The sequence below is a fragment of the Anomaloglossus baeobatrachus genome, chromosome 4 (genome assembly GCF_048569485.1).
Source record: "Anomaloglossus baeobatrachus isolate aAnoBae1 chromosome 4, aAnoBae1.hap1, whole genome shotgun sequence".
Classification (NCBI taxonomy): Eukaryota; Metazoa; Chordata; class Amphibia; order Anura; family Aromobatidae; genus Anomaloglossus; species Anomaloglossus baeobatrachus.
In genome coordinates, this window is record NC_134356.1 from 665,936,686 (window position 1) to 666,058,581 (window position 121,896).

At 47.3% G+C, this 121,896-nt stretch overlaps 3 protein-coding genes across 5 annotated transcripts in view; 1 reads left to right on the forward strand and 2 right to left on the reverse strand.

Moving 5' to 3' along the window:
• The window catches only part of LOC142304349 (mitochondrial adenyl nucleotide antiporter SLC25A23-like), a 19,943-nt gene extending 5,723 nt beyond the window's left edge, over positions 1-14,220 (reverse strand). The window contains exons 1-4 of the mRNA XM_075346654.1: positions 13,789-14,220; positions 1,758-1,884; positions 1,309-1,396; positions 569-680 (exon numbers count right to left, since the gene is read on the reverse strand). Of these exons, the coding sequence (XP_075202769.1) occupies positions 569-680; positions 1,309-1,396; positions 1,758-1,884; positions 13,789-13,935 (474 nt within the window). The 5' untranslated portion in view covers positions 13,936-14,220. The remainder of the gene's footprint in view (positions 1-568; positions 681-1,308; positions 1,397-1,757; positions 1,885-13,788) is intronic.
• A 22,703-nt stretch (positions 14,221-36,923) lies between these two features.
• CRB3 (crumbs cell polarity complex component 3) lies at positions 36,924-53,714 on the forward strand. The gene is made up of 4 exons (XM_075343151.1): positions 36,924-36,970; positions 37,429-37,503; positions 50,577-50,620; positions 51,481-53,714. The coding sequence occupies exons 2-4, from the start codon at positions 37,440-37,442 to the stop codon at positions 51,682-51,684; spliced, it is 312 nt and encodes a 103-aa protein (XP_075199266.1). The 5' UTR covers positions 36,924-36,970; positions 37,429-37,439; the 3' UTR covers positions 51,685-53,714.
• A 6,838-nt stretch (positions 53,715-60,552) lies between these two features.
• DENND1C (DENN domain containing 1C) lies at positions 60,553-117,484 on the reverse strand. 3 transcript variants are annotated; one of them, XM_075343152.1, is made up of 22 exons: positions 117,239-117,484; positions 113,684-113,748; positions 97,400-97,443; positions 97,248-97,297; positions 97,036-97,152; positions 96,846-96,915; positions 96,693-96,773; positions 95,289-95,342; positions 94,981-95,091; positions 94,740-94,840; positions 94,605-94,650; positions 94,418-94,519; positions 89,126-89,251; positions 73,132-73,233; positions 72,361-72,448; positions 72,111-72,151; positions 65,698-65,769; positions 65,561-65,617; positions 64,874-64,978; positions 63,532-63,590; positions 61,711-61,900; positions 60,553-61,617 (listed from the first exon to the last, which is right to left on the reverse strand). In XM_075343152.1, exons 1-22 carry the CDS (start codon positions 117,253-117,255, stop codon positions 60,742-60,744), a joined length of 2,574 nt encoding a protein of 857 aa, XP_075199267.1. In that variant the 5' UTR covers positions 117,256-117,484; the 3' UTR covers positions 60,553-60,741. The 3 variants fall into 3 exon arrangements, with proteins under 3 accessions (XP_075199267.1, XP_075199268.1, XP_075199269.1); XM_075343153.1 differs by lacking the exon at positions 73,132-73,233; XM_075343154.1 differs by lacking the exons at positions 113,684-113,748; positions 117,239-117,484 and having other exon boundaries at positions 97,248-97,326; positions 97,400-97,434.
• Positions 117,485-121,896: the final 4,412 nt, after the last annotated feature.

Here is a 121,896-nt window from a genome sequence, read left to right on the forward strand (position 1 = left end):
ACGACGAAAAAGAGGCAAAAATGTCACCTGTAGATGTACAAAGAAGGAGGAAAAAATATCACCTGTAGATGTGCAAAGAAGATGGGGCAAAAATGTCACCTGTAAAAGTACGACGAAAAAGGGGCAAAAATGTTACCTGTAAAAGTACGACAAAAAAGGGGCAAAAATGTTACCTGTAGAAGTACAAAGAAGAAGGGGCAAAAATGTCACCTGTAGATGTATAAAGAAGGGGCAAAAATGTCACCTGTAGAAGTACAAAGAAGAAGGGGCAAAAATGTCACCTGTAGATGTATAAAGAAGGGGCAAAAATGTCACCTGTAGAAGTACAAAGAAGAAGGGGCAAAAATGTCACCTGTAGATGTACAAAGAAGAAGGGGGGAAATGTCACCTGTAGATGTGCAAAGCTGGGGAGGCATCCCCCAAAAGACTGCAACAGTAACTGCAGGGAAAGGTGGTCCTACAAAGCATTGACTCAGGGGGGCTGAATACAAATGCTTTACCCCTGCTGGAGGGGGGGGGACCGGACCGCTGACGTTCCCTCCTAGTGCGCAGATTTGCCTGTACTCACAGAGGAATGCTTCCAGTAAGTCACCACGTCCTCCATATTGTGCAGGGGATTCAGCAGGAAATGATCCCTCCACTCCAGCCAGTCGATGGTTAATGTGCCATCGCGGTCCATGCTGCGCACCGGCCAAAAAATAAAAATGAAAGTGCAAGGGTTTAGATTACAGGGCTGTGATGACGACGAGCTCCACCAGGTGGCAGCATTGCAGCAGCGGAGTCAGGCTCTGTTCACACTTTCGTCACGAGCCGCCATGACAGTTACCATCATATTTCATGGGCAGAATAATGCGGGATTTGGCGGTATTTTACCATAAAAAAGGATGAAGTAACGGCTCCATCAGGCGCCACATGACAGATGCAGGACTCTGGTGTTTTCACTACTGTTGAGAACATACAGTTATCTGATAACTGAGCATATTTGGTAACTGCATTCACACCAGCCGATCCTATCAAGCAAAGCTGCAGTGCAAAGCATGGAGGAGTACGGCCATTATCAAAATGCCTGCCTCCTGAAATACTCTGTGCTGCCTGTTTGTACCCAGCAGCTGGGGCCGGCGGTCTCTACACTATTACCACATCTCTGATTGCAAAGATAACAATGGGGGAAGCAGAATGACGGATGTGCAGGAGCAGAGCGGGAGTGGAAACAGTCCGCAGGGGGCGAGTGGAAACAGTCCGCAGGGGGCGAGTGGAAACAGTCCGCAGGGGGCGAGTGCACGGAGGTCTGGTCACCTTCCCGCTCACCTTTGCAGGATCTTGTTGGCCTGGGTCAGGGTGATGTGGACCCCGAGGCCGTGGAAACATTCCTGGATCTCAGATGCATCGATTCGACCTGGAAGAGAGAACGGTGATATGAGCGGACACCCAGCTTTCCCGGGAGCCGGACACGGAGGGGCTGCACTGATACTGGAGGTTGGCACCGGCCCAGGCTCCGTCCGCTGTGGCTATGACTAATGTGCGCGGTGGTGACCCCCGCAGACTGCGGCTGACGTCTCAGTGGTGCAGCCTCGGGCTCCGGCCTGTGACTGCAGGGGGCATACCGGGGGGGGGGGGGGGCGCAGCGGGGGGATACGTCCCCGGATCAGTTACTGTCTGTGTGCTCTGCACTATTACTGGAGGGGGGACGTCACGGCGCCTGTCACTGCCCCCGGCCGGAGGGCGGATATGATTACGGACGTGTCATGTATACACACCATCGCTGTTGCGGTCCAGGCTGGTGAACATGATCAGGAGCCGCTTCTCTCTGTCCGCCAGGTATCGGGTGAACTCGTCAAAATCCAGCTGCCCGTCCTGATCAATGTCCCCGACCCGGAGGATCTCCTGCAGCAGAAGAGGAGGGATATATGTGACCATGTCCTGTGTATAGCAGAGCCCCGTGTCCACCGCGTACAGAGGAGCTGGCGAGTGCAGTGTCCATACATTGTAGTACCGCAACAGTGTACAACACCTCACCATGACTGACTGCAGTGTACAGACATAAGAATGTCAGTGTCTATTCCGGAGTATCCCCACACCTATAGTGCTGGAGGGCCGTCCCCAGTATGCACATAGTACACAGACAGTATACATATACTATACACACACACTACACACAGCATACATATACTATACAAACTATGCACACACAGTATACATATTCTATACACACTGTATACACATAGTATACATACTGTACACACAATATACACAGTATACATAGTGTACACACAATATACACAGTATACATAGTGTACACACAATATACACACACCGTATAAACAGTTAGTATGCATACAGTACACTGTACACACAGTATACACATAGTACACAAAGTATACATACCCTATGTGCAGTATACACATAGTATGCACAGAATATACATAGCACACACAAACACACAGTACATGCAATCAGTATACATACACTATACATACACACACAGTATACACACTGTACACACAGTATATACACATCGTATATACAGTCAGTATATATACACAGTACACACACATTATATACAAAGTACACACACACAGTATATGCATACACAGTATATACAGTCAGTATACATACACTGTACACACAGTACACACAGTATACACCATACACACTATCCACACAATATAGACACATTGTACATCTATACACACATACAGTATACATACAGTATACATACCCTATACACACAGTATACACACAGTGCACACAGTATACATACCCTATACACACACACAGTATACATACCCTATACACACACACAGTATACATACCCTATACACACAGAGCACACAGTATACATACCCTATACACACAGTATACATACACACAGTATACATACCCTATACACACAGTATACACCGTACACACCAATATATACACACTATCCACACAATATAGACACATACAGTATACACACACAGTGCACACAGTATACACACACAGTGCACACAGTATACACACACAGTGCACACAGTATACACACACAGTGCACACAGTATACACACACAGTGCACACAGTATACACACACAGTGCACACAGTATACACACAGTGCACACAGTATACACACACAGTGCACACAGTATACACACACACAATACACACACAGTGCACACAGTATACACACACAGTGCACACAGTATACACACACAGTGCACACAGTATACACACACAGTGCACACAGTATACACACACAGTGCACACAGTATACACACACAGTGCACACAGTATACACACACAGTGCACACAGTATACACACACAGTGCACACAGTATACACACACAGTGCACACAGTATACACACACAGTGCACACAGTATACACACACAGTGCACACAGTATACACACACAGTGCACACAGTATACACACACAGTGCACACAGTATACACACACAGTGCACACAGTATACACACACAGTGCACACAGTATACACACACAGTGCACACAGTATACACACACAGTGCACACAGTATACACACACAGTGCACACAGTATACATACCCTATACACACAGTATACATACACAGTGCACACAGTATACATACACAGTGCACACAGTATACATACACAGTGCACACAGTATACATACACAGTGCACACAGTATACATACACAGTGCACACAGTATACATACACAGTGCACACAGTATACATACACAGTGCACACAGTATACATACACAGTGCACACAGTATACATACACAGTGCACACAGTATACATACACAGTGCACACAGTATACATACACAGTGCACACAGTATACATACACAGTGCACACAGTATACATACACAGTGCACACAGTATACATACACAGTGCACACAGTATACATACACAGTGCACACAGTATACATACACAGTGCACACAGTATACATACACAGTGCACACAGCATACATACACAGTGCACACAGCATACATACACAGTGCACACAGCATACATACACAGTGCACACAGCATACATACACAGTGCACACAGCATACATACACAGTGCACACAGCATACATACACAGTGCACACAGCATACATACACAGTGCACACAGCATACATACACAGTGCACACAGTATACATACACAGTGCACACAGTATACATACACAGTGCACACAGTATACATACACAGTGCACACAGTATACATACACAGTGCACACAGTATACATACACAGTGCACACAGTATACATACCCTATACACACAGTATACATACCCTATACACACAGTATACATACACAGTGCACACAGTATACATACACAGTGCACACAGTATACATACACAGTACACACAGTATACATACACAGTGCACACAGTATACATACACAGTGCACACAGTATACATACACAGTGCACACAGTATACATACACAGTGCACACAGTATACATACACAGTGCACACAGTATACATACACAGTGCACACAGTATACATACACAGTGCACACAGTATACATACACAGTGCACACAGTATACATACACAGTGCACACAGTATACATACACAGTGCACACAGTATACATACACAGTGCACACAGTATACATACACAGTGCACACAGTATACATACCCTATACACACAGTATACATACCCTATACACACAGTATACATACACAGTGCACACAGTATACATACACAGTGCACACAGTATACATACACAGTACACACAGTATACATACACAGTGCACACAGTATACATACACAGTGCACACAGTATACATACACAGTGCACACAGTATACATACACAGTGCACACAGTATACATACACAGTGCACACAGTATACATACACAGTGCACACAGTATACATACCCTATACACACAGTATACATACACAGTGCACACAGTATACATACACAGTGCACACAGTATACATACACAGTGCACACAGTATACATACACAGTGCACACAGTATACATACACAGTGCACACAGTATACATACACAGTGCACACAGTATACATACACAGTGCACACAGTATACATACACAGTGCACACAGTATACATACACAGTGCACACAGTATACATACACAGTGCACACAGTATACATACACAGTGCACACAGTATACATACACAGTGCACACAGTATACATACACAGTGCACACAGTATACATACACAGTGCACACAGTATACATACACAGTGCACACAGTATACACACACAGTGCACACAGTATACACACACAGTGCACACAGTATACATACACAGTGCACACAGTATACACACACAGTGCACACAGTATACATACACAGTGCACACAGTATACATACACAGTGCACACAGTATACATACACAGTGCACACAGTATACATACCCTATACACACAGTATACATACACAGTGCACACAGTATACATACACAGTGCACACAGTATACATACACAGTGCACACAGTATACATACACAGTGCACACAGTATACATACCCTATACACACAGTATACATACACAGTGCACACAGTATACATACACAGTGCACACAGCATACATACACAGTGCACACAGCATACATACACAGTGCACACAGCATACACACACAGTGCACACAGTATACACACACAGTGCACACAGTATACACACACAGTGCACACAGTATACACACACAGTGCACACAGTATACACACACAGTGCACACAGTATACACACACAGTGCACACAGTATACACACACAGTGCACACACAGTATACATACACAGTGCACACACAGTATACATACACAGTGCACACACAGTATACATACACAGTGCACACAGTATACATACACAGTGCACACAGTATACATACACAGTGCACACAGTATACATACACAGTGCACACAGTATACATACACAGTGCACACAGTATACATACACAGTGCACACAGTATACATACAGTGCACACAGTATACACACACAGTGCACACAGTATACATACACAGTGCACACAGTATACATACACAGTGCACACAGTATACATACAGTGCACACAGTATACATACACAGTGCACACAGTATACATACACAGTGCACACAGTATACATACAGTGCACACAGTATACACACACAGTGCACACAGTATACACACACAGTGCACACAGTATACATACACAGTGCACACAGTATACACACACAGTGCACACAGTATACACACACAGTGCACACAGTATACACACACAGTGCACACAGTATACACACACAGTGCACACAGTATACATACACAGTGCACACAGTATACACACACAGTGCACACAGTATACATACACAGTGCACACAGTATACACACACAGTGCACACAGTATACATACACAGTGCACACAGTATACACACACAGTGCACACAGTATACATACACAGTGCACACAGTATACATACACAGTGCACACAGTATACATACAGTGCACACAGTATACATACACAGTGCACACAGTATACATACACAGTTCACACAGTATACATACACAGTGCACACAGTATACATACAGTGCACACAGTATACATACACAGTGCACACAGTATACATACACAGTGCACACAGTATACATACACAGTGCACACAGTATACACACACAGTGCACACAGTATACACACACAGTGCACACAGTATACATACACAGTGCACACAGTATACACACACAGTGCACACAGTATACACACACAGTGCACACAGTATACACACACAGTGCACACAGTATACACACACAGTGCACACAGTATACACACACAGTGCACACAGTATACACACACAGTGCACACAGTATACATACACAGTGCACACAGTATACATACACAGTGCACACAGTATACATACACAGTATACATACACAGTGCACACAGTATACATACACAGTATACATACACAGTGCACACAGTATACATACACAGTATACATACACAGTGCACACAGTATACATACACAGTATACATACACAGTGCACACAGTATACATACACAGTATACATACACAGTGCACACAGTATACATACACAGTATACATACACAGTGCACACAGTATACATACACAGTATACATACACAGTGCACACAGTATACACACACAGTGCACACAGTATACACACACAGTGCACACAGTATACACACACAGTGCACACAGTATACACACACAGTGCACACAGTATACACACACAGTATACATACACAGTGCACACAGTATACATACACAGTATACATACACAGTGCACACAGTATACATACACAGTATACATACACAGTGCACACAGTATACATACACAGTGCACACAGTATACACACACAGTGCACACAGTATACACACACAGTGCACACAGTATACACACACAGTGCACACAGTATACACACACAGTGCACACAGTATACATACACAGTGCACACAGTATACATACACAGTGCACACAGTATACATACACAGTGCACACAGTATACATACACAGTGCACACAGTATACATACACAGTGCACACAGTATACATACCCTATACACACAGTATACATACCCTATACACACAGTATACATACACAGTGCACACAGTATACATACACAGTGCACACAGTATACATACACAGTGCACACAGTATACACACACAGTGCACACAGTATACACACACAGTGCACACAGTATACACACACAGTGCACACAGTATACACACACAGTGCACACAGTATACACACACAGTGCACACAGTATACACACACAGTGCACACAGTATACACACACAGTGCACACAGTATACACACACAGTGCACACAGTATACACACACAGTGCACACAGTATACACACACAGTGCACACAGTATACACACACAGTGCACACAGTATACATACACAGTGCACACAGTATACATACACAGTGCACACAGTATACACACACAGTGCACACAGTATACACACACAGTGCACACAGTATACATACACAGTGCACACAGTATACATACACAGTGCACACAGTATACATACACAGTGCACACAGTATACACACACAGTGCACACAGTATACATACACAGTGCACACAGTATACACACACAGTGCACACAGTATACACACACAGTGCACACAGTATACATACACAGTGCACACAGTATACATACACAGTGCACACAGTATACACACACAGTGCACACAGTATACATACACAGTGCACACAGTATACATACAGTGCACACAGTATACATACACAGTGCACACAGTATACATACACAGTGCACACAGTATACATACACAGTGCACACAGTATACATACACAGTGCACACAGTATACATACACAGTGCACACAGTATACATACAGTGCACACAGTATACATACACAGTGCACACAGTATACATACACAGTGCACACAGTATACATACACAGTGCACACAGTATACATACACAGTGCACACAGTATACATACACAGTGCACACAGTATACACACACAGTGCACACAGTATACACACACAGTGCACACAGTATACATACACAGTGCACACAGTATACACACACAGTGCTCACAGTATACACACACAGTGCACACAGTATACACACACAGTGCACACAGTATACATACACAGTGCACACAGTATACACACACAGTGCACACAGTATACACACACAGTGCACACAGTATACACACACAGTGCACACAGTATACATACACAGTGCACACAGTATACATACACAGTGCACACAGTATACATACACAGTATACATACACAGTGCACACAGTATACATACACAGTATACATACACAGTGCACACAGTATACATACACAGTATACATACACAGTGCACACAGTATACATACACAGTATACATACACAGTGCACACAGTATACACACACAGTGCACACAGTATACACACACAGTGCACACAGTATACACACACAGTGCACACAGTATACACACACAGTGCACACAGTATACATACACAGTGCACACAGTATACATACACAGTATACATACACAGTGCACACAGTATACATACACAGTATACATACACAGTGCACACAGTATACATACACAGTGCACACAGTATACACACACAGTGCACACAGTATACACACACAGTGCACACAGTATACACACACAGTGCACACAGTATACATACACAGTGCACACAGTATACATACACAGTGCACACAGTATACATACACAGTGCACACAGTATACATACACAGTGCACACAGTATACATACACAGTGCACACAGTATACATACCCTATACACACAGTATACATACCCTATACACACAGTATACATACACAGTGCACACAGTATACATACACAGTGCACACAGTATACACACACAGTGCACACAGTATACACACACAGTGCACACAGTATACACACACAGTGCACACAGTATACACACACAGTGCACACAGTATACACACACAGTGCACACAGTATACACACACAGTGCACACAGTATACACACACAGTGCACACAGTATACACACACAGTGCACACAGTATACACACAGTATACATACACAGTGCACACAGTATACATACACAGTGCACACACAGTATACATACACAGTGCACACAGTATACATACACAGTGCACACAGTATACATACACAGTGCACACAGTATACATACACAGTGCACACAGTATACATACACAGTGCACACAGTATACATACACAGTGCACACAGTATACATACACAGTGCACACAGTATACATACACAGTGCACACAGTATACATACACAGTGCACACAGTATACACACACAGTGCACACAGTATACACACACAGTGCACACAGTATACATACACAGTGCACACAGTATACACACACAGTGCACACAGTATACATACACAGTGCACACAGTATACATACACAGTGCACACAGTATACACACACAGTGCACACAGTATACACACACAGTGCACACAGTATACACACACAGTGCACACAGTATACACACACAGTGCACACAGTATACATACACAGTGCACACAGTATACATACCCTATACACACAGTATACATACACAGTGCACACAGTATACATACACAGTGCACACAGTATACATACACAGTGCACACAGTATACATACACAGTGCACACAGTATACATACACAGTGCACACAGTATACACACACAGTGCACACAGTATACACACACAGTGCACACAGTATACACACACAGTGCACACAGTATACACACACAGTGCACACAGTATACACACACAGTGCACACAGTATACATACACAGTGCACACAGTATACATACCCTATACACACAGTATACATACACAGTGCACACAGTATACATACACAGTGCACACAGTATACATACCCTATACACACAGTATACATACACAGTGCACACAGCATACATACACAGTGCACACAGCATACACACACAGTGTACACAGCATACACACACAGTGCACACAGCATACATACACAGTGCACACAGCATACACACACAGTGCACACAGCATACATACACAGTGCACACACAGTATACATACACAGTGCACACACAGTATACATACACAGTGCACACACAGTATACATACACAGTGCACACACAGTATACATACACAGTGCACACAGTATACATACACAGTGCACACAGTATACATACACAGTGCACACAGTATACATACACAGTGCACACAGTATACATACACAGTGCACACAGTATACATACAGTGCACACAGTATACATACAGTGCACACAGTATACACACACAGTGCACACAGTATACACACACAGTGCACACAGTATACACACACAGTGCACACAGTATACATACACAGTGCACACAGTATACATACACAGTGCACACAGTATACATACACAGTGCACACAGTATACATACACAGTGCACACAGTATACATACACAGTGCACACAGTATACATACACAGTGCACACAGTATACACACACAGTGCACACAGTATACACACACAGTGCACACAGTATACACACACAGTGCACACAGTATACACACACAGTGCACACAGCATACACACACAGTGCACACAGCATACACACACAGTGCACACAGCATACACACACAGTGCACACAGCATACACACACAGTGCACACAGCATACACACACAGTGCACACAGCATACACACACAGTGCACACAGCATACACACACAGTGCACACAGTATACACACACAGTGCACACAGTATACACACACAGTGCACACAGTATACACACACAGTGCACACAGTATACATACACAGTGCACACAGTATACACACACAGTGCACACAGTATACATACACAGTGCACACACAGTATACATACACAGTGCACACAGTATACATACACAGTGCACACAGTATACATACACAGTGCACACAGTATACATACACAGTGCACACAGTATACATACACAGTGCACACAGTATACATACACAGTGCACACAGTATACATACACAGTGCACACAGTATACATACACAGTGCACACAGTATACATACAGTGCACACAGTATACACACACAGTGCACACAGTATACACACACAGTGCACACAGTATACATACACAGTGCACACAGTATACATACACAGTGCACACAGTATACATACACAGTGCACACAGTATACATACACAGTGCACACAGTATACATACACAGTGCACACAGTATACATACAGTGCACACAGTATACATACAGTGCACACAGTATACATACAGTGCACACAGTATACATACAGTGCACACAGTATACATACACAGTGCACACAGTATACATACACAGTGCACACAGTATACATACACAGTGCACACAGTATACATACACAGTGCACACAGTATACACACACAGTGCACACAGTATACACACACAGTGCACACAGTATACACACACAGTGCACACAGTATACATACACAGTGCACACAGTATACATACACAGTGCACACAGTATACACACACAGTGCACACAGTATACACACACAGTGCACACAGTATACATACACAGTGCACACAGTATACACACACAGTGCACACAGTATACACACACAGTGCACACAGTATACACACACAGTGCACACAGTATACACACACAGTGCACACAGTATACATACACAGTGCACACAGTATACATACAGTGCACACAGTATACATACACAGTGCACACAGTATACATACAGTGCACACAGTATACATACACAGTGCACACAGTATACATACAGTGCACACAGTATACATACACAGTGCACACAGTATACATACAGTGCACACAGTATACATACACAGTGCACACAGTATACATACACAGTTCACACAGTATACATACACAGTTCACACAGTATACATACACAGTGCACACAGTATACATACACAGTGCACACAGTATACATACACAGTGCACACAGTATACATACACAGTGCACACAGTATACATACACAGTGCACACAGTATACATACACAGTGCACACAGTATACATACACAGTGCACACAGTATACATACACAGTGCACACAGTATACATACACAGTGCACACAGTATACATACACAGTGCACACAGTATACATACACAGTGCACACAGTATACACACACAGTGCACACAGTATACACACACAGTGCACACAGTATACATACACAGTGCACACAGTATACATACACAGTGCACACAGTATACATACACAGTGCACACAGTATACACACACAGTGCACACAGTATACACACACAGTGCACACAGTATACACACACAGTGCACACAGTATACATACACAGTGCACACAGTATACATACACAGTGCACACAGTATACACACACAGTGCACACAGTATACATACACAGTGCACACAGTATACATACACAGTGCACACAGTATACACACACAGTGCACACAGTATACATACACAGTGCACACAGTATACATACACAGTGCACACAGTATACATACACAGTGCACACAGTATACACACACAGTGCACACAGTATACACACACAGTATACACACACAGTGCACACAGTATACACACACAGTGCACACAGTATACACACACAGTGCACACAGTATACACACACAGTGCACACAGTATACACACACAGTGCACACAGTATACACACACAGTGCACACAGTATACACACACAGTGCACACAGTATACACACACAGTGCACACAGTATACACACACAGTGCACACAGTATACACACACAGTGCACACAGTATACATACACAGTGCACACAGTATACACACACAGTGCACACAGTATACATACACAGTGCACACAGTATACACACACAGTGCACACAGTATACATACACAGTGCACACAGTATACACACACAGTGCACACAGTATACATACACAGTGCACACAGTATACATACACAGTGCACACAGTATACATACACAGTGCACACAGTATACATACACAGTGCACACAGTATACACACACAGTGCACACAGTATACATACCCTATACACACAGTATACATACACAGTGCACACAGTATACATACCCTATACACACAGTATACATACACAGTGCACACAGTATACATACACAGTGCACACAGTATACATACACAGTGCACACAGTATACATACCCTATACACACAGTATACATACACAGTGCACACAGTATACATACCCTATACACACAGTATACATACACAGTGCACACAGTATACATACACAGTGCACACAGTATACATACACAGTGCACACAGTATACATACACAGTGCACACAGTATACATACACAGTGCACACAGTATACATACACAGTGCACACAGTATACATACACAGTGCACACAGTATACACACACAGTGCACACAGTATACACACACAGTGCACAGCCCGCACTCACCTGCTCCGCGTTGCCGCAGCCTCTCATGCCCAGCGCCTCCAGCCCTTCCCGCAGCTCGTTGATGTCCACATGTCCGTCCTTGTTGACGTCCAGCTGGCTGAAGAGCGCCGCGTACCTCCGCTCTCTGTCCGCCTCCGGGTCCTCCATGTCGGTGGGAGCCGGTGGCCCCGGGGAGCCTGTCCCGGCTGCGGCACGCTGAGCGCTGTAGCCTGGTGTGTGAATAGTGTGTGTGCCGGGCCCTCCCGCGTCCTGTCTCCAGCGGGGAGCTGCCGCCTCGCAGCCGGGACTCTGCTCCAGCGACTGCTGCCAGGACGCTGAGCCTGCTGGGACTTGTAGTCCTGAGTGATTACAGAGCGTCTACCGCAGCAGTCCCGGCACAGGAGAGGTGTCTGCAGCACGGACAGCCATGTGGGTGCGCTGCTCGCAGAACGCTCCTGGCTACATTCACACGCTGCGTTGTTGGGGGGGGAGTCACGGTGCAGTTTTTTACTCCTCTGAGACGCTTTTCTCTCGGTGGTCACTGTACCGGAGCGGATCCATCAGGATCCACTGCAAAGGAATCTCCTGCGCTTTCTTTTCTCTCACCAGGAGGTGTTTTGTTTTTTTTTTTGTTTTTTTTTTTTTAAACTTTGGAAGCAGAGGAAAAAAAACTGAACAAAAAGTGGTTCTATGATAGAGCTAATAGGAAGAGCTGCTTTAGGCTACGTGCACACGCTGCAGAAAATCCCTGCACCAAAACTGCACCTCGTGGCCGAAAAATGCAACAAAAAAAGCATGCGTGCGTTTTTGTGCTTTTCTTTGTTGTGTTTTTGGTAAGGTGTTTTGGTGGATTTTTTTGTGGTTTTTGGTACATTTTTTTTAATTTTTTTTGTTGTGCAATTTTTGATGAGTTTTTTTTGGTGCATTTTTTGTTCTGTTTTTGGCACTTTTTTGTGCTTTTTTTGGAGTTTTTTGGGTGCAATTTTGGTGCTTTTCTTTGGTGTGTTTTATGTTGTTTTTGGTGCGTTTTTTTTGTTTTTGGTGCAATTTTTGGAGTGTTTCTTGTGTTTTTTTTGGTTGTGTTTTTGGTGCAATTTTTGTTGTGCTTTTGGTGATTTTTTTTTGTGCTTTTAGGGCGGTGTTTTTGGTGCATTTTTTGGTGTGTTTTTTCATTGTTTTTGGTGCAATTTTTGGTGGTTTTTGGTGCATTTTTTTTGTTCTGCTTTTAGTGTGTTTTTTGTTGTGTTTTGGAACTTTTTGTAGTATTTTTGGTGCGTATTTTTTGCAGTGGTGTTTTGGGGCATTTTTTTTTTTTTTTGGTGCAATTTTTGGTGAATATTTTTGTTTGGTGTGGTGTTTTTGGTGTGTTTTTTTTGTTGTCTGTTAGGTGTGATATTTGGGTGTGTTTTTTGGTGTTTTTTCTGTTTTTGGTGCATGTCTTGGTGCAGTGTTTTGGTGCGTTTTTTCTGGTTTTGGTGCATATTTTGGTGCATTTTTTGTCGTGTTTTTGGTGCATTTTTGGTGCGGTTTTTGTTGTATTTTTGGTGCATTTTTTCGTGCATTTTTTGGTGCCTTTTTGTGCCATGCAATCTTTTTTTGTTAAATCAACACCTGGAAGGGCTAAAAAAAACCGCAGGGAAAAAACGCACCAACAATTGACACGCTGCAGATCATTTTCTGCACCTAATACTGCAAGGAAAAAAGAAGCAGTGTGTGCACAGCATTCCAGAATTCTCATTGACTGTGCTGAGAGAAGGAGATGTGGGCAACAAACTACAAGATAAACTGCACCCCAAAAAAAGCATCATAAACTGCACCATGTGCACAGGGCCTTAGAGCAAACCACTTATAAAAAACGCCTCTATTTCGGCCATATGTTCACCCTGCACCACATAATGTAGGAGTGGGGCCTTTTTTGTGCATTTCTTTCGTATTTTTGATACAAAAAAAAAGTTAGCATTTTCTTCCATTGCTTTAGGCCTCGTTCACACGTTGAGTATTTGGTGAGTTTTTTACTTCAGTATTTGTAGCCAAAACCAGGAATGGACCGATCAGAGGGAAAGTAGAAACCCGGGCACCATGTCTGTATTGCATTTACCCACTCCTGGCTTTGGCTCCAAATACTGACGTAAAAAAACTCACCAAATACGGAAAGTGTGCACACGGCCTTATGGAGTTCAAAAAATGTTCAAAAAATACAGTATAAAAAAAAAAGCTTCAGGAAATGAAAGAGAATGAACAAGTTACTTTTTTTGGGGACTGTTCCGTGGTTTCCGAACCCTGAAGTGGTTAAAAAAGTAACAGAATACTGAACAATGAGCACAGCAGGGCACCACCACTGTTTTTTGCCTTAGTTTTTTGGGTGCTTTTTGAGGCAGATTCCTTTGGGTTTTTTTTAGGAGTTTTTCATTTTCTGATTTGGTTTTGGAAGAGTTTTTTTTGTTTTTTTTTTGCAGACTAGCTTGGAGTAGACTCCATCAGGACCCACTTCAAAGTAGCGACACTCACTTTTCCTTTTCTTCCAGGCGAAACTCCTCATGTGAAAGGAGGAATTAAAAAGAAGAGGTTTTCAAGCTTTTTTTTAAGCGGATTTCGTAGAGGATCTGCCAACCCCCCCCCAAAAAAAAAATCTGATCCCAGCCTCTGACTATGTACATAACTAATGACTACCAGGCACGATTCACTCTTTGCTTTTTCCAGAATTTTCATTGCAGTTTGTAAATGATTTTTTTTTTTTGGTGGGGGATGGTCAAAAACCTTGTCAGACCGGGGTGCACACAGGAGGCACTGAGAGCCGGAATTCTTGTTGGTTGGTCGATGATCAAATACCTACAGTTGAAACACTTAATTTCCCTCCCTTTCTACACAGAGACATGTCTGCAGGTTTTTCTTTCCGCTCTCTACACAGACATATCTGCAGGCTTTCCTCCCTCTCTATACAGACATCTGCAGGTTTTTACCTCTGCTTTTTGTACAAACACATCTGCAGGTTTTCCCTCCGCTCTCTATACAGACACATCTGCAGGTTTTCCCTCCGCTCTCTATACAGACACATCTGCAGGTTTTCCCTCCTTCTCTATACAGACACATCTGCAGGTTTTTCCCTCTGCTCTCTATACAGACACATCTGCAGGTTTTTCCCTCTGCTCTCTATACAGACACATCTGCAGGTTTTTCCCTCCGCTCTCTATACAGACACATCTGCAGGTTTTTCTCACCATCTGACATGAAATCAGAATAATTATAAATCTTTTCCGTTTTCGGTTAATTAGGAACCAAAATTATTTTTATTTGCCAAATGCCAGAATAATGAGAGCGAGTGTTTTCAGGCATTTTTCTTCCTTTCTGCACAGTGACGTTCCCTCCAGGTCATTAGTATTTGGTGGCATTGCCCTTACACTGTGTGACTTGGGTGAAACATTTTGGATCCTTCCACAGCTTCTCACTATAGTTGGTGGATTTTGGGCCGATTCCTCCTGACAGATCTGGTGCAGCTGAGCCATGTTTGGAGGTCGCCGCTCGCACCGGCCTTTTCTGCTTTGCCCATAAATTTTCACTGGGATTGAGATCAGGGCTTTGTGATGGCCACTCCAAAACATTGACTTTGTTATCCTTAAATCACTTTGTAGCCAGTTTGGTAGTAGCTTCGGGTCATTCTCCATTTAGAAGACCCATTTCTGCCCAAGCTTTAGGCTCCTGGCTGATGTCTTGAGATGTTCTTCAGTATTGCCACATAATCTTCTTTCCTCATGATGCCATCTATTTTGTGACGTACACCAGTCCCTCCTGCAGCAAAACAACCCCACAACATGATGCTGCTGCCACCGTGTCTCACAGTTGGGATGATGTTTCTTAGGCTTCAAAGCTTCTCCCTTTTTTTCCTACACACGTAATGATGGTTATTATGGCCAAACAGTTTAATTTTAGTTTTGCCAGACTACAGCACGTCACCAAAAATGAAGCTCTTTGTTCCTGTGTGCATTTGCAAACATTAATCTGTCTTTTTTCTGTTTCTTTTGGAGTAATGGCTTCTTCCTGGCAGAGAGGCCTTTCAGCCCATGTTGATCCAGTGCTCGTTTCACTGTGCATAATAACACAATGTTACCAGCTTCCGCCAGCATCTTCACAAGGTCTTTTGCTTTTGTTCTTGGGTTGATCTGCACATGTCTGACCAAAGCACGTTCATCTCTAGTACACAGAACCCGTCTCCTTCCTGAGTGTTATGATGGCTGGACATTCCCATCTTGTTTGTACTTGCGGATAATTGTTTGTACAGATGAACGAGGCAGCTTCAGGCATCTGGAAATTGCACCCAAGGATGAACCAGACGTGTGCAAGTCCACAATTCTCTTCCTGTGATCTTGGCTGATTTCTTTTGACTTTCCCATGATGCTACACAAAGAAGCAATGTGTGTCAGGTGTGCATTACAATACATCCACAGGTGTGTCTCTGATTAACTCAGATGTTGCCAATAAACTTCCAAAGACATGACCTCATTATATGGGCTGTCCCATATTGTTTAAAGGCATAGTACTCTTAGTGTATGTAAACTGTTTACTGCCGAAAATAATAAAAATACCTGAACACATTCTCTCTCTCTCTCATTATTCTGGCATTTGTCAAATATAAATAATTTTATTTCTTAATAGACCTAAAACAGGAAAGGTTTATTTTGGTTTCATGTCAGATAGTGAGAAAAACCTGCAGATGTGTCTGTATAAAGAGTGGAGGGAAAAACCTGCAGATGTGTCTATACAGAGAGCGGAGGGAAAACCTGCAGATGTGTCTGTATAGAGAGCGGAGGGAAAAACCTGCAGATGTGTCTATACAGAGAGTGGAGGGAAAAACCTGCAGATGTGTCTATACAGGGAGCGGAGGGAAAAACCTGCAGATGTGCCTGTATAGACAGCGGAGGGAAAAACCTGCAGATGTGTCTGTATAGAAAGCGGAGGGAAAACCTGCAGATGTGTCTGTATAGAGAACGGAGGGAAAAACCTGCAGATGTGTCTGTATAGAGAGCGGAGGGAAAAACCTGCAGATGTGTCTGTATAGAGAGCGGAGGGAAAAACCTGCAGATGTGTCTGTATAGAGAGAGGAGGGAAACTAAGGGTTTCAACTGTATTTCATGCAATAAAATTCAAATTATATAAAAATCATATAATGTGATTTTCTGGATTTTTTTATCCTGTCACAGTTGAAGTTACTTATGATAAAAATTACAGCCCTCTCCATTCTTTGTAGGTGGGAAAACTTGCAAAATCAGCAGAGGATCAAATATTTAATTTCCCCATTGTAGATCCTGTGCTGGTCCCCTGATCCTGTGCTGGTCTCATGATCCTGTGCTGGTCCCTTAGATCCTGTGCTGGTCCCCTGATCCTGTGCTGGTCCCCTGATCCTGTGCTGGTCACCTGATTGATCCTGTGCTGGTCCCCTGATCCTGTGCTGTTCCCCTGATCCTGTGCTGGTCCCCTGATCCTGTGCTGGTCCCCTGATCCTGTGCTGGTCCCCTGATTCTGTGCTGGTCCCCTGGATCCTGTGCTGGTCCCCTGATTATGTGCTGATCCTGTGCTGGTCCTTTAGATCCTGTGCTGGTCCCCTGATCCTGAGCTGGTCCCCTGACCCTGTGCTGGTCCCCTGATCTGGTCTGGTTGCCCCCGGCCTCTCCTGTGCTGATCCGCCCTGGTTGCCCCCGGCCTCTCCTGTGCTGGTCCTCTGATCCTGAGCTGGTCCCCTGACCCTGTGCTGGTCCCCTGATCCGGTCTGGTTGCCCCTGGCCTCTCCTGTGCTGATCCGCCCTGGTTGCCCCCGGCCTCTCCTGTGCTTGTCCCCTGGTCTGCCCTGGTTGCCCCCGGCCTCTCCTGTGCTGATCTGCCCTGGTTGCCCCTGCCCTCTCCTGTGCTGGTCCCCTGATCCTGTGCTGGTCCCCTGATCCTGTGCTGATCTTGTGCTGGTCCCCTGACCCTGTGCTGGTCCCCTGATCTGGTCTGGTTGCCCCCGGCCTCTCCTGTGCTGATCCGCCCTGGTTGCCCCCGGCCTCTCCTGTGCTGGTCCTCTGATCCTGAGCTGGTCCCCTGACCCTGTGCTGGTCCCCTGATCCGGTCTGGTTGCCCCTGGCCTCTCCTGTGCTGATCCGCCCTGGTTGCCTCCGGCCTCTCCTGTGCTTGTCCCCTGGTCTGCACTGGTTGCCCCCGGCCTCTCCTGTGCTGATCTGCCCTGGTTGCCCCCGCCCTCTCCTGTGCTGGTCCCCTGATCCTGTGCTGGTCCCCTGATCCTGTGCTGATCTTGTGCTGGTCCCCTGATCCTGTGCTGGTCCCCTGATCCTGTGCTGATCCTCTAGATCCTGGGCTGGTCCCCTGATTCGGTCTGGTTGCCCCCGGCCTCTCCTGTGCTGATCCTCCCTGGTTGCCCCAGCCTCTCCTGTGCTGATCCGCCCTGGTTGCCCCGGCCTCTCCAGTGCTGATCCTCCCTGGTTGCCCCGGCCTCTCCAGTGCTCATCCTCCCTGGTTGCCCCAGCCTCTCCTGTGCTGATCCGCCCTGGTTGCCCCCGGCCTCTCCTGTGCTGATCCTCCCTGCTTGCCCCCGGCCTCTCCTGTGCTGATCTTCCCTGGTTGCCCCCGGCCTCTCCTGTGCTGATCTTCCCTGGTTGCCCCCGGCTTCTCCTGTGCTGATCCGCCCTGGTTGCCCCCGGCCTCTCCTGTGCTGATCCACCCTGGTGCCCCCGGCCTCTCCTGTGCTGATATGCCCTGGTGCCCCCGGCCTCTCCTGTGCTGATCCGCCCTGGTTGCCCCCGGCCTCTCCTGTGCTGATCCACCCTGGTTGCCCCCGGCCTTTCCTTTGCTGATCCGCCCTGGTTGCCCCGGCCTCTCCTGTGCTGATCCTCCCTGGTTGCCCCGGCCTCTCCAGTGCTGATCCTCCCTGGTTGCCCCGGCCTCTCCTCTGCTGATCCGCCCTGGTTGCCCCGGCCTCTCCAGTGCTGATCCTCCCTGGTTGCCCCAGCCTCTCCAGTGCTGATCCGCCCTGGTTGCCCCCAGCCTCTCCAGTGCTGATCCGCCCTGGTTGCCCCCGGCCTCTCCTGTGCTGATCTTCCCTGGTTGCCCCCGGCCTCTCCTGTGCTGATCTTCCCTGGTTGTCCCCGACCTCTCCTGTGCTGATCCGCCCTGGTTGCCCCCGGCCTCTCCTGTGCTGATCCGCCCTGGTGCCCCCGGCCTCTCCTGTGCTTATCTGCCCTGGTGCCCCCGGCCTCTCCTGTGCTGATCCGCCCTGGTTGCCCCGGCCTCTCCAGTGCTGATCCTCCCTGGTTGCCCCCGGCCTCTCCTGTGCTGATCCGCCCTGGTTGCCCCCGGCCTCTCCTTTGCTGATCCGCCCTGGTTGCCCCGGCCTCTCCTGTGCTGATCCTCCCTGGTTGCCCCGGCCTCTCCAGTGCTGATCCTCCCTGGTTGCCCCGGCCTCTCCAGTGCTGATCCGCCCTTGTTGCCCCCGGCCTCTCCTGTGCTGATCCTCCCTTGTTGCCCCCGGCCTCTCCTGTGTTGATCCTCCCTGGTTGCCCCCGGCCTCTCCTGTGTTGATCCTCCCTGGTTGCCCCCGGCCTCTCCTGTGTTGATCCTCCCTGGTTGCCCCCGGTCTCTCCTGTGCTGATCCTCCCTGGTTGCTCCCGGCGTCTCCTGTGCTGATCCGCCCTGGTTGCCCCCGGCCTCTCCTGTGCTGATCTGCCCTGGTACCCCCGGCCTCTCCTGTGCTGATCCGCCCTGATTGCCCCCGGCCTCTCCTGTGCTGATCCGCCCTGGTTGCCCCCGGCCTCTCCTGTGCTGATCCGCCCTGGTTGCCCCCGGCCTCTCCTGTGCTGATCCGCCCTGGTTGCCCCCGGCCTCTCCTGTGCTGATCCGCCCTGGTTGCCCCGGCCTCTCCTGTGCTGATGCGCCCTGGTTGCCCCCGGCCTCTCCTGTGCTGATCCGCCCTGGTTGCCCCCAGCCTCTCCTGTGCTGATCCGCCCTGGTGCCCCCGGCCTCTCCTGTGCTGATCCGCCCTGGTGCCCCCGGCCTCTCCTGTGCTGATCCACCCTGGTTGCCCCCGGCCTCTCCTGTGCTGATCCGCCCTGGTGCCCCCGGCCTCTCCTGTGCTGATCCGCCCTGGTTGCCCCCGGCCTCTCCTGTGCTGATCCGCCCTGGTTGCCCCTGGCCTCTCCTGTGCTGATCTGCCCTGGTTGCCCCCGGCCTCTCCTGTGCTGATCCGCCCTGGTTGCCCCCGGCCTCTCCTGTGCTGATCCGCCCTGGTTGCCCCGGCCTCTCCAGTGCTGATCCTCCCTGGTTGCCCCGGCCTCTCCAGTGCTGATCCTCCCTGGTTGCCCCGGCCTCTCCTGTTCTGATCCGCCCTGGTTGCCCCGGCCTCTCCTGTGCTGATCCTCCCTGCTTGCCCCCGGCCTCTCCTGTGCTGATCTTCCCTGGTTGCCCCCGGCCTCTCCTGTGCTGATCCGCCCTGGTTGCCCCCAGCCTCTCCTGTGCTGATCCGCCCTGGTGCCCCCGGCCTCTCCTGTGCTGATCTGCCATGGTGCCCCCGGCCTCTCCTGTGCTGATCCGCCCTGGTTGCCCCCGGCCTCTCCTGTGCTGATCCGCCCTGGTGCCCCCGGCCTCTCCTGTGCTGATCCGCCCTGGTGCCCCCGGCCTCTCCTGTGCTGATCTGCCCTGGTGCCCCCGGCCTCTCCTGTGCTGATCCGCCCTGGTTGCCCCAGCCTCTCCAGTGCTGATCCGCCCTGGTTGCCCCAGTCTCTCCTGTGCTGATCCGCCCTTCTTGCCCCAGCTTCTCCTGTGCTGATCCGCCCTGGTTGCCCCAGCCTCTCCTGTGCTGATCCGCCCTGGTTGCCCCCAGCCTCTCCTGTGCTGATCCGCCCTGGTTGCCCCCGGCCTCTCCTGTGCTGATCCGCCCTGGTTGCCCCCGGCCTCTCCTGTGCTGATCCGCCCTGGTTGCCCCCGGCCTCTCCTGTGCTGATCCGCCCTGGTTGCCCCCGGCCTCTCCTGTGCTGATCCGCCCTGGTTGCCCCCGGCCTCTCCTGTGCTGATCCTCCCTGGTTGCCCCCGGCCTCTCCAGTGCTGATCCTCCCTGGTTGCCCCGGCCTCTCCAGTGCTGATCCTCCCTGGTTGCCCCGGCCTCTCCTGTTCTGATCCGCCCTGGTTGCCCCAGCCTCTCCTGTGCTGATCCTCCCTGGTTGCCCCCGGCCTCTCCTGTGCTGATCATCCCTGGTTGCCCCCGGCCTCTCCTGTGCTGATCTTCCCTGGTTGCCCCCGGTCTCTCCTGTGCTGATCCGCTCTGGTTGCCCCCAGCCTCTCCTGTGCTGATCCGCCCTGGTGCCCCCGGCCTTTCCTGTGCTGATCTGCCATGGTGCCCCCGGCCTCTCCTGTGCTGATCCTCCCTGGTTGCCCCGGCCTCTCCAGTGCTGATCCTCCCTGGTTGCCCCGGCCTCTCCTGTTCTGATCCGCCCTGGTGCCCCCGACCTCTCCTGTGCTGATCTGCCCTGGTGCCCCCGGCCTCTCCTGTGCTGATCTGCCCTGGTGCCCCCGGCCTCTCCAGTGCTGATCCGCCCTGGTTGTCCCCGGCCTCTCCTGTGCTGATCCGCCCTGGTTGCCCCAGCCTCTCCAGTGCTGATCCGCCCTGGTTGCCCCAGCCTCTCCTGTGCTGATCCGCCCTGGTTGCCCCAGCCTCTCCTGTGCTGATCCGCCCTGGTTGCCCCAGCCTCTCCTGTGTTCATCCGCCCTGGTTGCCCCCAGCCTCTCCTGTGCTGATCCGCCCTGGTTGCCCCAGCCTCTCCTGTGCTGATCCGCCCTGGTTGCCCCTGGCCTCTCCTGTGCTGATCCGCCCTGGTTGCCCCCGGCCTCTCCTGTGCTGATCCGCCCTGGTTGCCCCCGGCCTCTCCTGTGCTGATCCGCCCTGGTTGCCCCCGGCCTCTCCTGTGCTGATCCTCCCTGGTTGCCCCCGGCCTCTCCTGTGCTGATCCGCCCTGGTTGCCCCGGCCTCTCCAGTGCTGATCCTCCCTGGTTGCCCCGGCCTCTCCAGTGCTGATCCTCCCTGGTTGCCCCGGCCTCTCCTGTTCTGATCCGCCCTGGTTGCCCCAGCCTCTCCTGTGCTGATCCTCCCTGGTTGCCCCCGGCCTCTCCTGTGCTGATCATCCCTGGTTGCCCCCGGCCTCTCCTGTGCTGATCTTCCCTGGTTGCCCCCAGCCTCTCCTGTGCTGATCCGCTCTGGTTGCCCCCAGCCTCTCCTGTGCTGATCCGCCCTGGTGCCCCCGGCCTTTCCTGTGCTGATCTGCCATGGTGCCTCTGGCCTCTCCTGTGCTGATCCTCCCTGGTTGCCCCGGCCTCTTCAGTGCTGATCCTCCCTGGTTGCCCCGGCCTCTCCTGTTCTGATCCGCCCTGGTTGCCCCGGCCTCTCCTGTGCTGATCCTCCCTGGTTGCCCCCGGCCTCTCCTGTGCTGATCATCCCTGGTTGCCCCCGGCCTCTCCTGTGCTGATCTTCCCTGGTTGCCCCCGGCCTCTCCAGTGCTGATCCTTTCTGGTTGCCCCGGCCTCTCCTGTTCTGATCCGCCCTGGTTGCCCCGGCCTCTCCTGTGCTGATCCTCCCTGGTTGCCCCCGGCCTCTCCTGTGCTGATCTTCCCTGGTTGCCCCGGCCTCTCCTGTGCTGATCCGCCCTGGTTGCCCCCAGCCTCTCCTGTGCTGATCCGCCCTGGTGCCCCCGGCCTCTCCTGTGCTGATCTGCCATGGTGCCCCCGGCCTCTCCTGTGCTGATCCGCCCTGGTTGCCCCTGGCCTCTCCTGTGCTGATCCGCCCTGGTGCCCCCGGCCTCTCCTGTGCTGATCTGCCCTGGTGCCCCCGGCCTCTCCTGTGCTGATCTGCCCTGGTGCCCCCGGCCTCTCCAGTGCTGATCCGCCCTGGTTGCCCCCGGCTTCTCCTGTGCTGATCCGCCCTGGTTGCCCCAGCCTCTCCAGTGCTGATCCGCCCTGGTTACCCCAGCCTCTCCTGTGCTGATCCGCCCTGGTTGCCCCAGCCTCTCCTGTGCTGATCCGCCCTGGTTGCCCCAGCCTCTCCTGTGCTGATCCGCCCTGGTTGCCCCCAGCCTCTCCTGTGCTGATCCGCCCTGGTTGCCCCCAGCCTCTCCTGTGCTGATCCGCCCTGGTTGCCCCAGCCTCTCCTGTGCTGATCCGCCCTGGTTGCCCCCAGCCTTTCCTGTGCTGATCCGCCCTGGTTGCCCCAGCCTCTCCTGTGCTGATCCGCCCTGGTTGCCCCCGGCCTCTCCTGTGCTGATCCGCCCTGGTTGCCCCCGGCCTCTCCTGTGCTGATCCGCCCTGGTTGCCCCCGGCCTCTCCTGTGCTGGCACACACATCACCGTCTCAGATCAGGACTTGTGGATTGTGAATGAAATATCAGATACTGGCAAATGCAGCGGAGCTGTGCCCTACCGCATCGCTCTGCTGCACAGAACAAGTCGTGACCACAAGATTTACTCTGCACACACTTCCTAATGGGATCTGATTGGCTAAAGTCATATTCATGTAATTCTGTCATTGGGCGCTCACTGTCCTAATATACAGTGCACGGGGTCTGTCCTTATATACAGTGCACGGGATCTGTCCTAATATACAGTGCACGGGGTCTGTCCTTATATACAGTGCACAGGGTCTGTCCTAATATACAGTGCAAGGAGTCTGTCCTAATATACAGTGCACGGAGTCTGTCCTAATATACAGTGCACGGGGTCTGTCCTTATATACAGTGCACGGGGTCTGTCCTAATATACAGTGCACGGGGTCTGTCCTAATATACAGTGCACGGGGTCTGTCCTTATATACAGTGCACGGGGTCTGTCCTAATATACAGTGCACGGAGTCTGTCCTAATATACAGTGCACGGGGTCTGTCCTTATATACAGTGCACGGGGTTTGTCCTAATATACAGTGCACGGGGTCTGTCCTTATATACAGTGCACGGGGTCTGTCCTAATATACAGTGCACGGGGTCTGTCCTAATATACAGTGCACGGGGTCTGTCCTTATATACAGTGCACGGGGTCTGTCCTAATATACAGTGCACGGGGTCTGTCCTAATATACAGTGCACGGAGTCTATCCTTATATACAGTGCACGGGGTCTGTCCTAATATACACAGCACGGGGTCTGTCCTAATATACAGTGCACGGGGTCTGTCCTAATATACACAGCACGGGGTCTGTCCTAATATACAGTGCACGGGGTCTGTCCTAATATACAGTGCAAGGAGTCTGTCCTAATGTACAGTGCACAGGGGCTTTGTCCTTATATACAGTGCACGGGGTCTGTCCTAATGTACAGTGCACGGGGGCTCTGTCCTAATGTACAGTGCACGGAGTGTGTCCTTATATACAGTGCACGGGGGCTCTGTCCTTATATACGGTGCACGGGGGCTCTGTCCTTATATATGGTGCACGGGGGCTCTGTCCTTATATACAGTGCACGGGGGTCTGTCCTAATGTACAGTGCACGGAGGCTCTGTCCTTATATACAGTGCACGGGGCCTCTGTCCTAATGTACAGTGCACGGGGACTCTGTCCTAATGTACAGTGCACGGGGCCTCTGTCCTTATGTACAGTGCACGTGGCCTCTGTCCTTATATACAGTTCACGGGGACTCTGTCCTTATATACAGTGTACAGGGCTCTGTCCTTATATACAGTGCACGGGGGCTCTGTCCTTATGTACAGTGCACAGGGGCTGTGTCCATATATACAGTGCACGGGGGCTCTGTCCTTATATACAGTGTACGGGGCTCTGTCCTTATATACAGTGTACGGGGGTCTGTCCTTATGTACAGTGCACGGGGGCTGTGTCCTTATATACAGTGCACGGGGGTCTGTCCCTATATACAGTGCACGGGGGTTCTGTCCTAACATACAGTGCACGGTGTGTGGGGGTCTGTCCTAATATACAGTGCAAGGGGGGGTCTGTCCTAATATACAGTGCACGGGGGGGGTCTGTCCTAATATACAGTGCACGGGGCCTCATTCGTCTCTATATACAGTACACGGGGTCTCATCCGTCCCTATATACAGTACATGGGGCTCCTCCGTCCCTATATACGGTACACGTGGTCTCATCCGTCCCTATATACGGTACACGGGGTCTCATCCGTCCCTATATACGGTGTACGGGGTCTCATCCGTCCCTATATACAGTGCACGAGGTCTCATCCGTCCCTATATACAGTACATGGGGCTCCTCCGTCCCTATATACGGTACACGTGGTCTCATCCGTCCCTATATACGGTACACGGGGTCTCATCCGTCCCTATATACGGTACACGGGGTCTCATCCGTCCCTATATACAGTGCACGAGGTCTCATCTGTCCCTCTATACGGTGCACGGGGTCTCATCCGTCCCTATATACAGTACACGGGGTCTCATCTGTCCCTATATACAGTACACGGGGTCTCATCCGTCCCTATATACAGTACACGGGGTCTCATCCGTCCCTATATACAGTACACTGGGTCTCATCCGTCCCTATATACGGTACACGGGGTCTCATCCGTCCCTCTATACGGTGCACGGGGTCTCATCCGTCCCTATATACGGTGCACGGGGTCTCATCCGTCCCTCTATACAGTACACGGGGTCTCATCTGTCCCTCTATACGGTACACGGGGTCTCATCCGTCCCTCTATACGGTGCACGGGGTCTCATCCGTCCCTATATACAGTACACTGGGTCTCATCCGTCCCTCTATACGGTGCACGGGGTCTCATCCGTCCCTATATACGGTACACGGGGTCTCATCCGTCCCTATATACAGTACACTGGGTCTCATCCGTCCCTCTATACGGTGCACGGGGTCTCATCCGTCCCTATATACGGTACACGGGGTCTCATCCGTCCCTATATACGGTACACGGGGTCTCATCCGTCCCTCTATACGGTGCACGGGGTCTCATCTGTCCCTCTATACGGTACACGGGGTCTCATCCGTCCCTATATACGGTGCACGGGGTCTCATCCGTCCCTATATACAGTACACGGGGTCTCATCCGTCCCTCTATACGGTACACGGGGTCTCATCCGTCCCTATATACGGTACACGGGGTCTCATCCGTCCCTCTATACAGTACACGGGGTCTCATCTGTCCCTCTATACGGTACACGGGGTCTCATCCGTCCCTATATACGGTGCACGGGGTCTCATCCGTCCCTATATACAGTACACGGGGTCTCATCCGTCCCTCTATACGGTGCACGGGGTCTCATCCGTCCCTATGTACGGTGCACGGGGTCTCATCCGTCCCTCTATACGGTGCACGGGGTCTCATCTGTCCCTATATACAGTACACGGGGTCTCATCCGTCCCTATATACAGTACACGGGGTCTCATCTGTCCCTCTATACGGTGTACGGGGTCTCATCCGTCCCTATATACAGTACACGGGGTCTCATCCGTCCCTATATACAGTACACGGGGTCTCATCCGTCCCTATATACAGTACACGAGGTCTTATCTGTCCCTCTATACGGTGTACGGGGTCTCATCCGTCCCTATATACAGTACACGGGGTCTCATCCGTCCCTATATACAGTACACGGGGTCTCATCCGTCCCTATATACAGTACACGGGGTCTCATCCGTCCCTATATACAGTACACGGGGTCTCATCTGTCCCTATATACAGTACACGGGGTCTCATCCGTCCCTATATACAGTACACGGGGTCTCATCTGTCCCTCTATGCGGTACACGGGGTCTCATCCGTCCCTATATACGGTGCACGGGGTCTCATCCGTCCCTATATACAGTACACGGGGTCTCATCCGTCCCTCTATACGGTGCACGGGGTCTCATCCTTCCCTCTATACGGTGCACGGGGTCTCATCCGTCCCTATATACAGTACATGGGGCTCCTCCGTCCCTATATACGATACACGGGGTCTCATCCGTCCCTATATACGGTGTACGGGGTCTCATCCATCACTATATACAGTGCACGGGGTCTCATCCGTCCCTATATACAGTACATGGGGCTCATCCGTCCCTATATACAGTGCACGGGGTCTCATCCGTCCCTATATACAGTACATGGGGCTCCTCCGTCCCTATATACGGTACACGGGGTCTCATCCGTCCCTATATACGGTGTACGGGGTCTCATCCGTCCCTATATACAGTGCACGGGGTCTCATCCGTCCCTATATACGGTGCACGGGGTCTCATCCTTCCCTCTATACGGTGCACGGGGTCTCATCCGTCCCTATATACAGTACATGGGGCTCCTCCGTCCCTATATACGGTACACGTGGTCTCATCCGTCCCTATATACGGTACACGGGGTCTCATCCGTCCCTATATACGGTGTATGGGGTCTCATCCGTCCCTATATACAGTGCACGAGGTCTCATCTGTCCCTCTATACGGTGCACAGGGTCTCATCCGTCCCTATATACAGTACACGGGGTCTCATCTGTCCCTATATACAGTACACGGGGTCTCATCCGTCCCTATATACAGTACACGGGGTCTCATCCGTCCCTATAGACAGTACACTGGGTCTCATCCGTCCCTCTATACGGTACACGGGGTCTCATCCGTCCCTATATACGGTGCACGGGGTCTCATCCGTCCCTCTATACAGTACACGGGGTCTCATCTGTCCCTCTATACGGTACACGGGGTCTCATCCGTCCCTATATACGGTGCACGGGGTCTCATCCGTCCCTATATACAGTACACGGGGTCTCATCCGTCCCTCTATACGGTACACGGGGTCTCATCCGTCCCTATATACGGTACACGGGGTCTCATCCGTCCCTTTATACAGTACACGGGGTCTCATCTGTCCCTCTATACGGTACACGGGGTCTCATCCGTCCCTATATACGGTGCACGGGGTCTCATCCGTCCCTATATACAGTACACGGGGTCTCATCCGTCCCTCTATACGGTGCACGGGGTCTCATCCGTCCCTCTATACGGTGCACGGGGTCTCATCTGTCCCTATATACAGTACACGGGGTCTCATCCGTCCCTATATACAGTACACGGGGTCTCATCTGTCCCTCTATACAGTGTACGGGGTCTCATCCGTCCCTATATACAGTACACGGGGTCTCATCCGTCCCTATATACAGTACACGGGGTCTTATCTGTCCCTCTATACGGTGTACGGGGTCTCATCCGTCCCTATATACAGTACACGGGGTCTCATCCGTCCCTATATACAGTACACGGGGTCTCATCCGTCCCTATATACAGTACACGGGGTCTCATCCGTCCCTATATACAGTACACGGGGTCTCATCTGTCCCTATATACAGTACACGGGGTCTCATCCGTCCCTATATACAGTACACGGGGTCTCATCTGTCCCTCTATGCGGTACACGGGGTCTCATCCGTCCCTATATACGGTGCACGGGGTCTCATCCGTCCCTATATACAGTACACGGGGTCTCATCCGTCCCTCTATACGGTGCACGGGGTCTCATCCGTCCCTATATACGGTGCACGGGGTCTCATCCGTCCCTCTATACGGTGCACGGGGTCTCATCCGTCCCTCTATACGGTGCACGGGGTCTCATCCGTCCCTATATACGGTGCACGGGGTCTCATCCGTCCCTCTATACGGTGCACGGGGTCTCATCCGTCCCTATATACGGTGCACGGGGTCTCATCCGTCCCTATATACGGTGCACGGGGTCTCATCCGTCCCTCTATACGGTGCACGGGGTCTCATCCGTCCCTATATACGGTGCACGGGGTCTCACCCGTCCCTATATACAGTACACGGGGTCTCATCCGTCCCTCTATACGGTGCACGGGGTCTCATCCGTCCCTATATACGGTGCACGGGGTCTCATCCGTCCCTCTATACGGTGCACGGGGTCTCATCCGTCCCTATATACAGTACACGGGGTCTCATCCGTCCCTATATACAGTACACGTGGTCTCATCTGTCCCTATATACGGTGCACGGGGTCTCATCCGTCCCTCTATACGGTACACGGGGTATCATCCGTCCCTATATACGGTGAACGGGGTCTCATCCGTCCCTCTATACGGTACACGGGTTCTCATCCGTCCCTCTATACGGTGCACGGGGTCTCATCCGTCCCTCTATACGGTGCACGGGGTCTCATCCGTCCCTATATACGGTACACGGGGTCTCATCCGTCCCTATATATGGTGCACGGGGTCTCATCCGTCCCTCTATACGGTGCACGGGGTCTCATCCGTCCCTATATACAGTACACGGGGTCTCATCCGTCCTTATATACAGTACAAGGGGTCTCATCCGTCCCTCTATACGGTGCACGGGGTCTCATCCGTCCCTATATACGGTGCACGGGGTCTCATCCGTCCCTCTATACGGTGCACGGGGTCTCATCCGTCCCTCTATACGGTGCACGGGGTCTCATCCGTCCCTATATACAGTACACGGGGTCTCATCCGTCCCTATATACAGTACACGGGGTCTCATCTGTCCCTATATACGGTGCACGGGGTCTCATCCGTCCGTCTATACGGTACACGGGGTCTCATCCGTCCCTATATACGGTGCACGGGGTCTCATCCGTCCCTCTATACGGTACACAGGGTCTCATCCGTCCCTCTATACGGTACACGGGGTCTCATCCGTCCCTCTATACGGTGCATGGGGTCTCATATGTCCCTCTATACGGTGCACGGGGTCTCATCCGTCCCTATATACAGTACACGGGGTCTCATCCGTCCCTCTATACAGTACACGGGGTCTCATCCGTCCCTCTATACGGTACACGGGGTCTCATCCGTCCCTCTATACGGTGCATGGGGTCTCATATGTCCCTCTATACGGTGCACGGGGTCGCATCTGTCCCTACATACAGTACACGGGGTCTCATTCGTCCCTCTATACAGTACACGGGGTCTCATCTGTCCCTATATACGGTACACGGGGTCTCATCCGTCCCTATATACAGTACACGGGGTCTCATCCGTCCCTATATACAGTACACGGGGTCTCATCCGTCCCTATATACAGTACACGGGGTCTCATCCGTCCCTATATACAGTACACGGGGTCTCATCTGTCCCTCTATGCGGTACACGGGGTCTCATCCGTCCCTATATACGGTGCACGGGGTCTCATCCGTCCCTATATACAGTACACGGGGTCTCATCCGTCCCTCTATACGGTGCACGGGGTCTCATCCGTCCCTATATACGGTACACGGGGTCTCATCCGTCCCTCTATACGGTGCACGGGGTCTCATCCGTCCCTCTATACGGTGCACGGGGTCTCATCCGTCCCTATATACGGTGCACGGGGTCTCATCCGTCCCTCTATACGGTGCACGGGGTCTCATCCGTCCCTATATACGGTGCACGGGGTCTCATCCGTCCCTATATACGGTGCACGGGGTCTCATCCGTCCCTCTATACGGTGCACGGGGTCTCATCCGTCCCTATATACGGTGCACGGGGTCTCATCCGTCCCTATATACAGTACACGGGGTCTCATCCGTCCCTCTATACGGTGCACGGGGTCTCATCCGTCCCTATATACGGTGCACGGGGTCTCATCCGTCCCTCTATACGGTGCACGGGGTCTCATCCGTCCCTCTATACGGTGCACGGGGTCTCATCTGTCCCTATATACAGTACACGGGGTCTCATCCGTCCCTATATACAGTACACGTGGTCTCATCTGTCCCTATATACGGTGCACGGGGTCTCATCCGTCCCTCTATACGGTACACGGGGTATCATCCGTCCCTATATACGGTGAACGGGGTCTCATCCGTCCCTCTATACGGTACACGGGGTCTCATCCGTCCCTCTATACGGTGCACGGGGTCTCATCCGTCCCTATATACAGTACACGGGGTCTCATCCGTCCCTATGTACAGTACACGTGGTCTCATCTGTCCCTATATACGGTGCACGGGGTCTCATCCGTCCCTCTATACGGTACACGGGGTATCATCCGTCCCTATATACGGTGAACAGGGTCTCATCCGTCCCTCTATACGGTACACGGGGTCTCATCCGTCCCTCTATACGGTGCACGGGGTCTCATCCGTCCCTCTATACGGTGCACGGGGTCTCATCCGTCCCTATATACGGTACACAGGGTCTCATCCGTCCCTATATATGGTGCACGGGGTCTCATCCGTCCCTCTATACGGTGCACGGGGTCTCATCCGTCCCTATATACAGTACATGGGGTCTCATCCGTCCTTATATACAGTACAAGGGGTCTCATCCGTCCCTCTATACGGTGCACGGGGTCTCATCCGTCCCTATATACGGTGCACGGGGTCTCATCCGTCCCTCTATACGGTGCACGGGGTCTCATCCGTCCCTATATACGGTGCACGGGGTCTCATCCGTCCCTATATACAGTACACGGGGTCTCATCCGTCCCTATATACAGTACACGGGGTCTCATCTGTCCCTATATACGGTGCACGGGGTCTCATCCGTCCCTGTATACGGTACACGGGGTCTCATCCGTCCCTATATACGGTGCACGGGGTCTCATCCGTCCCTCTATACGGTACACAGGGTCTCATCCGTCCCTCTATACGGTACACGGGGTCTCATCCGTCCCTCTATACGGTGCATGGGGTCTCATATGTCCCTCTATACGGTGCACGGGGTCTCATCCGTCCCTATATACAGTACACGGGGTCTCATCCGTCCCTCTATACGGTGCACAGGGTCTCATCCGTCCCTCTATACGGTACACGGGGTCTCATCCGTCCCTCTATACGGTGCATGGGGTCTCAAATGTCCCTCGATACGGTGCACGGGGTCGCATCTGTCCCTACATACAGTACACGGGGTCTCATTCGTCCCTCTATACAGTACACGGGGTCTCATCTGTCCCTATATACGGTACACGGGGTCTCATCCGTCCCTATATACAGTACACGGGGTCTCATCCGTCCCTATATACAGTACACGGGGTCTCATCTGTCCCTATATACAGTACACGGGGTCTCATCCGTCCCTGTATACAGTACACGGGGTCTCATCTGTCCCTCTATGCGGTACACGGGGTCTCATCCGTCCCTATATACGGTGCACGGGGTCTCATCCGTCCCTATATACAGTACACGGGGTCTCATCCGTCCCTCTATACGGTGCACGGGGTCTCATCCGTCCCTATATACGGTGCACGGGGTCTCATCCGTCCCTCTATACGGTGCACGGGGTCTCATCCGTCCCTCTATACGGTGCACGGGGTCTCATCCGTCCCTATATACGGTGCACGGGGTCTCATCCGTCCCTCTATACGGTGCACGGGGTCTCATCCGTCCCTATATACGGTGCACGGGGTCTCATCCGTCCCTATATACGGTGCACGGGGTCTCATCTGTCTCTCTATACGGTGCACGGGGTCTCATCCGTCCCTATATACGGTGCACGGGGTCTCATCCGTCCCTATATACGGTGCACGGGGTCTCATCCGTCCCTATATACGGTGCACGGGGTCTCATCCGTCCCTATATACAGTACACGGGGTCTCATCCGTCCCTCTATACGGTGCACGGGGTCTCATCCGTCCCTATATACGGTGCATGGGGTCTCATCCGTCCCTCTATACGGTGCACGGGGTCTCATCCGTCCCTCTATACGGTGCACGGGGTCTCATCCGTCCCTATATACAGTACACGGGGTCTCATCCGTCCCTATATACAGTACACGTGGTCTCATCTGTCCCTATATACGGTGCACGGGGTCTCATCCGTCCCTCTATACGGTACACGGGGTATCATCCGTCCCTATATACAGTGAACGGGGTCTCATCCGTCCCTCTATACGGTACACGGGGTCTCATCCGTCCCTCTATACGGTGCACGGGGTCTCATCCGTCCCTCTATACGGTACACGGGGTCTCATCCGTCCCTATATATGGTGCACGGGGTCTCATCCGTCCCTCTATACGGTGCACGGGGTCTCATCCGTCCCTATATACGGTACACGGGGTCTCATCCGTCCCTATATATGGTGCACGGGGTCTCATCCGTCCCTCTATACGGTGCACGGGGTCTCATCCGTCCCTATATACAGTACACGGGGTCTCATCCGTCCTTATATACAGTACAAGGGGTCTCATCCGTCCCTCTATACGGTGCACGGGGTCTCATCCGTCCCTCTATACGGTGCACGGGGTCTCATCCGTCCCTCTATACGGTGCACGGGGTCTCATCCGTCCCTATATACAGTACACGGGGTCTCATCCGTCCCTATATACAGTACACGGGGTCTCATCTGTCCCTATATACGGTGCACGGGGTCTCATCCGTCCCTCTATACGGTACACGGGGTCTCATCCGTCCCTATATACGGTGCACGGGGTCTCATCCGTCCCTCTATAAGGTACACGGGGTCTCATCCGTCCCTCTATAAGGTACACGGGGTCTCATCCGTCCCTCTATACAGTACACGGGGTCTCATTCGTCCCTCTATACAGTACACGGGGTCGCATCTGTCCCTATATACAGTACACGGGGTCTCATCCGTCCCTCTATACGGTGCACGGGGTCTCATCTGTCCCTCTATACGGTACACGGGGTCTCATCCGTCCCTCTATACGGTGCATGGGGTCTCATATGTCCCTCTATACGGTGCACGGGGTCGCATCTGTCCCTATATACAGTACACGGGGTCTCATTCGTCCCTCTATACAGTACACGGGGTCTCATCTGTCCCTATATACGGTACACGGGGTCTCATCCGTCCCTATATACGGTGCACGGGGTCTCATCCGTCCCTCTATACGGTGCACGGGGTCTCATCCGTCCCTATATACGGTGCACGGGGTCTCATCCGTCCCTCTATACGGTGCACGAGGTCTCATCCCTCCCTCTATACGGTGCACGGGGTCTCATCCGTCCCTATATACAGTACACGGGGTCTCATCCGTCCCTATATACAGTACACTGGGTCTCATCCATCCCTATATACAGTACACGGGGTCTCATCTGTCCCTATATACAGTACACTGGGTCTCATCTGTCCCTATATACAGTACACTGGGTCTCATCTGTCCCTATATACAGTACACGGGGTCTCATCTGTCCCTATATACAGTACAATGGGTCTCATCCGTCCCTATATACAGTACACGGGGTCTCATCCATCCCTATATACGGTACACGGGGACTCATCCGTCCCTATATACAGTACACGGGGTCTCATCCATCCCTATATACGGTACACGGGGACTCATCCGTCCCTATATACGGTACACTGGGTCTCATCCGTCCCTATATACAGTACACGGGGTCTCATCTGTCCCTATATACAGTACACTGGGTCTCATCCATCCCTATATACAGTACACTGGGTCTCATCTGTCCCTATATACAGTACACTGGGTCTCATCTGTCCCTATATACAGTACACGGGGTCTCATCCGTCCCTATATACAGTACACGGGGTCTCATCTGTCCCTATATACAGTACACTGGGTCTCATCCGTCCCTATATACAGTACACGGGGTCTCATCCATCCCTATATACGGTACACGGGGACTCATCCGTCCCTATATACGGTACACGGGGACTCATCCATCCCTATATACGGTACACGGGGACTCATCCATCCCTATATACGGTACACGGGGACTCATCCGTCCCTTTATACAGTACACTGGGTCTCATCCGTCCCTATATACGGTACACGGGGACTCATCCGTCCCTATATACAGTACACGGGGTCTCATCCATCCCTATATACGGTACACGGGGACTCATCCGTCCCTATATACAGTACATTACGCCATCCAACATGGTGTCAATAAAAACTACAGCTCAGCGTGTAAAAACAACTCTACTATGATTCAATTTACTGAAAAATGAAAGGGCTGCCACCTGGAAGAACGGGAGGGGAAAAAAAAGAAAATGTAAAGTTAGGAGTGAAAAGTTGTAAACGCTACACTGTGTCCTTATATACAGGGCGCAGTACCCCTATACACCGGCTAATACACAGGTGAGCTCCCGGAAGTGTGCAACCACAAATTGCGTAATCCGTACAGGTGAGGTCCCGGAAGTCCGTACAGGTGAGCTCCCGGAAATGCTTTCCGTGTTGTACAGGTGACTCCGGATATGACGGCCGGTGTAGGTTCGGGTGTTCCCGGAAGTGTCTCAGGTGTGAGGGTGGGGGTCACGTGTGGGGCCGTGTGGGCGGAGTCTGCGGGTTTCGGGCAGGTGAGCCGCGTCCTGTATATTGGGCGCCGGTGGTGAGGCCGGTGACTGCGGACTGTCAGCAGGGCGGGCGGCCGGTGCGTGCTACAGGTGCCGCCATTCCCGGCACACAGCTCGCAGGGGAAGCTGCACACCTATCGTCTGTGCCCCAGTGCATGCTGGTACTTGTAGTTCTTCCAGTTCTGGGTTATTCCTGTCTTTGCATTATTGATACTGTGTTATCCCCCACCTGTTACTTCTGAGACTTGTAGTTCCCCTGGGCTGAGTGCATTAGTAACATCTGTGAGGTTCTCAGCTTTTCTAGGTTTCAGGATGAATGTGCCTATCTGTCTGTGGCTCTCCCCCTGTAGGGCAGCCTTGGACTTGTAGTTCCCCCTCCAGTCAGTGAGTGCTGGGACTTGTAGTTCTCCTGTGTGATAAGTAATGATTGATGCCATATTTAATGCCTCTTTTCTTCTCAGGACGTGGAGTGATGGATCTGGTCTCCTCTCCGCTGTGGCTCCTCGCTGCGCTGTGCGGCCTGTGCCTGGTGCTGGGTGAGTGCGGGGTAATGACATATCGGGGGGAGCGTGTAGGGGTAGTTGCCAGCGGCTCCACTCATCAGGGCCGGGGTCACACGCCCAGTGGGCCGCTGCGGGAACTCGTCTTCATCATGTTTCGACATGGAGCTGCCCAGAAAACCTCCATGTCCACTAGCACAGTGGCTGGAATTGCCTTTGCACTGTCAATGTAAACTGAAAATGCACTAATGTGGACGAGCCCTGCAAGGTGCTAAAGGGGAAGTGCGAAAAGAGGCGGAGCCTTATAGGAAACGGTCTAATCTACCAGTACGGTTTTGGAACAAGGTAAACACTTAAGAATAGACCCCAATGCCCCCTCCCCCAATGATCTGGCTGCCCTCCAACCCCCCCCCCCCCAGGTCATCTAACAGCAGAGGGGACCTAACCGTGCCCGTATGATTGGGCTGTAGAGGGCACCCACACCCCTACCTCTCCATGATCAGGCTTTAGAGCGGATTCTCCTCCCAAAAGATCTGGCTGCAGAGAGGTCCTATTACCCCACCAAATGATGGTTCTGTCGCGGGCGGAGGAGGGGACGCTGCGCTCACCCACTGCTCGGGTCCGGCTGCTGCTGCTGCTCGGTGGTGGCTCGAGCGGTGGGCCGGATCCCGGGGACTCGAGCGGCGCTCCTCGCCCGTGAGTGAAAGGGGGTGGTTTGGTTTAGGGATATTGTCCGTGACGCCACCCACGGTTGTGACACCACCGCTACTCTGGATGGGGAACCCGGGAGCGATAACAGGGAGCAGCTTGGATGTTAGTTCTCCCCTCCGTGGGTAGGGGGGTTGGTTGTCCCGGGGCCCGGTGAGGGGTAGGGATAGATTACGGGCCTGGTGAGGTGCAGGGTCGCGGGGGGCAGCGCTGTGCTGCACGGCACGTCACGGTGGTACTCACTCAGCCATTGATGAATGCCAAGTCACCGGTAAAACAAACGGCTGGATGGACGGGTCCCACAGACGGCTGCGGTGGTTCTTCTCCCGGTAGGTTGGTGGTGACTGCCTTTCCCTGCACCTGTGTTATGTTACGGTTCCAATGGCTTCCCACCGGTAACCCGCTCCCCAGCTTGGATGGATGCTGAAGGAGCCCCTTTTGCCCGCAGGCGCTGGCCCTGGTAACTGTAGCCTTGGCGGTGACTGTGTTTCCCTCTAACGGTTGGACTGTTGCCTTCAATCGGGTCTTGACTGCTGGGAAACCCCGGAGGTTCCCTTCGTTAACGGATTTGACCAGTTTTATGGCGACTCCTAGCCTGGTCGGGGTCTGTAAGCCCTGCCGGATGGTGCTGGCTTCTCTTCACTCCCCGATCCGGTACCGGCGGGCCACCGCCCATCCCCGGTCCTTACGGTTCGCTCCAATTAGCCTCTCCTGCAGACGGTCACCACCGTCTGCCAACCTTGCTGTTCCGTCCGGGCCACACACCCGGACACCGTCAGACTGCTCCTCTACCACTTCACTCCCTCCAACTTCAAAACTCTATCTTATCTGACTCCTTTTCCCGCCTCCAGGACTGTGAACTCCTCGGGTGGGCAGGACCAATCGCCTGGCCCACCCCCTGGTTTGGACATCAGCCCCTGGAGGAAGGAAACAAGGATTTTTGTGTTTGACTTCGGTGTGCCTGACCGGGAGTGTGGGGTGTGTTGGTGTAGTTCTGTGATGACCTGGCTTGTCCAGGGCGCCACAGTTCCTCAAAGGGGACCTTCTGCACCCCCCCCCACCCCAAAATGATTTGGCTGTTTAGAGAACCTGCTGCCCCTCTGTCCAAATAATTAGGCTTCAGAGTGGACCCACCTCTCCCCCAAATGATCAGGTTGCAGAGGGGACCTAGTTTAGCCCCCCACCACCACCAAATGATCAGGCCTCAGAGTGCACCCCCCCCCCCAAAAAAAGTTCAGACTGGAGAGGACCTAGCCCCCCCCACCCCGCAATGATCACTATTTAGAGGGGACCTGCTTCTCTCCCCAAAAATTAGGCTGCAAAGATGACTTGCTTCTATTTCCCACCCCCCCACCCCCTCGCCCCAAATAAATAGGCTTCAAATCGGGCTTGCTTTGCCCCCCAAAAAAAAGTTCAGCCTGCAAGGAGGACCTGCTCCACCCCTCCGCCCATTCCCAATTTTCCCCCCTCAATGCTTGGTTGTTGTCATAGGCCTTGGATTATCGGAGATTTGGGGCATGTTCACACATCACCCTCGTGTTACAGGTTTAGTAAAACCAAACAAGGGAGAAGTCTCCGTGTCTCGCTGACTCCTTGTTTCGCCACCGCTCTCGTTGTCCGTGATGTCACCGCTTTCCTTCTCCAGTTTCTGCCTCCTGTAAATCCTGTTGTCATTAGGCTGTGAGTCAGCGGGGAGTGAGTGCATAAGTATGTGACCCCCTGCGCTGACACAAGGGACGTGCTGCGGAGTACGGCGGGGGTCGCTATTCCTGATATGGCGGGAGCATCGGGGAAACGTCTTACAAGTGTCAGGTAGTTTATTATTGATGTCTCCAGACGCGTCCTGTCCGGGAGCAGCTGCCAAGTCCTCACATGCCTGGTGTGAAGTCTTTGTACCCGCGCCATCACTTATGCCTGCAGTGTATCTGTCTGCAGATCCAGCACCAGGCAGGTATATGGCGGAGACAGACGGAGGGTGAAGAGGATGCGCACCGTGACTGTCAGGCATCGGGGGGGGGGGGCAGGATTAAAAGTGATCCGCAGGATTTGGGTCCTTAAAGGATACTTTAGTTTCTTCAAATCTGCACCGAAAAAAGGTAAAAACACAATAATTGGGGCAGATTTTAATGCGACAACTGCAAAAAAAAATGGTGTTTTCACCTGTGGGAACAAGGGCACATAGTGTTGGGTGAGCTTACTGAGCTGCAGCATCCAAGCCGGGCCGTGGGATACAGAGCTGGGGCATCCAAGCCGGGTCGTGGTGGGATTCCGAGCTGGGGCATCCGAGCCGGGCCGTGGGATACAGAGCTGGGGCATCCGAGCTGGGCCGTGGTGGGATACCGAGCTGGGGCATCCAAGCCGGGTCACGGGATACCGAGCTGGGGCATCCAAGCCGGGTCACGCGATACCGAGCTGGGGCATCCATGCCGGGTCGCGGGATACCGAGCTGGAGCATCCAAGCCGGGTCGTGGGATACCGAGCTGGGGCATCCAAGCCGGGTCGTGTGGGATACCGAGCTGGGGCATCCAAGCCGGGTCGTGGGATACCGAGCTGGGGCATCCAAGCCGGGTCGTGGGATACCGAGCTGGGGGCATCCAAGCCGGGTCGCGGGATACCGAGCTGGGGCATCCAAGCCGGGTCGCGGGATACCGAGCTGGGGCATCCAAGCCGGGTCGCGGGATACCGAGCTGGGGCATCCAAGCCGGGTCGCGGGATACCGAGCTGGGGCATCCAAGCCGGGTCGCGGGATACCGAGCTGGGGCATCCAAGCTTGTTCGCGGGATACCGAGCTGGGGCATCCAAGCTTGTTCGCGGGATACCGAGCTGGGGCATCCAAGCTTGTTCGCGGGATACCGAGCTGGGGCATCCAAGCTTGGTCGCGGGATACCGAGCTGGGGCATCCAAGCTTGGTCGCGGGATACCGAGCTGGGGCATCCAAGCTTGGTCGCGGGATACCGAGCTGGGGCATCCAAGCTTGGTCGCGGGATACCGAGCTGGGGCATCCAAGCTTGGTCGCGGGATACCGAGCTGGGGCATCCAAGCTTGGTCGCGGGATACCGAGCTGGGGCATCCAAGCTTGGTCGCGGGATACCGAGCTGGGGCATCCAAGCTTGGTCGCGGGATACCGAGCTGGGGCATCCAAGCTTGGTCGCGGGATACCGAGCTGGGGCATCCAAGCTTGGTCGCGGGATACCGAGCTGGGGCATCCAAGCTTGGTCGCGGGATACCGAGCTGGGGCATCCAAGCTTGGTCGCGGGATACCGAGCTGGGGCATCCAAGCTTGGTCGCGGGATACCGAGCTGGGGCATCCAAGCTTGGTCGCGGGATACCGAGCTGGGGCATCCAAGCTTGGTCGCGGGATACCGAGCTGGGGCATCCAAGCTTGGTCGCGGGATACCGAGCTGGGGCATCCAAGCTTGGTCGCGGGATACCGAGCTGGGGCATCCAAGCTTGGTCGCGGGATACCGAGCTGGGGCATCCAAGCTTGGTCGCGGGATACCGAGCTGGGGCATCCAAGCTTGGTCGCGGGATACCGAGCTGGGGCATCCAAGCTTGGTCGCGGGATACCGAGCTGGGGCATCCAAGCTTGGTCGCGGGATACCGAGCTGGGGCATCCAAGCTTGGTCGCGGGATACCGAGCTGGGGCATCCAAGCTTGGTCGCGGGATACCGAGCTGGGGCATCCAAGCTTGGTCGCGGGATACCGAGCTGGGGCATCCAAGCTTGGTCGCGGGATACCGAGCTGGGGCATCCAAGTGGTCGCGGGATACCGAGCTGGGGCATCCAAGCTTGGTCGCGGGATACCGAGCTGGGGCATCCAAGCTTGGTCGCGGGATACCGAGCTGGGGCATCCAAGCTTGGTCGCGGGATACCGAGCTGGGGCATCCAAGCTTGGTCGCGGGATACCGAGCTGGGGCATCCAAGCTTGGTCGCGGGATACCGAGCTGGGGCATCCAAGCTTGGTCGCGGGATACCGAGCTGGGGCATCCAAGCTTGGTCGCGGGATACCGAGCTGGGGCATCCAAGCTTGGTCGCGGGATACCGAGCTGGGGCATCCAAGCTTGGTCGCGGGATACCGAGCTGGGGCATCCAAGCTTGGTCGCGGGATACCGAGCTGGGGCATCCAAGCTTGGTCGCGGGATACCGAGCTGGGGCATCCAAGCTTGGTCGCGGGATACCGAGCTGGGGCATCCAAGCTTGGTCGCGGGATACCGAGCTGGGGCATCCAAGCTTGGTCGCGGGATACCGAGCTGGGGCATCCAAGCTTGGTCGCGGGATACCGAGCTGGGGCATCCAAGCTTGGTCGCGGGATACCGAGCTGGGGCATCCAAGCTTGGTCGCGGGATACCGAGCTGGGGCATCCAAGCTTGGTCGCGGGATACCGAGCTGGGGCATCCAAGCTTGGTCGCGGGATACCGAGCTGGGGCATCCAAGCTTGGTCGCGGGATACCGAGCTGGGGCATCCAAGCCGGGCCGCGGGATACTCAGACAGACATGAACAGTACTACAACCCCCATCGGGTCACTTTCTCCGGGTGTTTTATTTTTGGTGGCCGTTCCTATAAATTTGGGGACTCCTCCTTATGTTGGAGAACCAGTTCTTCTCCGGCCGTGAGTCATTTTACAAGGTCCATCAAGGGGTTAAGTTTGGTTTACCTCATCAGTAACAAACATCCGGCTCTGCTTAAAGGGGAAGTACACAGTTGCAAAAAATATGACGGCAGACGGTTTATATGACGGTCTGATTTTCCACCCCTGGCTTTCCCTGTGGGCAGTAAATACTGCAGGTTGTTGTTGATGTGGTATAGCTCTGTACGGTTCTAGGATGACCAGGAGATATCGGAACCATCACAAGCCTCAGCTGTGACCAGGCCGCCTGGGCAACCCTCTGCACCTACCTTGTCAGTGGCAGTCCCTGTCACCCCCCCCCTTCCCCCTTGGTGTCCTCATAGCTGACAGGGCATTAGCCATATGTGCGCAGATGGCATCTAGACGTTACATGGCCGTCCACGCGGTATTATGAGCCAGGTGTGAGGAGCGGGGGTGAAGGGTAAGGCCACCAGCGGACCACCATGTGAGGGCGGGTCAAGAAAATTACCTTTTTATTAAGTTTTATAAGACTTTTAAGTGAATAAATATTATTATTGTGACACTTATTGTGATGCTACTATGTGTACAGGTCACTGTCAGCAAACTTATCAGAGCATTACAATGACTCATAACACAGGATCCACCATTCACAATAGGTGATGTCACAGCTCACCTCCTCCTCCTCCTGTACAATAACTGATAACACAGCTATATACAGTGGATAATCTAGGATCCACTATTCACAATAGCTGATGTCACAGCCCAACTCCTCCTCCTGCCTCCTCCTGTACAATGATTAATAACGCCTCTATATATAGTTGATAACATAGGATCCACTAGTCACAATAAGTGATGTCACAGCCCACCTCCTCCTCCTATACAATGATTAATAACTCTATATATAGTTAACATAGGATCCACTATTCACAATAGGCGATGTGCAGTTCTTGCTATTATCCTCTGGATTACTGAGCTGCTCCCATACAGTGGGGGTGCTGGCTGTGTTACACAGTTGCCTCCTTATAGTAACTGATGGGATGGGAGACCATCAGTAAGATTGACACAATTCAGCTATGTACAAATATTGTTATCCTTCTCCTCACTTCTCTATTCCTATATATTAGAGTCATTACACACAGAGTGATCTATTCCTATATATTATAGTCATTATATATACAGGGGCCGCCGGGCTCTTCTCGGCCCGGACGGGGCCGCCGGGCTCTTCTCGGCCCGGACGGGGCCGCCGGGCTCTTCTCGGCCCGGACGGGGCCGCCGGGCTCTTCTCGGCCCGGACGGGGCCGCCGGGCTCTTCTCGGCCCGGACGGGGCCGCCGGGCTCTTCTCGGCCCGGACGGGGCCGCCGGGCTCTTCTCGGCCCGGCGGGCTCTTCTCTGCTGTTGTTTTGCTAGTCTCAAGCCATCAGGTTGCTGGTCTTCCTCTTCGCCTTGTTCCTTCTTTTCTTCCAACCATGGTATTGGTAACATCCTTCTCCAGCACCACTTTTCGAAAGCATTGATTTGTCTTCTGACTTGTTCCTTCATCGTCCAGGTTTCCCATCCATATGTTACCACAGAAAATACCAGACTATGTACGAGCCGTGTCTTTGTCACCAGTGAAATGTTCCTGGATGTGAGGACCTTGTCCAGTGACCTCACTATTGATTTGCCCATAGCTATTCTCCTATTGACTTCCGGTGTCTTCTCTGCGTCTCGAGTGATTGTTGATCTGAGTAGGTTTAAATCCTTTACAACTTCCAGTTTGTCGCCGTCCATCTCAAATATGGTTCGCTTGTACCTGGCCGTAGTCAATATCTTTGTCTTTGTACGGAGAAGGTCTCCCATGTTTGATCCTTTCCATCTTGACTCTCCATGGTAAGTCTATAATTCAATCTACACTTGTTGCTTTCAATATTGTGTCATCTGTGTATTTAAGATTGTTGATGGTTCGCCCAGCAATTTTTATTCCTTTTTCTTTTTTGGAAAGTCAATCCTTCCTGAAAATCACTTCTACATATAAATTGCAGCGAAATGGTGACTGTATGCCACCTTGTCTGACGCCTCGCTCTACTTTGGGCCATGCCGTGTTACTGTACCTCCCCAGCGCCAGCAGCCGGGCCACCGATTGGATCCGCGGTGGCTCGAGGGGGTCTCCGGACCCAAGTGGGGTAGCGCAGATACTCAAACTAAAAGGGGGTATTTACAGGGGATTTTTGTGGTTAGTTTGTGACACCACCCACGGTGTGTGGTAAGGTGGGATACGCCCGGTGGCGTTGGGATAGCAGCTAATGTTTAACCCCTCCATGGGTAGGGGAAATGCCCCGGCACTTGGTGGTGGTGAGAGGGGAGCACTCAGTCCAATAATGCTGACACCGACAACTTGTAAACCAGAATTCTTAGCACCGCTGTAGCAAGGAGGGAGCACGCTGGGATCCCGTGCCCTATGGTGTTGCCTCTTAGCCTGTGACCCTGAGCTTGGCACCTCTGTCTGTAGTTGGTCCCTCTCAGCTTGAAACTGAATGGGTCCCGCTCACCCGTATGGCTAACGGTGTGAGCTTCCTCTCAGGGTTCACGCTTGGGATTCTCTGGACTGTATTTGGGAAAGTTCTATCCCCCTCGTTGCGCTTGTACCCCGATTTTTGGAGCGGGTGGAGGACAAATCGTGAAGTCTTCGCCCTCGTCGGGTAAATTTACCAGGATGTGTGAAGCTACTTCCCGGCCTAGGGTCCACGTGCCGTGCCGTGCCCTGGCCCCTGCCCGGAGATGGCTCAAGGCCGCCGGCTGCCCTCCTCGGCAGTTCCGTACCCCTTGACATGATTCCCTGCGACCGAGGATCCAGCTCCTACCAGGCCCAGACCAACATCTGCCACCTAGTAACTGAGGAGTCCACCTCCTAATCTCCTCCAACGACTTGTGACCTCTCCTCTTGAGTCAACACTTGACTGACTACTCCTGACGTCCCCTTACCAACCCCCTAAGTGTCCACCCCTATTCCCTTCAGGCTGTCCACTGTTGGTGCAGAGTGTTCCTAGGATTTTGATTAGCTTGTTCTTAGCAACACCACAGGCCTGGGATCCGTAACAAAGGAGGATTGGATATCATGCATAAAGGCATATTACACAATACCCTGCGACGACCTGATAGGCCAGGGCGTCATATTACCCTGTTCCGTTCGGACTGTTGCTTCTTGGTGGATGTACAGGTTCCTGATGAGGCCGATCAGATGGTTCGGCACACCCGTATCCTTCATGGTATTCCAAAGATTGTGGTGACCAACACATTTGAAGGCTTTACTGTAGTCGATGAAGCAAAAATAGAGCTTATATTCTTTGTCCTTTTCCATCATCCATCTATTGTTAGCGGTTACATCTCTTGTCCGTTGGGCTCTTCTGAATCCTGCTCGTTCATCGGGCAGCTCTGTCACAGTAAACCTGTAGCAGTTTCTGTAGGATCTTCAGTAGTATTTTGCTGGCATGAGGTATGAGCGCAATAGTCCGATAGTGTCCACAGTCGGTGGCATCTCCCTTCTCCTAAACAGGAATAAACACTAATCTTGTCCAGTCCACCAACTGGACAAGATTAGTGGACGACTTCGTCCTTCAAGATGTTTGGTTCGCTATCATTTCTGGTCTTTGTTTCTTCCTGTGTCACTGAGCCGTTCTTGTAGAGGTGTGCTGTGTATTTTTTTCCATCTTTCCTTGATTTGTTCCAGCTCAGTTCCCATTCCAGTCTTTCAACATTCCCACTCTTGGTTGAAACTTTCATCGTATCTTTTGGTGCCTTCCTGATTTTGCCCTTCAGATGTTTGTTTTCTATCTCTTTTGGTAATAAAGTTCTTTATCTGCCCAAATGGTCTTTAGTCTTTTACTGATGTTGTCTGTGTCCTGATGTACCTTTTTTGATTTTGCTATTCTGTCTTTCTTCAATAATCTTTAGGGTTTCTTCTGTCAACCATGTCTGCAGGGGGTCTCTTCTACCTCTTGTTTATTGCCTTTCTGGCTTCTTAAGTAGTAATAGTCGTCATATGTGACCATAATTCCACAGGATTTCTTTTGTCCGTGTCCAGTGATATAAATCTGTAGTGTAGACCGTTCCAAAATACTGCAGGAATGTTGGTCAAATCGAAGTTGGTACCGATCTGTTGTCTGTTTGCGCAGCTGGACTCTAATCTTTTGCTGTTAAAAGTTTATGATCAGTTGCACAGTCAGCTCCTGACCTTCTTTTTGTGGTAATGATCGATGACCACCATGTTTTGCGAACACATATCGATCTGATTCTTATAGGCCCTGATATCTTTAATGTTTTGTTTTTTGTTTTTTTTTTTCAAATATTTGCATTAAAACAAAAAACAAAGTAAAAATTAAATATATACAGTATTTTTGGGTGTGAGTGATGGGCATACCCGGACTGTAAAAGTCTGGATCTGCGTGGGTTCACAAGTACCTGTGCACTGACCCTGGATCCAGAGTTCTAAGTGAACTCTGAATACCTATCCGGATCCGGCAACTCGGGTGGAAAAAGAATATAGGGAAAAGCAGGCGGGTTATGCTTGTCTACACGTGGCTGTAACACTACTTCTGGGGCGTTGATACTATTTCCGGGGCCCCTTATTATCCCTTCATACTTTTGTACTGCTTCCCGCACCCACCTGGCTGGGGAGGCCCATATTTTGGCCTCCCCTAGCCTAAGGGGTACTTCTCACATAGTGAGATCGCTGCTGAGTCACGGGTTTTGTGACGTACCAGTGACCTCATCAGCGATCTCGCTGTGTGTGACACTGAGCAGCGACCTGGCCCCTGCTGTGAAATCGCTGATCGTTACACACTGCTCCAGTTTATTTTCTTCAAAGCCGATGTCCTGCTGGGCAGGACGCATTGCTGTGTTTGACACCTACCAACAACCTTCTATACAGGTCGCTGATCGTTACTGCATCATTGGCAAGTTCTGACTGTGTGACCTCTCACCAGCGACTTGCCAGCGATCCTTATCAGATCACATCGTTTTCGGGATCGCTGGTAAGTCGTTAAATGTGACGGGGGCCCTAAGAAATAGCAGCCTGCAGCTGCCCTGAATTGTTGCATCCGATGTGATAATCCTGGAACTTTACCTGGCTCTTCCCGATTATCCTAGTGGGGTGGCAATCTGGGTAATAAGTGGTTAATGACAGGTTAAGCCCCCGTCACATTTAACGACTTACCAGCGATCCCGAAAACGATGTGACCTGATAAGGATCGCTGGTAAGCTGCTGGGAGGTCGCTGGTGAGATGTCACACAGTCAGACCTTACCAACAACGTAGTAACGATCAGCGACCTGTGTAACAATCTCGGCGGGCGTTGGGACTGTTAGGAGGCCGTTGGTAGGCGTCAAACACAGCGATGTGTCCTGCCCAGCAGGACATCGCCTTTGAAGAAAATGGTCAGGACCATTCATCAACGACTAGAGATCTCACAGCAGGGGCCTGATCGCTGGTAGGTGTCACACATAACAAGATCGAAAACTGTGACGTAGCAACGATCTCGTTAGCGATCTCGTTGTGTGTGACGGGGCCTTTATAGCTGCTACTAAGCCCTAGATTAGTAATGGGGAGGGTCTATGAGGTCTATACCCCCCATTGCTAATTTGTAAGTGAAAAGAAATAAAAACACATCCCGAAGTCTCAAATTTATTAACACCCAAAACACAGTTCCGACAAGATCCCATGACAATTCTAGCTCTGCTACATACTGAAGTGACAGTGCGTGGGGAAAATACAGAACATGACCACACGCTGTGGCTTCAGGCAGAGAATGACTACTGAGCCGCAGCTGTGAGCAGGGACATCACTGTTTATTTGTGGTCACAACTGGAGGTTCCCTTGGTACCCCCACCTGTGACCGCAGGGAAGCTGAGTATGAGAGGCGGCCCCCCCGGGAGGGACCGAGAGGCGGCGGACACCCCCCCCCGGGAGGGACCGAGAGGCGGCGGCCCCGTGTTCCGGGAGTCAAAAGGGATTGCTGTTGGCTGACCTGTACCTGTTTAAGGAGGGGTCTTTATACTGCTATACCGTGCACTCATCCAGATGTAGAGGCCTTTTTGGAGTTATAGCCTCTTGGATACTGTTGCGGCCATGTACAGAGGGTTGTGCCCGCTCGGTGGCTCGGCCGTACTGCATGGGGTTGTGACTGAACTTGTCCGTGGCAGGAATCCGACATGTCTGCAGCACCTTGCACAAGCCAGAATAGACTGACAGCGGTGCCATGTTCCTGCAGCCGGTGCCATGTGATTTATGGGATCTGAGGCTGGGATCTCTTGAGGATCTGGGCATTCGGCCCATTATAATGTAACCCTTCATCTCCCCGCATAATGCAGATTCTTGTCGTTTTTTTCTTCAACCTCAGCTCAAGAAGTTTAATTATAAACCCCGTCCATCCACAGGAGCCCTGGAATATTTAACCTTAGTGCGAGTCTGGCATATTATCAAGGTTAATAAGTAAGTGCGGAAAAACGCCGTCTTCTCAAGAACACGGTCCCCCCCCCCCCCCCCCCCCCGCCGAGCTGCAGACCATTACATTCCCTAATATATGATTATTACACAAACATTACCTGCCGGGGAGAAGTGTTCTCCGCTCCTACATGCCCAGAGCCTGGAATCTGTATGTGTCAAGTTTGCCTCCTGTGCCCCATAGCCTGGGCGTGGAGGTGGCAGTGTACATCCGAGCCACGCCATGCCAGAAAGTCACACTGCAGAGAGAACGTATACTGACAAAGCCACGTACTGGTACATTCATGTACATAGGAGCAGTATTATAGTAGTTATATTCTTCTACATAGGAGCAGTATTATAGTAGTTATATTCTTGTACATAGGGAGCAGTATTATAGTAGTTATATTCTTGTACATAGGGGCAGTATTATAGTAGTTATATTCTTGTACATAGGGGGCAGTATTATAGTAGTTATATTCTTGTACATAGGGGCAGTATTAGTTATATTCTTGTACATAGGGGCAGTATTATAGTAGTTATATTCTTGTACATAGGGGCAGTATTATAGTAGTTATATTCTTGTACATAGGGGGGCAGTATTATAGTAGTTATATTCTTGTACATAGGGAGCAGTATTATAGTAGTTATATTCTTGTACATAGGGAGCAGTATTATAGTAGTTATATTCTTGTACATAGGGGGCAGTATTATAGTAGTTATATTATTGTACATAGGAGCAGTATTATAGTAGTGATATTCTTGTACATAGGGAGCAGTATTATAGTAGTTATATTCTTGTACATAGGGAGCAGTATTATAGTAGTTATATTCTTGTACATAGGGAGCAGTATTATAGTAGTTATATTCTTGTACATAGGGGGCAGTATTATAGTAGTTATATTCTTGTATAAAGGGGGCAGTATTATAGCAGTTATATTCTTGTACATAGGGGCAGTATTATAGTAGTTATATTCTTGTACATAGGAGCAGTATTATAGTAGTTATATTCTTGTACATAGGAGCAGTATTATAGTAGTTATATTCTTGTACATAGGGGGCAGTATTATAGTAGTTATATTCTTGTACATAGGGGGCAGTATTATAGTAGTTATATTCTTGTACATAGGGGCAGTATTATAGTAGTTATATTCTTGTACATAGGGGGCAGTATTATAGTAGTTATATTCTTGTACATAGGGGGCAGTATTATAGTAGTAATATTCTTGTACATACGAGGCAGTATTATAGTAGTTATATTCTTGTACATAGGGGGCAGTATTATATATAGTAGTCATTTCTCTGTCTTCGCAGTGTTTCATTTCTTACTATAAATCTTTTTCTATTCCCTCTTTAGCCACAAACGACACTTCCACCACGCCGTCCCCGGGGAGACTCTCGGTGAGTGAAATGGCTTTTTGAGGTTTTTTTTGTTTTTTTTTTTGGGATGAGTCAGTGACACACCTTATGCACCAACTTGACTTTGAACCATTTTATTGGAAGTACGAGGAAAATCCATATTGCGGATATGTCTGGCAGGCAATTATTACCAACCTCTGAGGCTTTCCAATAATCTTAGGGCATTGAGTTCATGGTTTCAGTCTGTGAATAATTCATTTAGCCTCCAAAAACATATTGATAGGGAATTTAGACTGTGAGCCCCAATGGGGACAGAGTTGCCAATGTATGTAAAAGCACTGTAGAATGAATGGCTATATAAATGAATAAACATTAATAATATAAATATTATAAAAAATAATAAATCATATATTTTCTGTATTATTTATACTATTTTTATGTATAATTAGATCTATATTTATTATTTATATTTATATCAATAAAAATATAAATATTCATAATATATACATTATTTTATTTTCATTTTATATTTTTATTATGTATAATTAGATATATTTATTATTATATCATACATAATATACATTATAATTTTTTAATTTATTTTTATTTATATCTATTATTTTTTATAATTATATTAATATAAATACAAATATTTATAAAATAAATAATTTATATATTTATATTTATTATTTAGATTATTTTTATTTATAATTTTTATTAATATAAATAACATGAATTAATTTTATTGTTTTTTTTTTTTTGTTTTTTTAATCATCAGATGTCAGGTTGAGGCCTTGGGTTATGACTCCTCCATTCAGAGGGTGCAGAATTGCCCCTCCCCCCCCCCCCCAAAAGTTTCCATCATTGGACCTACTGACGACCATTCTCTTCTACTTTTGCAGGAATCCGAGCGCCTGGCAGCAATCATCGTCCCGTCCGTAGTTGGCGGTATTATTTTAATTGGCATCATTGCCTTCTTCTTAATCAAAGTGAAAGAGAAGCGTCAGACGGAGGGAACGTACCGGCCCAGTAATGAGGAGCAGGCCGGCTCTCGAGTAGAGAACAACACTGCCTTGAAGCTTCCTCCGGAGGAGCGACTGATCTAACCGAGCACTCCGAATATCAGAGACTCCCACCGAGAGCCTGGATATCCCACCCGACTACTGAGGCCAGTCTGAACCCTGGGGCAAGGGGGGAAAGTTCTGCTTGCCAGCCGCAGATGGAGTAGACCCTTGTGACACCGGAGCGTGTCCATCATGAAGACCTCCGCTCTTCTCCACCGTACCTCGTGTCATATTTGCTTCTTTCCCCCTTTGAGTCCATACAATAGGTCACGTCCACCATACTTTAATTGTTTTTTAACGAGCATCCACTTTCTATACATGGTCTAATCTCGTAAAACAGTATTAGGTAATTAATGAATAATGGCTGCCGGGTTAGGGGGTGACACACGGCCGAATTTTTGTATTTTAATCCACGTCTTTTTAACGCGTTTCTGTAGATGGCTGTAATTAAGATTTTTGTATTTATGCAGGAATCAGGAAGGTGATTATATATAGAGATGTCTATTTAATTAATAAATATATTTTCATTTTATTTTACTTTTTAACCCTCACGTGTAATAATAAGGGAAGGGGGAACGTCCAGGTTGGATGGAAACTAAAGGAGGCCTCCGTCCCTGAGATGTTGCCCCCTAAACCGGACCTAGGGGGGGTTGATCAGGACCACTGGTGGCCATGGCGGACTAATACGCCATACCAATAACTCATGTAGCCATGACCACCGCTAGTGAAGCTTTATCATCTTCTCAAATCGTTTGATCAGATATCCCTTCGAGGCAAATGTCATACATGGATCAGAGTATGACGAGACCTAGAAATAATAAAAAAAATATTGTGGGTACGTGTCCCCACTTCCTACCTGTTAGTGTTCTATGCCCCCCCCTCCCCCATAAAAGAGCAGTGAACTTTAACGCCACTTCTTGAATAGTATTCCACATTATAAAAGTGAAAATCATCGCAGTATATCCTTGGTTGTTATTTGGCTTCTTTCACATTGGGCATTGCATTTAAAATTTTATCCAGAGCTGAACTCAAAATTCTGCGGTAGGACCTAGCATCACCCTCGCCATCTAGTCCTCGTTAGTTGCCTCGTTAAATGGGTATACGCAATGCTTTTAGTTAATTTGATAGAATTAAAATAAGCATGTTTTCCATTGATTTGCTTTTCCTATCTGCTGTCATTCTTCCCCAATTAGAGCTTTTATCTTACATAGTGTACAGCTGGTTTCCATGGAGCTCGGCCACCAAAGCCTGGCCAAGTATGGGTAGTAGTTACATTCTAGGAGAGGGTTTAACACTCTGAACGTACTCTTGTCGCCAACCCAATGACTTCTATACAGCAATCTGCTCAGCTCCTGACAAGCTGCTGTTATAGATCTTGCAAAATCACCACTATCAGAGCATTTCTCTGTAGTCCTAGCTCAGTGAGAGCTTGTTCAAATAGTCTGTTATCTCTATACATAAATAAAATGATAGTGCAGATGAACAAACCACTGAAGGTGAATGTCTTACAGCTGAGCCTTATAGTTCTGCTAACCAGAGCTGTCACTCAAGGAGGTGAGCCCGCCCTGCCAGAGACAAGGCAGTAAGGAGACTGTAAAGCCCTGTGCTGCTGAAGAGACAATTTGGGAGGTCCTTAGGAGGCAGGTCCTTAGGAGGCAGGTCCTTAGGAGGCAGGTCCTTAGGAGAATTATGAATGCAGCTCTGGGTGTGACTAAAGCATCAGCACCAAAACAATAGTGCTACAAATCAATAGAGAGGGAATGAATCCAAACGAGGACATAGAGATTTCTCATGGGTACAAGGTACATAAAATGTCTGTCTCGCCGCAGTTGTATGGTCTGGGTACTGTTCTTAGGTAGGGGGTCCACAGAAGTGCTGCTCGCCCTCATGTGCCTTACCCACCTCACACTGACAGTTCTTCCTCCCCTCCTCACTCTGTTACGCCAAATAAAATCATTTGCTTACCGCTGCTTTCAGAATATTTCAAGAATACTGTTTTGTACCGATCCTGTAATTTTTGTTTTTTTCTACACATTTTAGATGTAAATAAAATAAAAGTATTTTATCATGAATTTAATGTTTGTATTTTTTTTTTTCCCCCCATTAACTGGCACAATATTAGACTGCGTATAATGCCAGCAAAAGTAATAAAATTAATAAAACTAGTAATTTTGAAATATTAAACTAGTTTAACAGCGTGCCGGAAAGTGATCCCTTAGGCTGCTTTCACGCATCCGTTTTTTTTGCCATCAGGCACAATCCGGCGAATACCGGATAAAACGGATCCAGTGCCGGATGCGTTCTTATACTCATTGAATTGTATTAGTACCAGATTGTGCCTGATGCCCTTGCGTTTCATCCAGTGTGCGCCGGAGGCGAAATTTGTTTCCAGCTGCCGGAAAGGATGCCCAAGGGAATGATTTATTTATTTATTTTTTTGTCACCGGCAAAAAAAAACGCACTGCGCCGGATCTGGCGGCATATTGTAAAATGAAAGCCTATGGGCGCCGGATTAATGCGGCAAAAAACGCATTCCACCGACGGATCAGTTTCAGGTTTTTTTTTTTTTTAACGGAGCATGCTCAGATTCAGATGTGTAAATTCCTTTCTGGTTAGAAAATCTCACTCACTGGTCACCGGCGCGGCGCTGCACGGCTGTCACAAAGCTCCCGCCACTTCTCCTGCTTTGAAAATGTCGTCCGCTCATTATTCCATCTCTTATTCACTGCTTCCCCCGCCCACCTTCACCTATGATTTGGTGCAGTCAGACACGCCCCCATGCTGTGACAGCTGTCTCACTGCAACCAATTACAGCCGCCGGTGGGCAGGTCTAAATCTTGCAGTAAAATAATTTTAAAAAAAAATAACGCCGTGGGCCCCCCCCCCCCCCCCCCAGTTTTGATACCATCCAAGGTAAAGCCACACGGCTGAGGGCTGGTATTCTAAGGATGGGGAGTCCCACGTTATGGGGAGCCCCCCAGCCTAACAATATCAGCCCGGAATTGCCGCATCCATTAGATGCGACAGTCCCGGGACTCTACCCGGCTCATCCCGAATTGCCCTGGTGCGGTGGTAATCGGGGTAATTGGGTGTTAATAGCAGCCCATAGCTACCACTAAGTCCTAGCTTAGTGATGGCAGGCATCTGAGACCCCCCCCCCCCCCCCCCCAATCACAAAACTGTAGTGAAAGTAAATAAACACAAACACCGAAAAATCCTTTTATTTGGAATAAAAGAGAAAAAAAAATATCCTCTTTCACCACTTTATTAATCCCAAAATACCCCTCCAGGTCCGACGTAATCCACATGGGGTCCCACGATGCTTTTAGCTCTGCTATATCGGAAGCTGATTGGAGCGGCCGTAGAGCACCGCCGCTCACTGTGAGCTCCATGGAGAACTGATGTGAGTCGCGCTGTCAGCGGTGACGTCACTCATGTTACCTGTGGCCACTGCTACAACGTATCAGTTTTGTTTTTTTTGTAACCGATCTGTCCCATCAGCTTTGCCACAATCTGTGTCGCATCAGGCACAAATCGGATTGTTCCTGACGGCAAAAAAACAGATGCGTGAAAGCACCCTTATCTACAGGTAAAACAAAGAATTCTGACCTCTAGTGGTCAATGTGAAAAGTGCAGTTTTTTTTTTCTTTTCCCCACAATCTGGTGACTTGGAAAATTTACATTCTGATAATTGGAGATTTAAAAACTACAACTGCCAAATGAAGGTACCTCATCGACTCATTCCTCCGTATTATTAGAAAGTGGAAATACCTGTGTTTCACTGAAAATAAGAGAGGGTCTTTTTTTTTTGTTCCCAAATATGCGATGGGGCTTATTTTCAGGGGGTGTCTTATTTTCCCATGATTTATTCTTTAACAAAAACAAAAAAAACAATATTCAAATCTAATCCTGTCATCCCAATCTGGAACATCAACATTTTGTGTTCCTCCTATTACCGGCTCTGATGCACATTTTCTTATCTGATCCGCTAGTCTTATGGTGCAGAGCCCGTCCTATAGTGGGGGGTACAGACCATATTCAAAGTGGTTTACACTACCTGCTTAAATTCATTCTTTATGTACTGCTATATTTACCCCCCAAAAAAAGCAGATACCCGCCTAAAAGAATCGCACTTACCAGACCACCAAGTTGGCAAGTGAATGGGCTCTCATATAAACATCTGCGTTGTTGGCAGGTCTCCCTGCGTTCCACTGCGTATGGCTCCCCCTGGTGACTGGAAGCAGTATCACTTGTGTAGAGTGATCCTGGTACCCAATCTGTGCGAGCTGCAGTGCAGTACAGCTGTAACGGCGAAGGACCTGACAGCGACGCAGATCTGTGTGAGAGCCTATTCACCTTCTGCACTTGCTAACGCTGAGGGACCTAAGAGCGACGCAGATCTGTGTGAGAGCCCATCCACCATCTGCACTTGCTGAGGGACCTGACAGTGACGCAGATCTGTGTGAGAGCCCATCCACCATCTGCACTTGCTGAGGGACTTGACAGTGACGCAGATCTGTGTGAGAGCCCATCCACCATCTGCACTTGTTCAGGGATCTGACACAGCAACGCAGATCTGTGTGAGAGCCCATCCACATTCTGCACCTGCTAACACTGAGGGACCTGACAGCGTTGCAGATCTGCGTGAGAGCCCATACACCATTTGCACCTGCTGAGGGACCTGACAGTGACGCAGATCTGTGTGAGAGCCCATCCACCATCTGCGCTTGTTCAGGGACCTGACACAGCGACGCAGATCTGTGTGAGAGCCCATCCACATTCTGCACCTGCTAACACTGAGGGACCTGACCGTGACGCAGATCTGTGTGAGTCCATCCACCATCTGCATTTGCTAACACTGAGGGACCTGACAGCGTTGCAGATCTGCGTGAGAGCCCATACTCCATTTGCACCTGCTGAGGGACCTGACACAGCGACGCAGATCTGTGTGAGAGCCCATCCACCATCTGCACTTGCTAACGCTGAGGGACCTGACAGTGACGCAGATCTGTGAGAACCCAATCACCTTCTGGACTTATTAACGGTGAGGGACCTGACAGTGACGCAGATCTGTGTGAGAGCTCATCCACCATCTGCGCTTGTTCAGGGACCTGACACAGTGACGCAGATCTGTGTGAGAGCCCATCCACTTTCTGCACTTGCTAATGCTGAGGGACCCGACAGTGACACAGATCTGTGTGTGAGAGCCCAATTCACCATTGGTACTTGCCAACTGTAAGGCTTTGTGGTCTGGTGGGTGTGATTTTATTTTTTTATTTTTTTTTTTTTGGGGGGGTGGGGGATGTCTTTCTTTTGGAGGTGTCTTCTCTCTTTGGAGAGTCTTGCTGTACTCTGACTTTTTTAGCTGCTTGGACATTTCCTTATGAAACTGCAATTAGGTCTCATTTTTTAAATAGAGCTCATATTTTATGCACACAATCCTACTAGAGCTGATTTTTGGGGTAGGTCTTTTTGGGGAAAAACATATTTATATGTCCAATAGTTAGACACTAATTTCTTTGCATCATTAGTGTATAGTAATGATGCCGCATGCTTGTTTTTGCCCGATAATATCAGATTTGTGCATAACCCATGGAGTATAAGAAAGAGGTCTTGCTAATAATAGTAAACTCATAACAGAGGAATGTTATTTAGTAATTAGTTATTTCCCCCCCACCCCCATTATAAGCTCCTCATGTGTTGGGTATTTATATAGAGGAATGCTTTGATGAAACTACTCAGCTAAATAATGCATTTCAATTGGAACTGTACTTTCAACAAACTAAAGCAATAGTGCACGGAAATATTAAAAACTTTGTAATTTCAGATAATTCTGCTTTCTCTACTTATGAGCCACTTCTTCCCTCCACCCTGCCTCCTAAACTAATCATGCGTTCTCCTCGAGATGAGACGGGCTGCCATCTGTGTGGTGTGAGGTTACACCTTGTTATACTCTATGGGGAAAGATCATGCTGAGCTTTCTAACAAGTCTTTTACCTCCCCTCAACACTGGAATCACAGCTATACAATTCAGTACTGCTGTTTACGGTCCACTATGCTACTGCTAAGGAGTGAAGAGCTGGTATCCATCTCTGTGTGCTGTTATGTGTATAGGAGACATCAGCAACGAGTTTCCTCCCAGCAGCTCAGAGTCCACTGCAAATTAAGAAATGAGGAAAATGCAGGATACAAGTCATATAAAAGCCATCTATATTCCGGAAAAGTTACTTCATATTATTGTTACCCTTTGAAGCACCACTCCAGCATTTTGTTTTTATTTCACCACTGGAGGGGTGCTTTAAATCTAAGACCCTTGCTCCCCTCTCGTATACTTATCTGGCATCTTCATTTATTTTCATTGTTGCTACAGTTGGTCTCCGGCAGTTTGTGACCTGCCGGCAGCTCCAGTTTTAATGGAGCGTGCTGGAGGTCACAAAATCAATAAAAGTCTATGAGAGCCTCGTTCTTGCTCTCAGAGACTTTGTGATTTAACTTTTGATTGTCGGCCAGTAACAAGTTAGGGGCACAAGATGGTGTCGCGGAAATGAAGCGATGCCGAAAAAGGATGAAAATGCTGGAGGGTGAGTATTCTAGTAAGGGCAGGGGTCTTGGCTTTTAAGCACCACTCAAACACTGAAAAACATATATGTAACGAGAAGGTACAAGCAGTGGCGTAACAGAAAGCTCATGGGCCCCAATGCAAATTCTCCACTTTGGCCCCCAATTATTGTAAGTCTTTCATAGCAATGGTCTTTTTATATTGGCAAAATTGACTTTTGTGACCCCTTGGTTCCAGGGCTCGGGGGCGATTGCAACTCTTGCACGTACTATAGTTCTGACCCTGGGTACAGGACCACATTATACAGAGAGCCCCAGGTACAGATTCCGGTACCTTCTCTATCAAGTGGGACAACCGCTTGAGAAAGAAAAAGAACTTTGACGTTCACCACGTTTTGCTCTCAGCAGTGGTTGTATATCGTTAATGTTTGGGTGCCAGTCTAGTCCACACATCCAACATAGCCCCTCAAAAACTTTGCGCTATCAATTATGGGAGTCTCCACCAAAATCCCTTCCTTTTGTCCCAAGAATGAAGTTAAAGGGGTTTTCCACTTTCAGCAAAGTGGACCCTGCGTAAAACAAAAATGCAAGCTGGTAGACCCCCACCCCTGCTTCCGTGCCGCCTCTCCACCCCTGCTTCCGTGCCGCCTCTCCACCCCTGCTTCCGTGCCGCCTCTCCACCCCTGCTTCTGTGCCGCCTCTCCACCCCTGCTTCCGTGCCGCCTCTCCACCCCTGCTTCCGTGCCGCCTCTCCACCCCTGCTTCCGTGCCGCCTCTCCACGCCTGCTTCCGTGCCGCCTCTCCACCCCTGCTTCCGTGCCGCCTCTCCACCCCTGCTTCCGTGCCGCCTCTCCACCCCTGCTTCCGTGCCGCCTCTCCACGCCTGCTTCCGTGCCGCCTCTCCACCCCTGGTTCCGTGCCGCCTCTCCACCCCTGCTTCCGTGCCGCCTCTCCACCCCTGCTTCCGTGCCGCCTCTCCACGCCTGCTTCTGTTTGGGTGTGATGTGCATTGTTGACAGACATCACCGGTGCTGCCAAAATGCAAAGGAGGTTTACCCAGTCTGTGAACCGCGGCACCAGAGACCTCTCCATTGTATTTTTGCCCCCTTTGTTTTCTCTATTCTTCCTGTAGCGTAGTTTGAAAGTGTAAATAAATGGACTAAAGCGGCCATTACTGGGAATCCTGATAATCCTGACGTGAAAATATGCGGCCGCTAATTTTCCCTTTTTTTTCTTGTCAAGTCTAAACAATGTAAAGATTTTATTTAAGACTAGCTGTAGTACCCGGCGGTGCCCGGGATAGTAACTAAGCGTCTTTCTGTCTCTCTTCCACTGTCTGCCTGTCAGTCTCTGTCTCTGTCTCTCGCTTTGTCTATCTGTCTGTCTCTATCTGCCTTTCTATATCTTTCTGTCTATATTTCTATGTCTGTCTCTCTCTTTGCCTCTCTGTCTGCCTCTGTCTGTCTGTCTCTGTCTTTGTCCCTTTTCTGTCTCTTTGTGTCTGTTTGTCTTACTGTCTCTCTCTCTCTGTCTGTCTCTTTCTCCACAGAAATCTTATTACCTCACACATAAGCTTCTTATACTAAGAATGTCCTTCGTTGCCCATAGCAACCAATCACAGCTCTTATTAATGACCTGTGCTCCCAGCTCCATTGATTTTAATGTAAGCAGGATTTTTGGTGAAAATCCTTAAAGCACGTGGATAAATTTTCAACTCAAAACATAGTCTATGATGTTCTCTGAGTCATATGGGGTGTCTGTGCAAAATTTCATGATTGTAAATGTGACGGTGCGGATTCCTTTAGCGGACACATACTCATATACACACACATACACACACTCACACTCACACGCATACACACACACACAGTACATACATACACTCAGCTTTTTATATTAGATTCTAGCAAAGGTCTTCCTTGTCCTGCATAGGCCTCGTTGCCTATGGCAACCAATCCTAGCACAGCTTTCATTTTTAGCAGAGCAGTTGCTATGGACAACAAGTTCAGTTTATTAGAGCCTCATTTAGACTTTTAGGCCAAGACTATTACATTTGGATGTTTAAGGGTGGTTTCACACATCCGGCATTTCTCCGGATTGCCGGATCCGGCACACTCCAGTACAGTGCAATACAGTACAATGGCATCGCGGCAAGCTCAGGTCACATGTTGTCATGTGACCTGAGCTTGCCGCGATGCCATTGTACAGTATTGCACTGTACTGGAGTGTGCCGGATCCGGCAATCCGGAGAAATGCCGGATGTGTGAAAGCACCCTAATCCAGGCTATTAGCTTTTTATCATTACCTGCCCAGTTCTGAATAACGTACACTACAAAAATTTCTTTACTTCTCATTACAAGTTTTATTAAAAATTTACATCAGATTTAGATTCGTTTTTGGTAACATACAGGCAATTAGAAAAAATGGCAGCGCCGCACTAGTCATTGGGTTGTGTTTGGTATTGCAGTCCAGCTCCATATAAGTGAAACCGGACTCATGGCGGTCATCAGATGGCTTCATCGTGAAAAATGGTTGTCTTTTTTAGGTTTCAAACTTCTTCTTCAACTCTGAAACTTTGGGGCAGGACACACTCATGTCGATGGGTTGTGGAGGCTGAGAATTGCTTGCTGGTTCCTCTCCGGCCTCGCTAAGTAATGGAGCAAGGGGTTGAGGGATGATTGAGGTGGGGCTGTTGGGTACCGTTAGCTTTGGCGTGCTTTGAGTCCTCTGGAAAACAGGCCGAATATTATAGGTGGAGCTGCATGGTTTTGGACTACAGTACATTTGCGAGACGGGTCTTGTGTTAATTGGCCAAGAATGACCACCTACTTTTTGGACCTCCCCTGATTCCTTCTTAGTCCCAGTCCATACCAACCTTGGGTCGATGGGACCAGCCTGAAAACGGGAGATGGCTGAGCGGACACTTGGTCCAGATATAATAAGGGAAGTCCTACTTGGGGTGTTTCTGACGCTTGTTACTTTACTGGCCTTACATGGCTCTACAAGTAACACATCTTTCTGCTCTTTGGACTCTTCATTCAAGATGAAGTCAGACTCTGGAGCTGGAGGAATCACTTCTTGCTCTGATTTGACCAAGCTAGCTTGTGGAACTGATGGTGTAACCTCTAAAGACTCTGTGGTGACCTCGGGAATGATAGAAGACACCTCAGGATTGTGGACAACTGTTGATATTGAGGACTGTTCAGCGTCATGTGGAGTGGCTTCTTGAATCGGAGATGTGACCTCCATGGTCTCTGAGATATTGATCATGGTCTCAGATATTGGTGAAGGAACCTCAGATTCTTCGTAATCTACCGATCCCTCATCTACTTCCTGCAGATACCAGAGATTGGATGTTCTAGGCTGACTCAGACTCAGCTGGAGGTCCTCATCACTAGGGTCACACAAAGACTGGAACTACGGGACAGAAATATCACATGTGCGTCATTGCTTTAGGACGTACGCTATTGAGGTTCACCTCTACTATTATATACGCCATTCCTAACTCACCCGCGTGAAATATCGACTGTCGTCTAGATTGAAGCAGTCCAAGCTGTGTGCCCCATATAACGCTCGTCCCTCATCCGGAGCTCTGGTATTTAATGTTTCAAAAATCTCATTCAGCAGATCCATCCCTTCATCTAGAAGAGGGAAGTCTTCTTCATTAGGTCCAGGATCCTCCTCTTTTTCTTCATCATATCTGGGAATACATTAAATTTAAAGGGGTTGTCCACTACTTAGTTTGAGGTATCTCTAACAATAATGAAAATGAGCTCCACTTATCCCATTCCTGACATGGCATGGGTGTAGGAGGTACATCTCCACCATACCCAACAGATGCCGGCTGTTTTACACAGATGGCACCTGCCTGTTACAACAGACTGGAGCTGTCTCTGGCTGCTGCTGTTTAACCATTAATATATCGCTATTAGTGCTCGAGTGCTTGATACTCATAACAAGCAGTTGGCTGCACGGATAGGCGTGACTCGAGCACCAAAGTATAATGGAAGCCAATCAGGAACTCGAGCATTTTTCCGGAAGATTTTCTGGAAAGATGCTTGAGTTCTCCACTGACTTCCATTATATTTGGGTACTTGAGTCACCATCCAAGCATCCAACTACTCATCATCACAGGTACCAAGCACCCGACCATGGTAGTGCTCGCTCATCACTTGTCACACGGAGTTTTACACAAAACTCGCCGACTGTCATGGCGGCAACAGACGCTGTTTATATTGCAGATTCTGACACTAAACCCGATGGTTTCTCTGGTGTTTCTGATCTACACAGGCAGACTCAGGCGTCAACCAGCTGTGTGCTCAGTCATAGACAAGCTAGCAAGAGGTAACATCTGTTAGCTTGCTTGTTAGGCTTCTGGAATCACATGTTGTAAGAAAGCCTATCACATCTGCTCCTCTCATACTTGGTTGGCGGAGATCGCTCACCCACGCCGACTATAGCTTCTGCTGTGTTGGTCTGTGTGCTGTGGTGTCGCAGATTTGTTGGAGAGTCAGTAGCCTGTGCTTGGTGTTGTTGTGGAGTTTTTTTTTTCCGTCATCTTGTTTCCACCCTGCTCTTGATTTCCTCCTAATCTATTGTTGTCTTATACTTCTGTGTATGCGTGCTATGTGACAAAGTTTTGGTTTCCCCTGTTTGTCTATTTCTGTGGGTTAAATCACACTCCTGAGGGGGTATAAGATCAGACGTGGTCAGAATCGGGGCCAGGAAGGAGACTCAGACATCCCCACCATTAGGAGTATTTCTGAGAATAGGGATAGCACTGGCCCCCCCTAGCCTGAGGGTCAGTTTAGGAGTCCTGGTTTCTTGTTATCCTCGTAGTTCCATGTCACATAAGTACCAAGCACCCAAGCATGGCACTCATCATAAGTTGCTATCAATCATTGGCTCCCATTGGCCCCACACTCAGCGTGGCTTCTTCCCCCATGGCTGCTATCTTAGTCCTCCTATGAAGTCGAGCTTGTCGTTTTGTCTACATACTACAATATATAGAACTAGCAATTGCAGGTGCCCTCGGTGGACTAAAAATAAGAGTAAATAAAAAATAAAATAAATCAAAATAAATCAGCCCTTATACGTCTATGTCGAGGGTTTTGGAAGAAGGGGAGAAAAAAAAACCAAAAAATGCAAAGACAAAAATTGGCAGCGGTAGATTGGGGTTATACTGTGAAGAAAAGAAATATAAATGGCCTCCTGTTTGATGGCGCGTAACAGTACCATACAATACTGATAAAATCGTCCGCGGTCACTGGAGTAGAGATGGCTGCTCTGGAGTATTGCGGTATTATTTATGGCACCGTCTCCTTCACTCACGTTTGGCTTTCCCAGTTATCTCCTTCTGTGAACTTCTTTCCCGGTCTCCTGGGACGAGACTGCAAAAATAAAAAACAATGTGATAATTACAGTGCCTTGAAAAAGTATTCATACCCGTGAACTTTTCCACATTTTTTTTTAACGTTACACCCACAAACTTAAATATATTTTATTGGGATTTTATGTGATCTATCAGCATTAGTAGCAAGTATTTGTGAAGTACAGTATAAAGTAAATGATACCTGGTTTCTTAAATATTTTTAAAATATAAATCTATAACTTGTGATGTGCATTTGTATTCAGCCCCCTGTAGTTTGATACTTCAATTGCCTCCAGACGTCACCTAATTAATAAATTGAGTCCTCCTCTGTGTAATTTCTTAACAGTATAACTACAGCTGTTCTGTGAGGTTTGTTTGAGACCATTATGGAACATATAGCATCATTAAAACCAAGGAACACACCGGACAGGTCAGGGATAAAGTTGTGGAGAGGAGTAAAGTAGGTTTAGGTTATAAAAAAAAGCAAAAGCTCTGAATATCTCATGGAGGACTGTTCAATCTATCATCTAAAAATGTAAGGAGTATGGCACAACAGCAAACCTACCAAGACATGGCCTTCCACCTAAACTGACATCCCAAGGAGAGCACTAATTAGAGAAGCAGCCGAGAGGCCCATGGTCACTGCAGGAGCCGCAGAGATCATAGCTCAGGGAGAGACTCTGTCCACAGGACAACTAGTCATATAGTTTACAAATCTGGCCTTTATGGAAGAATGGCAAGAAGAAAGTAATTTAAGCAAAGAGTCAAAAGTAGTCTCGTTTAAAAAAAATCTATGTAGGGGACACAGTAACCATGCGGAAGAAGGTGATCGGGTCAGATGAGACCAAAGGAGAACTTTTTGGGCTATATACAAAATGATATGGGAGTCGGAAAACTAACATTGCACATTACCCTGAAAACACCATCCCCACCGTCAAACATAGTGGAGGCAACATACTGCTATGGGGAGGCTTTTCTTCAGCAGGGGCAGGGAAGCTGGTCAGAGGTGATGTGAAGATGAATGGAGCTAAATACAAGGCAACCCTGGAGGAAAACTACTTGAGATCGGGGTGCAGGTTCCCCTTCCAGAAGGACAATGACTGTAAAGATCCTGTGTGAGCGGTCCAGTCACAGTCCAGACCTCAATCCCAGTGAGAATTTGTGACAAGACGTGAAAATTGCAGCAAAACCTCTCTAATCTGGAATCCTATAGTCCAGGATCTTGAAGGTCCAAGAATGGACATCCTGTACCTATTACTGAGTTTTGAGGTTAACCCTTGGTGTCTGCCGTCAGCGACTTACCTGCCCAAAGTGCTGTGTAATGGGCAGCCGGTTCTGCAGCTTCTCGTGGTTCAGGGTAGGGGACACGTCCGCTTTGAACGACCCCACGCGATGCATCTGATGATCCTGATGTGGAGTAAGTCCAAAATTTTGGGGATTCACAAAAAGTTAAAATAATAGTATACATTATACTCATCCCCCGCCCTCTGTGCCGGTCTTTGTTTCTACCTCTCCGAGGCTGAGGCCAGTGAATACCCTTACACAGTCACATAAACCCATGAGCCCAATTATTGCCGGAGGAACCGAGGACCCCGGATGAGCAATAAGGACTCCATTTATTATTGCATTTGCGCTTTTTTTCGTCTACTTTTTGGTGTTTTTCATTTGCCCATTATTCTTTTAATTTGCGCCTTTTTTTTCAAGTCTAGTTTTTAGGCGTTTGTCCTTTTTTATGTTTATTTTACGCCTTTGTTTTTGACTTTTGGAAAAAAACAACTCAAAATTTTTGGCGCAAATTATCTCCAGTTTGGAATTTTTACGCAAATTTTGCAATATTTTATATCAAACATTATTGTGACTTTTTAGCGGAAAATGTTTTAAGACAAAAATAAAGAACAGTGTAAATTTTGGGAGAGTTCGGCACAAAAAATGACACCGAATATCACAAAATAAAAAAGCGTAGTGATGGATCCGGTCCTGAGCGCTGACCTTGTGCTTGATGCGCCTCTTCATGCCCTGGAGACCCGTCCTCGCTTGTCCTTTGGCCTAAAATATAGAATAAAAACACCATATAGATAAAAGTTACCACATACCAGCCGTGGCTCTCCAGAGGTCACACGACTCACATATTTCAGCATGCTCCTGACTGTGGGCTGGGTGCGGTTCTTCATGTTATTGATCAGTGTGCCGCCTCCTTTCTGGGGAGGAAACACAGACGAAAAGACAAACTGAATGAAGTGATCGGGACGTGTACGTCATGGGGGGACTCTCAATAAGGAGCAACAGATACTTTATGGGGTTTTAAATTCGACAATAAAGAAAGGCGCCCACTAATGTGCCCCGGATGCAGCTGAGGAGGAAGAGCCGGAGGGACAGGCTGCGAGGCTCTGCTTTCCTGTACCTGCTTCATTCTCCCTCTCCTATATGGTATAGCAGCACTATTTATGTGTATGGCATAGTAGCACTATTTATGTGTATGGTATAGTAGCACTATTTATTTGTATGGTATTGTAGCACTATTTATGTGTATAGTGTAGTAGCACTATTTATGTGTATGATATTGTAGCACTATTTATGTGTATGGTATTGCAGCACTATTTATGTGTATGGTATTGTAGCACTATTTATGTGTATGGTATAGTAGCACTACTTATGTGTATGGTATTGTAGCACTATTTATGTGTATGGTATGGTAGCACTATTTATGTGTATGGTATTGCAGCACTATTTATGTGTATAGTGTAGTAGCACTATTTATGTGTATGGTATCGTAGCACTATTTATGTGTATGGTATAGCAGCACTATTTATGTGTATGGTATTGTAGCACTATTTATGTGTATGGTATAGCAGCGCTATTTATGTGTATGGTATAGTAGCACTATTTATGTGTATGGTATTGTAGCACTATTTATGTGTATGGTATCGTAGCACTATTTATGTGTATGGTATAGCAGCACTATTTATGTGTATGGTATTGTAGCACTATTTATGTGTATAGTGTAGTAGCACTATTTATGTGAATGGTATTGTAGCACTATTTATGTGTTTGGTATCGTAGCACTATTTATGTGTATGGTATAGCAGCACTATTTATGTGTATGGTATGGTAGCACTATTTATGTGTATGGTATAGCAGCACTATTTATGTGTATGGTATAGCAGTACTATTTATGTGTATGGTATAGCAGCACTATTTATGTGTATGGTATTGTAACACTTTATGTGTATGGCATAGCAGCACTATTTATGTGTATGGTATAGCAGCACTATTTATGTGTATGGTATAGCAGTACTATTTATGTGTATGGTATAGCAGCACTATTTATGTGTATGGTATAGCAGCACTATTTATGTGTATGGTATAGCAGCACTATTTATGTGTATGGTATAGCAGCACTATTTATGTATATGTTATAACAGCACTATTTATGTGTATGGTATAGCAGCACTATTTATGTGTATGGTATTGTAGCACTATTTATGTGTATGGTATAGCAGCACTATTTATGCCTATGGTATAGCAGCACTATTTATGTGTATGGCATAGCAGCACTATTATGTATATGTTATAGCAGTACTATTTATGTGTATGGTATAGCAGCACTATTTATGTATATGTTATAGCAGTACTATTTATGTGTATGGTATAGCAGCACTATTTATGTGTATGGTATAGCAGCACTATTTATGTGCATGGTATTGCAGCACTATTTATGTGTATGGTATAGCAGCACTATTTATGTGTATGGTATTGTAGCACTGTTTATGTGTATGGTATAGCAGCACTATTTATGTATATGTTATAGCAGTACTATTTATGTGTATGGTATAGCAGCACTATTTATGTGTATGGTATAGCAGCACTATTTATGTGTATGGTATTGCAGCACTATTTATGTGTATGGTATAGCAGCACTATTTATGTGTATGGTATTGTAGCACTGTTTATGTGTATGGTATTGTAGCTCTGTTTATGTGTATGGTATAGCAGCACTATTTATGTGTATGGTATAGCAGCACTATTTATGTGTATGGTATAGTAGCACTATTTATGTGTATGGTATAGCAGCACTATTTATGTATATGTTATAGCAGCACTATTTATGTGTATGGTATTGTAGCACTTTATGTGTATGGCATAGCAGCACTATTTATGTGTATGGTATAGCAGCACTATTTATGTGTATGGTATAGCAGCACTATTTATGTGTACGGTATAGCAGTACTATTTATGTGTATGGTATGGTAGCACTATTTATGTGTATGGTATAGCAGCACTATTTATGTGTATAGTGTAGTAGCACTATTTATGTGAATGGTATTGTAGCACTATTTATGTGTTTGGTATCGTAGCACTATTTATGTGTATGGTATAGCAGCACTATTTATGTGTATGGTATGGTAGCACTATTTATGTGTATGGTATAGCAGTACTATTTATGTGTATGGTATAGCAGCACTATTTATGTGTATGGTATTGTAACACTTTATGTGTATGGCATAGCAGCACTATTTATGTGTATGGTATAGCAGCACTATTTATGTGTATGGTATAGCAGTACTATTTATGTGTATGGTATAGCAGCACTATTTATGTGTATGGTATAGCAGCACTATTTATGTGTATGGTATAGCAGCACTATTTATGTGTATGGTATAGCAGCACTATTTATGTGTATGGTATAGCAGCACTATTTATGTGTATGGTATTGTAGCACTATTTATGTGTATGGTATTGTAGCACTATTTATGTGTATGGTATGGTAGCACTATTTATGTGTATGGCATAGCAGCACTATTTATGTGTATGGTATAGCAGCACTATTTATGTGTATGGTATAGCAGCACTATTTATGTGTATGGTATAGCAGTACTATTTATGTGTATGGTATAGCAGCACTATTTATGTGTATGGTATAGCAGCACTATTTATGTGTATGGTATAGTAGCACTATTTATGTGTATGGTATAGCAGCACTATTTATGTGTATGGTATAGCAGCACTATTTATGTGTATGGTATAGTAGCACTATTTATGTATATGTTATAACAGCACTATTTATGTGTATGGTATAGCAGCACTATTTATGTGTATGGTATAGTAGCACTATTTATGTGTATGGTATAGCAGCACTATTTATGTGTATGGTATAGCAGTACTATTTATGTGTATGGTATAGCAGCACTATTTATGTATATGTTATAACAGCACTATTTATGTGTATGGTATAGCAGCACTATTTATGTGTATGGTATTGTAGCACTATTTATGTGTATGGTATAGCAGCACTATTTATGCCTATGGTATAGCAGCACTATTTATGTGTATGGCATAGCAGCACTATTTATGTATATGTTATAGCAGTACTATTTATGTGTATGGTATAGCAGCACTATTTATGTATATGTTATAGCAGTACTATTTATGTGTATGGTATAGCAGCACTATTTATGTGTATGGTATTGTAGCACTTTATGTGTATGGCATAGCAGCACTATTTATGTGTATGGTATAGCAGCACTATTTATGTGTATGGTATAGCAGCACTATTTATGTGTATGGTATAGCAGCACTATTTATATGTATGGTATAGCAGCACTATTTATGTGTATAGTATTGCAGCACTATTTATGTGTATGGTATTGTAGCACTGTTTATGTGTATGGTATTGTAGCTCTGTTTATGTGTAAGGTATAGCAGCACTATTTATGTGTATGGTATAGCAGCACTATTTATGTGTATGGTATAGTAGCACTATTTATGTGTATGGTATAGCAGCACTATTTATGTATATGTTATAGCAGCACTATTTATGTGTATGGTATAGCAGTACTATTTATGTGTATGGTATAGCAGCACTATTTGTGTATGATATTGTAGCACTTTATGTGTATGGCATAGCAGCACTATTTATGTGTATGGTATAGCAGCACTATTTATGTGTATGGTATAGCAGCACTATTTATGTGTACGGTATAGCAGTACTATTTATGTGTATGGTACAGCAGCACTATTTATGTGTATGGTATTGTAGCACTGTTTATGTGTATGGTATTGTAGCTCTGTTTATGTGTATGGTATAGCAGCACTATTTATGTGTATGGTATAGCAGCACTATTTATGTGTATGGTATAGTAGCACTATTTATGTGTATGGTATAGCAGCACTATTTATGTATATGTTATAACAGCACTATTTATGTGTATGGTATAGCAGCACTATTTATGTGTATGGTATTGTAGCACTATTTATGTGTATGGTATAGCAGCACTATTTATGCCTATGGTATAGCAGCACTATTTATGTGTATGGCATAGCAGCACTATTTATGTGTATGGTATAGCAGCACTATTTATGTGTATGGTATAGCAGCACTATTTATGTATATGGTATAGCAGCACTATTTATGTGTTTGGTATCGTAGCACTATTTATGTGTATGGTATAGCAGCACTATTTATGTGTATGGTATTGTAGCACTATTTATGTGTATGGTATCGTAGCACTATTTATGTGTATGGTATGGTAGCACTATTTATGTGTATGGTATAGCAGCACTATTTAGGTGTATGGTATAGCAGCACTATTTATGTGTATGGTATAGCAGCACTATTTATGTATATGGTATTGTAGCACTATTTTTGTGTATGGTATAGCAGCACTATTTATGTGTATGGTATAGCAGCACTATTTATGTGTATAGTGTAGTAGCACTATTTATGTGAATGGTATTGTAGCACTATTTATGTGTTTGGTATCGTAGCACTATTTATATGTATGGTATAGCAGCACTATTTATGTGTATGGTATTGTAGCACTATTTATGTGTATGGTATCGTAGCACTATTTATGTGTATGGTATGGTAGCACTATTTATGTGTATGTATCGTAGCACTATTTATGTGTATGGTATGGTAGCACTATTTATGTGTATAGTATAGCAGCACTATTTATGTGTATGATATAGCAGTACTATTTATGTGTATGGTATAGCAGCACTATTTATGTGTATGGTATTGTAGCACTTAATGTGTATGGCATAGCAGCACTATTTATGTGTATGGTATAGCAGCACTATTTATGTGTATGGTATAGAAGCACTATTTATGTGTATGGTATTGTAGCACTGTTTATGTGTATGGTATTGTAGCACTATTTATGTGTATGGTATAGTAGCACTATTTATGTGTATGGTATAGCAGCACTATTTATGTATATGTTATAACAGCACTATTTATGTGTATGGTATAGCAGCACTATTTATGTGTATGGTATTGTAGCACTATTTATGTGTATGGTATAGCAGCACTATTTATGCCTATGGTATAGCAGCACTATTTGTGTGTATGGCATAGCAGCACTATTTATGTGTATGGTATTGTAGCACTATTTATGTGTATGGTATAGCAGCACTATTTATGTGTATGGTATAGCAGCACTATATATGTGTATGGTATAGCAGCACTATTTATGTGTATGGTATAGCAGCACTATTTATGTGTATGGTATTGTAGCACTATTTATTTGTATGGTATTGTAGCACTATTTATGTGTTTGGTATCGTAGCACTATTTATGTGTATAGTGTTGTAGCACTATTTATGTGAATGGTATTGTAGCACTATTTATGTGTATGGTATTGTAGCACTATTTATGTGTTTGGTATCGTAGCACTATTTATGTGTATGGTATAGCAGCACTATTTATGTGTATGGTATTGTAGCACTATTTATGTGTATGGTATCGTAGCACTATTTATGTGTATGGTATGGTAGCACTATTTATGTGTATGGTATAGCAGCACTATTTATGTGTATGGTATAGCAGCACTATTTATGTGTATGGTATTGTAGCACTATTTATGTGTATGGTATTGTAGCACTATTTATGTGTATGGTATAGCAGCACTATTTATGTGTATAGTATAGCAGCACTATTTATGTGTATGGTACAGCAGCACTATACATGTGTATGGTATAGCAGCACTGTTAATATGTATGGTACACCAGCACTATTTATATGTATAGTATAATAGCACTAATTATGTGTATGGTACAACAGCACTATTTCTGTGTATGGTACAACAGCACTTTTTATGTGTATGGTATAGTAGCACAATTTATGTGTATGGTATAGCAGAACTAATTATATGTATGGTATCACAGAACTATTTATTTGTCTGCTATAGCACCACTATTTATGTGTATGTTATAGTATCACTATTTAGGTGTATGGAATCGCAGCACTATTTATGTGTATGGTATTGTAGCACTGTTTATGTGTATGGTTTAGCATTATTATCCTTGTGTATGGTATACTAGCACTATTTGTGTGTGATACAGCACAAATATTTGTGCTATTGCAAAACTAAATTATAATTCTAGTTTTGCCTTCACAAATGGAAACCCATCTTAATACTCAGCACCAATCAAACCATAATCACAGTAACTGGCATTGATATATTTTTCTTTGAAGTGAGATTACACCCTTCTCATGTAACACAGCTCCTTGCCATTACTGTTACATGTTCAGTTTTACCTTGAGATTTTCCAGCCACATCTGATAAGATCTGGAGGCTCCTGGAAAAGAATATAAAATAAATTAACCCCATTCACGGAGCAGCTCACTATGGTGGCTTTGGTGTCTCATTGCTGAGCCTTCTATATATTGGGATAATTTCCAGGTTTCTGTATCCCTGAATAATGGCTCAGACATATACCATCCAGCAGCGTATATTGCCCATAGGATCCTATGTTAAAAAGGGACCCTTTATATGAGGTTACAATACCTGACAGGCCGCAGTTGGTAACTTCTTGCTCAAACAGGTCTGTAAATTCTTCACCAGAATTCAACTTCTCCAGCCGACTGTCAATGAACTGAGAGGAGAAGGTTAAAGGGTATCTGTCATTACATCATGTCCAAAATATATACTATATATCTTTAAACTGTCCATCAGACTGCATCGCGTGCTTGCTGACAGATCCTCAGTTAACTCATTCTGCAGCCAGCAGTAGTGCAACACAGATGGCAATGGAGGGCAAACGGTGCAACATTATAAATGCAACCCAATTACAAAAATGATTTTTAACACCAAATAAATGCATATAAGTAAGGAAAAATAATTGTCCCCAAAGATGGATGGCCCCTATAAAGAGAAATGTAGTACTGATATGTAAAATAAATGCTAATATAATATGCTGTTTTGGTCTGATTTAATTTGGGTGACTTGTGGCACAATGTGTAAAAAATGCAAAAAACCCCACAATAATAATCTTATTAAAAAAAACAGCCGTGAAAAGTTTGCAATATCTTACAAAAACCGCATTGATCAAGTGGCAGAACAGTGGAGATCCCCAAAGTGCAAATAAGAAGGTGATGACAAGGACCGGGCAGCTGGGCTGGTGAGGTTTTTATCCTTTTTGGTTATTATAGCAATGATTTTTAGCGCCACCTTGTGGTCCAGAGAAGACAGCCTTGTGCGATTGATCCGCAGGAAATCTACACACATGGACAGTCATCACCAGGGGAAATATAATATAAAGACTTGGTAGATGTAAACCTGTGTGAAGAGCTGCAGGTGCACGGCGTTCTGCAGGAAGCTCCGCATGCTGCTGCACCTGTGGGCCAGAAATGTGTCCTGGCAGAAAGAAATCGGCTGCCCCTAGAGGGAGGAGAAAAGGATCACGAATGGCGGATAACAAGCAAAACTGTACATACCCAACAAGTCCTAAATAGATAAACCGCCATGCTGTGCCAAAATAATACCGCCAGGTGGATAACAAGCAAAACTGTACATACCCAACAAGTCCAAAAAAGATATACTGCCATGCTGTGCCAAAATAATACCGCCAGGTGGATAACAAGCAAAACTGTACATACCCAACAAGTCCAAAAAAGATATACCGCCATGCTGTGCCAAAATAATACCGCCAGGTGGATAACAAGCAAAACTGTACATACCCAACAAGTCCAAAAAAGATATACTGCCATGCTGTGCCAAAATAATACCGCCAAGTAGTGCTCTGTGTATTTGTTGTGTGTAGTCTGTATTTGTTCTCTTTATTGTGTATATAATGTCTGTATTGTGTATTTTTTTGTCTGAATTGTGTAATTGCTGTGTATATGTGTTATGTGTATTTGATGTCTGAATTGTTTATTTGAGGTCCGTATTGTGGATTTGTTGTGTTATTGTGTATTTGATGTATAAAATGTGTTGTTTTTGTCAGTATTGTGTATTTGATGTATAAAATGTGTTGTTTTTGTCTGTATTGTGTATTTGATTTCTAACTTGTGTATTTGATGTCTGCATTGTGTATTTGTTTGTATTGTGCATGTGCCTGTATTGTGTATTTGTCTGTATTGTGTATTTGATGTCTGTATTGTGTATTTGACGTCTGTATTGTGTATTGGATGTCTGTATTGTGTATTTGATGTCTGTATTGTGTATTTGATGTCTGGATTGTGTACTTGTTGTCTGTATTTGTTAGGGCCAGATGGACGGGTAGACCCTGGAGGTGGATCCACTGGGCCGAACTCCCGGATGAGGGAAAGGAGTCCGGTAGCCGGAGCACTGTAGGTAGCAGGACAGTCCGTGCACTGGGAGAAAATGGAGAAGTCCCTGGGACCACGAGGTCACTGATGGTGGTCCGGGTGACGGAGCTCAGGTTCGGAAGCCGTGATGGTGTCAGGCGGGGTCCGGAACCGTTGGAGCGAGATGACGGGTCACCGCAGGGATCCGAGATGGTATGGACTGTCAGGATGGCAGATGGACAGCGTTCGGGGTTCGAGGTACCGCAGAACCGGATGGCGATGCAGGATCGGCTCTAGAAGATAGAGAGGTAAGTATCTCACAAAACACAAGGAGACCTGACTCCTAGCTTGGGAAAACACGAAGAACAGGCCCCGCTCCCTTGGACATTAACCCCCTATATACCCTGTACCTATGTGCATCATTTCCTGTAATTTGACACTGGCCCTTTAAGAAAGGGTCAGTGACCGCGCGCGCGCCCTAATGCGCATGCGCGCGGCCCGGGTGCCAGAAGCCAGGGAAGGAAGCTGAGAGGAGGACGCAGGGGAGCCGGCCAGGACCTGGGAAGCCGTCGGGCGCCGGGAGCGGAGACCAGGGGGCCTGGGAAGGACGGGCACCGGAGGTTGGAGAGCGGGGAGCATGGCAGGTGAGCCGGGGAGCGGAGCTGAGGACCCGGGGAGCGGAGCAGAGGACCCGGGGAGCGGAGCAGAGGACCCGGGGAGGGGAGCCGAGGACCCGGGGAGCGTGACAGTACCCCCCCCCCCCACGCCCCCCTCCCCGCAACCGGGACATGAAGGCACGGATCAGAGGAGTGCCCACGTTCTCCCTGGGCTCCCAGGACCTATCCTCAGGACCATACCCCTCCCAGTCCACCAGGAAGGACTGCCGACCACGTACGGTCTTCATGGCCACGATATCCCTTACCGCATAGATGTCGTCCTCAGCAATAGGAGGAGGAGCCGGGCTGGCGGCAGCGGAGAAGGGACCAAGGACAACCGGCTTGAGCAGAGAGACGTGGAAGGAGTTGGGTATTCTCATTGTGGCCGGGAGCTGTAGTTTGTAGGAAACCTCATTGATCTTGCCGAGGACTTTAAACGGCCCGATGTAGCGAGGTCCCAGCTTGTAGGATGGTATCTTCAGTCGGATGTACTTGGAAGCAAGCCAGACGAGATCTCCCGGAGAGAAACACGGAGGATCTAGGCGTCTCTTGTCCGCGTGTCTCTTCATCCGCAGGGTTGCCCGTGCAAGGGACGCCTTAACTGAGTCCCAAATGGTAGTAAAGTCACGAAGTACTGCATCAGCAGCAGGGATGTCCGAGGACGAGGATACAGGCAATGGGACAGACGGCTGAAGTCCGTAGACGACATGGAAGGGAGAACTGGAGGAGGACTCACTGACGTGGTGATTATGGGAGAATTCTGCCCAAGGAAGAAGCGTGGACCAATCGTCATGATGGGCGTTCACGTAGTGACGTAAGAAAGAGGTCAATATCTGATTGACCCTCTCCACTTGGCCATTAGACTGAGGATGGTAGGCAGATGAAAAGTCTAGAGTCACTCCCAGATGTTTGCAGAGAGCCCTCCAGAAGCGGGAGGTGAACTGAGTTCCTCTGTCGGACACTATGTGTGATGGAAAGCCATGCAAGCGGAAGATGTGATGTATATAGGCGTCCGCGAGTTCCTGAGCAGAGGGCAGTCCAGCCATAGGAACGAAATGGGCCATTTTAGAGAATCGATCCACCACGACCCATATGACTGTGTGTCCGGAGGACAATGGCAAGTCCGTAATAAAGTCCATCGCTATGTGCTGCCAGGGAACTGAGGGTATGGGCAGAGGCAGAAGACGGCCGTATGGCAGGTGTTTGGGTGTCTTGTTCCTGGCACAGGAGGAGCAGGCAGAGACAAAAGAGGCGACGTCCGTGCGCAGGGATGGCCACCAGTAATGACGTACAATAGCGCTCCATGTTTTCTTCTGACCTGCATGACCGGCTATTTTCGAGGCATGGCCCCAGTGTAACACTTTTTGCCTGTCAGTCTCAGAGACATAGGTCTTCCCGGGCGGTATCTGGGCCAGGGTGACAGGAGCCACCGGAATAATCTTGCTTGGACAGATGATGGGTTGAGATGTCTCTTCCTCCTGTTCCATGGGCACGAAAGACCTAGACAAGGCATCAGCGCGTACATTCTTGTTTGCGGGTCGGAAATGAAGCTGGAAGTCGAACCGGGCAAAGAACAAGGACCACCTGGCTTGCCGTGGGTTCAGTCGCTGAGCAGTCCGCAGGTATTCCAGGTTTTTGTGGTCCGTGTAAACAATGACAGGGTACACTGCTCCTTCCAGAAGATAGCGCCATTCCTCCAGAGCCAGTTTGACCGCCAATAGCTCTCGGTCACCGATGGTGTAATTGCGTTCAGGCGCGGAGAAGCTCTTGGAGAAGAAACCGCACGTCACCATCTTCCCGGAGGAGGACTTCTGCATGAGCACTGCTCCGGCTCCCGAGGAGGAGGCATCCACCTCCAAGGTGAACTGGCGGTTTAACTCTGGACGGTGGAGTACAGGAGAGGAGGCAAAGGCTCGTTTTAGAGCGCCAAACGCGGCGTCGGCCGCAGGTGACCAGTCCTTTGGATTAGCCCCCTTCTTGGTCAAAGCGGAGAGAGGAGCAGTCAGAGCCGAGAAGTGAGGAATGAACTGGCGGTAATAGTTAGCGAATCCGAGAAAGCGTTGGATTGCCTTCAGTCCAGAAGGAGGAGGCCAGTTGAGAATGGAGGAGACCTTCTTGGGATCCATCTGCAGTCCGGTATCGGTGATGAGGTACCCCAGGAAGGGGAGAGAAGACTGTTCGAAGACGCACTTCTCGTACTTGGCGTACAGACGATTCTCTCTCAGTCGTTGTAGAACCAGTTGCACGTTCTCTCGGTGGGTCTGGAGGTCCGGAGAGAAGACAAGGATGTCGTCCAGATATACCACCACACAGACGTAGAGAAGGTCCCGAAACACATCGTTCACTAATTCTTGGAAGACAGCTGGTGCGTTACACAGGCCGAAGGGCATCACGCAGTATTCATAGTGCCCATCGCGAGTGTTGAACGCGGTCTTCCATTCATCCCCTGAGCGGATACGGACCAGGTTGTAGGCACCCCGAAGATCCAACTTGGTGAACACACGAGCTCCTCTGAGCCGATCAAACAATTCGGGGATGAGCGGCAGGGGGTACTTGTTTTTCACGGTGATTAGGTTCAATCCCCGGTAGTCTATACATGGGCGTAGGTCACCCTCTTTCTTCTTTACGAAGAAGAAGCCTGCTCCAGCAGGAGAGGAGGATCTCCGGATGAATCCCTTAGCCAGGCTCTCTGTGATGTACGTAGACATGGCCCTTGTTTCGGCTGGAGACAGTGGATATATCCGTCCTCGAGGTGGTGTAGTTCCCGGGAGCAGGTCAATGGCACAATCGTAAGGACGATGTGGCGGAAGTACTTCGGACTCCTTCTTGTCAAAGACGTCCACGAAGGACCAATAGGCTGAGGGCAGTCCTGGTAGGGACTCGGGAACCGGAGGTCGCCGGATGGGTTGTATGGTCTTCAGACACCTCTCATGGCAAGAAGGCCCCCATCGAGTAATATCACCAGTGCCCCAGCTGACTGAAGGCTCGTGTGTCCGCAACCAGGGAAGACCGAGCAGAATTTGATGTGACATATGTGGGAGGACGTAGAGAGCGATGTTCTCGGTGTGCAGAGCACCGATACGCAGTTCAAGCGGCTTGGTGATCCAGGAGATGGTGTCAGAGAGAGGTCTCCCATCCACAGAGGCAATCACGAGGGGCTTGTCGAGTGGAGTAACAGGCACCTGGTACTTGTCCACCGTGGCCTGCTGGATGAAATTGCCTGCTGCCCCAGAATCGAGGTACGCCTCAGCCGTAAACCGCATCTCTCCCGTTGTTACTTGCACAGTCCATGTAACTGGGTCTGAGAGAGTCCCAGCACCTAGGGTGGCCTCTCCTACCAACCCTAGGCTTTGGAGTTTCCCGGCCTCTCTGGACAGGCGCGTAGCAGGTGTGTGCCCTCTCCGCAGTAAAAGCAGAGACCCTTGGCGAGCCGCTCTGCTCGACGTTGTTCAGACTGTTGCACGCGGTCGATCTGCATGGGCTCATGGACGGAGACACCAGAGGCCGTTGACTGGAGTACGGCGGGCTTCCGTGGAGGAGAGGAATGCCGTACCGGACGTCTCTCACGGGATACCTCTTTGGACCGCTCCTGAAAGCGTATGTCCACTCGAGTCGCTAGGGTAATCAGGGCGTCCAGGGTGGACGGTACATCACGTCCAGCCAGCTCATCTTTGATTCGACCCGATAGTCCTTCCCAGAAGGCGGCGGTTAGGGCCTCGTTATTCCACCCGAGTTCTGAAGCCAAGGTGCGGAAACGGATGGCGTATTGACCCACCGTCAGTGTTCCCTGACGTAACCGGAGAAGTGATGACGCAGACGCGGAGGCGCGTCCGGGTTCGTCAAAGGTGCTGCGAAAGGCCTGCAGGAACTCCTGGAGGTTCTTGGTCATAGGTTCCTCCTTCTCCCACAAGGGGTTCATCCACGCCAGTGCCTCGCCCTCTAGGTGAGACATGATGAAGGCGACCTTGGCTTGGTCGGAGGCAAACAGATGTGGCAGCTGCGTGAAATGGAGGGAGCATTGGTTTATAAACCCCCTGCAGGTCTTGGGATCTCCGGCGTACCGGGGTGGTGTGGCCAAACGCAGTCTGGAAGCATCCGAAGAGGCAGCCACGGGAGCGGGGGTCGTGGCTTGACTAGTGGAGGCTCGGGATGTTGAAGACGTGACTGCCGCTTGTAGCGTGGTCAGGCGGGTGTCCACGGAAGTCATAAAGTTCAGCATGCGGGTCTGAACTTCACGCTGGCGTTGGAGTTCCTCATGCAAGGCCGCTAGTGCTTCGGCGGGATCCATGGCCTGTTCTTACTGTTAGGGCCAGATGGACGGGTAGACCCTGGAGGTGGATCCACTGGGCCGAACTCCCGGATGAGGGAAAGGAGTCCGGTAGCCGGAGCACTGTAGGTAGCAGGACAGTCCGTGCACTGGGAGAAAATGGAGAAGTCCCTGGGACCACGAGGTCACTGATGGTGGTCCGGGTGACGGAGCTCAGGTTCGGAAGCCGTGATGGTGTCAGGCGGGGTCCGGAACCGTTGGAGCGAGATGACGGGTCACCGCAGGGATCCGAGATGGTACGGACTGTCAGGATGGCAGATGGACAGCGTTCGGGGTTCGAGGTACCGCAGAACCGGATGGCGATGCAGGATCGGCTCTAGAAGATAGAGAGGTAAGTATCTCACAAAACACAAGGAGACCTGACTCCTAGCTTGGGAAAACACGAAGAACAGGCCTCGCTCCCTTGGACATTAACCCCCTATATACCCTGTACCTATGTGCATCATTTCCTGTAATTTGACACTGGCCCTTTAAGAAAGGGTCAGTGACCGCGCGCGCGCCCTAATGCGCATGCGCGCGGCCCGGGTGCCAGAAGCCAGGGAAGGAAGCTGAGAGGAGGACGCAGGGGAGCCGGCCAGGACCTGGGAAGCCGTCGGGCGCCGGGAGCGGAGACCAGGGGGCCTGGGAAGGACGGGCACCGGAGGTTGGAGAGCGGGGAGCATGGCAGGTGAGCCGGGGAGCGGAGCTGAGGACCCGGGGAGCGGAGCAGAGGACCCGGGGAGCGGAGCAGAGGACCCGGGGAGGGGAGCCGAGGACCCGGGGAGCGTGACAGTATTGTGTATTTGATGTCTGTATTGTATATTTGATGTCTGTATTGTGTACTTGTCTGTATTGTGTACTTCTTGTCTGTATTGTGTATCTGATGTCTGTATTGTGTATTTGATGTCTGTATTGTGTACTTCTTGTCTGTATTGTGTATCTGATGTCTGTATTGTGTATTTGATGTCTGTATTGTGTATTTGTCTGTATTGTGTATTTGATGTATGTATTGTGTATTTGTCTGTATTGTGTATTTGATGTCTGTATTGTGTATTTGATGTCTGGATTGTGTATTTGACGTCTGTATTGTGTATTTGACGTCTGTATTGTGTATTTGATGTCTGTATTGTGTATTTGATGTCTGTATTGTGTATTTGATGTCTGGATTGTGTATTTGATGTCTGGATTGTGTACTTGTCTGTATTGTGTATTTGATGTCTGTATTGTGTATTTGATGTCTGTATTGTGTACATGTTGCCTTTATTGTGTATCTGATGTCTATATTGTGTATTTGACGTCTGTATTGTGTATTTAATGTCTGTATTGTGTATTTGATGTCTGTATTGTGTACTTCTTGTCTGTATTGTGTATTTGATGTCTATATTGTGTATTTGACATCTGTATTGTGTATTTGACGTCTGTATTGTGTATTTGATGTCTGTATTGTGTATTTGTTGTCTGTATTGTGTACTTCTTGTCTGTATTGTGTATTTGATGTCTGTATTGTGTACATGTTGCCTTTATTGTGTATCTGATGTCTATATTGTGTATTTGACGTCTGTATTGTGTATTTGATGTCTGTATTGTGTATTTGATGTCTGTATTGTGTATTTGATGTCTGTATTGTGTATTTGATGTCTGTATTGTGTATTTGTTGTCTGTATTGTGTACTTCTTGTCTGTATTGTGTATTTGATGTCTGTATTGTGTACTTCTTGTCTGTATTGTGTATTTGATGTCTATATTGTGTATTTGACGTCTGTATTGTGTATTTGACGTCTGTATTGTGTATTTGATGTCTGTATTGTGTATTTGTTGTCTGTATTGTGTACTTCTTGTCTGTATTGTGTATTTGATGTCTGTATTGTGTACTTCTTGTCTGTATTGTGTATTTGATGTCTATATTGTGTATTTGACATCTGTATTGTGTATTTGACGTCTGTATTGTGTATTTGATGTCTGTATTGTGTATTTGTTGTCTGTATTGTGTACTTCTTGTCTGTATTGTGTATTTGATGTCTGTATTGTGTACATGTTGCCTTTATTGTGTATCTGATGTCTATATTGTGTATTTGACGTCTGTATTGTGTATTTGACGTCTGTATTGTGTATTTGATGTCTGTATTGTGTATTTGATGTCTGTGTTGTGTATTTGATGTCTGTATTGTGTATTTGTTGTCTGTATTGTGTACTTCTTGTCTGTATTGTGTATTTGATGTCTGTATTGTGTACTTCTTGTCTGTATTGTGTATTTGATGTCTATATTGTGTATTTGACGTCTGTATTGTGTATTTGACGTCTGTATTGTGTATTTGATGTCTGTATTGTGTATTTGATGTCTGTATTGTGTATTTGTTGTCTGTATTGTGTACTTCTTGTCTGTATTGTGTATTTGATGTCTGGATTGTGTATTTGTCTGTATTGTGTATCTGATGTCTGTATTGTGTATTTGATGTCTGGATTGTGTATTTGATGTCTGTATTGTGTATTTGATGTCTGTATTGTGTACTTCTTGTCTGTATTGTGTATTTGATGTCTGTATTGTGTATTTGATGTCTGTATTGTGTATCTGATGTCTGTATTGTATATTTGATGTCTGTATTGTGTATTTGATGTCTCTATTGTGTATTTGACGTCTGTATTGTGTACTTCTTGTCTGTATTGTGTATTTGATGTCTGGATCGTGTATTTGTCTGTATTGTGTATTTGTCTGTATTGTGTATTTGTCTGTATTGTGTATTTGTCTGTATTGTGTATTTGATGTCTGTATTGTGTATTTGATGTCTGTATTGTGTATCTGATGTCTGTATTGTATATTTGATGTCTGTATTGTGTATTTGATGTCTGTATTGTGTATTTGATGTCTGTATTGTGTATCTGATGTCTGTATTGTATATTTGATGTCTGTATTGTGTATTTGATGTCTGTATTGTGTATTTGATGTCTGTATTGTGTACTTCTTGTCTGTATTGTGTATTTGATGTCTGGATTGTGTACTTCTTGTCTGTATTGTGTATTTGATGTCTCTATTGTGTACTTGTTGTCTGTATTGTGTATTTGATGTCTGTATTGTGTACTTGTCTGTATTGTGTATTTGATGTCTGTATTGTGTACTTCTTGTCTGTATTGTGTATTTGATGTCTGTATTGTGTATCTGATGTCTGTATTGTATATTTGATGTCTGTATTGTGTATTTGATGTCTCTATTGTGTATTTGACGTCTGTATTGTGTACTTCTTGTCTGTATTGTGTATTTGATGTCTGGATCGTGTATTTGTCTGTATTGTGTATTTGTCTGTATTGTGTATTTGTCTGTATTGTGTATTTGTCTGTATTGTGTATTTGATGTCTGTATTGTGTATTTGATGTCTGTATTGTGTATCTGATGTCTGTATTGTATATTTGATGTCTGTATTGTGTATTTGATGTCTGTATTGTGTATTTGATGTCTGTATTGTGTATTTGATGTCTGTATTGTATATTTGATGTCTGTATTGTGTATTTGATGTCTGTATTGTGTATTTGATGTCTGTATTGTGTACTTCTTGTCTGTATTGTGTATTTGATGTCTGTATTGTGTACTTCTTGTCTGTATTGTGTATTTGATGTCTGGATTGTGTACTTCTTGTCTGTATTGTGTATTTGATGTCTCTATTGTGTACTTGTTGTCTGTATTGTGTATTTGATGTCTGTATTGTGTACTTGTCTGTATTGTGTATTTGATGTCTGTATTGTGTACTTCTTGTCTGTATTGTGTATTTGATGTCTGGATTGTGTATTTGTCTGTATTGTGTATTTGTCTGTATTGTGTATTTGTCTGTATTGTGTATTTGTCTGTATTGTGTATCTGATGTCTGTATTGTGTATTTGATGTCTGTATTGTGTATTTGTCTGTATTGTGTATTTGTCTGTATTGTGTATTTGATGTCTGTATTGTGTATTTGATGTCTGGATTGTGTACTTGTTGTCTGTATTGTGTATTTGATGTCTTTATTGTGTATTTGATGTCTGGATTGTGTATTTGTCTGTATTGTGTATTTGTCTGTATTGTGTATTTGATGTCTGTATTGTGTATTTGATGTCTGTATTGTGTATTTGATGTCTGGATTGTGTACTTGTTGTCTGTATTGTGTATTTGATGTCTGTATTGTGTATTTGATGTCTGGATTGTGTATTTGTCTGTATTGTGTATTTGTCTGTATTGTGTATTTGATGTCTGTATTGTGTACTTGTCTGTATTGTGTATTTGATGTCTGTATTGTGTACTTGTCTGTATTGTATATTTGATGTCTGTATTGTGTATCTGATGTCTGTATTGTATATTTGATGTCTGTATTGTGTACTTCTTGTCTGTATTGTGTATTTGATGTCTGTATTGTGTATTTGATGTCTGGATTGTGTACTTGTTGCCTTTATTGTGTATTTGATGTCTATATTGTGTATTTGACGTCTGTATTGTGTATTTGACGTCTGTATTGTGTATTTGATGTCTGTATTGTGTATTTGATGTCTGTATTGTGTATTTGATGTCTGGATTGTGTATTTGATGTCTGTATTGTATATTTGATGTCTGTATTGTGTACTTGTCTGTATTGTGTATTTGTCTGTATTGTGTACTTCTTGTCTGTATTGTGTATCTGATGTCTGTATTGTGTATTTGATGTCTGTATTGTGTACTTCTTGTCTGTATTGTGTATCTGATGTCTGTATTGTGTATTTGATGTCTGTATTGTGTATCTGATGTCTGTATTGTGTATCTGATGTCTGTATTGTGTATTTGATGTCTGTATTGTGTACTTCTTGTCTGTATTGTGTATTTGATGTCTGGATCGTGTATTTGTCTGTATTGTGTATTTGTCTGTATTGTGTATTTGTCTGTATTGTGTATTTGTCTGTATTGTGTATTTGATGTCTGTATTGTGTATTTGATGTCTGTATTGTGTATTTGATGTCTGTATTGTGTATCTGATGTCTGTATTGTATATTTGATGTCTGTATTGTGTATTTGATGTCTGTATTGTGTATTTGATGTCTGTATTGTGTATCTGATGTCTGTATTGTATATTTGATGTCTGTATTGTGTACTTCTTGTCTGTATTGTGTATTTGATGTCTGTATTGTGTATTTGATGTCTGTATTGTGTACTTCTTGTCTGTATTGTGTATTTGATGTCTGGATTGTGTACTTCTTGTCTGTATTGTGTATTTGATGTCTCTATTGTGTACTTGTTGTCTGTATTGTGTATTTGATGTCTGTATTGTGTACTTCTTGTCTGTATTGTGTATTTGATGTCTGGATTGTGTATTTGTCTGTATTGTGTATTTGTCTGTATTGTGTATTTGTCTGTATTGTGTATTTGTCTGTATTGTGTATCTGATGTCTGTATTGTATATTTGATGTCTGTATTGTGTACTTCCTGTCTGTATTGTGTATCTGATGTCTGTATTGTGTATTTGATGTCTGGATTGTGTATTTGTCTGTATTGTGTATTTGTCTGTATTGTGTATTTGATGTCTGTATTGTGTATTTGATGTCTGGATTGTGTACTTGTTGTCTGTATTGTGTATTTGATGTCTTTATTGTGTATCTGATGTCTGTATTGTATATTTGATGTCTGTATTGTGTATTTGATGTCTGTATTGTGTATTTGATGTCTGGATTGTGTACTTGTTGTCTGTATTGTGTATTTGATGTCTGTATTGTGTATTTGATGTCTGGATTGTGTATTTGTCTGTATTGTGTATTTGTCTGTATTGTGTATTTGATGTCTGTATTGTGTACTTGTCTGTATTGTGTATTTGATGTCTGTATTGTGTACTTGTCTGTATTGTGTATCTGATGTCTGTATTGTATATTTGATGTCTGTATTGTGTACTTCTTGTCTGTATTGTGTATTTGATGTCTGTATTGTGTATTTGATGTCTGGATTGTGTACTTGTTGCCTTTATTGTGTATTTGATGTCTATATTGTGTATTTGACGTCTGTATTGTGTATTTGATGTCTGTATTGTGTATTTGATGTCTGTATTGTGTATTTGATGTCTGGATTGTGTATTTGATGTCTGTATTGTATATTTGATGTCTGTATTGTGTACTTGTCTGTATTGTGTATTTGTCTGTATTGTGTACTTCTTGTCTGTATTGTGTATCTGATGTCTGTATTGTGTATCTGATGTCTGTATTGTGTATTTGATGTCTGTATTGTGTATCTGATGTCTGTATTGTGTATCTGATGTCTGTATTGTGTATTTGATGTCTGTATTGTGTACTTCTTGTCTGTATTGTGTATTTGTCTGTATTGTGTATTTGATGTCTGTATTGTGTATTTGATGTCTGGATTGTGTATTTGACGTCTGTATTGTGTATTTGACGTCTCTATTGTGTATTTGATGTCTGTATTGTGTATTTGATGTCTGTATTGTGTATTTGATGTCTGGATTGTGTATTTGATGTCTGGATTGTGTATTTGATGTCTGTATTGTGTATTTGATGTCTGGATTGTGTATTTGATGTCTGTATTGTATATTTGATGTCTGTATTGTGTACTTGTCTGTATTGTGTATTTGTCTGTATTGTGTACTTCTTGTCTGTATTGTGTATCTGATGTCTGTATTGTGTATTTGATGTCTGTATTGTGTACTTCTTGTCTGTATTGTGTATCTGATGTCTGTATTGTGTATTTGATGTCTGTATTGTGTATCTGATGTCTGTATTGTGTATCTGATGTCTGTATTGTGTATTTGATGTCTGTATTGTGTACTTCTTGTCTGTATTGTGTATTTGATGTCTGGATCGTGTATTTGTCTGTATTGTGTATTTGTCTGTATTGTGTATTTGTCTGTATTGTGTATTTGTCTGTATTGTGTATTTGATGTCTGTATTGTGTATTTGATGTCTGTATTGTGTATTTGATGTCTGTATTGTGTATCTGATGTCTGTATTGTATATTTGATGTCTGTATTGTGTATTTGATGTCTGTATTGTGTATTTGATGTCTGTATTGTGTATCTGATGTCTGTATTGTATATTTGATGTCTGTATTGTGTACTTCTTGTCTGTATTGTGTATTTGATGTCTGTATTGTGTATTTGATGTCTGTATTGTGTACTTCTTGTCTGTATTGTGTATTTGATGTCTGGATTGTGTACTTCTTGTCTGTATTGTGTATTTGATGTCTCTATTGTGTACTTGTTGTCTGTATTGTGTATTTGATGTCTGTATTGTGTACTTCTTGTCTGTATTGTGTATTTGATGTCTGGATTGTGTATTTGTCTGTATTGTGTATTTGTCTGTATTGTGTATTTGTCTGTATTGTGTATTTGTCTGTATTGTGTATCTGATGTCTGTATTGTATATTTGATGTCTGTATTGTGTACTTCTTGTCTGTATTGTGTATCTGATGTCTGTATTGTGTATTTGATGTCTGGATTGTGTATTTGTCTGTATTGTGTATTTGTCTGTATTGTGTATTTGATGTCTGTATTGTGTATTTGATGTCTGGATTGTGTACTTGTTGTCTGTATTGTGTATTTGATGTCTTTATTGTGTATCTGATGTCTGTATTGTATATTTGATGTCTGTATTGTGTATTTGATGTCTGTATTGTGTATTTGATGTCTGGATTGTGTACTTGTTGTCTGTATTGTGTATTTGATGTCTGTATTGTGTATTTGATGTCTGGATTGTGTATTTGTCTGTATTGTGTATTTGTCTGTATTGTGTATTTGATGTCTGTATTGTGTACTTGTCTGTATTGTGTATTTGATGTCTGTATTGTGTACTTGTCTGTATTGTGTATCTGATGTCTGTATTGTATATTTGATGTCTGTATTGTGTACTTCTTGTCTGTATTGTGTATTTGATGTCTGTATTGTGTATTTGATGTCTGGATTGTGTACTTGTTGCCTTTATTGTGTATTTGATGTCTATATTGTGTATTTGACGTCTGTATTGTGTATTTGATGTCTGTATTGTGTATTTGATGTCTGTATTGTGTATTTGATGTCTGGATTGTGTATTTGATGTCTGTATTGTATATTTGATGTCTGTATTGTGTACTTGTCTGTATTGTGTATTTGTCTGTATTGTGTACTTCTTGTCTGTATTGTGTATCTGATGTCTGTATTGTGTATCTGATGTCTGTATTGTGTATTTGATGTCTGTATTGTGTATCTGATGTCTGTATTGTGTATCTGATGTCTGTATTGTGTATTTGATGTCTGTATTGTGTACTTCTTGTCTGTATTGTGTATTTGTCTGTATTGTGTATTTGATGTCTGTATTGTGTATTTGATGTCTGGATTGTGTATTTGACGTCTGTATTGTGTATTTGACGTCTCTATTGTGTATTTGATGTCTGTATTGTGTATTTGATGTCTGTATTGTGTATTTGATGTCTGGATTGTGTATTTGATGTCTGGATTGTGTACTTGTCTGTATTGTGTATTTGATGTCTGTATTGTGTATTTGATGTCTGTATTGTGTACATGTTGCCTTTATTGTGTATCTGATGTCTATATTGTGTATTTGACGTCTGTATTGTGTATTTGACGTCTGTATTGTGTATTTAATGTCTGTATTGTGTATTTGATGTCTGTATTGTGTACTTCTTGTCTGTATTGTGTATTTGATGTCTATATTGTGTATTTGACGTCTGTGTTGTGTATTTGACGTCTGTATTGTGTATTTGATGTCTGTATTGTGTACTTCTTGTCTGTATTGTGTATTTGATGTCTGTATTGTGTATTTGATGTCTGTATTGTGTACATGTTGCCTTTATTGTGTATCTGATGTCTATATTGTGTATTTGACGTCTGTATTGTGTATTTGACGTCTGTATTGTGTATTTGATGTCTGTATTGTGTATTTGATGTCTGTATTGTGTATTTGATGTCTGTATTGTGTATTTGATGTCTGTATTGTGTATTTGACGTCTGTATTGTGTACATGTTGTCTGTATTGTGTATTTGTCTGTATTTTGTATTTGTTGTCTGTATTGTGTATTTGACGTCTGTATTGTGTACTTGTCTGTATTGTGTATTTGTCTGTATTTTGTATTTGATGTCTGTATTGTGTACATGTTGTCTGTATGGGGTATTTCCTGTCTGCATTGTCTATTTGTCTGTATTTTGTATTTGATGTTTGCATTGTGTAATTGTCTATATTATGTATTTGTAGTGTGTACTATATTTGTGTGTATCAGTGATGTTGAAAGTCATGCCGTTGGTTATGTATTTTGCCATCAGGGACACCCCAGACGGACAAATGTCAACTGAGGTTCCAAACTAAGCATACTGCCCAGTGCTGGTGTCGGTAGAAGGACATTGCGGGATGATTCAGTGAGGCTCCTTCATTGGAGCCACATTACTGCACGGTAGAAAGGCCTGGTGATCTACTGCCGTGTTATATCAAGAAGACTTGATGGAGAGTACAACTAAAGGAATTCAATATAGTGCTCGAAGAAGCACTCCTAGGTCAGAAGGCCCTCAACAAACTACTGAGAAGAGCTGATGGTCGACCTGTGTATGATCAAGTCTCACGACGTTCCAGAATCAAAGCCGCGAGGACGTCTTGGTGCTGATATCGCTTGGACAACTAGAATTATAAAACAATACCCACAGAGTACCTTAATTACATAATATTTCCATTTCGGGAAATGTTACGTAAAATTACTGCTCCTTTAAGAAGAAATGATCCCTCCTAGCATGATGGGAGGAGGTGTTAATAATTCATGGCGTGATGGCAGTAGACATATACATGATAAATAAGTAACGTGCTCGGCAGCTTCTAATGGTGCGTAGAGATGGGTACATGTCCCCGATCGCCCATTACAGAGATTTATACTGCGGCAATTACTGCTGGAGATTACCAGTGATGCCTGACACGGGGGCTTACACCCAACACAGGGGGCCCAGCGTGATCATGTACTGACCCCACAAACTAAAGGATTCCCATTAATATCCTATAAGCCTTTAATGCCGGCCTTATGTATCGTGACAGATTATAGCAGGACTATACATCACCGCCTCATCCATTCCTGGTAACACCAATGGCAGCACTTACCGGGGTACAGATGAGTGCCTCCCTGTAGCTGCCGAACAGAAGAGCCTGGGCTCCAAGAAATGCACGGGACACCCCATCACCCATCAACGACGACTGTTTCGTCAAACGTAGTTTCAGCAGCGAAACCTGCGGAGAAGAAAAGGTTTGTTATGGCGCTCATTAGGTACGGACCGGTTATGGTAGGATACAGAGATATAGATGTATGCGGCGTATACACAGCTCAAATACGTGAAGATAACACATATATCACACATGGAATTCTAAAGAATAAAAGATTAAGGTTTAAATCTTTACTAACATAAGTTGTGTTATTAATGGTCAATGGAAACCAAGTCATCGAGCAACTGGGGTTGAGCTCAAATCACCCCAAAAATCACAGAAGGTGGATCCAATATGTGTGAATTTGATCACAGCAACCCATGATGTGTGTGTGTGTGTATGGCACCCACATGTCTGTATGTACTCCTGACATCCCATAATATGATCAGTACTGTGTGTGGCCTCCATGTGTTTGTGTGTATTCCTGACATCCCATAATGTGATCAGTAGTGTGTATGGCCCCCATGTGTCCTGTATGTAATCCTGACATCCCATATTGTGCCCAGAACTGTTTATGGCCCCCATGTGTCTGTGTATATTCCTGACATCCCATAATGTGATCAGTAGTGTGTATGGCACCCACGAGTCTGTATGTATTCCTGACATCCCATAATGTGCCCAGTAATGTCTATAACCCCTACGTGTCTCTGTACTGCTGACATCCCATAATGTGATCAGTAGTGTGTATGGCCCCACGTGGCTGTATATACTCCTAACATCCCATAATGTGATCATTAGTATGTATGGCCCCACATCTGTATGTATTCCTGACATCCCATAATGTGATCAGTACTGTGTATGGCCCACATCTGCCTGTATTATTTCCTGACATCCCATAATATGATTAGTAGTGTGTATGGCCCCTACATGTCTGTATGTACTCCTGACATCCCATAATGTGATCAGTAGTGTGTATGGCCCCATGTGTCTGTATGTCTGTATATATGTGACGTCCCTGGACTATCAGGTTGTCACAGGGTACTGCGCAAACTGCCCTCCTGTGCAGTATACCAAGTCCCTCATGGTTCTGGGTCCCTATCTAAATAGTGTTGCCTCCAACAGTAAATCAAATCCTAGATACACCCTGCACCACACCCACCAGGCACACCAGTGGACGGCTTGAGTGGAATAGAGTTGCCCACCTGGGGGGTCAGGGAGGGGAGGTGAGGAGTGTAGTCAGTCAAAGTCAGAGTCAGAGTGAGAGTGAGAGGAGGTTGGGAGCGGTGGGTCCTCGAGAAGCTGTCTAGGTTGCAGACGGTGGGCTGGGCCTAGCGCAGTCGGACCCCCGGTCGCAAGGGATTGTGGCGAGGTGCCTGGACCTGTTGAGGAGGACAGCCGACAGCCTAGCACTATCACTGGTCTGGAACTGAAGGCACGACGGGGTACATGGACCCTAGGTTGGGGAGTAGCTTCAGGCAACCCGACAATTCACCTGAGGAGAACAGAGCCTTTATGATCTGTTCCCACCCGCTCCAGAATCGGGGCATTAGCGCAACAAGGGGGATAGGACTTTCCAATCCAAAATGGTCCAGAAAATCCCTAGCATGAGCCCTGAGAGGAAGTTTCCACACTTAGCCATAGCGGGGAGCAGGGCCCGGCAAGTTCCATACTACTGGGCCGCCACGTTGAAGTTAAACTTAGTGCCAGGAGGCAGGTCACGGATCACCAGGCAACACTATAGGGGACGGGACCCGGATGAGCTCCCCTCAGCGGCAGCGGCACCAGAGAGTTGGTTTACCGGTTGTCAGCGTCTGCTTATTGACTGAGTGAGTACGAGAGTGACCCCTGCACCCCACGGCATCCCCCACACCGAGTCCCGGGGCATTCCCCCTACCCGTGGAGGGCTACGACACCTTGCTGCCCAACTTCATCACCCTGGGTGCTCCCAACGGCAGCAGCGGTACTTCCCAAATTACCGTACACCACGGGTGGCGTCACAAACTATATATATCCATTCCCCTATAAATACCTCCTTCATTTGAGTTGCCGCACGACCCCGGGTCCAGAGACCCTCGAGCCACAGTGAACCCGGATCCGAGCAGCTAGGCTGCTCCCACGGGGGCGGCACATGTACACCTGACATCCCATAATGTGATCAGTAGTGTGTATTGCCCCCATGTGTCGGTATCTACTCCTGACATCCCATAATGTGATCAGTGGTGTGTATGGTGTCCTCGGTGATCTCCTCCCAGACATGAATCGGGACACCAGTGATCTTCTGGCCAGTCTCTAGTATTTGGTGACCTCGGCTGCACTGATATGTAATATCCCAGAGGTTCTCTATTGGATTCAGGTCCGGGAACCGTGAGGACCATCACTGTCATCAATCCCTCCATCATCCAGTACCCTATGCTGGCATATTCTGGCCACATAAGGACCGTCATTGTTCTTCACCAGGAGAAACCCAGGCAGTGGCTCTGAGGATTTAATACCGAGATCTAACCGCAGTCAGGGAACCATTGGTGTCACTAGGAGGTTTGTTTGGCCCTGGCAAGAACATCACTGAGCCACTGCCATACTGGTCATGCTGGATGATGCTGCAGGCAGTATAATGGCCACTATGGAATTCTTTCCTGCCTTTCTCACGTGCTCACTGATGGACTTGATAATTTTGGTCTTCTGTGTTGTTTCTAATCAAACTATGTAGAGCTTGACTGTGAGCACAGGTCCCACTACAGGATGTTGGACCCTCATGGAGTCTGTCTTTGACAATTTAGAGACATGCACACCGAAAGCTGGAGGTAATTTTTTAGGGCTCTGGCAGTCTCTTCCTGTCCCTCCTCGCATAAATTAGCAGACCTTGGACCTGCTGCTGGGCTGATGCTCTTCTCTGGCCCTCTCCAGCTCTCCTCGTGTAATAATGACATGTCCTTGTATCTGCTCCATTCTCTGGTGACACAATGGAAAACGTCTTGTGCTATCCTGATGGAGCAGGACTAACTGTACAATCTCAAGCGGCTGCAGGTATCGCCTCATGCTACCAGTAATGATCAAAACACGAGGAAAAGGCAAAACTAAAGAACAAACAGTCAGAACAAATAAACAGAGAGGAATTGTCTGTGGTTACTGCCTAAAAAACAAAACTAGAGAAGAAACAGTCAGGAAGATGAAGAAGAGAGGAATTGTCTGTAGTCACCATCTATAAAACTAGAGAAGAACCAGTCAGGAAGATGAAGATGAGAGGAATTGTCTGTGGTCACTATGTCGCGGGCGGGGAGGCGCTGCACTCACCACGCTCGGGTCCGGCGCTTCTGCGGCTGCTGCTCGGTGGCTCGAGCGGTGGGCCAGATCTGGGGACTCGAGCGGCGCTCCTCGCCCGTGAGTGAAAAGGGGAGTTGGTTGTTTGGGTTTGGGGAGTTGGTCCGTGACGCCACCCACGGTGTGTGGTGAGGTTAGGGCACCACCGCTGCTCTGGACGGGGATCCTGGGAGCGATGACAGGGAGCAGCCTAGATGTTTCTCTCCCCTCCGTGGGTAGGGGGGTTGGTGGTCCCGGGGCCCGGTGAGGTGAGACAGGGAGGCAGGGTTGGCGTGGTGCAGGGTCGCGGGGGAAGCGCGGTGCCAGAAGGCACGGTGGTATTCACTCAGCCAAGAATGGATACAGAGTCTCCGGTAAAACAAACAGCTGAATGGACGGGTCCTGCAGCCGGCTGCTGTGGTTACTCCAGGTAGGTTGGTAGTGGCTGCCTTTCCCTGCACCTGTTGTGTATCTTCGGTCCTGATGGCTTCCCACCAGTAACCCGTTCCCCAGCTTGGATATGAGCCCCTTTTGCCCGCAGGCTCTGGCCCTGGGAATCCTAGCTGTGGCGGTAGCTGTATTTCCCTTTCTCGGTTTGGACGGTTGCCTTCAGTCGGGTCTTTGCTGCTAGGAAACCCCATAGGTTCCGGTCGCTAACGGATTTGACCGGTTTAACGGCGACTCCAAGCCTGGTCGGGGTCCGTAGGCCCTGCCGATTTGTGCTGGCTTCTCTTCGCTCCCCGGTTCGGTACCGGCGGGCCACCGCCCGTCCCCGGTCCTACGGTTCCTTGTCAATTGGCCTCTCCTGCAGACGGCCACCACCGTCTGCCAAGCTTGCTCTCGGTGCCCGGGCCACTTACCCGGACACGGTCAGACTGCTCCTCTCCTACTCCTTCTCCTTCACTCTCCCTAACTACTCTCTCCTCGACTACACTGTTCTGACTTCCTTTCCCGCCTCCAGGACTGTGAACTCCTCGGTGGGTGGGGCCAACCGCCTGGCTCCACCCCACCTGGTGTGGACATCAGCCCCTGGAGGGAGGCAACAAGGATTTGTGTGTGACTGGTGTGCCTATCTCGGGGTGTGGGGTGTGTTGTTGCAGTACCTGTGACGACCTGGCTAGTCCAGGGCGCCACAACTACCTATAAAACAAAACTAGAGAAGAACCAGTCAGGAAGATGAATGAGAGAGGAATTTTCTGTAGTCACTACCTATAATGACAAAACTAGAGAAGAACCATTCAAGAAGAAGGACAGAGGAATTGTCTGTGGTCACTAACTATAAAACAAAACTAGAGAAAAACCAGTCAGGAAGACGAAGGAGAGAGGAATTGTCTGTGGTCACCACCTATAAAGCAAAACTACAGAAGAACCAGTCAAGAAGACAAAGGAGAGGAATTGTCTGTGGTCACTACCTATAATGACAAACTAGAGAAGAACCAGTCAGGAAGACGAAGCAGAGAGGGATTGTCTGTGGTCACCACCTATAACACAAAACTAGAGAAGAACCATCCAAGAAGAAGCAGAGAGGAATTGTCTGTGGTCACTACCTATAACACAAAACTAGAGAAGAACCATCCAAGAAGAAGGAGAGAGGAATTGTCTGTGGTCACCACCTATAAAAGAAAACTAGAGAAGAACCATCCAAGAAGAAGGAGAGAGGAATTGTCTGTGGTCACTAACTATAAAACAAAACTAGAGAAGAACCATCCAAGAAGAAGGAGAGAGGAATTGTCTGTGGTCACTAACTATAAAACAAAACTAGAGAAGAACCATCCAAGAAGAAGGAGAGAGGAATTGTCTGTGGTCACCACCCATAAATTTGTTCCCTTTTGAGGTGTTGTCTTCCTGTTCCTCACCAGAGATCTTATTGTCACCTTCATTTGCACCAAAGCCAGTGACATTGATTCATATTTGGTCATACTGTGATGGCCAATATATACCCTACAGGGGTCTTACCACATGTGGAGGGAGATTATCCAGATCCTGAAATGGTGTCTCCAAGTTGTTGGTGTCCATGTTAAACACTACGACGTCTTCCAGGACTCCGGTGTTCACTTGCTGTATAGTAGGGAGCAGTAAGAAGATCATTAAGTCTAAAATTCAGGAAATTGTGACTAATGTTAACAGTACCAGAACGACGTACCTCCATCAAACTGCTGTGGACCCCAATCAAGAAGGGCATGGGGGCACTAAGTTGAAATATTTAGCATGGGGTTAGATTTGGTTAGACGGGTGAGCGGAAATTACAGACTGGCAAAGTACTGAACAGCTGACAGACCTACAGTAATCCAGAAGATGAGGCGGTAGTGTGGGAATGTAGATATGCTGCCAGTACATGGGATACAGGAGAGCCGCAGAGGCATGAACGCAGGCCGTGAGCTGTCGCAGAAGAGAAATTAAATACATCAGCACAGGAGGACGATCCAGAATAATATAAATATAAAAAAACAAGAAAGAAATATATTTGAAAAATTTCTCGCGATATGACACGGTGGCCATGACCGGTGTCTAATTCTTACCGTACTGAGTTTACTAGACGTGATGAGGATCCGTCTCTCGCACAACAAGCTGGCGTACATCTGCAGCATCGTGTCCACCTGCACCGCCACCAGGAACTCCGTCAGATTTCTCTGGACAAAGAGCAGAGGAAAGATGTACACACAAGTAAGGGGATAGGCCGCCAAATAATAGCAATAACAGAGAAGAAAGTCCAATATTGGGGTAAAACAACAATACAGATATTCATTAGTATAAACAGTCTTGTCCCATCTGATGACAAGTGATTGAGGAGGCCGGGGGTGGACAGGACAACACTTCAGTAACTCACATTCTCCGGTATTGATGAAAGTTTTGTAGGATCCGGAGCAACGAAATATGAAAGCTGCGGACAGACATTTATATTCAGAATCTGTATTATTAAAACCTGAATGATTTTGCACATTTCTCAAGCATCTATCTAGCATCCAAAAAATAAGGAAGTCAGCCCTCCGGAAATTATAAAGCAAAAATGAGGAACATGTACAAGTTATACTGACTGAAACATTGCACCATGACATCTGCACTTTATTACTTTTGTGATTTAGCTTTTTGCCTGACTTCCTTTCTTCCCTTCCTCACGTCCCTCACACTTCCAACCCTTCCTTTCTCTCCTTTACTCCTCTCCCTTCTTTTCTTTCTCTACCTCCTTCCCAATTCTTCATTTCCTTCCTTTCTTCAATTATTCTTCTTTTTTCTTCTACACCTTTCTTTTTCTGCCTTCCTTGCCTTTGTCTTTTCTTTCTTTTCCCTTCTTCCTTTTCCCTCTTTGCCTCCTTCCCTTTTCTTTCTTACTTCTCTTCAATCCCCCTTCCTTCCCTTTTCTTCCTCTCTCACGCATTCCCTTTCTCCTTTTTTAATTTCCTCCCTCTTGTTCCTTCTCCCCTCTCTTTATTCTTCCCCTCTTTCCCTTCCCTTTCTTTGTTTTTCTTTCCTTCTATTTTTATTTCCTTCTTTCCTCCTCTCGCCCTCTATTTTCTTCATTCATTTCTTACCTCGTTCACTCCTTCGTTTTCCCTCCATCGTTTTTCATTCCCTTGCTCTTTTTCTTTATTTCCTCTGTTCTTTCCTTCCATCTTCCTTTCCTCTCTCCTCTTCCTACCTTCCCTTTCTTTCTTTCTTTTCTTACCAACCTGCCTTCTTTCTTCCCTTCTTTCTTCCTTCCCTCTCTCACTTTCATTCCCTTTCCTTCTTTGTATTTCCTTCTTCCTTTCCTTCTCTCCCTATTTTTCTCCCCTTTCCTTTCTTACCTCCATTCATTTCCTTCTTTTTTTTCTTTCCTTTCCTTCCTACTTCTCTCTTTGCCCCTTTTCTTATCTTTTTTATTTCTTCCTTCCCCATTATTTTCCTCCCCTTCTTTTAATATGTCCCATTTCTCTTTCTTTCTTTCTTTCTTTCTTTCTTTCTTTCTTCTCCATCCTTATTTCTTTCACCTTTCCTTTCTTCCCTCCCTTTTTGTCCTTTCTTCCCTTCTTGCCTTTCTTTCCTTTCCTCTCCTTCCTCCTCACTGCCCTCACCTTCCTTTTCCTTCCTTACTTTTTTCTCATTTCCTTCCTTCCTTTTCCTTTCTCTTCTGTCCCTCCCCATTCCTTCCCTTAGCTTCCTTTTGTCCTCCCTCCCTTTCATAGGTTTGCCTGGGTATTAATGATTGTCTATATCAGACCAGTCTGTGTTCCTATCAGGATGGAGGACTTACCATCTCAATGTTCAGAGGTTTGTTCACCTCGGGTATATGGTGGTCGTACAGAACCTGCAGGAGGTTCATGACCTCAGTGACCTGTAGGAGAAGACATATTATAAGAGGTGGGGAAGACCTGTGGTCGGGAATACATGGAGACATCTCTTGTACCTGATCCTTCACCAAGTGCTCTGCGATGTTATTGAGGACTTTGTAGAAGAGCTCAAACCATGGCAAACAGCTGAAAAGGAGATCACACCACGTGTAAGCCTTCTATCCATCAACGGATTTCCCTGATATATGTCATTGTGTGTCTGTTGACTCTCATGGACTTCATTGGTGTAACCATTGCGTCACTTACCTGAGGATACAAGTGCAGGTTTTGGCATTTACAGACAGGCGGCAAAACCCAAAACGCTGGTAACCTTGAAGATCGGTGAGAGTAAAACTGAAGTGCTGGACGGATGAGTTCTGCCATCTGGATTATAGGGGCAAAGGTATTATAAGTTATCAGAGAAAAGTGAGGGTCTAGAGGTGGTGGGGAAGATATGGGGGAGAAAATGGGATGGTCACCTCTCCACGTGGAAGGGGAAGCAGAACTTTGTCAGAGTCATCACAGAGTCCTAGGACACAGATAAGAACAGATAATGAGCTTCGTGGCCACAATTGAAGCCTTGTAGCATTGATGTCTTGGGTTCAACTGCATGTGTGGGTCTCTTTCTCACCTGGTCATCAAAATGTTCTGGGAATTGTCTTTTTAGCGATGGATCTGAAATGGAGCATAGATATGAATAAGTAAGAGCGCAGAATATCGGGAGCAGGTCTATCTCGGCCTGTGAAGGAAATACTGGATGTCCCAAGACAAAGTAGATTCCTGCAGTGAAGTGAACTGTAGGAACGCAGATAGAACCTGGTGGTCCAAGGGGTTGAGGTCTTGGATACACCTGTTAATGCAATTGAAAGCAGCAAAACCAAAAAAGGTACACATATAGGAACAAGGAGTAAAGGAACATGTATGAAACCCATCCAGAACATGTGTTCCAGTTTAGTCCACCAACCTTTTACTCTGACGATAGCCTTATACCGCCTTGGCAATTTCTCAGCAGCTTCATCACATCATCATCTAGAATGGTTTCTAGTGGATAGGTATGCGAGTGTTGGATTATGACTGTCGGGTTCCAACTCCTGAAGACACCAATCGTGTCATGTCGTGGAATGTGAATAGTGTCTTGTGCCTTTTGTAAATATTGTGCTATATGAATTGTATTGTGATGTTTGTTGGTGTAATGTATAGTAATGTGTAAGGTATAATGTGTAGCAGTGTTATAGGTAGGAATGTAATGTTAATGTGATGTTTTGTAAGGAGGTTCTGTCCAGCAGGGTCAGAGACAGTTAAGTATTGGGAGTAGCACACACTGGGAGGGGTTAAGTGAGAGGGAAAGTGATGGTTCATTCTAGAAAAGTCAGTGAAGACCTAGTGAGCGAAAGTGACGGACGTGTAAGTCAGTAAGTCATGAAGGTCGCATGCAGTGGGTGATTTGTGGCAAAGAAGGACAGGAGACAGAAGGCAAGATAGCGTGAACTTCAAGTATGAACAGAGACACAAGGTGTGACCAGCGAACGGAGTGGCTTCAGACGATAGGAGCAGAAGGACGGAGCCCAAGTAGCCAGGCCCCTCAACCGTCAAACTACCTGGTGGACCTTAACTGGTGTGTGAATGTAGTCAACCAACCAACATTTTCCCACTAGATAACCGGAAGTGTAAAGATTTGCTCCTATCATTATGAGACCCTTAAGGAGACTGCAGGAAAGGAAGGTGACCGTCACATTGTGTGCTGTAACGCTGGACTGGCTTGTGCTGGGACTCACTGGCCCAGTCAGATCGGAAACAACTCTGAGGAAAGTTGAATTGTGTCTGATAATGTTGTGTAAACCTGTAATGTGGTGGAAGATATGTTCCGCTATCTGGAAAGTGAAGTTGTGACAGAGAATGAAGCGTCCAGTAAAGAGATGTGGTTTAAAGAGAACTGTTGGTCTCCTTGTGCGTGTGGGTCTCCATCTGGTCCTGGCAGTATGTGGCCTTCAGGGGTTTCCAGCCCGCAGCTCCATACATTGCTAAGCCCTATTTGACAACAATTCCAAGCCAGAATATAGCAAGAATCGCTCAACTAAGTAAAGAAACAGCAGGCCATTATTCCTTCTGATATATAGTAAAGGTCAGTTAATCTGGAAATGTGTTAGAAACTTGAAGGTGTCCTCAAGTGAAGTAATAAATACCATAAAAAAACTGGCTCTCTTGAGGCCCACCTGAAGAAAGGAAAGCCAAGGACCAAGAATCACCTTTACCGCATAGAAAAAGTTTATTGGCGTTATTGTCTTAGAAACTGTGAATAGATTGCTACTTAGATAACAGCCATCTGGATTCAGTGGCATCAAGCAGCAGACACAACGCAACACAACTGTCCTAAGGATCTAATGAGACTCAGGCCTTTAAGGTCAAATTGCTGCAAAGAAGCCACTACTGAGGAACACAGACAAGATGAGATGTTTGTGGGCCAAGCAGGGGGAAATCTGTACTGTGGTTGTCGCATTAATCAAAATTTTAGATTTTTGGTACCAACCACCAAGTATTTGTGAGACACCGAAATGGTGAGTGGATGGTTTCTATATGTCTGATGCCACCATGAAGCATGGAGGAGGAGGAGGTGTGATGGGATGAGGGTGCTAGGCTGGAGACATTGTTGGGTGATTTAATTCAGATTTATGGCACGGGTACCCAGCATGATGACCACAGCCTTCTGCAGCGACCACCATCCCATCTAGTTTGTGTTCAGTGGAACCATCATTTATGGTACAACAACACAATGAACCCAAAACCCCTCCGCGATGTAAGGTTTATGTGTCCCAGAAGTGGAGCGATGGAGACTGTGTCAGATGATATGGCCTCTACACTAGAATATGGCCTCCACAATCACCACAATGGAGATGGTTTGGGATGAGTTGGTCACAGAGTGAAGGTAAAGCAGTGAACAAGCGCTCAGCACTTCTGGTGTGGCTGCTTCATGGCTGATGGAAGCCATCACAGATGACACCTGATGAGAGACAGGCAAGAAGGTGTAGCTGTCATCAGGGAAAATGAGGGAGAGGCTGGCTATGATGAATCTAACATGATCTGGTTTGTTTCACTAGTGTTTCTTTACTCCTTTTTTCCATATGTGTCCTTCTTGGTTTTGTTGCCTTCAGTCTGAATCTATAATGTGCACATTCCAATAAGAAAAAGGAAAACCATTTCATGAACAGGGGTGTCCTTTCTTTTGACCGGTATTGTACATGATGCTCTTGGTTATAGATTAATAGCTCAGATCCAGAAAGGATTCAAATTTTACCCCCAAAATTTAAGGTGGTTTAAGGTTTTCATACACATTAGTGCAGAGGAGGCTGAACACTATCATTTCAGCAGGAGCGATCCATGATCTTGTGTCTCTCCAATGACTGCTGTTGCTGGGGAAATATTTGTTCTTAAGGAAGATAAGCTAATGCTTGAGGTGTCTGGCAGAAGCTTAATATTGGCAATGTATGCACGCTCGGCTGAACAGAGCATGCATGTGTGTGGGGGGAGACAATATAAATATCTGTCGACCCAACGCTCAGTTATGAAAGGTGTATGAGCAGCTTTAGGATATCAGAGGGGTTATAATCTTTGTGCAGTTATCTAGCTTGTTAGTTAGCCAGTCTTCTGGCTTCTTCTTCTGTGCGGTGGCATTAGCTGACCACTGTAGGCAATCAGATTACTCTGTGTGTGTGTGACCTGTGTGATAGTTTTGGTTCCCCTGTTTGTCTATCACTGTTGGTAGTAACATGGTTCTGTTCTGGCCCCCTTGTAGGGAGGGAGAAGGTATTAGATCAGGGCTGGTCAGGAGTAGGGATAGGAAGGCGGCCCAGACATCCTCACCATCAAATGTATCACTGAGATCACGGACAGCTAGAGCCTCCCTAGCCTGAGGGCCAGTTTACTTAGGAGGCCCAGTTCTCCTGTCACCCCGTGATGCAAAGTTAAGAAACGTTCTAAATAGTCTTGAATAAAAAAAAATTCTACCACTTTCCTGCTGCAGAGTATCTGTAAGTCTTTTATCTAGCCGAGTACATTTCCAGAAATATTAAAACTGTCAACGTCTCTGCTCCTGGCTAAGACAGCTTTCACTGATCCCCCTCCTTACTTCTCTCAGTGTTAGAGATTACAATGTGGGGGCATTGTTCATAAAACTGCAGTGGAAAAGGGGGAAAGCATGTATAGTCTCTGAGAGGGCAGAGAAAACAGGTGAGAAGGAAACCCGATGGAGAGGAAACAAGTTTAGTATTGGAGCTTTACTGATACAAGAAAACAGGTAGAGTCAGCAGCCACCTGGTACCACACCAAGCTCAAATCCAGCCTGTATTACACGGAGGGGCAATCCTACAAACATCAGAAACTTGGGTCAGGCTGCAAATGGCATATCAGAAGGGCTAAAAATGAATGATGGCGACATCCTGAAACTTGTCCATATCTTTTAACCTAACCTAACCTGACGATTTTTTTCAATTCTGACCAGTGTCACTTTATGAGGTTATGAACCTGGAACTCTGCAACGGATTTCAGTGATTATGAGACTGTTTTTTGTGACATACTGTACTTGATGTTAGTGGTAAATTTTGAACTATATGTTTTGCATTTATTTGTGGAAAAATGGAAGTTTGGTAAAAATTTGAAAAAATTAGCAATTTTCAAACTTTGAATTTTTATGCCCTTAAACTATCATTTTAGGAGAACTTGCAGCAGATTGTGTGTCTGTTATTTAAGGAGAACTTGCAGCAGATTGTGTCTGTCATTTCAGGAGAACTTGCAGCAGAAGATTGTGTGTCTGTTATTTAAGAAGAACTTGCAGAAGATTGTGCGTCTATCAATTCAGGAGAACGTGCAGCAGATTGTGGGTCTGTCATTTCAGGAAAACTTGCAGCAGATTGTGTGTCTGTTATTTAAGGAGAACTTGCAGGAGATTGTCTGTCACTTCAGGAGAACTTGCAGCAGATTGTTTCTGTTATTTCAGGAGAACTTGCAGCAGTTTGTGTGTCTATCATTTCAGGAGAACTTGCAGCAGATTGTGCATCTGTTATTTCATGAGAACTTGCAGCAGATTGTGTGTCCGTTACTTCAGGAGAACGTGCAGCAGATTGCGTGTGTCTTATTTCAGTAGAACTTGCAGCAGATTATGTGCCTGTTATTTCAGGAGAACATACAGCAGATTGTGTATGTCTTATTTCAGTAGAATATGCAGCAGATTGTGTGTCTATCATTTCAAGAGAACTTGCAGCAGATCATGTGTCTGTCATTTCAAGAGAACGTGCAGCAGATTGTGTGTCTGTCATTTCAGGAGAACTTGCAGTAGATTGTGTGTCATTTCAGGAGAACTTGTAGCAGATTGTGTGTCTGTCATTTCAAGAGAACTTGCCACAGATTGTGTGTCTGTCATTTCGGGAGAACTTGCAGCAGATTGTGTGTCTGTAATCTCAGGAGAACATGCAGCAGATTGTGTGTCTGTTATTTCAGGAGAGCGTGCAGCACATTGTGTCTGTTATTTCAGAAGAACTTGCAGTAGTTTGTGTGTCTGTTATCTCAGGAGAACGTGCAGCACATTCTGTCTGTTCTTTCAGGAGAACTTGCAGCAGATTGTGTATCTGTTATTTCAGGAGAACTTGCAGCAGATTGTGTGTCTGCCTATAGCTCCTCCCTCCTTCATAGAATATTAAAAGCACCAACCGTCATCTCCTATCTCAGTAATGGGGAAAGCTTTCTTCACTAAATACAGATTTTATCCATGGATTCAGAGTGATAGAAGATTTACAGACGTGATCTTTATACACATTCGCTCAGTCATGAGCTTAGATGCGTCATCGGCTTAGATACAGCAACGACGCAGACATCACGTACAGACTCAAAAACCAAAAGTACAATTTGGGACAGGATGAGGCAGGTTCCTCTTTCTCCATTTGTAGTCAGGTCTATTACTGGACCAAAACTAACAGAGGAAGTAGTAAGGTGACACACGAGGGCCATAACGCTCAGATTGTAGAGGAACGCTTCCTCCGATTAGAGACGGTTCTTTAATTTATACACTATATATACAGCAGAGGAAATAAGTATTGAACACGTCACAAATTTTCTAAGTAAATCTATTTCTGAAGCTGCTATTAACAGGAATTTCTCACTAGATGTCGGTAACAACCCATCCAATCCACACAGGCAAAGAAATCAAACCATATATGTCCATGTGTAAAAACGAGAAATGACACAGGGAAAAAAGTATTGAACACTGATTCTGAAATGTATTTAATACGTCGTTCAAAAGCTTTTGTTGGTGATGAAGCTTCAAGACGCCTCCTGACTTTAAATGCAGGCTCACACGCTAGACCCGCATCTTTCCCAGTCGATAATTGATAATTTAATCAGCCTTTATGTGCCTTTAATAGCTGTGGCTGGAGCACAGTAGAGGAACACAGTAATTCTTTTTGTGAGGTAAAACATTTTCCTGCTTGTTTTTAAAAAATGTTTTACCTCAAAGGAAGAATTATTTGCGATCCCATGCTGTAATGCCTGTATACTCTTTTGTGTCCGCCCTGCCCATTAGATGTGGTATGATCAGACCATGTCCCTGTACGGTCAGACACAGCCATTACACAGTACAAAGCAGGGACACATATGTAAGATTATCTCAGCACAGGAACATTTTTGTAAACACATCCAATTGTGGAAATTATTATTATTCCAAGATCTATTGATTAAAATCAACTTTTAAATTAACTTTGTTCATGCCCTTTAAGCCTATTTGTACCTCTCAATCACGGTATGCCTGTAGTTTCCATGGCAACTCAAGGCCAAGTAATGGCCTTCGCATCATCCAGCCTATAGACCCTGCTTATTGCAGGACCTTAACAGGCGAAACGTCAACTGAGAGATCTAATATTGTGCAGTACAGAAATATTGCAGGAGGCGAGGTGTGTATTGTCCTGGTCTGAAACAGCTGAGGTGTAATATGCTGATTTGCAGCAGCTGAGATGTGTATTTGTGGCGCCCCTGACCTGGTCAGGCACCTCTGAGTACTGCACCCATGCTGGGTCAGTACAAACAGGTAATCCCAAAGGCTGACTAGGGTGTGTACGCACAGACACGAAGTACCCAGGACACACACACACAGCTTAGAGGGGACCCCTGGTCAAACCCAGGAAGGGGGCATAGCCCTCGCATGCCAGCTAGTGGTGGAGTAGTGGGACTGGAGACGGAGAGTATGTAGTGGCAGTCAACGGAGTAGGAGTGGAGCAGCCGAGTGAGGTGCAGACGCAAGTGAGCGGACACTAGTCAGACCCTGCACCTGTAGTGGCTGCTGGCGGGGGAGTTCAGTCACCAGAAGCTGGAAGGAAAGACGCTGGGGAAATCAGCTAGTCTGGAGGACACTGAGGGAACCAGCTGGTCGTGTACAGAGACTTCTGGAGGGCTAGGCACGCAGGGGAAACAGGGTCCTGAAATATGCTCAAGTTTAACTACCTACTAAACCTGCCGGTGGGGTGGACAACAAAGTCCCACACCAACCATCACAGAACCCGCAGCTTCAACAGCAACGAGGGGGCTCATAAGAAGGATCGAGCCTGGAGCCATCTTATCCTTGGTCCACGCTGTCAGCAAACGGGTCAGAAAGGGGAGAAAGGCAGTCGCGACTTCCCTGAGTGAATCCCGCAATACTTCAAGTTAGGGGTTATCCGAAACAAGAAATGCTAGGAAGGCGAGTCAGCAGTCACCCCTATATCAGTCTGAGAGATACCTGCTTCCACCTGGTTCATCATAGCATCGCCCGGGCTGCCTCACTCCACCATCAGAAAGTGAGTAAAACCCTGAAAGACATTTCTGGACTGTGTGTTCTTCTGCGACCTGTGGTACTACGCACTTACACTGGGCCCTGGGGTCAGCCTTACTCTCGGGAGGCCACACCATCTAGCTGCAATTACCATCAGCCCCAGACGCTCGCTAAACTGCAGTGGCGGTCACCCCCTGACCGCAAAGACGAGAGTGGCGTCACGATTCCTATTAAAGCTAACCTGACCTACCTGTTGCCGGAAGATTCCCAGCACGTGAAGACCCTGAGACGACCTGTAGGTGAGGGGCTTCACATCTGGCGTCACGAACAGGATAAGGACTAGACCTGTTAAGACAGGTGACCTGTCGGTCCGCTTGAAAAATTTGAAACGCCGCTATATTGCCACCGCAGAAAGTGCGCCAAGAAACAACAGCAGCCCGTGCAAAAAGAAGTAACCACCCACAAAGAGGCGTGGCAATCGGAGAACTCATGAAGCGTTCAAGGCGGAGTGCACAGGGAAGATGGGGGCGGATCTGACCCTAAACGAATGTTCTAGTCAAGGGCGGAAAACGAAACTTAGGCTGCAGCGTGACCAGAACCTGGTGAGCAGCGACAGAGAGAGGATGGCGTCTGCAAACAGTGAGCCAGAACCAGGCACTGCCGCCTGGTGGGACTGGGAGCTCGCCCAGTTCTGTGACCGGATGCAAGCACGAATCCTCCAGCAAGTGATGGAGTGTCGCTCAGAGCTACGGGAGACGGCTGCGGCAGTTCGGGCCTATGAGAGGTGGACCGCGCGACAAGTGCCGAGCCGAGAAGTGACCACCCAGACCCCCTTGCTGATGCCTTTGGGTGAGTCCCACGCTGCCCCTGCCTGCTCAGGTGTGCTGACCCCGCCGGCGCTGTTACCAGAGATGATCCCTGCTGCGGTTCCCGCTGTGACCCCTGCTGCGACGTCCGGTGCAGGCACGCCGCATCCGGCCAGACCAGACCAGGCCACAGCAACGTCCCGTCCGGCCAGCCCAGACCAGGCCGCAGCAACGCCGCGTCCATCCAGACCAGATCAGGCTGCAACGCCTTCTACTTCTACCCCCAGACCAGAAGCGGTCACAGCACCCCTGTCGCTGACTGGGGATGCCGCCTATACCTTCCCGCCAGAACTGGCCAAAGAAATGGTGTGACTAAAACAAGATTTAAAGGCTCGGTTTCCCACCCATCTAGTGGACATGTACTTGGTCCCCAGGCTGCCGTCCGTACCCGGAGCAGTCCCGATACCCGCTGTGGCAGAGAAGAGTCCACCACCCTGGCCAGCAGATGAGGGCTCATCCCCGGAGCCGCTGCCAGCGCAGCCAGAAGAAGCACTAGACGTCTTCATGCCCAGTATGCATCTGACCTGGGAGCCCGCAGACAGTGAAGTGATGGTGATGCGGAGGCCAGCCAGCAAAGGACGACGCCACGTAAGGGCAAAGCAACTGTCGCGGGCGGGGAGGGCGCGCTGCGCTCACCACGCTCGGGTCTGGCGCTGCTGCTGCTGCTCGGTGGCTCGAGCGGTGGGCCAGATCCGGGGACTCGAGCGGCGCTCCTCGCCCGTGAGTGAAAGGGGGTAGTTTGGTTTGAGGATTTGGTCCGTAACGCCACCCACGGTTTCTGGTGAGGTTGGGGCACCACCGCTGCTGGTGACGGGGCTCCCGGGAGCGATGGCAGGGAGCAGCTGGGATGTTGTTTCCCCCTCCGTGGGTAGGGGTTGGTGTCCCGGGGCCCGGTAAGGTGTGACGGGGAGGTACGGTCGGTGAGGTGCAGGGTCGTGGTGGCAGCATGGTGCCGGATGGCACGGTGGTACTCACTCAGCCAAGAACAGATGCAGAGTCTCCGGTAAAACAAATGGCTGGATGGACGAGTCCCGCAGCCGGCTGCTGTGGTTTCTCCCGGACGGTTGGTGATGGCTACCTTTCCCTGCACCTTTTGTGTAACTTCGGTCCCGATGGCTTCCCACCGGTAACCCGCTCCCCAGCGTGGATATATGCCGGAGGAGCCCTTTTGCGCGCAGGCTCTGGCCCTGGGAATTCTAGCTGTGGCGGTAGCTGTATTTCCCTGTTGCTGTTTGGACGGTTGCCTTCAATCGGGTCTTGGCTGTTTGGAAACCCCTGGGGTTCCGGTCACTAACGGATTTGACCTGTTTAACGGCGACTCCAAGCCTGGTCGGGGTCCTCAGGCCCTGCCGGTTTGTCCTGGCTTCTCTTCGCTCCCCGGTTCGGTACCGGCGGGCCACCACCCATCCCCGGTCCTACGGTTCCGCGTCGATCCGCCTCTCCTGCAGACGGCCACCACCGTCTGCCAACCTTGCTCTTGGTGCCCGGGCCACGTACCCGGACACGGTCAGTCTGCTCCTCACTTCACTCCTCTCTCTTTCACTTCCCTAACTGACTGACTTCCTTTTCCCGCCTCCAGGACTGTGAACTCCTCAGTGGGTGGGGCCAACAGCCTGGCTCCACCCCACCTGGTGTGGACATCAGCCCCTGGAGGGAGGCAACAAGGATTTGGTGTCTAGCTGATGTGCCTATCTCGGGGTGTGGGGTGTGTTGTTGCAGTAACTGTGACGACTTGGCTAGTCCAGGGCGCCACATTCCCCCTTGGTTAAATGCAGACCGTCCGCGGGCTGCCCGTCCATCACCGGTTTTATTTTCACAACTGAAAAAGATAAAACATATAAAAACATTGAACAAGCATTTTTTTTTTTATGAATCTTCCCTTAACGGGAGGCACGGTACTTTAACGTTACTAACGGTAGTCAATTTTTTTATTAAACAGACGGCTTCCGCTCTCCCACCCAAACAACCTGGCCCTGATGCTGCCCCTAAGAAGTGGGCAGCACCCCTTGACCCAAGTCCAGATCCAGGCTGCCCGAGCGGGAACGGGTACGGTGTCTCGTACCCTACGGTCACTTCAGGGGACCCCACATCCATGGGGGACCCCTGACCCCCGGAGGATTGCCACCGATTACGGTAGTGGCGGGCCTGGGCCATCTCTTTCCTCCAGGCCCATCCTCCAAATCAGCCTCTCCGGAGGCGGTAACGGAAACATGCCAACATATTTACATACCCACAAGTCTGTGGTTGCCCTGCTAGTTCTCAGGCATGTCCATAAGCAGTTTCTTATGCACGGTGCCAAGGGTCCCTACGGGGACAACTTGCCGGCAACGGCCGGTTCAATCACAGTCGACAATCAGGTAACATCTTCGGTTGATTACTTTCATTAAACAGGTAACGGTACTGGTGGTCCCAACGGGGACAACAGTGCAACGGAGGGACCGCTGCCATCACTGCTCACTTGCATCCTCTTCACCCGGCCCCGGGTGGAAAAACACGGGTACCAGCCCCTCCAGCGCGTGGTAGGCGCGACGGGGAAGGGCCGCCCGATATCCATTATTTCCGCTCTGTGGGATGTAAGTGGCCTCCATTTCATACAAGGCGATGGCTCCTTCCTCCTCCGAGACAGGCTCCGTGTCAGGCCCGGGGTCACTATCATCCGTTCCTGCGCCAGGCGGATTGCCGCCGGCTGCCGCAGACTCTGGGCTCGCCATTCTTTCTGCTGCCGCTGCAGGAGGCCGTAAGCCAGACGGACCAGCGGCGGCGGGGCACATGGGCAGGGAAGACTGAGACAGTATGGGGGCTAGGGGCAGACCGGGTCCCTCACCCGCAACGGCCGGTCCCTCAGGGACACAGGGGCGTGGGTCACTCACCAGCTCCTCCATCATGGCCTCCATCCCGTACACCCAGGCGACCGCAGCCAACTCCTCCACCTCCGCGGTCCACTGCTCCATCAGAAGACATATCTGACTCCGGTAATGCTGACAGATCCTCGCCGTTCGGGCCCTGAGCCATGCCGCTGTTCCGGGCACTGGCCCCGGGAGCTCCGCGTGGCTTGACGGGTCGGACATGTTGGTAGCGGTACCTTCCAGGAACCAAAATATGGCCGCAGAGTCCTGGCGTCCCTGCTTTAACAGCCGCCGCGGTTCACATGCGGCCGGACGCCATCCGTCCCCCTTGGTTCTTTCTCAGCACCTCCTCTTCAGGGGCGGAGCTTCGGCTTTCGCGCCTCCACTGCTCGAGAAGACGCTCGAGCGGCAAAGTCTTCGCGCCCAAGATGGCGGCTTCTGTAATTTTTAGGCCGGACGCCGCCGGCGGGACACAAGGCGCACTTCTACCAGCCGGCAGAACGGTAAGATCCTGTTCGTGACGCCAAGTTGTCGCGGGCGGGGAGGGCGCGCTGCGCTCACCACGCTCAGGTCAGGCGCTGCTGCTGCTGCTCGGTGACTCGAGCGGTGGGCCAGATCCGGGGACTCGAGCGGCGCTCCTCGCCCGTGAGTGAAAGGGGGGGTAGTTTGGTTTGGGGATTTGACGCCACCCACGGTTTCTGGTGAGGTTGGGGCACCACCGCTGCTGGTGATGAGGATCCCGGGAGCGATGGCAGGGAGCAGCTGGGATGTTGTTTCCCCCTCCGTGGGTAGGGGTTGGTGTCCCGGGGCCCAGTAAGGTGTGACGGGGAGGTACAGTTGGTGAGGTGCAGGGTCGCGGGGGCAGCGCGATGCCGGATGGCACGGTGGTACTCACTCAGCCAAGAACAGATGCAGAGTCTCCGGTAAAACAAACGGCTGGATGGACAGGTCCCGCAGCCGGCTGCTGTGGTTTCTCACGGACGGTTGGTGATGGCTGCCTTTTCCTGCACCTGTTGTGTAACTTCGGTCCCGATGGCTTCCCACCGGTAATCCGCTCCCCAGCGTGGATATATGCCGGAGGAGCCCTTTTGCCTGCAGGCTCTGGCCCTGGGAATTCTAGCTGTGGCGGTAGCTGTATTTCCCTGTTGCTGTTTGGACGGTTGCCTTCAATCGGGTCTTGGCTGTTTGGAAACCCCTGGGGTTCCGGTCACTAACGGATTTAACCTGTTTAACGGCGACTCCAAGCCTGGTCAGGGTCCGCAGGCCCTGCCGATTTGTGCTGGCTTCTCTTCGCTCCCCGGTTCGGTACCGGCGGGCCACCGCCCGTCCCCGGTTTTACGGTTCCGCGTCGATCCGCCTCTCCTGCAGACAGCCACCACCGTCTGCCAACCTTGCTCTTGGTGCCCGGGCCACGTACCCGGACACGCTCAGTCTGCTCCTCACTTCACTCCTCTCTCTTTCACTTCCCTAACTGACTGACTTCCTTTTCCCGCCTCCAGGACTGTGAACTCCTCAGTGGGTAGGGCCAACCGCCTGGCTCCACCGCACCTGGTGTGGACTTCAGCCCCTGGAGGGAGGCAACAAGGATTTGGTGTCTGGCTGATGTGCCCATCTCGGGGTGTGGGGTGTGTTGTTGCAGTAACTGTGACGACCTGGCTAGTCCAGGGCGCCACACAACCTCCGGTACAAACCCCCCCTGAGAAGGAGCTGGTGACGTCTCGGGATCTAGAAGAAAAACAATCCCTGCGACGAGCCAAGCACCAGGCCAGAGGCCCTATCCACCTTGGTGTCGTAGAAGAATTTAATCTACATACTGGTTATGGCTTCATCGTGGAGGCTGGTGTCAAAGAGGGCATATCTGTGTCCAGAAGGGATGTCCGGTCCCACCTGCCCAGAGGACACCCTGGCCGAGACCTCTACATGGGAGATGTTGTGGAGTACACCAGGCACATGGGTGAAAGGGGCTGGTATGGAGGTAGTTTGTGATACGCACTCGTACGAACGAAGTAAGACCTTCCTGAGTGCTCTTTAATTATGGGTCTTGGTCCGGACGGGCGGGGGTGTTCGTGGCATACCTCTCTTCTTTTCTATTACTCTCCCCTCCTTCTTCACTCTTTCCCTCTCTCCTCTGTTCCTTTTTTAAGTGATTCCTGCCTCTGATGCAGGGAATATAGATTGTTGTTATTGAGTGCACCATGATGCTATTCTCTCTATTTTGCATATAAGTGATTGGATTTGCTTATGTTATGAAAATCAATAAAAATGTTAAATTTGAAAGGGGCTGGTATGCCCTGGACGTTGTACAGTGCCCCAAGCATACGGCAGAAAGCCCAAGCTACGTCCCTGCAACTCCCACCAGGTCCCCAGAGTTATCACCACTGCTAGGGGATACTGAAAATGTGCAAAAGAAAGAAGACTATACTGAAAATGAAGATGCAAAAACCTCCAGGTATCAGAGCCCTGCAAGCAAGAGCCCTGGTTTCGAGAGGAGAAAGTCCGTTTGATTGAGAAGAAAAGTAAAGAAAAGTACAGACAAGTTTTACCAGTTGAAGCAACGTTGAAGTTCAAGATGTGCCCACAAAAACTGTTGCGAGAACTGTTCTACATGTTTTAAGCACCTGGTTTTGTGCACTTTGAAAAAAGACGGACCATAAGGCTATGAACTGGCAATAGCCACAAACTCTCGCAGTGTATGTAGTTACCCCAGCGATACCAACTCAGAGCACGCCTGTTTATGGGGCCTGGCTCTGCACCACCAGGAAGCACGCCTGTGATGGCGCTTGCTATCCAAAAGCTAAGAGCACGCCTGTTTATGGGGCCTGACTCGCCTACGACAAGGGAGAACGTCTGTTTATGGGGCCTGGCTCTCCACCACGCGGAAGCGAGTACGCCTGTTTATGAGGCCTACCTTTTACCACCAACCTTAGGAAAAGAAGATGAGAGGGTTTTGGGTGGGTAATGGACTTGTGGTTGGAGGGTGGTGAAAAATGGTACCTGGTACAATGTTTTAAATGTTTTATAATGTTTAACTGTTTTTATGTGAAAATGTTGCACTTTAAAATTTTCTTGTCTTTACAGCCCGAGGACGTGCTGTTGATAACTAAGGGGGAATGTAGCGCCCCTGACCTGGTCAGGCACCACTGAGTATTGCACCCATGCTGGGTCAGTACAAACAGGTAATCCCAAAGACTGACTAGGGTGTGTACTCACAGACACGAAGTACCCAGGACACACACACACAGCTTAGAGGGGACCCCTGGTCAGACCTAGGAAGGGGGCGTAGCCCTCGCATCCCAGCTAGTGGTGGAGTAGTGGGTCTGGAGACGGAGAGTATGTAGTGGCAGTCAAAGAAGTAGGAGTGGAGCAGCCGAGTCTGAGGTGCAGACGCAAGTGAGCGGACACTAGTCAGACCCTGCACCTGTAGTGGCTGCTGGCAGGGGAGTTCAGTCACCAGAAGCTAGAAGGAAAGACGCTGGGGAAATCAGCTAGTCTGGAGGACACTGAGGGAACCAGCTGGTCATGTACAGAGACTTCTGGAGGGCTAGGCACGCAGGGGAAACAGGGTCCTGAAATATGCTCAAGTTTAACTACCTACTAAACCTGCCAGTGGGGTGGACAATAAGTCCCCCACCAACCATCACAGAACCCGCAGCATCAACAGCAACAAGGGGGCTCATAAGGAGGATCGAGCCTGGAGCCATCTTATCCTTGGTCCACGCTGTCAGCAAACGGGTCAGAAAGGGGAGAGAGGCAGTCGCGACTTCCCTGGGTGAATCCCGCAATACTTCAAGTTAGGGGTTATCCGAAACAAGAAATGCTAGGAAGGCGAGTCAGCAGTCACCCCTATATCAGTCTGAGAGATACCTGCTTCCACCTGGTTCATCATAGCATCGCCCGGGCTGCCTCACTCCACCATCAGAAAGTGAGTAAAACCCTGAAAGACATTTCTGGACTGTATGTGTGTTCTTCTGCGACCTGTGGTACTACGCACTTACACCTGAGCCCCTGGGGTCAGCCTCACTCTCGGGAGGCCACACCATCTAGCTGCAATTACCATCAGCCCCAGACGCTCGCTAAACTGCAGTGCGGTCACCCCCTGATCGCAAAGACGAGAGTGGCGTCACGATTCCTATTAATGCTAACCTGACCTACCTGTTGCCGGAAGATTCCCAGCACGTGAAGACCCTGAGGCGACCTGTAGGTGAGGGGCTTCACATATTATGAGGCTCTGAAGCAGCTGAGGTGAGTATTATGAGGCTCTGCAGCAGCTGAGGTGTGTATTATGAGGCTCTGCAGCAGCTGAGGTGTGTATTACGCTGTTCTGCAGCAGATGAGGTGTATTATGAGGTCCTGCAGCAGCTGAGGTGTATTATAAGGTTCTGCAGCAGCTGAGGTGAGAATTATAAGGTTCTGCGGCAGCTGAGGTGTGTATTATCCTGTTCTGCAGCAGCTGAGGTGTATTATGAGGCTCTGCAGCAGCTGAGGTGTATTATAAGGTTCTGCAGCAGCTGAGGTGAGAATTATAAGGTTCTGCGGCAGCTGAGGTGTGTATTATCCTGTTCTGCAGCAGCTGAGGTGTATTATGAGGCTCTGCAGCAGCTGAGGTGTATTATAAGGTTCTGCAGCAGCTGAGGTGTGTATTATCCTGTTCTGCAGCAGCTGAGGTGTATTATGAGGCTCTGCAGCAGCTGAGGTGTGTATTATGAGGCTCTGCAGCAGCTGAGGTGTGTATTATTAAGCTCTGCAGCAGCTGAGGTGTGTATTATGAGGCTCTGCAGCAGCTGAGGTGTGTATTATGAGGCTCTGCAGCAGCTGAGGTGTGTATTATGAGGCTCTGCAGCAGCTGAGGTGTGTATTATGAGGCTCTGCAGCAGCTGAGGTGTGTATTATTAAGCTCTGCAGCAGCTGAGGTGTGTATTATGAGGCTCTGCAGCAGCTGAGGTGTGTATTATTAAGCTCTGCAGCAGCTGAGGTGTGTATTATGAGGCTCTGCAGCAGCTGAGGTGTGTATTATGAGGCTCTGCAGCAGCTGAGGTGTGTATTATGAGGTTCTGCAGCAGCTGAGGTGTGTATTATTAAGCTCTGCAGCAGCTGAGGTGTGTATTATGAGGCTCTGCAGCAGCTGAGGTGTGTATTATGAGGCTCTGCAGCAGCTGAGGTGTGTATTATGAGGCTCTGCAGCAGCTGAGGTTCTATCAAACTACGACAACAGCAAAACAAGTGTTTTTCTTTTTCGTATTCTGTATTTATTGTACAAAATGATAAAACATAAGGTTTGTCATTAAGGCCAAAACTAGCAGTGACTCCGAGCGGCTCCTCAAAGAGCTTCTGCAGCAGCTGCGGTCTGTATCCTGCGGGAACCGGCTCCACAGACTGTGTATTATAGTACGGCTATAATCTACACTACGCCTCACCTTTATCCTGAGATGTCGGCCTCAAAACTTCAAAGAATCCTTCAAATATTCTGTCTGGGTTTTCTCTGCAAAAGAAAATCAGAGATAAATATCGGCTGGAAAAACGGAAGAAAGAAAATAGCCGAAGACCGTAAAAATACATCTGCGAAGGGCGAGAAAAGCGGCCAGACGGTGCGACACTGATGTGATGGCGGCATATCTCCACACAAATCTCCCAGAGTATTCCTACTTATTTCATGTGTTGTGCTGCCACCTAGTGCATCGGCCTCTGATATACTCCTCACCCAGCACAGCGCCGGAGTCTGCTGGTCACTACATATTGTATCTCTGTATTATAGAATAAAAAGGCGCCAGAAATCACAAAGACGAGAGACGTAAAGGTACACAAAAGTGTCCAAAAGTTATCATCCAGCCGCATCACATCTAATTATAAGCTGACCACAGCACAGACAAATAACCAAATATTCTGCAACATAGGGGGCGGTATTATAGCAGTTATATTCCTGCACATAGGGGCAGTATTATAGTAGTTATATTCTTGTACATAGGGGGCGGTATTATAGCAGTTATATTCCTGCACATAGGGGCAGTATTATAGTAGTTATATTCTTGTACATAGGGGCAGTATTATAGTAGTTATATTCTTGTACATAGGGGCAGTATTATAGTAGTTATATTCTTGTATATAGGGGGCAGTATTATAGTAGATATATTCTTGTATATAGGGGGCAGTATTATAGTAGTTATATTCTTGTACATAGGGGGCAGTATTATAGTAGTTATATTCTTGTACATGGGGGCAGTATTATAGTAGTTATATTCTTGTACATAGGGGGCAGTATTATAGTAGTTATATTCTTGTATATAGGGGGCAGTATTATAGTAGTTATACTCTTGTACATAGGGGCAGTATTATAGTAGTTATACTCTTGTACATAGGGGCAGTATTATAGTAGTTATAGTCTTGTATATAGGGGCAGTATTATAGTAGATATATTCCTGTACATAGGGGCAGTATTATAGTAGTTATATTCTTGTACATAGGGGCAGTATTATAGTAGTTATATTCTTGTACATAGGGGCAGTATTATAGTAGATATATTCTTGTATATATGGGGCAGTATTATAGTAATTATATTCTTGTACATAGGGGCAGTATTATAGTAGTTATATTCTTGTACATAGGGGCAGTATTATAGCAGTTATATTCTTGTACATAGGGGCAGTATTATAGTAGTTATATTCTCATACATAGAGGCAGTATTATAGTAGTTATATTCTTGTACATAGGGGCAGTATTATAGTAGTTATATTCTTGTACATAGGGGCAGTATTATAGTACTTATATTCTTGTACATAGGGGGCAGTATTATAGTAGTTATATTCTTGTACATAGGGTCAGTATTATAGCAGTTATATTCTTGTACATAGGAGCAGTATTATAGTAGTTATATTCTCATACATAGAGGCAGTATTATAGTAGTTATATTCTTGTACATAGGGGCAGTATTATAGTAGTTATATTCTTGTATATAGGGACAATATTATAGTAGTTATATTCTTGTACATAGGGGCAGTATTATAGTAGTTATATTATTGTACATAGGGAGCAGTATTATAGTAGATATATTCTTGTACATAGGGGCAGTATTATAGTAGTTATATTCTTGTACATAGGGGCAGTATTATAGTAGTTATATTCTTGTACATAGGGGCAGTGTTCTAGTAGTTATATTCTTGTACATAGGGTCAGTATTATAGCAGTTATATTCTTGTACATAGGAGCAGTATTATAGTAGTTATATTCTCATACATAGAGGCAGTATTATAGTAGTTATATTCTTGTACATAGGGAGCAGTATTATAGTAGTTATATTCTTGTACATAGGGGCAGTATTATAGTAGTTATATTCTTGTACATAGGGGCAGTATAATAGTAGTTATATTCTTGTACATAGGGGGCAGTATTATAGTAGTTATATTCTTGTATATAGGGACAGTATTATAGTAGTTATATTCTTGTACATAGGGGCAGTATTATAGTAGTTATATTCTTGTATATAGGGACAGTATTATAGTAGTTATATTCTTGTACATAGGGGCAGTATTATAGTAGTTATATTCTTGTAAATAGGGACAGTATTATAGTAGTTATATTCTTGTACATAGGGGCAGTATTATAGTAGTTATATTATTGTACATAGGGAGCAGTATTATAGTAGATATATTCTTGTACATAGGGGCAGTATTATAGTAGTTATATTCTTGTACATAGGGGCAGTATTATAGTAGTTATATTATTGTACATAGGGAGCAGTATTATAGTAGATATATTCTTGTACATAGGGGCAGTATTATAGTAGTTATATTCTTGTACATAGGGGCAGTATTATAGTAGTTATATTCTTGTACATAGGGGCAGTATTATAGTAGTTATATTCTTGTACATAGGAGCAGTATTATAGTAGATATATTCTTGTACATAAGGGGCAGTATTATAGTAGTTATACTCTTGTACATAGGGAGCAGTATTATAGTAGTTATATTCTTGTATATAGGGACAGTATTATAGTAGTTATATTCTTGTACATAGGGGGCAGTGTTATAGTAGTTATATTCTTGTACATAGGGGGCAGTATTATAGTAGTTATATTCTTGTATATAGGGACAGTATTATAGTAGTTATATTCTTGTACATAGGGGTAGTATTATAGTAGTTATATTCTTGTACATAGGGGTAGTATTATAGTAGTTATATTCTTGTACATAGGGGGCAGTATTATAGTAGTTATATTCTTGTACATAGGGGGCAGTATTATAGTAGTTATACTCTTGTACATAGGGAGCAGTGTTATAGTAGTTATATTCTTGTACATAGGGGGCAGTATTATAGTAGTTATATTCTTGTATATAGGGACACTATTATAGTAGTTATATTCTTGTACATAGGGGTAGTATTATAGTAGTTATATTCTTGTACATAGGGGTAGTATTATAGTAGTTATATTCTTGTATATAGGGACAGTATTATAGTAGTTATATTCTTGTACATAGGAGCAGTATTATAGTAGTTATATTCTTGTACATAGGGGTAGTATTATAGTAGTTATATTCTTGTGCATAGGGGGCAGTATTATAGTACTTATATTCTGGTACATAGACGCAATAGTATAGCAGTCATAATATGTACATTGTGGGTAGATTGTGCCATGATTCTTCTTGCTTATTACATATTCTGAATCTTCAGTTGTCATTTCAGACTTGCAGAAGCCGTATATATCCATATGTTAGTGCCGCCCCTGCGGATGGTCCCCAGCTTTTTGTTATAGACACTAGTTTGTGATTTATCGGGTTCGTTTAGATTAGACTTTTAGGTTATTTGCTGGTAATTTGGCATGAGACTATGTTTTACTGAATTTTTGGACTAAAAGCCCTAAATTCTGCTCCTGCTGATGATGGCATTTGAGGCCTCTTACTAGAAAGATGTGGACGAAAGAGGAAGACGATGAGTTACCAAACACGGGCTGAGTTACAGATCCATGATCGGTTTCTTACTTAATGCGGGACCCCATGGCGGTTCTGCAGCGGTTCCTCTCGTCTTCTGGATCCTACGTCCTCACCACCACCAGCTCTTGGTCTTCATTGGTCCTTTGGTGGCCCGCTCACCCCAGAGTGGTAGCCTTCTCGTCGGTTTTGGGTGTCGGGGCCTCTAGGGAGTCATCGCACCCTCCTGTCTCGGACGCTCCTTGCCTTGTGGTCCAGGTTTGCACTTCTTGACTTTGGCGTCTGATGGTTAGCTCAGCTCGTCAGATTTCCTGTGTGGCTTTGGTAGAGGAAGTAGGGCTTGTGTGACAAGACATTCTCAATCTATCAACATTTTCTCTTTGGTTGCAAATATTTACTGAATATTCATTACTGATGGAACTGCTACGTCTCATCCAGACGTGTGTTACTATACATGGGGCGCAATCTAATACATATGTGTCTGCCCACACAGTGCGCGGGGGCCGGGGGAACAGACTCTGCATTTGGGCCAAATCTCAAAAAAAATTCTCTATGAGTATAAATGCAAAATTGTAATAAGTGTCCAAGCATAGCGCAGTAAATGGCCCACGTTACCGTTTGTCACAGCCATCTCGAAGACTCCTCCCGTGCTGCACCTGTGCTCTGGAATGCTCAACCATAGACACAGCCCCTTATTTCTATGTGTTGGCCATTTACCCGATTGCAACTATTACACCCTCTCACTGCCACAATCAGGAAATATTAGGTACACATGTCTTAATAACTGAATTCAGGTTTCTCATTTAGACCCACCTCCGGCCCCTCGCTCCAGGTGTATAACCTCTGGTTCTCATCCCTGGTGTATAACCTCTGGCCCCTCATCCCCAGAAGACAACCTCCGACCCATCACCCCTGGTATATAAAACCTCCGACCCCTCGCCCCCGGTGTATAGGCTCCAGTCCCTCATCTGCAGTGTATTACCTCCGGCCCCTTGTCCCCGGTGTATTACCTCAAGCCTCTTACCCTTGGTGTATAACCTCTGGTCCCTTGTCCTCAGTGTATAAGCTTCTGCCCCTCGCCTCCGGTGTAGAAGCTCTGGCCCCTTACCCCCGGTGTATAACCTCTGGCCCCTCTCCCCGGTTTTAACTCTCATCCCCTCACCCTCAATATATAACTTCCTGCCCCTCATCAGCAGTGTATTACCTCCGGCCCCTCGCCACTGGTGTATAACCTTTGGTTCTTATCCCTGGTGTATAACCCCCGGCCCCTCACCCCCAGTGTATAAGTCCTGGACCCACGCTGTATAATCTCTAGCCCCTCGCCCTCAGTGTATAACCTCCTAACCCTCATCCCCCGTGTATAACCTTTGACTCCTTGCACCTAGTCTATAACCCCTTGCCCTTCGCCTCCAGTTTTATAAACTCCAACCCCTTGCCCCCAGTCCATAACCTCTGGCTCCACTCCCTTGGTGTAAAACTCCTGTCCCCTCGCCCCAGTGTATAACCTCTGGTCCTTGTCCCTGGTTATAACCTCTGGTCCCTTGCCACCTGGTGTAAAAGCTCCGGCCCATTGCCCCCAGTCTGCAACCTCTGGCCCATTTGCCCCCAGTCTGCAACCTCTGGCCCTTCTTCCTTGGTGTATAACTCCACTCCCCCCACCCCCATTGTATAAACTTTGGCCCCTCACCCCCGGTGTATAACCTCTGGTCCTTGTCCCTGCAGTATAGTCGCCGGCCCCTCGCCCATGAGGTATAGGCTTCGGCCCCTCGCCCCCAGTGTATAACCTCCGGTCCCTCGCCCTAGGTGTATAAGCTCCGGCCCCTCGCCTCCAGTGTATAACCTCCGGCCCCTCGTCTCCTGGTGTATAAACTCCGGTCCCTTGTCCCCGGTGTATAACCTCTGGTCCTTGTCCCCGGTGTTTATCCCCCGGTCCCCCACCCATGGTGTATAGGCTCCGGCCCCTCGCCCCCGGTGTATAACCTCCGGTCCCTCGTCCCAGGTGTCTAACCTCCGGCCCCTCGCCTCCAGTGTATAACTTCCGGCCACTCGTCTCCTGGTGTATAAACTCCGGCCCCTTGTCCCCGGTGTATAACCTCTGGTCCTTGTCCCTGGTGTTTATTCCCCGGTCCCTCACCCATGGTGTATAGGCTCCGGCCCCTCGTCCCAGGAGTATAACCTCCGGCCCTTCGTCTCCTGGTGTATAACCTTGTCCCCCGGTGTATAACCTCTGCCCCGTTGTGTAACCTCCAGCCCCTTGTCCTCTGCTATATAACCTCCGGCCCCTCACCACCAGTGTATAAGCTTTAGCCCCTCATCCTCCAATGTATAAACTCTGTTTTTTCGCTCCCTGGTGTGTAACCTCCAGCCCCTTTTCCCCCAGGGTATAACCTCTTCACCCTTGCCCCCTGGTGTATAATCTCTGACCCCTGGTGTATAACCTCCGGTCCCTCATCATCTGGTGTATAAACTCCGACCCCTCGCCCCTGGTGTCTAACCTCTGGCCCCTTGTCCTTGGTGTATAACCCCTGGCTCCTCGCCCCCGGTGTATAACCTTCATCCCATCGACCCCGGTGTATAACATTTGACCCCTTGCTCCCATTATGTAACCTCCAGCCCATCACCCCTGGTATATTATCTCCGGCCCCTCGCCCTCCGGTCAATAACCTCTGCCCCTTGTCCCCAGTGTATAACCTTTCGACCCAATCCCCTGGTGTATAACCTCTGGCCCCTCACCCCCAGTGAATAACCTCAAACAGAAAGCCACCTGATAGGTCAAAATGTGATTTTATCTGTGGCCCCTCACTCTCCAGTGTATAAACTCTGGCCCCTCGCCCCTGTTGTATAACCTTTGGTCCCTCACCCCTATTGTATAAACTCTGGCCCCTCGCCCCTGTTGTATAACCTTTGGTCCCTCACCCCTATTGTATAAACTCTGGCCCCTTGCCCCTGTTGTATAACCTTTGGTCCCTCGCCCCCTGGGGCTGGCCAGTTTAGAGGGTCCTTCTCCGATTCTGGGGAAGGTATCTAAAGGCATGTACCCCATCATTCATCATATGAGTTTATTTATACTGCAATTACACAGCCATGTTTTACAATGGAAGAGTAATTAATAATTAATTAATCATAAATAGTAAAACATAGATTAGTGGGCAGGTGGGATTACACTTTCTAAGTTGCATTACCACATAAGAACAGCAGGTGGCGCATCTCATAGCAATTTTCTCAGTTTATATAGAGGGAACCTATACCGCAGCGCTGTACACAGATTCTCGTCACTCACATTCAGCTGTACAAAAACAAATACTGGAAAAATAAAGGTTTATAGTGAGACAGGTAAATGTAAACCCATGTATATGGAAAGGCACAATGAGGTGCAGTTCTCCGCTGCGGCTGTAGGGGGCGCCGCAGGCTCACACCTCGTGCGCTCGGCTTGCAGCTGTCTCTGTGGGAATGTCCCCGGGTCCTGGAATGTCCTGTCACAGCAGCTCAGGAAAAGCCGGGCGTCAGCGCCTTGTGGGGTGTGAGGTGCTGCAGGCGGATCCGGCCTGATTCACCTCGGTTCTTACCTTTACTTCTTTTTTCTTATTGCTAATTCTGTTCTATCTTCATGAAAACACTTTCATTACTTTTTTGTGGCCCAGTTGGAATAAAGATCCGTTCACACTGCGCTGCGGATTTCTAAACGGGGATTAATGGTCAGTTGTTACCTAACGTTCGATGGAACATTGACCGACCCCGGTATAAGTCATCCGGGATAATGGGTCCATTATAAAGCAAAGCACTGACACCGACAGGCCACAGATTAATGACGAATGCAGACAATATCAATAATAATCCAGCACGTGGCCAGACCACGGATCCACCGTCACCAGGGGAATACAAAGGGTTATATATAATTCTCACACTATCATACGCCGACTCCTGTACAAAGACAGGACAGCTATGAGGCCTTGAACTGGAGATACAAGACTCTCTGTGTACATAAGGCCCATAGATGACCATATACCATCACTGTGTACATGAGGCCTGTAGATAATAATAGGAGGCCATCACTGTGTTTATCGGGTCTATAGATGACCATAGGAGGCCATCACTGTGTACATGAGGCCTATAGATGACCATAGACCATCACTGTGTACATGAGGCCTGTAGATGACCATAGACCATCACTGTGTACATGAGGCCTGTAGATGACCATAGGAGGCCATCACTGTGTTATCAGTCCTATAGAAGACCATAGACCATCACTGTGTATATGAGGCCTATAGATGACCATAGACCATCACTGTGTATATGAGGCCTATAGATGACCATAGACCATCACTGTGTACATGAGGCCTGTAGATGACCATAGGAGGCCATCACTGTGTTATCAGTCCTATAGATGACCATAGACCATCACTGTGTTATCAGTCCTATAGAAGACCATAGACCATCACTGTGTTTATCAGGCCTATAGATGACCATAGGAGGCCATCACTGTGTACATGAGGCCTATAGATGACCATAGACCATCACTGTGTACATGAGGCCTGTAGATGACCATAGACCATCACTGTGTACATGAGGCCTGTAGATGACCATAGGAGGCCATCACTGTGTTATCAGTCCTATAGATGACCATAGACCATCACTGTGTTATCAGTCCTATAGAAGACCATAGACCATCACTGTGTTTATCAGGCCTATAGATGACCATAGGAGGCCAT

Coding starts and splice junctions, on each gene's coding strand:
- CRB3 (XM_075343151.1), top strand. CDS start 37,440: ATGGATCTGGTCTCCTCTCCGCTGTGGCTCCTCGCTGCGCTGTGCGGC. Junction 37,504..50,576: donor CGGCCTGTGCCTGGTGCTGG/GTGAGTGCGGGG, acceptor TTCCCTCTTTAG/CCACAAACGACACTTCCACC. Junction 50,621..51,480: donor CGTCCCCGGGGAGACTCTCG/GTGAGTGAAATG, acceptor CTACTTTTGCAG/GAATCCGAGCGCCTGGCAGC.
- DENND1C (XM_075343152.1), bottom strand. Junction 73,234..89,125: donor AGGCACTCATCTGTACCCCG/GTAAGTGCTGCC, acceptor TCCTCCCTCTAG/GGGCAGCCGATTTCTTTCTG. Junction 64,979..65,560: donor AGAGGCGCATCAAGCACAAG/GTCAGCGCTCAG, acceptor ACTCCACATCAG/GATCATCAGATGCATCGCGT.